The sequence below is a fragment of the Dipodomys spectabilis genome, unplaced genomic scaffold, assembly GCF_019054845.1.
Source record: "Dipodomys spectabilis isolate Male_0828 unplaced genomic scaffold, ASM1905484v1 ptg000366l, whole genome shotgun sequence".
NCBI lineage: Eukaryota > Metazoa > Chordata > Mammalia > Rodentia > Heteromyidae > Dipodomys > Dipodomys spectabilis.
Genome location: NW_024871043.1, coordinates 2,251,665 through 2,373,560, shown reverse-complemented (window position 1 = coordinate 2,373,560; position 121,896 = coordinate 2,251,665). Strand labels below are relative to the sequence as shown.

The window sequence follows — 121,896 nt, the reverse complement described above, 5'->3', positions numbered from 1 at the left end:
AGAATGGAATTCTATGCCTCCATCAGAAGGAATGGTATCACCCCATTCCCAAGGAAATGGAAAGATTTGGGGAAAAAGAAAAATTAAGCGAAGTAACCCAAACCCATAGGCTGTAATAATTAGAATGTGCCTCCAAACCCAATGGACAGTAAAAAAAATAATGACACCTGGATATGACTAATTAAACAGCAGTCTAAACATTCACACAGTGAGAACAAAGGAGGATATTCTTAGGAGAGGATCGCAAAGGCTTAATCGCTATGTGCCTACGATCATATAAAATGATGCTTACTGAAATGAACTCCAAGAAATGGAAACCAACAGGTTTTTTTTTTTATTGAACTGTTTGCAGTTCTTTTTTCCCTTTTTTTTGTCATTATTTTTTTAACTTCTGTACCTTTTTATTTTCTGTACCCTTTGTCTTGTATAGAAGTTTATCTGATTTGGGGAGGGAAACACAGAAATAGTGGGACAAAGGGCGAATCAATTCAGCAGTGATACGCACTAGACACTATGTTGGAAATGAACTATACAATGTGGGAAGAAGAGGGGGTCGGGAGGGGAAAACAGGGAGAAAATGAGGGAGGGGGTGACACTGTTCAAAATGAAATGTACTCATTACCTGGCTTCTATAACTGTAACTCCTCTGTACATCACCTTTACAATAAAAATATAATAAAAGTAGAACTCCCTGGGTGGGGGGAAAGAATAAGTGCTGTTTAGCCAGGAAAAAAACTGAAGACAAATCTTTCTTAGCATCAGTGTGGAGGTTTATTTTGGGTTGGCTATGGTGGCTCACGCCTGTAATCCCAGCTACTTGGATCAGAGATGATCTAGAGGATCATTGTTCAACCAGTAAGCCCAACACGCCTGATCTATAATCCGAGACATCTGTAATCCCAACATCTGTAGTCCAAGCTATATGCAAGAGGCATAGTAGAATCATGGTCTAAGCCTGGTCTCCAGGGAAAAAAAAAGAAAAAAAAAAAACCCAAAACATGAGACCCTATCCTAAAAACTAGAACAAAAGGGGTTGGAGGTACGGCCCCATGAAAGAGCATCTGCCTAGCAAGTGTGAGGCCCTGAGTTCAAACCCCAGGAAACTGGTATCTTTTATGCATAGGAGTCAAGGCAGAGTCTCTTTGGTCAGTTATTTCTCTCTGTGCACGCATGTGCACATGCATGCATGTGCATGCGCGCGCGCGCGCACACACACACACACACACACACACATTATTGCCATGTAAAGCACCTGCCTCTGTTTTGCATCTGTCTCCGAGTCTGTCTCCTAGAGTAACCTCAGATTGCAAGATTGCTAACATTTCATGACAAGGGACTCGAGCCCTCCCCAAGGAAAGGAACAGCAGAGGCCCCAGGACAGGTCACCCACACTCACATAAAATGAGGGCAATTACCTACAGCGAGGAAGCTGCACCCTGGGGCAAAAGGAATGTCATCTCAGAACCACATCATTCCCCCTCAAGTGCTGACAGCCCTCACAACTTCGCCAGAATCCTTTGCAGAACAGGAGCTGAGCTGATGACCAACCAGGTACATACTGTGGTTGGGATGAATAACTGTGCACACCTCATCCGCGGCGCCAGTTCTTCCTCTTATCTGACCTAAAGCTCACATCTGTACTGGGAAGATGGGCTGACATGCTTGCCCTGTCTCTTCCTGCACTGTGCCCGCTCTGGGTTAATACACCTTCGCCCTCTGCCCTTCCTCACTCACTCTGTTTGGCTCATTGCAGGATGACCGCAGGGTTGGGCCTCTGGCCTCGGACTCTGGGCATAAGACCACCGATGTAAGAAAGCCCTAGAGCACCCCAGCAGGCTGGGCCCAGGTGGGCCAGAGGAGACATTTAAGAGCCTCCAAGCACCCGGTGTCTCCCCTAGCAGCCTCAAGATGTGCAGTAGCAAGACATGACCTCCATGGGAGGCCGGGGCATGAAGGTTCAGAAGGCTACCCACTGAGATATTATTAACTGATTTAACTTCTGGGCATGGTGGCCCACACCTGTAATCCCAGCACTCAGGAGGCAGAGACTCAAGGATCGTTGAGTTTGGGCTATGAAGACCCTGTCTCCAAAGAAAAAGTCTTAGCAGAGACTTAATTTTCTTCTTTTCATTTACCTACAAAAGCGTATGTATTACTTCCATGCTAAAGACAAAGAAGAATAAAAACTAAGCTTTTTTTTTTGGGGGGGGGGGTCTTTGGTGTTTTTTGTTTTGGTGCTGGTCTTGGGGCTTAAACTCAGGCCCAGGGTGCTGTCCCTTAGCTTTTTCATTCAAGGATGGTGCTCTACCACTTGAACCACATCTCCATTTCCAGCTTTTTGGTGATTACTTGGAGATAAAGAGTCTCATGGGCTTTCCTGCTCAGGCTGGCTTTTGAAGCTCAACCCTCAGATCTCAGCCTCCTGAGCAGCTAGGATTACAAGCAGGAGCCAGTGGCACCTGGCCTGAGCTTTTTTTTAAAAAGAAAACCTGGCCAAATGTCTACCTGTGTCAGGCTCCAGTTTTGTTAAATTACTAATTTTCCAAACTTCTTCCCGACTAAGCTACTGTCATCCTTCGGAGCCCTCTGGGAGTTTGAAGCTGACTCCAGCCACCCTGGAGGCGTGGAGGTGCTGCTGTGAACCCTGGCATCCAGCCAACTCCAAAGGCCAGAGCCAATTAATTACCAAGGCTTTTCAAAGATGTTCCAAATGATTCAGATGCAGGCGTGGAAAAGGGAGCCCTTGAGCTAAAGAAGCCCTTGTCTGAAGAGCCTGCTCTCGAGGGCTCTCCCTGCGGAGCCCTGGGAAGGGGCCTCACACTCGCAGAGGGAGCAAGAGTCTCATCAACGCTCACCATGGGCCGGAAGACTGCCCAGCATGACTTCCAAGCGGCTTCCAGTGAGGAAAAACCCACCTGGGCACAGTCAACATTGCCCCCAAGCCAAGATGTACACCAAAAGCTGAGGACAAGCCCTGCCCCCACAACCCCCTCTGGGTGGCGCCAGGGTGCCAGTGACAAGAGGTGGCCCAACACTGTGATGCAGAACCCGGGTGGAGCATGGCTTCTGTGCTCGGCATACCCCGGGATTCCCCATGACCGCCCCCCCCCCCCCACAGTCACTAGACTAGCTATTTTGTCTTCTACCTGAGACCCGAGGGGGCCTCCAGGGACCCCCCCCCAGACGAATGTCACTCGTGGGAGCCCTTGCCTTGTCCTGGGTGCCACTGGCTGGAGTCAGATCTGTTTTCCAAGCAGTCTGCCCACCTTCCTCACCACAGCCTTTCCCCCACCATCCATGTCCCACGCGGGCTCCTCTATCCCAGCTGACAAACCTGGGTGCGCGTACGCCACGCCCCTCCGCACACGCACAGTGCGCTCCATCTCACGAACAGAGCAGGTGAACGGGTGCGCTTGCCTCCCAGACAGGCGGGCAGGAGTCAGTACTCAGCGCCTTTTAGCAACGGAGCCATCGGTGGTATTCCAGCTACAAGCCGCTACTGTTTGGCGATCAAGGGTGGCAATGGCCCGCTCCCAGTGACTTTGTTGAAGGTCTCAGGCCGTAGCTTCTGACACCACGACTCAGTATGGGCAGCTCCCAAGCAAAAGCCACACCACCAACCCCCACAGCTGCCTTCTTTCCCACCTGATCATGCCTGTGAGCCGGTACCCAAGCCACCCCTGCTCTAGAATCCACTCTCATTTTCGAGGGAGCCAATCTGTTCAAGTGAGGTGTGACACCCCCCCCCCCCCCCAAACCCTGCCCCTCCAGTCAGCCGAACAGGATTTGATTGGGAAACATCTGAGGAGCGAGTGTTACTCCGGCAAATGGATGGAAGGCTGAGCTGTCCGACACGCTAGAGAGCTGGAGTCTTGTCCACTCCCAGCCTGTGGACACAGTCCCCTTCTCTCCGCCACCTGCTCCGACCTGTCCTTCTGCTGGCCTGTCAGGCCGAGTCCCAAGGGACAAGCCCTAGCTGGGCATATGGGTGGCAGCGGAGTGGGACCCTGGCTCCCCAGAGGGGCAAGACCAGCCCCCTGCCCCACAGGACCACTGTCATGACTACCTACCTCCTTTCTGTAGAGAAACGGGAGCCTGCTTCTTCACCTGGCTCAAGGGAGATGTTACCTAGAGGATGGGATGCAGCGTGCCACCCCCACCAGCGAGGCGCTTCCCCAGGGCACGAGGTAGACCCCCCCCAGGTACCCATCACCTTCAGTGCCCCTTGAGGCTCTCAGCTGGCCGCTGGCCGGAAGGAGGCTCCAGTTCCCTAATCCACGTGTCTACCACGCCCACGGCTATAACAACAACGTAAGCACTTTATTTTTCCATTAGGCTTCTTAGTTTCTTAGTATCACAATGGAATGATGAGAAAACAACAACAAAACATGAGTCTTTGTGAGTCTCTGGCAGAGCAGAGACTTCAAGGCATTTGGAGGGGTGGGAGGCTTGACAGAGTTCATTCTGGTCGGTCGTCTGTCTCTCCTTGACTTGCCAGGCCGGGGAGGGATGGCAGAGGTGGAATGGTGAGAAGGTGGCACTGTCACAAGCTGTCCTTGGCGGTTCTGCCCCGTGACTGATATGCACAGGATCGGCGTGGACTACCCGTGGGGTCTCCGGGTGCTCCCTGGGCCCCTTGGCACACAGGCCTCGGCCTGCTCCCAACGCCCTCGGCTTCCACCAGTGCTAACAGGGAGGTGAGCCAGCTCCGCTGGGTGGCGGCAGGAGGGTGGAGGCTAGCCACGCTGCACAGGGCACGGACTCCAAGGAGTGGCGAGACTTGTCAGGGGCTCTGTGCTGGGGTGGGCATGGTGTGGTGGGCAATGTGGGTAACCCTAGAGCTTCACGGTGCCCGGCGGCAGACTGTCGTTGCAGAGCCGGTAGTAGCGCAGGTCGTTGACCAGCCTGTGCACGTTCTGGGTGAACGAGGGCAGGTCCTGCAAGGCAAGGGCACAGCTGCAGCCCAGCCCAAGACCCACTGTCCCCCAGCACCTCAGATCCCACCAGCTGCCTCCACACCCAAGCCCCGAGAGTCCTTTAGACAACACACGGTTCTGCGTGCAAGGCACTGTGGGCAAGGAGGAGTGGCAAACAGGACCTCATGGCATTGTGGAAAGTGATTCCAGACATCGGCTGCCTAGGCCCCCCCAGCCCTGGGCACAGCTTCACGCAGCTTCACGCAGCCTGCCCCAGTCCTCATGGACAGGGAGAAGGATCCAGCCTGGAGCGAGCGCCAGCCTGGCTACCCTCAGTCTCTCCTCTCTCTCCCACGGCCAGTGGAGGTAACGGCATCCCCAGATGGCAACACAGGCAGTGCTGCACAGCTTCAGGCCTCCTGCTCCCCGCCTCGACACTTCTACTATCTCTGGCTCCTTTTCCAGACCCAGCTCAGGGCCCTCTGGTTCTGCCCCAGGAGCCAGGTGGGTATTTGGGCTCACGCCACAACTTCGCAGCCACAGCTCCAGCTCAGCTCCCGCCCCTGGCTCTATACTTCCAGGTTCTATACTGCCAACCCCCTGGCTGCCTCCCGAGCCTAGGAAGAGAACAGCGGTGGCTGAGGATTAACTGACCCAGGCAAGAAAGGTGCTGGGCAGTGTGGCCCACAGGGGGCGCTGTGCTGCTGACCCCAAACCCCAGGGTAGCACCTGGCACTGGGCTAAGAGGCAGTTTGGCTTTAGCAACACACATACATACATACATATTCGAGAGAGGAGGAAGGGGAGAAGGGGGGGGAGAGAGAGAGAGAGAGAGAGAGAGCTCACACGTGCAAGCACACAAACATGAAGGGAAGGAGGGAGAGGAAGAAAAGGGAGTGAGCGGAGGGGGAGAGAGGGAAGGGCAAGTGTGACCTTTTATACATCCTAAAGAAAACCAACTATAGAATGTCCCTTAAAAATCAGTGGCTCTCAAACACCAAGGCAGAATTTTCTTGGTGGAACACAGTAATTCATTTCTCCATTTTTAATAGACACCCTGGATAGCTTCTGATGAAAGATGAGAAAATGGACAGACTGACGGAAGATTCCAAGGCAAAGTACAGTAGGACCTGAGTCTGAGACAAACTTCCTGAAGCTGAATCCCAAGACAGAAGCAAGAGGCAGGAAGCAGAAAGCAAAAAGAGCTGGCACAGCAGCGGGAGGCCGAGCCCTCAAGTGCAGCCGCCAGGGATGCGCTGCTCAGGGGCAGGAATCAAGATGCGTGGGTGCCCAGGGGACAGTGCACTCTCAGCATCTCATGCTTTGACTGGTGGAAGAGGAATTACTTGTCCTGTGAGAAGAGTTCCAAGGAGGGCCCCCACACCAGATGCCTGGGGTGGAAGAGGCAGTAAACTTGAGGGAAGAACAGCTAAGCCAGGCTGGGAAAAGCTGGGCATTATGGGACACAAACATCAGCAACAATGGCTCATGGGCCTTCAGAGTCATCAGTACCTCAGCCCCACCTGAGGTGGTGCTGAGCCCAGAGCCAGACATCCCTCTCTGCCCCCAGGCAACAGTGGCACAAGGAACCGGGTGCAGCTCAGCCTACATGGGCTAGGGGTGGCTGCGAAGAGCTCCCCAGCACCGATCCTCTCAGCCGTCTCCAGGTGTTGGCAGAGTGAGCGTGGCTTCTGTTAGACTTGGTCAGGCTGTCCCTGTTGAGGCTCACTGCCCACTGCCCACTTCTCACCCCAGTGGAGGCCTGCACTGGCAGGGGGGAGTGTGTACAGAAGATGGCTTGCTGGGCCAGGACGTGGGTCTTAATGGCTGAGACTCAGCCATATGGCTACAGACCCCAAGGGTGGGAAAGTGTGTCCTCAACCCAAGCACAGCACTGAGTCATCCTGGCACTGAACAAGCTGCCCCGCGCTACCAAGGGCATAAACCATGCCAGAGGCCATGGCGTGCCATGAGCAGCTGCCCGCCTCACTGAACCAACGCCAGGCTTGAGAACTCTCACTGCCTCCTCGCAGCCTGGCCTCCCTTTCGACTCACCCGATCCATCTTGAAGTTCCGTCCCAGCACGTTTTTCTGGTTGGCATCCACGCCATCACAGCTGGTCAGGAACTCTGGAAGGAAGGCTGCAAAGAAGCCATCGAAGTCAACGGAAGCCATGTTGTAAATGGCGATGGCAATCTCCTCCTGCAGAAGGTCATGGGACTTGTGGACCAGGACCTGGAGCAGCACATTCACAAACTGGAACAGCATGGTTGTCCGGAAGATCTTCTGCAGGGAGAGGGGTGGGGCAATGTTGGCCATGAGGCTCCCTCAGATCCTATGGGGCTGCCCCGGTTCCACTCCATCCACACTCACGCTCCCTGACCCAGGAGTCAAGGGTGCAGGGCTCAGCTCATGGTGACTGGATTCAGTATCTTTCCAAGAGACAGATGCACAATTACCTTGTGGTACAGCTTCTGTTTGGTGTTGAGGGTCTCCAAGTAGAAGAGATTTTGCTTGAAAAGATGGATATCAGGCTGGAGAAAGGACTGTCCAAAAGCCTGGGAAATAAGACACCATTTTGTAAGCAGCACTTAAGCTCCCTCGGACCAGCCCTTGTCTCAGTTCTCCTGACCTGTCTGCTCAGGACTCTGCAATCTGTTCTCCACTGGGCCGTTATTTTTGGTCTTACCCTGCACCATTTCTAGGAAACCTCTAGTGTCCCTTCACGGGACTGTCTTTGAAGAAGCTCACAAGGATAGTCAAATCCCTCTATAATCTTAACAGGCAGTAAAGACTGCCTAATAAGACCAATCAACCCCTCTGGCAGCCATCTCATGCCTCAGCAACCTGAACTCAGGGGCCTTAAACCCTAGGCTCCTCTCAACTCATCAGCTCGGCATTAGAAACTCTGTGCATGCAAGTTACTAGTTCAGCGCCAGGCGCTGGTTGCTCACTCCTGCAATTCTAGCTATTTAGGAGGCTGAGATCTGAGGATCACGCTCAAAGCTAGCCCAGACAATAAAGGCCATGAGACTCATCTCCAATTAACCACCAGAAAACTGGAAGTGGCGCTGTGGCTCAAGTGGTAGAGCACTCGCCTTGAGCTGAAGAGCTCAGGGACAGCACCCAGGCCCAGAGATCAAGCCCCATGACTGACAAAACAAAAAGTTACTAGTTCAGGACAAAAGCCAACCCCCCCCCCCACAACACAAAGCACCCTAAGGGGTCAGGGACCTGCAAGAACCCTCCCTAGAGAAGCGGCCAACTATAGCTCTGAGAAAGGATCTCGTCCCTGCAGCCACAGTTCCAACAGTTCTGCCCTGCTCTAGCGACCACAGCTCATTTTCTGACCCCATGGTTCCACTCCCATGATGGCATACAATGGCATGGAGTCAGATGGTACAAAGCCTTTCGGACCTAGCAATGCACTAAAATCCATCTCTGTTGTCTGTACCAATATGAGTCCCTTACTTTTTGAGTGGTTTATTGTATGTCCATAGCAGCTGGTGAGTCGATTCACCAACTGATGGACACTTGGGTTGTTTCCAGTTTGGAACAATTATGAACTTGCCACTGTAACCATCTGTGTAAAAGCTGTCGAAACATATGTTTCCTCGGTAAAATACTTAAGAGGTGGGAATACTAGCTTATATATATGCTCAACTATATATTTCACATTATAAAAAGTTGCCAAACTGTGAAAGTATGTTCCAAAGTGGCTCTTACCATCCCTGAGTGGGGGACAAGGGTTTTTAATAAAGCAAGAACAGAGTTTAGACAGATGAAGGGAAGGCGGGGTGGGGAGGAGCAAACCCCTGATCATTCAAGACCCAAGTCCTTGGTGAAGAAGAGATGGAGGAGCCAGTGGTAGGGCATGTGCTTTGTCACCAGTCATGCGTGTACATTCTGTGTGTGGGTGAGGAGGCTGAAGACCCATTGGGAAAAGCGTGCAATAATGGAGAGCCTTATCCTTAGAATGAAAACAGTCATCTGACAGTGAGTACTGTCTACAGGCTGCATTTCTCCCAGTTTAAGCTCAAAACTGGGATTAACATCTATCCAGTTACTTTCCTCAGATGCAAGTGGCATCTGCTCCCCTCTCCTCCCCTCTCCCTTCTCCTTTTCCCTCCTCTCCCCTTCTCTTGCTCCCTCCTCCCCCTCCCTTCTTTGCAGTATTGTCTGTGTGACAATCCCAGCAGTCTTAGTGCTGGGATTACGTCCACAGTGTCATGCCAGGTGCAGCTGGTCTCTACACACTCAGTGAGTGCCCTAGAACCTGTGACTTCAGAGCTGTGGTGACCAGCTGGGAGGAAGCAGGGCCCTGTTCCAGACAAGAAGCCAAGGGACGGCAGGTCAAGGAGGAACTCAGGACAAGGCCCGCCCTTTCTGGGGGCATTCGTCAGCCGTCCACCTCACCTGCATGATGGCGCTGAACTGGGGCTCATTCTCCATCTGTTCCTCAGCAACCCCCCTCTGCACACTGGCCAGAACCGTGGACTTGAAGAAGTATCGCCAGTTGTGATGGAGAGTGCGGAAGAGGAGCTCAAATAACTCTGCCTTCACGTCAGGGGAAGGGCGCTGGGGAGATACACAAGAGGTCAGCCTTCCTCTTTTTTGCATGTGGTACTAGGGATTGAACCAAGACACTTGCACTTGCTTAGCAAGCCAAGTCTGTAGCCTTTTTTTCCCCTTTTCTTTCTTTCTTTTTTTTGGGGGGGGGGCGGAAGGGGGGAGCAAGTATTTTGCTTTTCAGATAGGGACTTACTACCTTTGCTCAGGGTGGCTTCTTGCCTCCACCTCCCACGAGCTGGGATTATAGGCATGAAGCACTGTGGCTGGAGGCCACTCTCAGGTTGGGCCCAGGGCAACACAGAAACCTGAGATGCTAGTGGCATCCCAGAGTGTCAGTGCCACCTCTGTATCTATCTCTTCCTGTCCAGGGGGCATCAAGTTCTGTGGAGTAAGCACTCACACAGGGGTACTTTGTAGCAGAGACAAGCCTGCACCTGAGCTAGGTGCATACAATATACCCTTTTTCTGACAGGAGCGTTAGGCTTTGTCTGCCAGGAAAAAGAGCTACTCTGTGGAGGAACAACAAGAATATGGATTTTCCTGTCAGAAAACAGCTGGTTTGATGTGTTCTCTCCTCCTTGTTGTGCCATCTCCTTTTGTCCTGGCTAACCTACTGGCCTTGTGCTACCTCCAAGGGTGAAGACACGATGCCTCCGAAGCAGCTCCGCTGTCCACAGACAAGGTGAGTTTAAGAGCAGCCAGGAAGCACAAAGAACTGCTAATGAGGACCTTGGAGGTTACAAGCTGAGCTAACTGCCACCTGGGCCTCTCTGGTCTTCAATGCAGCCAGGATTCTTTGAGAAGCAGGGCCCCACAGAGCACAAGTCTCTAGCTCAACCAAAATCTCAAGTCACTAGAGAACATGCAGGTTTCATTATTCTAGATGTCTCTGCAGAATTCAAAATTAAATGGCCACAGATCTTTAATCCAGCTTTGATTAAAATTCAACTGGCACTTGAGCTGACAGGCTTCCCCGGCAGAAGCTGTACAGGGTTCACAGGTGTCTCTGGGGGCAAAGCACCTGGACTCACTTCTGGTCTGGTTCAGTTAGTTAAGCAGCTCAGCTCTTATGTAACTACTATTATAAATCCAAGTTACACCCCTACTTATCCTGGATCGTGTCATGCCAGGTACTTGAGTGTTTTCAAAGGACAAAGAACTTCCTATGACAGTGAATGGTTTACACAGTTCCAAGAACTTGCCCTGCGTCTCTGAGACTGTGGATGCTCTTGGTAGGAAAGCACATGGGTGGTGCTGCTGGCATAGACAGAACAGCAGACATGCACTTCACATTACAAACTGACACTGAAGATTGGCTTGGGCGTATCCCTCAATCTCATGATTAACCTGTTATGCTTACACTAGACTAGTTCCAATTAATCTGATGAACTATTAACAATACTACCAAGGCTAAAGGCATTTTATCTTGGAAAAAACACTACTTTGCAAGAATATTTTAAATTAAATGGACTTTAAAACACAGCAGCTGTAATCCTAGCTACTCAAGAGGCTGAGTTCTGAGGATCATGGTTCAAAGCCAGATTGGGCAGGAAAGTCCATGAGACTCTCATCTCCAATAAACCACTAGAAAACCGGAAGTGGCGCTATGGCCCAGCGGAAGAGCACTCGCCTTGAGCTGAAGAACTGAGGGATAGCGCCCAAGCCCAGAGTTCAAGCCCCACAACCAACCAAAAAAAACAAAAACTACCACAGTGCGCTTTACCTTTATGCTTCATCCCCAACTCCTCCCATCTCCCAGTGGCAAGCAGAGGCAGGGTAAGGAACGGCGAAGGTGCCACCTACCTCAGCTATGATGGGGTACACCTGCTCCATGCAGAGGGAGATGATGCTGGGGAGGAAGGGCTTAAACACCTGGCCAGGCTCCTGTACCACTACCTGCAGAATCTTCAGGAACTTCTCCACCACTCGGCAGCCAGTGCTGCCTTCATGGAGTATGCTTTCAGCCAGTTGCTCTCTGTGAACAAGAGAGAAACCATACAGTAATACAAGAACTGCTTCTCTGGGGACCCACATGACTAGCACCTGTGGTGAGTGAAGACAAGGAGTACCAAGTCCCGGGCTCTGGAGCCAGGCCTCCTGACATCTCCCCTAGCTGAAACTCCTAGGCAGCAGGCATGTGGTTACCTGGTAAACATATTGAGGAAGGTCTGTATGATCTGTTCAGTGAAAGGCACGCCCATCTGTACTCTAAGGCCTCGGAACAGAGTGAGGAAGAAGCTCAGCATCTCATCAGTCACATCTAAGTAAAGGACAAACAAACGGTCAGAGCTATGTACCAGGGACCAGCGGAGCCTCAGCTCCTCCACTGACTACATCCATGCTGCTCTCTCTCTCTAAGGCTTCCTGCTGGAAGAAATTTCTCCAAACCATCAGCCAATGATGGAAAGTGGAAAATGATTAAGGACCTGCTGAGCAAATAGCTCTGTGCAGAGAAGTGCTGCTATATGGCCCACCAATAGAAAATGGAGGTGGCCCCAGATCCGCCCTCACTGCTCAGCATCCAGCAATGGTCAGTTTTTACTGCAGATACATTATATTGCGCTCACACTGACAAAACTACTCAACTGGGTCAACACTTAAGGGCTTTAGCTACTTCTCTTTATGACTGACAATCCCTGCAGTCAGGTCAGGGTAAGTGGCTGCAAGTGGAAGATGAAGGTGTACTCTGGTGCCTTGGCCCAGGTCCATTAAATGGACTAATTGCAGAAAATACTGGTTGCAGCTAGTGTGGCTTTACTAACAGATTTCAAAGATCATCTTTACTCAGTATATTTTGGCCTTTACTGCACACAATTCATTTATACAAGTTGACTGGTGAATGAATATACTCATCCACTGACAAGTCTACTACAAATGCTTTTAGGAGAGCCTGACAAGTAAAGTACATCCACAGAGCTTGGAGCACACTGTCAAGTGCCAGCGGCAGTGACAGAGTAGCTAAGGGAGCATCTCAGTCAAACTTGCCTTGCCACAGAAGCAAGCACATACAACAAGGCGCCCTGCCTCTCTTGTGTGAGACCTACCACTGTCTCATCCTCCCTCTTCAGGGAAGATGAGGGCTTAAAATGAAGACTAGACAGGAGGCGGCAAGTGACTCAGGGGCTCGTGACATGTGCCAGGGCCCCTACTGAGTGCTCTGCTCACTTTTCCATGAAGCCTCAGCCCAGATGCTCCGAAGAAGCAGAGCCCTGTCGCTGACGTCAGCTTCCCTCCACTGAGCAAGTGCAGACACATGGCTCTTCGCAGCAACTCCACCCTCGAGGCTCCTACCTGACTGATGGATGAAGGCTGGAAAGAGGGCCAGAGAGACCTGAACAGATTCCTGCAGTGACTGGTAGCAGATCTGCCGAGACTTTGTGGACTCCCCAGAGATGTTCTCCACAATATCTTCCAAAACACTAAGTGTCTGGTGGATGATCACTTTGGCTGCAAATCAAGATTAAGTTGCAGGTTATGAGCTGCCTGAGGATACAGTTCTGTAAGAGGGAATACAACAAATGGGAGAGAAACCTGTCTTGCTAAAAGAACACATTCTCTCTTAATTCTGTTAAATACTTCCCTCCTTCCCTCTGTCCCTCTCCGCCTCCTTATTTTTTACTGCCAAGACTCTAGCTGTCTGCCTGCCTACTCACTTCAGTTTTTACCTCTGTTTTGCCTTACTCATCAGCCACAAGTCCACACAAAAGACAAACTGAGCTATAATCCTAAGCTAGGTATGGTGGCCTTGGCCTTAACCATGACCTACAGAGGGAGAACAGACCAGTAAGGGAAGTGGCCGTGGTGACTGATTACCACAGGCAAGAGACCACATTTGGATCAGCCTTCTTCCACCAGAACTAATCCACATGAGGCATGCAGTGGAGCATGGTGCTGGGGCCAGGAATAAATTACCTGGCCCACCATTAGGCCTATCAGGTCTGTGCTCTGAGAATACACATTATCGTTATCAAGAGAGTAGACACTCCAATGATATCTCTAATTCTAGCAAAACGCCGATACATGATTTCATGTTATGATCCCATATAGTACACAAAGGGAAAAATGAAGGCAGTTGCAGCCAACACAGAAGGGCAGGGAGCCCCTGATATGACCCACAGGGTTAGCAGCTGGCCAGATGCCTTGGGCAGGATCCCCGCTAGTGCCCTGGGGCAGACTTGCTGTGAGGATTAGAGGCAAGGCTCAAAAATAATCCTAGCAGAGCACCTAGCACAGAAGGTCCAGGGAAGTCTGGATGGAGACCCCATGGCTCAGCGAAGCCCAGGGAGAGCAGTCCACCACCTGAAAGTAAGCTCAATCCTGTCTGGAACACTGTGCTCACCAGCCGCTCTACAGGCTAAAGTAACTTCCAAGGTAGAGTATGGCAGAAAGAGGCTCTCAGGAGTTGTGTGGGCTCAACTGTGCCCCAACTCTGCTTGTAGCTGTCTTGGTTTACTCATCAGAAAAAGTATGCCCATAGATAATGTCGCCATACACCCAAGACTGATAGAAGACGACAGTGGCCTACAATAGGCCTAGTCACAGAGACCTGGAAATTGAATGAAAGCACACTTATTACACTACTGACCTGGAAATCACCCCAAACTACTGCAAGCACAAGGGCTTTTACCAAGTGAGAAACCCATGCAAGACAGACATTTTCCTAAGAGCACACAGGCCCTGGAGAAGCAGCGTAGGGGGAAAGCCAAATGAAAGTCCAGACCTCCGTCATAGGGGAAATTAAAAAAGAAACAAGTATATTTATAGGAATGGAAGCTTAAAGCCTTGAAAGCATTGTAAGTATGAATAATAGAACAGGCCATTAACTGTGGTACTTCCACAGGAACAGTGTATTATACAATCATGGTGGGGCATGCCTGTTTTCCTAGCACTCAGGAGAGGAGGTGGGAGGATCTTGAGGCAAAGATACTTTCCAAGTGATAGGCTGTCAGAAACTGCCTGGAAAACAAAATAAGCACCGGTGATATAACAGAAAGCACAGCGCCACTGCCCCCAACCTGTTTGGAAGAATCAGACAGATTGACTAAGGACCTCCGCAAGAAAACAAGCCTGGGCCTTTAAGAATGCAGAGGGCATTTAAAACAAAACTGGGCTGCTTTCTGTATTGAAAGAGGTGACAATCAAACACCGCATCTTCTTGGGCTTTTAAAAATCCAAATAGAGAGCTAGGTGCTGGTGCCTCACTCCTGTAATCCTAGCTACTCAGAAGGCTGAGATCTGAGCAGCAGAGTTGAAGCAAGGCCAGGCAGGAAAGTCCATGAGCTGTGGCTCCGTGATAGAGCACTAGCCTTAAGCAAAAAGAAGATCAGGGACAATGCACAGACCCTGATTTCAAGCCCCAGGATTGGTGTGCGCACACACACACGCACACACAAGTAGGGGGATGGAGGCCAGTAGTATCTTGCCAGCTAACAAGTGTGAGGTTCTAAGTTCAAACCCCAGAACTGCCTCCACGCAAAAAATGCCAAATAGGACAATTTGGCAACAACTGGGGAACTCTTTAATGTGGCTTAAATGCTAAATGAAAGTGTATTATAAAAACATTTAACATCTTGTGAGTTATACATAAAGGTTAGTAATTCAGGTGCAGAATGTCAACGTCTGCAACTTACTTTAAATGTCTGGGTTTGTGTCTTTCTTAATTATATATTGGAGGAAGAACTTCAACCCAGTGTAGCAAAGCATTAACAATCAGTGAACGTGGGTAAAAGATAAGCAATTGTTCTCATTCTCTTAACCACTCTACAGGCTTGAGATGGTTTTAAAGTATAAAGCTAAAGAAGGAAAAGGAACCACTGGGGAGTGAGGACAAAAGGAGCCTAACAAAGTCACAGGGATCTATTCACAGCCAGGTTCTCAAGCCAGTGTCCATCCACCGGCGCACAGTAATCTCAGACAAGACCACAAGCTTAATGTATGTTCACCAAGGAAACCACAGCTGCTACTCAGCAAATATTTCCAGCATGTAGGGCCTTGCCTCTCCCACCCCTTCTTAGGGGTCACAACCATGCAGTTTGTGCTGGTCAAAGTGCCATGTGTCATGTCCTCCAGCATTTACCATGTGCCCTCCCACCCATGCCAAGATGGCGTTCACCAGCCTATGGCTGGAAATGATCTCCCTGTCCCTATATCCAGGGCTGGACAGGAAACATGAGCAAATCTGAGTCTTTCTTCCAGTCTGTGCTGACTGATACAATTACCAAGTAAGATCAAGTTAGAAAAGGGGACCATTGTACCTTATAAACACAACTCCACAAGAGCTGCATTTAATCCCCTCGGCAAGCAAGTCAGTCTTCCCATGTCTTAGTTTCTTCACAGATAAAATCAGGACAATTAGCAGTCCTAACTTATAAAGCTAATGTGAGAATTAAATGAATTACAGAATTTCAAATATACTTAGAACCAGGATCAGGCAAACAGCAAACTTTTTTTTTTTTGGTCCGGTCATGGGACTTGAACTCTGGGCCTGGGCGCTGTCCCTCAGCTCTTCAGCTCAAGGCTAGCACTCTACCACTTGAGACACAGTGCCACTCTTTTTGCTTTCTTTTTCTTTCTTTTTGCTTATGTGGTGCTGAGGAATTACACCCAGGGCCTCAGGCATGCAAGGCAAGCGCTCTACCACTGAGCCACCTTCCCAGCCCGTAAACAGCAAACTTTGAAGAGTGGGGCTGGGAATGTCTGATGTTTGAGGATGGATCTAAAGTCATGGAATAGTATACCTGCAGATATCCGTGACTCTCATCTATGTTAACTACAAATCTACGTCAAGCAGAAAAAGGAAAACAAAAAGAAAACACACTTCAAAATTTCACTTTCTGCCAGGTGCTGGTGGCTATGGCTCACACCTTAATGGTAACTACTCAGGAGACTGAGATCTGAGGGTTTCAATTTTCAAAGCCTTCCCTTAGAGCAAAGGGGAAGTGCTCTGCTGCTCATCTGACGTGATGGCAGTCACTGTAGCTGTCCTCTCGGTGGAAGGCACTACAGACAGCACCTTCCAGGGTCATTTCCATGTTCGCTAGCACTTCCTACATTTTTGCCGAACACCAGGTACATGCACCCAGGAAGTATATCCAGCCCACATGCTAACCGAATTTCATGGCTAAGTGGAATTCTACCTCCCGCACCTGAGTTTTCCACTTAGCAAGCACGGGAACTAATGACTAAATTCACCTCCTGAACCTAAGACACAATTCTCTGCCATAAAGGAGGAGCCATGTCAACCCTACCCAGCTCTCTGGACTGTCCCTGACCAGGGGCCCACTTACTGTCATCCAGGGGCATCTTTCTCTGTGGGGCGACAGCATTGGGCTTCAGGTTGCGATAGTCCCGGGACAGGGCGGAGATGAGGCTGGTGTGGCTGATGGAGCGCACAGGCCACTGCTGCTCACTCTCGGGGAGATTTGGCCATGGGAGCAGCAAGATATTAGAGAGAGCCCGGCACACCAACACCTGAGCCTAGGAGAGACCCAAAGGCATCCATCAGAGTCAAAACAGACAGATAGCTGCGCCAGCTGCTGGCCTTTGGCTTCAATGCACACTTAGAGCTCAAGTCCCAGGCTCCTTTCTTACAGCCTGGGCAGAGCTGTGCTCATCAAAGTTGGCCCATTTCTAAGAAGGCTCAAGGTTTAGAACCCTGAGTCAGGCATAGACAGTCTTGGCCTCCAGAGGCCCTCATTCATAGATGCAGCATTATAGAAGTGAAACCCCACTGTAGACATTAAATCTACCATGGCCCTTAGCTACTGCCTTAAGGAACCACTCAGAACAGGACTGAGAGAACACCTTTCTCATATTCTGGTGTTCTGAAGAAGTGCTTCTGCACCCCTCCTGTTACACCCACCCTACCCCACTGTCCAGCTTGAGCTTCCCAGAAGGCTTCTCAGAAAACACACTTGCCTGGTGCTTCTCCATCTTCAAAAAGCCAAGTGCACAACAGCAGAAACCAGACTGTGGTGAGCCAATGAAAACACAAGGAGGACTCTCACAACACTGGTCAAATGATGCTTTCTAAAAGCCCAACCTTCGTGCCCAGGCACACGCATGAGAGCCCCAGCAGGGTCAGCACCCTCCCTGTGTGCCTTAGCAAGGAAGCACACACAGCACAAGTGCAGTGGGCTGTGTCATCAGGCCCACTACCCCAGTACCCCATAAGCCACATGCTGGTCCAAACAAAGCCACCTCTCACCTTATCAGCAAGCCGCTGGGCAGAGGCATCTGTAATCTTGTTGAATACCTTTTGCACTGCAGGAATGCTGATCAGAAAGACAGGCCTCACGGTGGTGGCCAATGAAACCAGTAAGTGGCACGCAGATAATAGCAACTTGTCCTGGACCTGGAAACAGAAGAGGACATGCTAGCTCACAACATCCCCCATGTGGCTGAAACGACACAGACCACAGAGGTGGCTGTCACATGCCACACATGGTTGTTAGCTGCTGAACCACACCACCCAGGATCCACCTGCAGAATCTTGTCCCTGATGACTGTCAGCCACAAGGTTCCTGTGGCCTTTGCCACCTCCACAGCATCTGTTTCTGCACTATCATTTCCTGTTCTCTTTTCCCAGACACTGGCATCTTTGAACTTAAATCACTTCTCAGCTCAAGAACCCACAGTGGCATTCTTGAGCTATTATACGATCACAGCACTCCCTGGTATGCCATCCACGTCCTGCTTCAAACAATGAAGATTTTTTTTCCAGTTTGGGAGGCTTGAACGCAGTACCTTGTGCTCTTTCTTATTCAGCTTGTTTGCTCATGGGTGGTGCTCCACCACTTGAGCCATGAATCAAGCCCAGCTTTTTTCTAGTTAATAAAAATTGAGTCTCAAGGACTATTCTGCACAGGCTAGCTTCAAACTACAATCTCCCAGGTCTCAGCCTTGTAAGTAGCTAGGATTACAGATATGAGCCACCAAAGCCTGGCAAACAACGAGAGATTCTTTACATCACTCCTCTGGCTCCTACCAAGACAAGCGCTCACTCAGCCCTTCCTTTCACAATTTATCAGTCACACCAGTGTCTCGTTTCCTTCACCTCAGCATGCCTAACAAAACTTACCAAGTAGCAATGTCACTTCCATCTTTGCAAAAGAGGTAACTTGTGGGAAGATGAATATTAGGGATTAAAGCCCAGGGCTTTGTGCAAATTGAGCACGTTCTACCTTTGAGCCACATCCTCAGCCTCAAGAGAATTTTTTTTTTTTTTGCGAGGAGTGGGGGGTGTGGGGGGGAAGGTCCGTCGTGGGACTCAAACTCTGGGCCTGGACTCTGTCCCTCAGCTCTTCAGCTCAAGGCTAGTGCTCTACCACTTGAGCCACAGCGCCACTTCCGGCTTTTTGCTCATGTGGTGCTGAGCAATCGAACCCAGGGCTTCGGGCATGCAAGGCAAGCGCTCTACCACTGAGCCACCTTCCCAGCCCCTCAAGAGAATTTTTTATAGATAAGACCTAACACTGGTAAGACACATCAAAGTCAGGGTGTCCCGATTATTTAGGAAAGAAATAGCATAACTTCCAAGCACTGCTGGTGGCTTGTAATCCTAGCCACTAAGGAGGCTGAGATCTGAGGATCGCGGTTCAAAGCCAGCTTGGGCAAGGAAGTCCATGAGACTCTTATCTCCAATAAGCCACCAGAAAACCAGAAGTGGAGCTGTGGCTCAAAGTACAACACTAGCCTTGAGCAAAAGAGCTCAGGGAACAGTGCCCAGGCCCTGAGTTCAAGCTCCACAGCCAACAACGACAACAACAACAAAAAAATCCAAGAACTATAAAATGTTCCTCATCCCCATTTACTCTAAACTGTTACATTCATAAGTACATGAATTTCAGGAGGATCCCCAGTAACTTTCTCTAGTGAGGGAAGCCTGAAAGTCAGCAACAGCTTGGTAAATTTATGGAATAGGCACCTTAGGGAATAACACAACTTTTTTACAAAGTGTAACTTTACAGTTGCACTTTGTCTTTATAGATAACATACATTTATGGAAAATGACACATTATTCTTATTAACACACTGACAAAAGTGATAAACAGTACTAGATATGATTAAAACTATGATAAAAGAAATACGAGAAGTAAACCGGATCTAGGAACATCAACTGGTAGTCTTGGAGCGCTACTTAGTATTGCTTACATACAGGATACATAAAGGATATAACTTTACTAATAGCTCCACTTGAGGAAAGCCCACACTGCAGGACCCCTAACGTGTACAAGATGCACATAAAAGCCACACACTCCTTTCAATGAAAAATCCAAAGTCCCATGAAAGAACAACCTTGGGCAACAGGAAAAACAGAAGCTGCTCATATGTAAAAGCAACTAAAGAAGCATTATCTGTAGCTACCCATAGCTCCGACATATGGAAATAAGAGGAAAGGTCTAAAAGAACATGAAACCAACTGCTGGCGGTACTTGCCCTGTTCAGGGGGAGGGATTCAAGACAGCAACTCCTTTTAGTCCACAGATTTGAACAACATTTAAGTTTTTCATAGTGAGCATGTATACATGTGCGACTTTAGAGAACTAAAAAGCAAAGTTATATTGGAATGTTGTGTATTACAACTAAAATGGAACACAAAATAACACTTGCATCACAGTGTAACATTTTGGTTCTCAGGTAAACAGATATATAGACAGAAGGACAGGCAAAGTCATATACAAAGTGTGGCATTCATTGTCTCAAGCAAGACCTTGTTGTTGATCAGGGGTGTGATTGCATCCATCGTGGTGGAGATGAGCGTCACGAACTGCTGAGTGTTCTGCCGGTGGGCCTCACTGCAGTACTGCGCTAGCCAGTGGGAGTAGGCCTGGAGGGCAGCCAGTGACTGGGCATGCCTGTGAAAAGGAGGGGAGATGTGATCCACAGGTCAGGAGAACTAGCATGATACTTGTTTCCACTGGATTTAGGAACTATCCACTGTGCTAGCTGTTCCAGGACATGGAGATAGCATGGAAATCATTAACCTGCCCATCCAGGAGCTAAAAATTCAACTACTCATCACCTCCATATGGCCACCTAGAACACAGATGGTGGTCACTGAATGTCTATCAGATCTTACCCAATCTTTCTATAATATACAAAATATATAAGTTCACTGAGAAGAGGTAAAATTGTAAGATCAGAATCAACAAAGTGATAAGAACTAGTGAAAATTTAATACCTACAGCTGCAAACCAAGATGCAGATAAGTACCAGATATTTCGGCTTTGTAAATTGGGTTTCAATATGACAATCTAAAGTTCAAGCTTCCCTTGTCCATCTGTCTGGCTAGAGGAGAACTGAGGTGGCAGAGACCATGATTCCTTTCTGCCTAGGGTCCTACTGCATTTAATGTGTAGTAAAATAGATGCCCAAGATGCTCAACAATAAATCTTACTAAGGCAATGCAGTTGTAAAAGAGATTCCATACCTGTAATCTACCTAAATGTAATTTCTCCCCTTTCTGTAATAGTTACTAAGCAACCTGTGGGTGTCACTACGAGATGAAATAAACAAACTGGAGGCCCTACCTAAAATCATCAGCAACTGGTTATTGTTCTAATTTTATCTTTCCTTTTCTGTTTCTCTGCTGGCAATCTTCTTCTATCAAGGTTTTCCTCCTATCTCTTCTTTAGATCAATATGAATATATAAACTCTACATGAATTTATATCTATATAAATCAAGAATCAATATGGATTCATATGTAAATCTATTCTCACACACACGCACCATCAACAGCATCCTTATTTTCTTTTTTCGGGTCCGGTCTTGGGGCCTGAACTCTGGGCCTGGGCGCTGTCCCTCAGCTCTCCAGCTCAAGGCTAGCGCTCTACCACTTGAGCCACAACACCACTTCCGGCTTTTTTCTTTTTGCTTATGTGGTGCTGAGGAATCAAACCCAGGGCCTCATGCATGCAAGGCAAGCGCTCTACCACTGAGCCACCTTCCCAGCCCTGCATCCTTATTTTCTACTGGTGATCAGAAAAGCCTATTAAGCCAGCCCCCATGTGTCCTTGTGGAATGTTACCAACCCTCACACCACACTTCCTCAAACCACAATCTTCCCCAAGACCACCCTGCCTTGGTCTTACAGGATTTCTCTAAGGCACACTGGCTCCTTTCAGACCTGGGTATGAGGGGCTACACTTACTAGTGTTCCTGCTTCTGGGACCTTTCAGGGACAGAGCTAGGATACAGGCAGATAGCACTTTACAATAAAACTCAATGTACAACTACAGGGCAAACTCACAATAGGGGCCTCTTGATAGGACCCCAAAGCAAAGACAGTAACCATCTCACACACATGCTTGTGTACTCCATGCATGACTGAAGTCTGATCTAGGTTATAGCAGGAAGTTAACATATGGTTTGTAATTAGTTGTAACATTCCTGGGACAACTGGAGACATTTGAGTACAAACCACATTATTACTTCATCCATTAAACCCTTTGAGTGTTGATCATGTTACCATTGTGGAGGAGATTGACCTTACATGAAAGAGATTCATGCTAAAGTATTAATGGGGGGTGGGGGTGGGATTGGGAATGTGGCTTAGTGGTAGTGTGCTTGCCTGGCATGCATGAAGTCCTGGGTTCGATTCCTCATTATCACATAAACAGGAAAAGCCAGAAGTGGCATTGTAGCTCAAATGGTAGGGTGCTAGCCTTGAGTAAAAGAAGCTCAAGCCCTGAGTTTAAGCGGAAGGAAGGAAGGAAGGAAGGAAGGAAGGAAGGAAGGAAGGAAGGAAGGAAGGAAGGAAGGAAGGAAGGAAGGAAGGAAGGAAGGAAGGAAGGAAGGAAGGAAGGACGGAAGGAAGGAAGGAAGGATTTGGACATGAATTCAGGAGCCAGTGGCCTCATACCCATAACCCTAGCAACTCAGGAAGCTGAGATCCGATCATGGTTCAAAGCCACCCAGGCAGGACTGGCAGACTCTTCTCCAATTACCTACTTTCAAAAAAAAAAAAAAAAGGGGGGAGGGGGGGACTGGGAAGGTGGCTCAGTGGTAGAGCGCTTGCCTTGCACGCCTGAGGCCCTGGGGTCGATTCCTCAGTACCACGTAAGCAAAAAGAAAAAAGCCAGAAGTGGTGCTGTGGCTCAAGTGGTAGAGCGCTAGCCTTGAGCTGAAGAGCTGAGGGACAGCGTCCAGGCCCAGAATTCAGGCCCCACGACCAGACCCAAAAAAAAAAAAAAAAAGACAGGAAGTAGAGCTGTGGCTCAAATGGTAGAAAGTGAGCCTTGAGAAAGAAGCTCAAGGACACATGCAGGCCCTAAGTTCAAGTCTAGGATTGGCAAGAAAAAAAAAAAAGTTTGGAATTTATAGGGAAAAGACAGTGATTTTGTATTTTGTATTCAAATCCATAAATCATTCTACCTTTACTTATGTTTTAAACACAAAACCAAAGGGGGAAAGAACACTGTTATGGTTTAAATATAAAATGTCCCCCACAGGGCTGGGAAGGTGACTCAGAGGTAGAGCGCTTGCCTTGCATGCATGAGGCCCTGGGTTCGATTCCCCAGCACCACATAAGCAAAAAGAAAAAAAGCCAGAAGTGGTGCTGTGGCTCAAGTGGTAGAGCGCTAGCCTTGAGCTGAAGAGCTGAGGGACAGCGCCCAGGCCCAGAGTTCAGGCCCCACGACCGGACCCCCCCCCCCCCAAAAAAAAAAGTCCCCCACAGGCTCGTGCATTCAACACTTTATCTCCAGCTGGTGGGACTACTCTGGGTCCCAATCCCTTCCCCTCTCCCCTGCTTCTGTCTTCCAGGAGTGAACAGCTCTCCCCAGATACAGGCTTCAGCTGCTGTGGTGTTCTGCCCTAGCTTAGGAGGCTAAGCTTTCTTTCCATGGACTGATTCCTCTGAAACATCAACTAAATAAAACCTTCCTCCTGTAAATTATTCTCTCAGATACTGGGGCACTAGCTATGTCAAACTAGCACTAATACAGACTTCCAAGTCTTTGGAATCAGAGGACTTCAATCTAGCACATTTAGGGCTCCCAAGGCTGGGAGGGGCTTGTATGCTCCCTGCAGTCATAGGGAACAACTCATGTTCATGAGCAAATTGGCATCTTTCTCAACAGATGCCTCACAACTTTCTCTAATTCTTAAAGAAGAAATCAGCTTTTTAAAAAGTTTGTCTTCCCATCATTTATTTAATTTGCAGCTCAGGAATGCTGTATACTAGGAATAGGCAAATCATAAATCATAGTGTATGTACTGTAGGCTTTGTAGGCCATCCCCCCTGTCATAACCATTCAACTCAAACATTCAACAAAGGCAGCCATAGATGATACATAAATGAATGGGCATGGCATAGATAGCAAACTTGAGTTAAATAAAAGTCACAGGTGCCCACCGTTTGGGACAAAGCTGCTGCCTTGAGCTCCAAAACACCAGCTAAAACTCATAGTAGAGTCACTCAAACACAAGTATCAATCACGGTCACCAAGATGAAACTAAACTGCTCACTTGATGATCCTAGAATTCAGGATTAGAAAACTAACAACAAGATTTCCCCAGTCAGGTACTTTCAAATGCCAAGAAGAAGCTCCCTCTGCCTTGATCCTTTCACAAAAAAGGCAATCACTTGCTTTGCTAGTATTGTCTCCCTGTTCCTACTTGCAGAGAAAGTAACTTTGAGATGACCATTTCCTCTCTCTACTTTTGTTTCTTCAAACCTTTTCTGTTTATAAAAGCAACCTCCTCTACCCAGCTCACCGAAACATTATATTCTAAAACTGAAAAATAAAGGCAATTAAGATTTTTTGCTGAGCGTAGGCATGATGGTGCACATCTGTAATCCCAGCACTCAGGAGGCTAAGCAGGATGATGATGAGTTGAGGCCAGCCTGGACAACATAGAGAGACCCCATCCCAAAATAAAAGTAAAAGGGGGCTGGCAATATTAATTGAGGAGTGGTAGAACACTTACCTAGCATGCTTCAGGTTCAATCCCCAGCACTACCAACACCCACAGTCTTTTAAATTGTAATTTTTTCCTTTGACACTTTATTTACAAAAGCAGGAAGTGGACAGAATTTGGCACAGAGCAGGCCTAGTGTAGGGAATCTCTGGGATAAGACTCAGCCCTTAGGCCCTCTATCTCTTCTCTTCGCTGCTTTCCTAGTGGTTTCCCCTATCTATAGGCTCATCAAAGTATAATCCCTAGACGTTTTGCTTCAAAATAACCCAAGGGTCTTATTTATTATGCAAAAATCTTGAGCCTTTTGCCATCCTACCAAAATGAGAATCTCTTTTTTTTTTTTGGGTCCGGTTGTGGGGCTTGAACTCTGGGCCTGGGTGCTGTCCCTCAGCTCTTCAGCTCAAGGCTAGCACTCTACCACTTGAGCCACAGCGCCACTTCCGACTTTTTTCTTATGTGGTGCTGAGTAATCGAACCCAGGGCCTCATGCATGCAAGGCAAGCGCTCTACCACTGAGCCACCTTCCCAGCCCAAAATGAGAATCTCTTAAGGAACACATTCTCTGTATCCTTCTCTGTCTTGCTTTTGATACTGTATTTGTTTTGGTTTTGTCCACAGCTCTGACTGACAGCTCTTATACCCTTTATGATGTCCTGAGTTGACCATAGCAATACTTTGTTTTAAAATATTTGGCCTTTTGTCCTTGGTTTGTCCAACTGCTTTAGAGCAGAGTGAAAGGTAGTCTTTGTTACCTACAGAACATCCTTTCAAACACACCTAAACACACCTTAATAGTGAGTTCATAGCCACAGGATGGAAGCCTGGCTACCAGAGGAACCTTGGAACCAGCTCAGAGTGGAACCTTTTGGCTCTCTAGTAATTTAATCAGCTAATTGTACTTCCAGAAAAACCAGAAGCTCCTGGATGACCACACACATGCAGGGAGGCCAGCAGAAGCAGCTCTATGAGTATCTTCTTGTCCTAGCCATCCTATCTTATACTAGTAGTAATCTGGAGGTAGTATCAGATTCCATAGGCAGAGGGCTCAGTCGCTGAGATTGTCCTCTTCTTACCATTCCCATGCCAGCTGCAGGCTCTGTGATTACAGCCAGCAGCAGTATGTTGGGATTCCCACAACCTTCTCCTCCATTTTATTCATTTTCTAGAATGGGCCACTACCTCTAGTGGTGTCAGACTGAATTAGGACACCAGAGGTTTCTGCCGACTCAATAGACCAAAAACCCTCACAAAACTCTCCCCATACCCAATCTAGTGTCTGAGTGTCTTGTGAGTATTAAAGTATTTTTATTCACACACTTGCAGTTGCAGTGATTGATCTATTAAAAGATACAAAGGTGGGCTGGCAATGGTGGCTCACGCCTGTAATCCTAGCTACTCAGAAGGCTGAGATCTGAGGATCGTGGTTTGAAGCCAGCCTGGACAGGAAAGTCTATACTACTCAGAAAAAAAGCCAGAAGTGGTGCTACGGTTCAAGCAGTAGAGAGTTATCTTTGAACAAAAGGAGCTCAGGGACAGCACTCAGGCTCAGAGTCTAAGCCCCAGGACTGGCAAAAAAAAAACAAAAACCTACGAAGGTGTCCCCACAGCAGTCCTGGAGGGCCTTGCAGCCTCCCCTCCCTAACTATAAGCTTTCCTCGCCTGCAGTTCCGCTGCTTTCAATGCCTGTTCTACAGAACCACCTTCTCCTCCTGGCTCATCATCCAACAAATTCCACTCCCTCCAGTACCCTATCTCAGACACACAAGCCAATACTCTCTCTAGAATATTCTCTTATTAGAATCTTCATTCTACACTTAGAGTTTAAGAGTCACACCCCTAACCCTGGCAGCCACTACTCCCTTCCCTCTATCTAACTGTCTGAAGGCAAGAATGTGGCCTTTCTTAAGGAGGCACGTACACCAATCTACTCACACATCAATGAGGTCAGGTTTCAACACCGATGGCACAGCTGTTTCAATGTTGTACAGTTTAATCTGAGATCCATATAGAGTGACTTTAACCAACCTGTTGGCAAAGAAACAGGTGAAAATGGACTTTAAGGATAAGGACAAAAATGAACAAAACTGACAAGGTACCAGCAAGGAAATGCCCTAACCGCAGACTTTTTCAAAACAAAAGAATCCACACTAGATCTTTAATTTTACCCAAAGAAAATAATCTGAGACAGACATGAAGATTTCTGTACAAAGACATTCACTAAAATATTTATGGTACCAAGTCTTAAAAGAGCTGGGAATGTGGCTTCGTGGTAGAGTGCTTGTCTAGCATGCATGAAGCCCTGGGTTCGATTCCTTAGTACCACATAAACAGAAAAAGCCGGAAGTAGTGCTGTGGCTCAAGTGGTAGAGTGCTAGCCTTGAACAAAAGAAGCTCAGAGACAGTGCCCAGGCTCTGAGTTCAAGCCCCAGGACTGGCCAAAAAAAAAAAAAAAACGAAGTCTTAAAAATAGGATGGATATAATGGAATATATTACATTTAATTTTTAAAAAATGCTTAGAAGATTATTTAATGACTATGGTCAAGGTATTGTAAATACAAAAGGGCTAACAAATGCTTGTATATGTATTAACCACACTGACTAGTTAGGTCATAAGAAAGAGCCTTCTTTTCACACTGTAATTCAAATGCACAAATAGCAAGCATTGCTCAGCACTGACAGGGAGAGAGGCATACATAGGACTTATAAGATAATGACAAGGGATCTCTGATACACTCTCACCCCAGTTATAATGACTGACAGACATGTCAGTATTGCTCGAGTAAACTAAAACAATGGACATCTAATCCATGGGTTCCATATCCTATCCCAGCTAAAAATTAGTGCAAATGAAGACAGACAAACTGGAATTAGACATGCTGTTGTTTGGCAAGAGCATAGCAGTTAAATTCCATGGGTTCTCTCTCTCATAAACCATGTAAAATGGACAAGGTATACTAACTACCTCTAAGCCACAATTGACTCAAAAGTACAATGGCAATACTGTTTCTCTACACACAATAAAATTAAATAAAACATGCAAACCTACTTTAAAAAATTTCCCACTATTGGCCAGGCACCAGTGGCTCACACCTATAATCCTAGCTAGTCAGGAGGTTGAGATTTGAGGTTTGCAGTTCAAAGCTAGCCCAGGCAGGAAAGCCCATGAGACTCTTATCTCCAACAAACTACTCAGAAAAAAACCAAGAAGTGGTAATGTGGCTAGCCTTGAGCACAAAGAGGCTCAGGGATAGCATTTGGACCCAGAATTCAAGCCCCAGGACCACGCACACACACCAACACCCCCACCCCGCAAAAGAATTCCCAATATTGTATGGTGCTTTTACTGTTAATATAACCTGGCTTTCAAGAAACTTAAAATTTTAATCTTTGAAGGGTTTAAAAATTTTAAGCTAAGAAATAACAGTTAATGAAAAACTGGGTGTGGACAGAAGTCAGCTACTGGGACTCAGTGCATGCATGTGACCCAGCAAGGAGCCTATTTGCACCCTTGAAAGCTTAAGGGCTCTAGGTCTTCAGGCTGGACTCACACATAGCCAGCTTTGATCTAATCAACCCTTGAAATGGTTTGAATCTCTTACGGCTTACCTGTGACTTTTAGAGTGCAAGTGTGGGAAGGACTGTGCAAAGGAAAACCTTCCCCCGTCAAATGCAGCCACATTTCATGCAAAGATCCAAAACAGAGCGGGTATGAAAGGAGCCAGGCTGGACTCACTCTCAGGCCAGGCCCCTACGGCACTGGACAGACCACAGACAACTTTCAACTCTGGCAGCGAGCTGCCTACTTGTTTTCTTCATGCTGTTAAATCATGTAAGGAAGGACTGGACACTGACTCCAACTGGCTCGTTCTAATCCAACACCATTTTTATTGTATCTCTACACAAGATCATCAGTGAGGTAACAGATGTGTCCACTGCTCTGTTACATGGTTGGCTTATGCTAAGCACCTTATTTAACTCTCATGATAAATGGTTCCCCTTCATTTTCCATATGAAACAAGTGAAGTTCAGAAAAGCTAACAGTGAAGCCCCTCTCAGAGCTGGTGCCAGAGACAGGAATGTACACACAACAGCTGTCCCGCACAGAAGGGGAGGTAAGTTCTGAAGAGGGCGAGTACTAGGGCAGCCCACCTACCTCTCTACGACTGTGAGGGCGTCATTAAAGCGAGCAGCAAACACGTCCCCAATGAAGTACTCGGCCAGGCGGCCCACAGCCTGCAGCAGAGAGCTCAAGTCTCGCAGGGAGCAGTGCAGGCGCCGGCAGTCGTTTTCCGCAGTGATGTTCAGCCTGTGTCCTGGAACATAACATACCAGTCACTTCAGTCATTACAGACTGCAGTTCCTTCAGACCAGCTGCTGGGGACAAAACCAATTCACCAAACCTAGCCACCTACAGATTGCTTCCCAGGACCACGCAGGAACACTGGGCACAGCTTCCACCTAAAAGTCTATCTACATGTGTTGCCACAGGCGGGACAGAGTGGAAGGGAAGGAACAGAGGGCCTCGGATACACTAACACAGAGGAATTCCATCCTGATGCCTCCAAAGATGGTAAGGTATTGATACCAGCAAAACTGTACATACAAGAAAACACACTCAGGGAGGCCTCATCAGTAATGTGCCCAACACGGTCCTATTTCCAGGGCAGAGCTGCTACTCTAAGCAATATGCCAAACCTGCTGCCTGTGCCCACCACTGTTTCAGGATAAACCCCTAAGGGTTGAGAGGCTTGCCTTGCTAAATGACAGGGCTGTGCTGCCATGCAATTCACCATTCTCGTGGCAAAATTGGAACACAATAAAAAAAAAAAAAAAAAAAGTACGGTTCTAGGCCCCCTCTAATCCCTTTTACTCTCCTGAGAATCGTTGCCATCCCAATCTCTCCCCTCTAAACTTGCCCTGATTCATCTGGCAAAGCATAGTGCCTAGAATAGAAAGTAGACTGGAAATACTATGCATTTGAAACTACTAGGCTGAAGCATGGGAAATTTCTGACCACTGACTACTGCACAAAACTGAAAGTCCTTACAGTTCACCTCAACATATATATGTCATGGAAGGAAGCATTGTGTTGAGTAAAAGGGCAGGTGGTTCTTTCCTGTTCTGTCTGAAAAGCAGACAGACAATAGAGGCTAGACGTATCCAAAATGCTATCTGCCTCCAGTCTAAAAACCTATCTGTCCTGCCACAAAATTATTCAAGGTACCAACTATAGTGGGTGTGGGAGGGGGAGCGAAGAGCTGTTCATATTGACTTGCACTTTTTTCCATTCTGGCTAAGGCTTATATTTCCCCCCAAAGCACAGAACATCGATAAAGTAGAATCTTAAGTGAGATCGTGCTATATGTAAGTTTAGAGAAAGACTTTTCAAGTATCCTCTAAGTCATCCTGAAGTAGCCTAAACGTGTTCTAAGCTACATCCAAAGAACAGCTCCTCTGCAAATTGCTGCCCAGGGAGGGGCATCTTAATGGAAAGCATCATTTAGTTTCCTTGTTTGAGGGTCATGAGGGAGGGTGAAAGCATGAAAATTAGTGCTTAAGGTATTCCACTCCAAGAGAACAAACAAGTCATAAATGAACCCAAGCAGAGCAAGGAATGAATGCTTACATATTGTAGAGAAAACAATGCCTTGTCATGCAAACAAGAAAGCTTGCATGGCTAAGCAAAATAGTTATAAAGAAGTTACTTCGAGGGGCTGGGAAGATGGCTCAGTGGTAGAGCGCTTGCCTTGCATGCATGAGGCCCTGGGTTCGATTCCTCAGCACCACGTAAGCAAAAAGAAAAAAAAAGCTGGAAGTGGCGCTATAGCTCAAGTGGTAGAGCGCTAGCCTTGAGCTGAAGAGCTGAGGGACAGCGCCCAGGCCCAGAGTTCAGGCCCCACGACTGGACTCCCTCCCCCCACCCCCAAAAAAAAGAAGTTATTTCTAACTGAAGGAAGCTATCCATGATGAGTGGCACAGCCACACATAAAATGGATACAACACCAAAGAGTTTCCTAATCCACAACAGACAGATAGTGAGAGTCAAGGATGGCCTGCAAGGAGCACAAGTGCCATACAACAACCGTCAGGAAACTGCCATGCCATACAGATGTGCTTGCCTTGGTCTTTCCTGAGGACTTGGAGACAAGATCGGGGTTGGCATGGTAACAGTAAGTACACCCACTCTTCCAAATATGAATGTACTAGCAAAGCAGGGAAAGGCGGGCTCTGAGCTGAAGAACAGTCCTACAGGTTTCACTGACACACCCAATGGTCTCCAATGATCATAGCAGCAGCAAAGGTGCCTTGACTCCCACTGTCACATGTGTCAGATGAGACACTAGAATTACAGGCTGAAGAGCCAGAGATACAGCTCAACAGAGTGCATATGTGAGGCCTTGGGTTCAACCCCCAGCACTAAAAGCAGGGTTTAAAAAAAAAAAAAAAAAAGTAGAGGCTGGGCTTAAGTCAATGCAAATGAAAGGAGAGAGGCCACAAGCTGTGAAGAGAAAAGATAACATGATTTCTAGTGAGAGGCAGAAAGGCAGACCAATATAGCAGGGAAGTTATTTGGAGGGGCAAATGGCCATGGGAACCAGGGAACAAACTGTACTCAGCAATTTCAATTTTTTTTTTAATAGCTTTCTGCACTGGAAACTTGGCTTCTGAGCCACTAAGGCATGAGAGAATGCTTTGTCATGGAGAAGAAAGTTCATTTTAAAGCAGGAAATAAGCATTTCACTGGCCTGAGAGGTTTTGCCATGTGATATGCACCACAGATCAGTGCTGGGAAAAGATTTATAAATGCTCTGGAAGAGCCAAATGCTCTGTGAAACTGCCAGTAAATGGGTTTCAATGAGGACAGGTATGTGATATTTAATTTAGTGGAAATGTATTCTCTTTCTAGAATGTGAAGCTCTGAGTTATCAATAGTCTAAAAAGGATTAAAAAATACCCACCGCAGATTTTACCTAGACAGACTCACCATAAAGATGAATAGGAAATCTAGGGTCAATTGTGGGTGGGGACATTAACATAGTTGATATTTGTTATAGATCAAGAATAATGGTGTAGGCTCATACTTATAATCCTAGCTACCCAGGAGGATCATGACAAGGCCAGCGTAGAAAGCAAAGTTTACTAGACTCAGTCTCCAAAATAACCAGGAAGAGGCTGAGCTGGATGCCTAGGCTTGGGTGGCAAAATGACAGAGGGAAGGAGGGAAAGAGGGAAGGAGGGAGGAAGGGAGAATAATGGGAAAGGTATAGTATTGTACATCTGTAATTTGTAATGGTCTGAGGCCATCTTGTTTCAAAAGAAACCTACAAACATACATATTCACATAATGTTCTTTGGGTCTGGAGGAGATTCTAATTTGGGTTAATGGCTCTGAGGGAGAGATCACCTGTGCACAATTATTCCCCATGATGGATTCTGGAATGTTTAGCATTTGTACATTCAAATGATTTTTCATTAGTGATGACAGGCATATTACAGCCATGTTTGCTTTGAAAAAATGCCTTTTTAAAGTTTGTGTAAGCCACTGAAAGCCAGGACCAGTATCTGCCAAGCCCCATCAGCCTCCTGGGGCTTACTGTGTTGTTTTCAAAGCTAACAGACATGGAAACAAGCCCTCTGGGGCCACCAGGAAGGGCAGCCTCAGAAAGAGCAGGAGAGGACCAGTGGAAGCACTGCTGGGAATGACAGCCAGGAGGAAGCTGTCCTCTGAGCAGCTCGGTGCCTGCCACTGGGACAGCAGAAGGGCTGGAGGTCAGGACCAGTATACCTCCTGCAGGGCAGTGGCACAAGGAGCAGCAAGTGAATTTGCAGAAGGAAGACGGCAGGCAGGAAGGACACCTGAGGCTCAAGTTGCAGGTGTTTTCACCTAGCAGAAACGTCAGTTATGTCATCTTTTCACCACTCCCATCCTGAGCATTAACCAGCCATGTGACAGTGGGTCTTGGAACGTCAGTGTCCTCTTCTGTAAAACTGGAGTATGAGTAGCAGTGCTTATACGTTACAGGCCAGTGGAAAGAATGAAACCACAGGGAAACACAATGCCTGACATATGATGAGTACTCTATAAATGGAGGCTATTTTCAGTATTATCATCAGGGCGGTCTGTAAAGCACAGCCCAAAGGCTCTGCAGCTCTCCTCCACAGAGAGGGGGTAACCACCCAGGTAGGGGGTTGAACCATCCAAGCAGGGTGCTGCACTGTGAGCATGCCTGCCTGCTCAGAGCAGCTCCTCTATTGTAATTTTACCAACCAGACAAAGAGCACAGGGCAGGAAAGTGCATGGCCTTTTCCTTTTCAGTAGCTCTATTTGAAAGAACATAGAATATTCTGGGGTTTTAGTAAGTACTATTTCTTTGCCCCAATTAGCTTCTTTCCAAACTTTTCTTTGAAAATCAATGTCAGCCCCTACAGCTTCTCTGCATCAGGACGATTAAACTTCTGTTTAGAAGTGAGAATTGTGGGGAAGAGGAGCTACAGAGAGCAGATTATTACTGGTCCATTTTTTTTTTAAATATTAGGTTAAATTTGAAAATAAAAACCAATTTACCTGACCCTGAAGTAACTACAAACTGCTGTAATCCCAAATAAACTTCTAAGTTGTCCTGAAGAACTGGGAACTGAAAACAGAAAGATTTTTTTTTAATCATAAATGCAAGTTTTAACAACAAGTTTTTAACATTAAAACATCAAGTACCTATGGAGAACGGGTCAAAATCCAGAATTTTTCTCCAAGAACCTTTACATACAGCTAGGAAGAGGAGGCTCCTTTTGCTGTCCACCACCTACCCCATTTTTATAGTTGAAACTATTATGTAATATACATAATAGTATGATTTGCTGGGTGGGGGCCAGTTCTGGGGCTTGAATTCAGGATCTGGGCACTGTCCCTGAGCTTCTTTTGGTCAAGGCTAGCACTCTATAAAAGAGCCATAATGCCACTTCTGGCTTTATCTGTTAATGTGTTACTGAGGAATTGAACCCAGGGCAGCTTCATGCATGCTAGGCAAGCACTCTACCACTGAGCCACATTCCCAGCCCCATAGTATGAATTTTTTTTGAGCATGGCAAAGGATGCTGGGATATGACTATCACATTCCTAGCAAGAGACATCAGCCCCCAAATGACCTAACCTTTGAGAGCTAAGATGGGGCTGTATTTCGCCTCAAGCACAAAGAGAAACAATATTGCCCTTGAAAACAATATTAAATTATGCCTTGTTAATGTCCATAGCAAGGTAAAAAGATAGGCTATATGATTTGAAAGTCAGTTTTCACTGTTCACACAGCAACCAAGACTTCATAACTAGAGCTGGCTCTTTCTAAAGCTGCCACAAACATCACAAATGAAAATAAGACATATATGTGTCTTTTATATGTGCCTAAGAGAAGCGGGCTTCAAGGCCAAGCAGCATTTTCCATAGAACACCATGCAGCTGGGTCGTATATACAAAAGCTGACCCCAGTAAGTTATCTTTCCTTAGAGGAAGATATGAATTCAATGAAATAACCACTATTATAAATACTAGTTTAACTGGGTGCTGGTGGCTCACGGCTGTAATCCTAACTACTTCAGGAGGCTGAGATCTGAGGATCTGGGTTCAAAGCCAGCCCAAGCTGGCTTTGTGTCTGAGCTCTATCACCCTGGCCACCACCTCCAGGCTCTGGCGGAAGTACTGCTGCCATTCTGTCTGCTGCTATGGGGAAACAAGGGCATCAACTGAATCCTGTCCTCTTCCTTGCCATTCTCTCTTTGCTTTTGGTCTCAGACACACGAGTGGAGCTGTGGCTGAAAGTGGTAGAACACTAGCCTTGAGCTAAAGAGCTCAGGAACAGCACCCAGGTCCTGAGTTCAAGCTCCATGATCAACAATAAATAAATAAATAAATAAATAAATATTCATTTAATGAAATCAACATTATGACTGAAGAGCACAGCACAAAAACACAGGCAGAGGACTAGCAACGTGCCACAGGGAGTTGGACAGAGGCCAGCTTCACAGCTGTGTTGTCTGGCCACCTTCACTCTACTGATGGAAGGCATCAAGGCATTTTTAAAGTTAGTATTATCTTCAAGATTAGACTGAGCTTCTAAAAGTTTGCAAAAAAATGTTAACATCAAAAAAGTAGAGGTCTTTGCTGTTTAATAAGTAATCATTAGGGTCAGAAGTGTAGCTGAGTGGTGAGGCATTTATTTGCGTAGCATTCCATGAGGCTCTAGAGTCCATCTCCCGCACAGGAGAGGGCTAAGTTACATACAGATGCACATAGCAAGAGAGGGCGAGACAAAGAAGTATATGCCATACATGCTACACGGACAGGGAACCAATCAGATTCTTCCTTCCCCTTCAAATGATGAGTTACCAGAGTTGAGAAGGCGTGCGTGGGAAGAAGCTCCATCACCTTGGCCACCACCTCCAGGCTCTGGCGTAAGTACCGCTGCCACTCTGTCTGCTGCTGTGGGGAAACAAAGGCATCAAATGAATCCTGTCCTCTTCCTTGCCACTCTCTCTCTATCTCATGTCTGGTCTCAGACACAAAATTTTGACGAAATAGAGAATGATAGAACTAGGTTATTTGACACTTTATAAAGCCAGGCTAGAATTATTCTTTAACCCAACAAATTGATTTCATAACAAGCTATTTCCTCAGAAAGCTATAATCTATACAGAAGAACCCACTTTTTCTCCTGCAGGCATAACAGTACAGAGGAAAAAAAGAGTCACCTGTGAAAGGTTTGGAAACCTTTACTTTGTCCCACCCATCGGGATCACTCCCGCCTTTCCACAACATCCAAGGATAAGTCTATGTATACATACCTTACTAAATCAGGGCCCTTATGGTGTTGTCCACAGGCAAGTGACAACCTTCCTTAGAGGCCTTTCAGCAATTTGAATTCTGTGGCCTCTATCCTAGATCGCCAAAGCTAAAACCTGTTTTAACAGGCTGTTCCAAAACAGAATTCCTTCCATTCTAGTTTTTTCTATTTTATTCTATTTTAATTTTAGTCTTATCATTTAAATATCTCTAATTTTCATCAGTACCCAGCCAGGTATTCTTTGATGCTCAGGTAAAGAATGGAGGCAGATATTCAAGACAGGACACAAAGTTCTTACTCACTGTACACATAGGTTTAAATGCCGACTGAACATTTTTTTTTTACCATCAGTGAGACAAAGGAGAGCAGTAGGAGATAAGAATGTCAAGTATACAACTCAATTTGAAAACAACTCTGACTTAGTTTCCAGAGCACAGAGTCACAGGATGTAAGCCTCTAGTCTGGTTACTATCAAAAGGGAACACAGATTAAGGGTCAGTTGGGGGTATTGTCACTTACATCATCATCCAGAGTCTCATCATCCAACTCCTCAAGCTGGGCCTGGTTGTATCTGAATTGGATACGATTCAACACTTCTGTGAGCAAGAGGATCAGGGCATCTTCGTACCTGTGTGGAGCAGAGACATCAGTGTAAGGAGGCTTTTATTTAGCCTAGAAGGGAACAGTGCCTCACACAAGAAGCAGCTAGAGTCCAAGGGCTGGCAAGGGTGCATGCAAGTGAAGCAGAAACAGCAGTATTTTTTAATTAACTGTTCTGGGGACCAAATGGTTTTCTTGATGCACTTTTTTTTTTTTTTGGGGGGGGGGGATGTCAGTTGTGGGGCCTGAACTCTGGGCCTGGGCACTGTCCCTCAGTTCTTCAGCTCAAGGCTAGTGCTCTTCCACCTGAGCCACAGTGTCACTTCTGGCTTTTTCTGCTTATGTGGTGCTGAGGAATCAAACCCAGGGCCTCATGCATGTGAGGCAAGCACTCTACCACTGAGCCACCTTCCCAGCCCTGATGCACTGACATTTTACTTTTATAAGAATAGCCTTGCTGGGCACTGGCGGCCCATGCTTATAATCCTAGCTACTCAGGAAGCTGAGATCTGGGGATTTATGGTTCGAAGCCAGCCAGACCATTTGGAAAGCCCATGAGACTCCAATTAAACACCAGAAACCTGAAGTGGAGCTGTGGCTTAAAGTGGGAGTACACCAGACTTGAGCTTAGAGCTAGTGCCCAGGCCCTGAGTTAAAACCTCTGCAAAAAATAAAAGAATGGCCTTTTTTCCCCTCTGGTAGAATTTTTGTCTTAAAAGTCTAGTTTGGCGGGGGCTGGGAAGGTGGCTCAGTGGTAGAGAGCTTGCCTTGCATGCATGAGGCCCTGGGTTCAATTCCTCAGCACCACATAAGCAAAAAGAAAAAAAAAAAAAGCTGGAAGTGGTACTGTGGCTCAAATGGTAGAACGCTAGCCTTGAGCTGAAGAGCTGAGGGACAGCGCCCAGGCCCAGAGTTCAGGCCCCACGACTGGACCTCCCCCCAAAAAAAAAACAGTCTAGTTTGGTTTTAGTATTACTTGTCCCCACCTCTCTTGGTTAAACTTTTTGCATGCAAAGTATTTTTCTTTTCTTTCCCTGATCTCTTTTTCATCTTCACAGTGCTCAAAACTGAACCCAGGGCCTGTGTGTCCTAGGCAAGTGCTCTATGCTTGAGCCACGCCCTCAGCCATTTGTTTTAATCTTGGTTTTGAGACTGGGTCTCACTGTTATCTTTACCAAGACTGGCCTTAACCTTAAACTCTACCCTACCTCTGCCTCCCTGACATACGCCACTAGTGTGTGATTCTAAGTAAGTCCCTGAAATCATACAAGCTATGTAACAGATCATAATCAAATTAACTAGAAAACAGTAAAAGGGTTACAAAAATCCCGTATGTTTGGAAATAAAACAGTAAAGAGATTTCAAGAGAAATTAGAAAGTATTTTAAGGCAAATGAAAGGCAGTATCTAAAAGTCTGGTGAGAAAAGCCAAATCGAGGTTTTGACTGGATTAGGAGTAGTATTTGTACACAATGGAAGAAAACTACTGAACTCAAAAAGTTCAAAAATAGATCAAATGATCCACGTTAAAGCAACTACATGATAGAGGCCAATAAATATAAGCAAACAAATAAGAAATGTGCAAGCATGCTAAAAATAAAGTTATGATTAGATAACTAGCTTTGTCAACTCATAAGGTAACTAAAATGTCATTCACTAACTCTTATGTGCAAACTGAGGCATAAAGTTCTTCTAGTAGGAGCTAGAAGGCTACTGGACTTCTGATCTAAACCTAATTAACACATTTTATTAACTACATCGAACGTCGATTGTAACAACAGCACTTCTTCCTCTCATGCAGCAATTTTCTCATGTCCACTCACATTTGTTTACAGTCTAATCTCATGTTACCTAGGATCCCTTTGTTGGTCTGTGGCTAGCACTTGCCAGTATTGATGTGACAAGGAGGTTTGCAGGGTCTGACTCAATGGGTTGCTTCACCACTCACATTGCCTCATCTTCCTGTACAAATAAGTTCCTACACAGGTGACTTCACACTGACGAGCATGAAAAGAGTGGGTAACAGTTAATATTCATTTAATGTGTGCCTATTCTCAGCCGCTCTACACAAACACCAGCTCTATTTTCTCAATAGCGGTGAGAAAGGCGAACTCCAAGTGCAAATGAGGAAAAGGATTCTGTATCTTTCCCACCTTTCCTGATAACCATCTCAACTGCAACCAGGATAACTGGCCCAATCAGCAGCTTTGTCAGCAAGGCAAGTTACAGAACACTTATCCCATTAACACTGGCCAGCCTCACTAGCTCTGATCAAGAAACTCTCACGTACTCTCACTTAGGAAGGAACATGTACACTCTGAATTTCTAAGCTCCTAGGACCAAAAATAAATCTGTGTACATTTATGCTTCAAAAATTTTGTGTGTGGGGAGAACAAAAAAAAAAATTTTGTATCCCACCCACAATGCCTGGCACTTAGTTGGCGAGGAATAATGCAAAACCTTTTAACCACAGCGACAGGAAATGAGTGCTGCTTCTGAGACTTAACCACATTCATGTTTCCAATTGAAGATACCAAGTAAACACTTGACTACTTCCTGAAAGATCAGTAGCTTCTGAAATTCTGGCTCAAGCCACAAATGTGATTACAAAAGCAAGGGCCTATAGTTCCATCTGTTGAAAAGCTTCTGATCAGTTAGGAGCTCTCAGTTAAAATAAACATGGTAATCACCAGTAGCCAATAATATCAGCTGCTCCTACAAAAACAGCATGCCTCCAATACAGGGACTCTTATGGAGCAGTGATTGCCAAACTGTTAAAACTTGAACCTAAAAGCTTTTTAAACATACACAGTGTAAATGCGTGAGGGACTGCAAAAACGAAAGTTCGCCTGTATCCACTCCTCTTTGTGGTCTGCTGGCTTATACCACTAGGGGGCGCCTGTGGGGCAGACGGCAGCCACAGTAGCTCCTTAACAGCACATATCAAACACTGGCTTTGAGAGATTTTGTTCTTTTGTTTTGCTTTTGTTTTTTGCTTGCATGTAAAAAGTAATTTGCTCAGATATGCCTCAGTAGTAGTGCTTTCATAGCATGTCCAAGGCCCTGTTCTACCTCTAGAATGGCAAAAAATAATATAAATCATAAAATGTGCAAAATAGAGTATAAATCATGAAATATGAGAAAACTTACTACTGTTGAAATGGCCAGCCAGAACCAGGGATGACTGTAGAATCAGATGCCCACACAGGCAAATCAGGTGAAAGACACTGGTTATCCAGGGGGGTAGCGCAGTCAAGTAATAGTGATATTTTCCCATTTCTGTTGCTACTGTCATCACTACCACTGTGACCATTTAAATATATAATACATATATTGCAATACTATAATAAACTTGGACATCATACTAGATATAAGTGACTCCCTGAGTCCTAACTGTCTTACAGGAGGAAATGTAGCTGCACAACACCTGACCAAAAGAAGCACTGTTATCAGGAAAGGAAATGCTCCATCAGTTCATACAATAACCTTCACAGATTAGTAATAACATGCATGTTTAATACTAGTTACCTGCTAGTGTGTACTTTCTTACTGGAACCCACCCTTCACACCTCCCATTTGGACTATACTTTAGAACACATTTTCATATTAATCACTTTTTCAGTTTATTCTCTCAAAAAGCCTGAGAGATATAATAAAAAGCACCAATACTTCAAGTTGCCACTTCACTAAAAACCAGTATCTACTGCTGTGTCCAATAACACGTGGCCTGATCCCACTGCAATTTAGAAGCTGTTCTACAAACACAAAAATAGTGCTTGCAAACAGAAGAACAAATGCTTAAACTTGGAATGCCAATATTCTATTTAGAATTTTAACAACTCATAAAACCATACCAGTGTAAAAGGGTTTTTACAGAAACAACCCAACCTCTTTCCAGATGGAGTTTTCCTCTTTCTCCCTCCCCATTTGGCCCATTTGGGGGAAAAGTATGTCACTAACTCCACCACTCTTGAAGTTTGGCTACAAAGGGTCCTTCAAAGACACATAAGGAGGCTTGATGCTTGGTGAAGCCTAGCCTTGTTCAGAGGTAGGGCCTCCAGAGGCAACTGAATCACAAAAGCACTACCTAAGCAGTGGAATAAGCCATTGCTGTGTTCAAAGCTAAAGGAGTTATTAGGAGGTGGGGCCTGGCAGGAGGAAGTAGGCTTGTAGATCTTATCTCTAGTCCTTTCCTTCCTTCCCCCACCCCAATTCACAATCAGGTGATCAGTAGTGCTCTACCACTTGCACCTCTCTATGATGCTCAGCCTCACCACACCCAAAAGCAACAGAGCCAAGTGACCATGGACTGAAACCTCTGAAACCATAAGCTAAGAAAACCTTTTTCCTAATTTAAGGTGTTTTTCTTGGAGTACTTTTTCACAGTGATAGAAGGCTGACTAACACAATCACCATTTTCTGGTGTCATTTTTTGACCATTTACAATGTGTCAAACATTCTAAATACGTTAGTTTACTTACAGTCTAAAAAAACTGCTATCATGATTTCTTTTTTTTTTTTTTGCAGGTTGTGGGCCTGGGCGCTGTCCCTCAGCTCTTCAGCTCAAAGCCAGCACTCTACCACTTGAGCCACAGTGCCACTTCCAGCTTTTTCTGTTTATGTGGTGCTGAGGAATTGAACCCAGGGCCTCATGCATGCAAGGCAAGCACTCTACCACTGAGCCACCTTCCCAGCCCTGCTATCATGATTTCTATTTTACAAATGAGGAAACAAGCCTATATAAGCTAAGTAATTTACCCAAGTACATCCAAGTAGAAAACTATAAAACCAGAAATCAAGTCTAGGATTATCTCATGCCCAGTCTTGGTGTCCACACTCCTTCATCCACTGGACAGTTTTCATGAGCAGTAACCTCCTCATCCGAAGAGTGCAAGAATCCAAGAGTTACAACCAAACTGAGTACTACCTAAGATGCTTCCTAATAAGTGTATAAAGTACTTGGTGCTGGATCACTTGTAACTACCGTAAACCGTGTCTACACAAGAAATAGAAAACTCTGATTTAATGTATTAGGAAACTATTCTATTACTACTTATATAACAGAACTCTTGCCTCCTTTGAGCTTGAAATATAGCCATAATCTGAGAATGGTACATGCCACAATCTGAGAATGGTACATTTCCATTCTTTCCTAGCATGATGAATCCCCAGCTTCCCTGCTCTCCCACCCAGCAGCACTAACACTGTACAAGAGTGATTTCTGAAAAGCTAGAAGTGGGGCTGTGGCTCAAGTAGTAGAGTGCTAGCCTTGAGCAAAAGAAGTTCAAGGACAGTATCTACGCCCTGAGTTCATGCCCCAGGACTGGCAACACACACACACACACACACACACACACACACACACACACAAAGAGTGATTTCTGCTTCCTGTATAGCAAGAAAATCTGACTTGGGAAACAGGGAAGAAAACAAACCTCTCCTACAGTATGTGTTGAAAAGGTAAAGTAATAAATATAAAAGTAATTGTCTATCCAAGTATCAGTGGCTCACACCTATAATCCTAGCTACTCAGGAGGCTGAGATCTGAGGATCATGGTTCAAAGTCAGTCCCGGCAGAAACGTCCATGAGACTCTTATTTCCAATTAACCACTAAAAATGCTGGAAGTAGAGCTATGGCTCAATTGGTAGTATGCTAGTCTTGAGCAAAAAAAAAAAAGCTCCAGGGGAAATGTGGCTTAGTGGTAGCATGCATGCATGAAGCCCTGGGTTCAATTCCTCAATACCACATAAACAGAAAAAAGCTGGAAGTGGCCCTATGGCTCAAGTGGTAGAATGCTAGCCTTGAGCAAAAAAAGCTCAGTGACAGTGCCTAGGCCTCTAAGTTCAAGCCCCAGGACCGGCGCTCACCCCACCCCACCCCAAAAAAAGTGCTCTAGGACAGCACCCAGGCCCTGAGTTCAAGTTTCAGGACTGGCAAAAAAAAAAAAAAAAAAGCAATTATCTCTAAATATAGGATAATGGATAATTTATCTTAAGTTCTTCCATCCATTTTCCTAGTTCTAAAAATAGATACATATCCTTTTTCATGACAAATATATATATGTTTAACATATACAAATAGGAATAAGAACTTAATAAACCCTAATCCCTACCAACTAACTTCAACATTAATTATCAACATGTGAGCAACCATCTCTTTTATATACCAAACTACTTCCTTCTTACTCCCAGTTAGTTACTGAAAGCAAATCACATGTGTAATTCAATTCATTTAACAAATACTTACTTGTATGTCTACAATGAGTCTTTTAAAACACACACACACAAAAAAGCATTCTCATACCTAAGGTACATATATACAATTTAAATAACGATTTATGTTTCATATACATTTTAACAACTATGTATTTTTTAATCAGGCAAGAATTTGAAGAAACCCAGATATTAAAAGAAGAATGAAATTTTCAGTGGCTTTACTGCCTAAACAACTCATCTGTTTCCCTGAGCAGCTGTGCAGCTGCCCCTCAGCCCCAGGAACAACTGGCAAAAATGACTACTTCCATTTATCAGTGTTTCTGACATTTACCTGTTAAGAACTGCTTCCTTGTCTCCAAGACGACTTTTAATTTTACTTGTCAGATAGTCCAAAAACAGTGTCCAGATGTCCAAACAAGAGAAGTAACCTTCATGAGTAGGCTATGGTACCAAAAAAAAAAAAAAATCCATTTAATGAAATCACTTAATCCAACTATTGCTCAGAAACACACACACACACACACACAAGTGATTACTTCCACCAGAATGGCAGAACTATACGTCTAGAGTTCCCTGCTTCCTTGGTGATCACCACTGGGCGCTTTCAGTCTTTACCATTGGGCCCTGTGGAACCTAACAACAAATACATCAGGAGATAAGGCAAGACAGGGCAAAGACAAAAGGCAAGGCAGGGCAAACTGGTTACAATAAAAACCTATCTTAACACCTGAGACTGTGTGGAAAAAGGCTCCTTCAATTCAAATCTACTTTGAAGAGAAAGAAATCACTGTCTAGAGATACGACATTCAGTCACAGACAGAAGTAAGTTCCTTTACCCTCCTCCTCCCATGCTCTTTCCACTACAAACCGTTACAAAACCAAAAATAAATCAGAGTGGCTTCAAAGGATGTAAGGGAAGTAATAGCCATGGTCTTCTAATATAGACTGAGGGGAAAAAAAAGCTGTCAATCACCTTGCAGGACTGTGCAAAAAGGGGCTGTCAAGCAGGCTAACAGCAATCTCAAAGCAGGAACTGACGGGGATAAATGATTAGTTAGAAGAGCAGAACAACATTCAAATGTTTTTTTTGCTTTCACGCAATTGTTTCTAACATATTTATAAGATGATTTCTTTGTTGCTTTGTATGTCCCTCCCCTGCTTTCACTGTATCTGATGTTGGTATAATTTGTGGAAGGGAAGGGAAAAAAAAAAAAAATCGTTTAAATAGGGATACAGGTGGACCCAGTGCAACAATGAGATGTACAAGTCGTTATGTCGAAAAACAAACTTTACAACTTTTGGGGGGAGGGGGGAGAGATGGGAGGGGAATGAGAAGGATGGGAAGGGGAAACAAAGGAAGAGGCAACAATGCTTGATAAGAAATGTACTCGTTATGGGGCTGGGAAGGTGGCTCAGTGGTAGAGTGCTTGCCTTGCATGCATGAGGCCCTGGGTTCGATTCCCCAGCACCACATAAGCAAAAAGAAAAAAGCCAGAAGTGGCACTGTGGCTTAAGTGGTAGAGTGCTAGCCTTGAGCTGAAGAGCTGAGGGACAGTGCCCAGGTCCAGAGTTCAGGCCCCACAACCGGACCCAAAAAAAAAAAAAAAAAAAAAAAAAAAAAAAAAAAAAAAGAAATGTACTCGTTATCTTGCCCATGTAATTGTAACCCCTCTGTACGATATTTTCACAATAAAAAAATAAATAAAAATTTTAAAATAAAATAAATAAATAAAAAAGAAGAGAAGAACAAGTCTCTGCAGGGTCCTAGAGCCCAGACTGTTGTAGTTAATTTTTCTTAAGGGCTTTGAGGTTCTATTTCATGTCTAATCCAAGCACCATACTCTCCTACACCTAGTCCTTCCTACACACACACATGTGGCTCCCAATCTCTAAAACATCCACTCAAATTCTAGCTATTCCTTTGGTTTTACATAATTGCCCACTGAACCCATGTTTAAGAACAGGAGCAGGTGTGGGGAGGAGAGAGAAGGCTCTGGTGTTTTACCTGATGAAATGTGTACTTAAAGAGCAGCGTCAGAAACTCCAGCACAGGGAATTGGGAATAAGACTCAATTCTCCGTAGGTGAACACTCACAAAGAGCCGCAGAAAATCAGTAAACTTCTCAATATAGCTAAATGAAATAGGAAAACAACAAGATATAAGAAACACAGCTAGCTCCTTAGAAGAAATTCAAATTTCTTTCAGTGCAGAAGTATAGAAAAATGGGTATGTTTTCAGTTAAAAATATAAAGGCCTACAACAATTACCTACAGGACAGGCAACCCTTCATTCCATTACCACCTGCAACATAGCAGAAAAGCAGCTTTAATCCTCAGACACACCCTCCAAGGCTTGTTACCAACTAGTGTGTTCACTCACCTACTTCTAACTCATTCACTGTACAACCCACCCGAAGTGAAAGGGATAGTGAAAGAAGCTGATGGGCAGATGACAATGTCACTTCACGTGGCAAATCTCGAAGTTGATTTTCTTTGCTGGAAGGCCAACATTAGAATGCAGTGTGCTTCAGACCAAGACCAAGGTGCTACAGGGCTTGGTATCCAAGTGTACAGGCTCAGGCTCAAACCCTAGGGCTCATTTGTCCCTCTCTTGCTCTGAGTCAGTACATTTAGCCCATGTTACAGGGATTTTCAAATACAAGGGAGTTCAGAGCTAGATAGGCCTTGGGGACAATTTAGTCTGATGCTCCCATTTGGCAGATGAGAGCCAAAGAGGTAATGCACTGGTCCCCTGTAACTCTGGTAGCAGAGGAGACTGTCATCCATTCCCAGCCCAGTGTTCCCCATGCATCTGCTCACTAAGTCATTTCTCAGGACAGTAAGGGCCACGGACAGAAGGCTCTCTACTAAGCACACAACACATCATCACACCCATGTCAAAACTGTCATTTTAAGCCCCTAATACCAAAAGGTGATTAGAAAACGAGATGGACACACCTACAAAAGTCACACTTCAGTCACCAACAAAATGATAAAGTCACAGCCAGGTGCTGGTAGCTCAGGCCTGTAATTCTAGCTACTCGGGAGGTTGAGATCTAAGTATCATGATGATTCAAAGCTAGCTAGGGCAGGAAAGTCCATGATACTCTTATCTCCAATTAACCACCAGAAAACCAGAAGTAGAGCTGTGGCTCAAAGTGGTACAGTACTAGCATGAGCAAAAAAGCTCAGGGACAGTGCCCTGGTCCTGAGTTCAAGCCCCATGACCAACTTTAAAAAAAAAAAAAAGCTGGGAAGGAGGCTCAGTGGTAGAGCACTTGCCTTGCATGCATGAGGCCCTGGGTTCGATTCCTCAGCACCACATAAGCAAAAAAGAAAAAAGTCGGAAGTGGTGCTGTGGCTCAAGTGGTAGAGCACTAGCCTTGAGCTGAAGAGCTGAGGGACAGCACCCAGGCCTAGAGTTCAGGCCCCATGACTGGACCCTAAAAAATAAATAAAGTTAATTTGTTTCAATAAGGATTCGATCTTAGATTTAAGATTAGACCAAATATTGGGAGGGGGAAAAAAGGTATTAAGATCAATAGGTTTGTTTTTGGTTTTTTGTGGCAGTCCTGGAGCTTGAATTCAGTACCTGTGCACTATCACTGAGTTTTTTCATTCCAGGCTAGCAATCTACCACTTGACCCACAGTGCAACTTCCATATCTTTGATAATTCATTGGAGATAAGAGTCTCATAAACTTTGCTACCCGGGATGGCTCTGAACCATGATCCTGAGATCTCAGCCTCCTGTGTAGCTAAGTATTACAGGCATGAACCATTGATGCCCAGCTAAGATCAATAGTTTTGAGAGGCAGAAAAATACAAAGGGCTTCTCTCTGGTCCACCAACCACTAATACTCAGGAGCAGCAATTGCTCAGTCCTCTGTTGAAGTTATATTTCTCACATGGATCTTCAATGACAGCAGCAAGCTTACTGCTCCTTAGGAAGCTGTACCCATTGCCCACAAAATGAACAAAGAGAAATCAGAGACAAGATATCCACCAAAATCAATCTTATTTTAAAATTCAACCCAATTTTTAAAACACAGGGCTAGGCTACAGGTCAGTGGTAGAGCATGTGCCTAGCATGTCATGGCTATGAGTTAGATCTCTAGCACATGAAAACAAAAAACAGACAAAAAAGGGAGGGGGAGGGGGAGAAACAGAGAAGAGGGGACCAACCACAAACCCACAGGTGTTCAGTAAAGATTCAATTTCACCTCGTTTTCTTTCCCTTGCCCACCTTCTGATATAGTTGCTAATGAACAAGAAAGTTAGAAAAAAGGCAGAAGAGAAGAAAAGCCTAGGCCTTGGTTAAGCAGCTCAGAAACCAAGAGTTGTCAGAGATGTTCAGAATTAGTAGTGAGACCCACAAGCCAGGAAATAAGCACACAGTATTCTTTATGTCACCTTTCTACTTCCAGTGCAACAGGAAGTTAGGGTTAAATAAAAAAAAAAAAAAGCAAGAGCACAAAAGTTACACAGAACAAAGTCAGCACACAGATAATCCATGACAACTTTCTATGCCAACTGAATATGAACCCTAACAGTTTGGGGGCCACAATGGGCTTTAAAAGGAAAAGTCAAAATAATTAATAGTTGCTGGCTGCTACAGGTAGTTCAATTCTTAATTAACACATGAAGGCAAGCCAACCCTTCTTCAAACAAAACTAGAAAGGATAAGAAATTGTGTAACTACTGAAGCAGCTGAAGTCATGTAAAAATTATTGGTGGGGTTGGAAATGTGGCTTAGTGGTACAGTGCTTGCCTAGCATACACAAATCCTTGAGTTCAATTCCTCAGTATCACATAAACAGAAAAAGCCAGAAATCGTGCTGTGGCTCAAATGGTAAGAGTGCTAGCCTTGAGCAAAAGAAGCTCAGGGACAGTGTCTAGGCCCTAAGTTCAAGTCCCAGGACAGGGAAAAAAAAATTACTGATAGGCTTACACTGGCTTACACCTGTAACCCTAGCAACTCAGGAGGCTGAGATGTGGGGATTGCAGTATGAAGCCAGCCCAGGCAGGAAAGTCCATGAGACACTTATCTCCAATTAATCACAGAAAAGCTAGAAGTGGAGCTGTGGCTCAAGTATTAGAGCACTAGCCTTAAGTAAAAGCAGCTCAGGGACAGCACCCAGACCAAGAGTTCAAGTCCTAGGACAGGCAAAAAAAAAAAGTCATTACTAAATACTGAAATTATTTCTCAGACTACTTCTTTCCTGATCTTACAAAATAAGCATCACATAAAACTTATTTATAACGGATGGAATCAAAATAATCTTCTGTATCAATTTAACTTTACAAAAACTTGTATCCAATTTAAAAAGCACTAAAGATAATAGAGCACTAAAACTTCGTTGATTTTAGATAGCTGACATTATATTCTGTTACATATTTTGAGAAAAAGAAAATAAATAACTCTAGAGCTTAATAAAGACAATGGAAGGAAAATAAATTGAAATATTAATAAATTTTACTGCTAAGCTATGTAAACATTGAGTAATCCAACCCAGTACATCTACTTGAACGCTGCTCAACAGTCCACAAGGCAGGCCTCAACTGCCTTCATCTTTACATAGCAGTAGCACCTTATCAGTGAAAGTTGTAAAATACATACATGACATCATCTGCAAAAGAAATAAATAATGCAACCCTGTCTCAAGACTATTATACTCAACTCATATCCTAAAGGACTCTATGAAAACAGGCTTGAAGAATTTTAGGCTCTATTCATGAGGAAGTAGCAAAGCAATACAGACACGTGCCACACTGACTGCCCTCTCATCAGTATTTATCCTGTCTTTGGAAGAACAGGCATCATTTGTGTAAAACTTATTATGATACTAACAACACTCCTATATACCACAAGATGCCCACTGGGAAACAGCTGGAAAACAAGCAGCATCCAGTGAGAAAGAGCAACAGAACCCCTGTACCTCCATGAGCCTCTTCTGTTCTCACCTACGTAGGCAGGGGCCACGCTCTTGGTTCCTGCACACCTCAGACCTGCAGGCAGATAGTGAGGAAGGGGACAGAGGCGTGGACAGGACAGGAGATAGACAACAGGGAGGAGAGACAACAGGCCTACACAAGCCACCGCCATTTTCCACACTCAACTCACTTCCCTTAACCACCCTAGCCCTTCCAGCTCAGTCTGGACTTGCTGTACATACCCACCTACCTTTCTGTTCCTTACCAGGAGGCCCATATTCTGAAATTAAACAGGTTACAGACAGCACGTGGCATGGCGTAACAAACAAGCCCTGTCTCCAGCACAGTGACTCCACCTTTTGCATTACCTCTCATCAAGCTCTTCTAGCCTGCTCTTCACCGTGTGGGCGTTGTTATCCCTGGTGATCTTCTGCAGGAGGTAGAAGGTCTGCTGGAACATACGCAGCAAATACTCCTCAAATTCCATAGGCACACAGTTTTTGGACATGAGTTCATTGATGCAGGACATGGCCAGCACACCAAGCCGGCCACGCTCCTGTCCCAAGACACAGTTCTGGCTGCTGCCATTCACTGATGCCATCTTTCTGGCCCGGATGTCACAGCCAAAGCGGGCAAAGTGGAAGATGGTGGTGAGGAGGGACGGGGTGATGCTGGCAGACAGAGGAATCCAACTGAAGAGATGGGCCAGGCACTCCAAGGCCAAAGAACAGATATACTCACTCTCCGCATCGAGGATGGGGATAGGCTGATTCAACAATTTGGCTGAGCTAGGACTCTGCAACAGGTTACTTAGTAAGTCACCTGGAAATTTAAAAGAAGCTTTTACAATAACCAGTATCAAATCCCTCACAAACACTCTAAGTAATTCTTCTTCCCCCAGAAAAAGCTTATAGTCACATATGAAATAAAAAATAAAATCATCATGTTCAGCGTTAAACACCAAGAATAGGGGCTGGGGTCTACCTCAGTGACAGAGCACACGCTGCTAAGCTTAGCACACATAAGCCTGGGTCCAATCCCTGGCTTATGCATATATATATACACACAAACACACTACAAAAACTTAATAGCAGAGCAAAATAGAATAACTAATACTGATTCTTGAGGGAAAAAAAATCTGGCTATAGTCTCACTATTCTGACCTAAATGTGGTTTCAATAAGATCTGTAGAACAGCAGATTCCCAGGAAACAGAGTAGTAATATTACCAAAGGCCTCTGCCTACCAAAGTTTCCTTTTCTTGCATCTTCTACAATCATAACCATGTTTTAAGAAAAAAATACATGTTCATAACATAAAAGGCCTTAACATCATAAAGTTAGATACTAATGAGTTAAAAACTAAAACCAAGAACAAAAATTCATATAAAAAAGATAGAAGCAGCTGGGAAGGTGGCTCAATGGTAGAGCGCTTGCCTCCCATGCATGAGGCCCTGGGTTGATTCCTCAGCACCACATAAGCAGAAAAAGCCGGAAGTGGCGTTGTGGCTCAAGTGGTAGAGCACTAGCCTTGAGCTGAAGAGCTGAGGGATAGCGCCCAGGTCCAGAATTCAGGCCCCATGACTGACAATAAATAAATAAGTTAATTAATTAAAAAAATATATAGAAGCTGAGACATAGGGAAATGAAAAACTTATTAAAACAACAACACAAATCTTCAAAAGAGAAAAATTAATTTAACACATCACCAAATAACAATTTCTAATCTAAGTAAGGAACATGACCAGGCAGAGTGGACTGCAGGCAGATAGCACTCAGGAGGCAGAGACAGGAGGTTCTCTACTAGAGGTGACCATGTGCTACACAGGCCCATCTTAAAAATAAATAAATAAAAACTGAACAACAGTGGCTTACACTTACAATATTATTTGGGAGGCTGATGTTAAAGAACCATGGTTCTAGACCAGCCTGGGCAGAAAAGACACCATCAATGGAAGAAGCTGATGTGGTAATATGCACCTGTCACCCTAGCTACAATGAGAAACCTAAAATAGAGGGACTGTAGTCTAGGACTGTACCTGGGCAAGAAGTGAGACCCTGCTCCAGAGCCAAAAAGGGGGGAAGGAGGATAAGGGGGACACTGGAAGTGTGGCTGAGGAGTAGATTACCTCCCTAGCAAGCTCAAGGCCCAGAGTTCAAAAAAACGCCCAGGACAAAAAAAAAGTATATGGGCAGAGTATAGTATATTTACTAACTTGGAGGCTGCCCATGGTGGCTGTCACAACTCTAAGAAACTCTCCTACAAAATCCTATCATTCTTCCCTTTGGCTTTTTTATTTTTATTTTTTAACTTACTAAAATTTCAAGTTTGTTGCCTCAGGGTTTCTCAACCTTAGTTAGCGCTGTTGAAATGTAGGGCTGAATAAAGCCTTGGTATGCGCTGCACTGTAGATTAGCAGCATCCCAGTCTCCATTCACTACAGGACAGAAGCTCTCCTCCAGCTGTGTTAACCACCTCTCTCCAGACCTTACACTACAGGGCAGAACACCCCAGCTGACAACCAATAGTCTACCCATAGCCTTAACTTAGTAAAATGAGAGGAAAATATCCCAAGAACCTTTGAAAGGAGGGAATGAGATCACAGGCAGTGTACTGAGACTGATCCTCTGATTGGCTTTCAATAGGTAGCTTTTAAGGTATCCATGAAAAGATGTGCAAATGCACAAAGATACACACCTGAACAAGAGTTTGGAAAAGTAGGAAGGTGTGAATTATTCAACTCAAGCTGCTCTACAAACTTTTCATCCGTGTGTACGCAAACCTTACACTAAAAACTGCACAGCATTTGTGTAACAAAGATAGTCTCTTCACTTTTACTAAAGAACAACAATCAAAGCTAACTCAGAACTGCAGCATCAATCTCATTTCATTTTGCACACTTTTTTTTCCAATTGACCGAGCAGGAAGTACAGACTAAGAAGAGGAGACCAAGAGGCAGAGACTGTCCAACAAGGAGCAGCAGCCAGAGCAAGGTGCTTTGTCCACACATTCACTGGTTTACCCTTAACAGTAGCTATTCTCTTAAAATTGACATCAGTGTCAGAGAGGGTGAAAGGACTCACTCAAGGCCCTATGTCCATTAAAGGTTAAGGCCAGCACACAACGCCAGGAGAAGAAGGACGTGATCAGAAGTGGTGACAGTGACCGAGGTGGACAAGTTAGGTCAGAAAGCATGTGTTTGTGAGTGGATGCTGGGTTCCTATCTCTGCTCTCTCACCCTGGCCATGAGGGCTCTGGCAGTTGCCCTCAAAAGCCCCAGGTCCCTTGCCTGTGAAGGCCTTGAAGCAAGCCTTCAGCATAATGATGTGAGTGTTCCTCACTGATTGGGATTAGAGCATGAGGCAAGAATTTGAGGAACTATTCTGAGAAATTCTGTTCACCTCCCCCCCTCACTACCCCCCCCCACACTTCAAACTGTTTTCCACATCCAGATTGTGTGTGTTACAGATGATGCAAGGAGCAGTCCCTGATCTTTCTTCTTAGAAGGGAACAGATGAAGGAAGCTGAATACTGTGGAGATATATTATTAGAAACTATAAAAATAAAACAATGAAATTATTCAAGTTGAAATTGTTTTGAGAAGAGGGAAAAAGGGATAATGGAATGGAATATGTTGTAAACATGAGTGGAAATTTAACAATGAAATCTGCCCCACCACTATAACCAATTGTAAGCTAGAAAATAGAAAGTAAGGAGACAGTAACTAAGGAACTAGTTTGGTTTATTCACTGAACCTTGTACTTTCTCAGAATGAATTTCCTCTACAAAACCACACAGGGTCAAGAAATTTTTCTGCAAGTTTTACTTGACTGTGCTGTAAATGCCCAAAGACAACTGAGCAAAGGCAGCAGAATGTATGTTGATTAAGTCATCAGAACTGTTCACACAATGGGGCAAGATCCGATGACTTTGCTTACAACTACCAAACACAGAGAAAATGCAAGAAATTTTTGAAAGAGGAAGTACACCAGTTTAAAAGTTTATTTACCTCCCTAAGCTCCCCACCCCCTCCCAAGCCTTAATGTATTTCACTTTTTTTCAAATAACAAAATTCAATGCTTAAGAAAAAAAATTGTAGCTAGGCAATGGTGGCTCACACCTGTAATCCTAGCTACTCAGGAAGCTGAGATCTGAGGGTAGCAGTTTGAGAAACTAGCCAGCCAAGGACAGGAAAGTCTAGGAAACTCTTATCTCTGATAAACCAGTCAGAAAAAAACAGAAGCAGTGCAGGTCTCTCAAGTGGTAGCCCTGGGCAAAAGAAGCTCAAGGACAGCCCTCAGGCCCTGAGTTCAAGCCCTAAGACTGGCAAAAATAATAATAATAATAATAATAATAGTATATAAGCACTACTCATAAAGTGGGCAACACACATTTAAATGGATCATACAGAACCGTCACCTCATCTCATGAATAAAAACTAGACAATATGTAAAAGCAGAAAATACTTTTTATGTGTATGATCTAATATTCCCCAACCCAACCCCAAAGAAAATAAAGTAGATCAGAACATACCTGATAAGGTCAACTAAAAATGCAGCTTCTGCTACTGAAAACAAGTGAGTACCACAACAGTATTGAGAGGTGCTAGGAAGCTCTACTGGATGCTTACCTAGTACCCCACTATGAGGAGACAGAACTAATCTTAAATGAAAGGGGAAATTTAGTGACTAGGCAAACTGGAAAATATTCCTTGTATTAGTCTAATCAAAAAACCAAACGGCAGCATCATTTGTAAACTTTAATCATTCAAATAATCCAAAGTATAAACCTGCTCAGCTATATTAAGCCAGGCACCAGTGGCTCACACTGTAGTCCTAGCTACTCAAGAAGCTAAAATCTGAGGATGGTGGTTCAAAGGCAGCAGGAGCAAGGAAGTTCATGAGATTCTTATCTCCAATTAACCACCAAAAAAGCCAGAAGTGGAGCTGTGGCTTAAGTGGTAAAATGCCATCCAGAGTACCAGCCTTGAACACAAACCCTCGGACTGGCACCAAAAAAAAAAAAAGGCCAATGATGCATTTGCCATTAAGTATAACTGTATAGCTCAAATTCCTGAGTTCTGAATATACTCTAGAACTCTGAGATAGTTTTTAATCCAAGTATGATAAATGGAACTTGGGTACTCTAAGCAGCCTTCAAAACTCATGACAGCGGGGCGCTGGTGGCTCATGCCTGTAATAGCTACTCAGGCAGTTCAAAGCCAGCTCGGGCAGGAAAGTCCGTGAGACTCTTATCTCCAATAAACCACTAGAAAACCGGGAGTGGCGCCATGGCTCAAGCAGTAGAACACGTGCCTTGAGCTGAACAGCACAGGGACAGCACCAAAGCCCAGCGTTAAAGCCCCATGACCGACCAAAAAAAAAACAACAACAACAAAAACTCATGATATATTTTCTATTGTATAGTAACTGAAAAAATTTCAACTTCCACGTATTAATGACAGGGTACATAAGACAGTTTGGGCTTAAGGATGTCTGATTGCAACAGTTTATTTTCTTGAGGTAGAAGAAGAGAAAGATGTGGCAATTATTTTTCATTAGTCACGTTCAGCCTTTAGCATAGAGGAAGAAATTTGTGCCAATTCACAGGATGTCCTCTACTTGAAAAGCATCTGTGAAAACAGATGTAAACAGAAGCATTCAGAAACTAAAAATTCCTACTCAGTCACAATGTCTTCTTTCCTTGAATCAGTGACTCCTGAAATAGATACTTACTGAGATGAGATGAGTAAAGAAGAGTTAGATATGTAACTAGCTACTAGTGAAGTAGTTAATAACCACTACAACAATGCTCAAGCTTAACATTCTCCATTTATATTACAATGCAAATTCAATGCAGGCAAACTGGTCTCCCAAAGTGCCCTGGGCAACAGGGCTCTTGAAATAGACCAGCTGGGAAGAAGTTCTCTCCTATGCTACGCCCTGTCCTTCAGGCCACTGCCACATCTTTGTGGCTCTGCAGAGTAGCAAAGCAGACCAGTCAAGCCCCAGCTTACACCAACTTCAGTACAAGCAACATGGCCAGGAAGTCTGAGGGAAAAACAAAAATCAAAGAGTCCACAAACTAGAACGGATAACAATAAATTAAAAGAGATGGAGGCAACTGACACAAGATCAAAGATACCACCATCATAATGAGCAGAGAAGAAACAAAGGAGTAGTGGTGCACATTTTGTAATCCCAACTAATAAGGAGGATGAAATAAATCCTGAGGATTGACATGCAAATCCACAGTGAAAGAAACCATTAGTGAGACCTCACATCAATCAACAAGCCAAGCAGAGCAGTTCATACCTGTCATCCACAGGAGGCATACATAGGAGGAACCTAGTCTAATCCTGGTCCCAGGAAAAATATACAAGACCCAATTGGAAAAGTAAGATGAAAACAGCTGGAGAAATGGCTGAACACTTGCCTAGCCTTGAGTTCAACACACACACACACACACACACACACACACACACACACACACACACACACACACACACACACACACACACACACACACACACACACACACACACACACACACACACACACACACACACACACACACACACACACACACAAAACAGTAGAGAGCTAGCTAGTCAGAAAACATGGACAAAGGGGCCAAAATGGATTACCATTAAGTCATTACCATTGTCTACCTGTACCAGGTAGACAAAACTTGTTATGTCCCACTGGAACCCCGGAATGCACCTAACCAGAAATGCCATAGGTGGCAGCAGACCATACCACTTTCTCCTGAAGTTGGGGATGGTGGTGGGGTGGCAGCAGTAACACTGTGTTTGTCCCAAACAGTCTCCAAGATACCTACACCAAGAAAGGAGAAACTGAGTTTAAGCAAAACATAAAGTCCAACATGTGACAATCTTAAGAATCAAGTTTTAAAATATGATTTACTAAGCCAGGTGCCAGTGGCTCACAACTGAATCCTAGCTACTCAGAAGGTTGAGGTTCAAAGCCAGCCCAGACAGAGTCTAAAAGGCTACACCTCCAATTAACCAGAAAAATGCCAGACTGGAGGCATAGCTCAGACAGAATACTATCCATGAGCAATAAGCTGAGTGAGGCTCTGAGTTCAAACTGCAGTATTATCACACAAAAAAAGATGAATATCCTTGATCAAAGATCAGTATTTAATCATCCCTCTTCAACTATATCGTCCTTCTCTAGCTATCAGCTATGCCCACTCTTAGCTATCTTTCAGAGTCCTGTCCAATTCAGAATCGTGACTGCATCACCCTGACTTTGCCATGTGGTTTCTCCCCACTACTCTTCTAATACCAATCTTCACCAGCCACCTGGTAACCACCTGAACCCTTCTCCTTGACACAGCATGGTACTCCACACACTCTGGGCTATGCCCATACATCTCTCTGACCCTGTGTTGCCATTCTTTCCTAGATTTTCTCTGGTTTCTTGAGCACCACTGCTTCTTTTTGGCCACTACCACACCCTGTACCCATCCAGCATTTAAATGGTACCTTCCCCAGGTCCTGTGATAGACTTAGTTCTATCTCACCATTTCTGCTGGAACAACTCATCTCCTGTCATGGCTTCAAACATACATCTTCAAGTCTCCCCAAGTCTCATTCTAGGCCCCAACTCATTCTGACTATGGTCACCCAACAGGCCTCCACTCACAGACCTGTACATCAGCTGCTCCCTGGAGCTCATCACTTAGCCCACAGACCTCACCAGGTAAGAGGTACCACCCCACATTTTGGCAACTAACCTCACCTAGCCCAGCCCTCAAGCCACCCCACACCCAAAGCTTTAACATGTGAAATGAATAATCCACTGTACATTAAACACAAGCCTTCTTTTTAAACCTCTGCCCTGCTTTTCCTTCCACAAGCTAAGCTTTTCCTCTGACTTTCTGATGTCAGCCCCTGAGCTTTTCACCTCCTCTACAATGTCTCCCTCCTTGCTCAGCTCTGCCTGCCCAGGAAACATGCCGGATACAAATGGCAAGTATGAATCCATTTTATGCTAAGGCAAATCCAGACACATACCCTAGCTAGTGACTGTCAGGGAAAGAGGAGAATGGAGAATGCCCTCTAATAGAGTTTCTTTCTGGGGTTATGCAAATGCTCTAGAATTACATAGTGGTGATAACTGCATAACCTTGTTGTGTTTTAAAGTATTAATTTAGCCAGGTGCTGGTGGCTCACAGCTGTAATCCTACTCAGGAAGCTGAGATCTGAGCTTCAAGGTTCAAAGCCAGGGTAGGTTGAGAGGAATGGGTAAGAATGTTAAAAAGAGAGACACATAAACTGCTTTCTTAAATGACAACTCCTTTGTACAACTACTTAAAAGATAACAAAATAAGCCAGATGCTGATGACTGAAGTCTATAATCCTAGCTACTAAGAAGGCTGAGATCTGAGAACTGTGGTTCAAAGCCAACCCAAAAAGGAAAGTTGGTAAGACTCATCTCCAATTAAACCAGAAAACCAGAAGTAGTGCTATGGTTCAAAGTCATGGGGGCTGGCTTAAGCAAAAGGAGAGTTCACCCATGGCAGCCAGGCCCTGAGTGCAAGTGTCAGAGCTAACCAAAAATAAAAGTAATAAAATAAAATTTAAAGAAAATAAAAAAGGTTCAAAGCCAGCCCAGGCAGAAAAAGTCTGTGAGAGTCTTATCTCCAATTAGTCACCAAAAAGCTGGAAGTAGAGCTGGGGCTCAAGTGGTAGAGCCACCAGCCTTGAAGGGAAAGTGCTCAGGCCCTGATTTCAAGCTTCATTTCCAGCAAAAAAAAATGAAGTATAAATTTGATGGCATGTGAGTAGGACATAAGAGGTATGAGACAGGTCTAGTGCTCTATCAACTGAACTACACCTCCACCTCCCTTGTCTTACATCTTACTACTCTTCCAATTTCTCCCGGCCTTAAATGATCTTAAATAAAGAACTCACTATACACCTACTTAAGACTCCATTGTGAGCATGTCAATCATATTCCCATGACTAGTCATAGTTATAGGCAGGACTAGGTTAGAAAAGGCTACAAAGAAATTGAGTTACAACCTTATTTTGAAGTCCTACCATGTGCTGCTGGTAAGTACAGGGAAGACAGCACCGAACTTCCATTTTACACTTGGTCTCAGCAACAGCACAGAGCCTATGGGAGCTCTGGGCACACCATGCCACTCACCTGTCAGGAGCCCAAGCACAGTCTGCACCTGGTCCAGCAGCAGTTTCCGCAGCTCCTCTTTCCGAGCCACACTGAGGTCCTCGCGGGGACAAGCTAGTTCTTCTGAGGTTGTCTTCAGCATGATCAGCCCAAGGGGGGTCGTCACAGGGGTCTGAATCAACTGCCAAGAAAGAAAAAGTTCTAAGCAGTGTCAGATTGATAAGGTACAGACAGGATTCGGCGGCACTAAACCTGTGAGGTAGGTATCTCTGTATGTTCAATCTTACAGGAACAGGTTCCAATAGCCAGCATTTCAGAAAAAATGACTTTTTTTAACCACTCAAAACATACTCTCATCTTACTCTAAGAAAAAATTCTGGGGCTGGAAGCATGGATCAAATAGTAGGCTTGAGTTAAAACCCCAGTACCACACACACACACACAAAATCTATTAACTTAAACATAGAAAACAATGCACTTTATGGGCTGGGAAGGTGGCTCAGTGGTAGAGTGCTTGCCTTGCATACATAAGGCCCTGGGTTCAATTCCTCAGTACCACATAAGCAGGGAAAAAAAAGCCGGAAGTGGTGCTGTGGCTCAAGTGGTAGAGTGCTAGCCTTGAGCTGAAGAGCTGAGGGACAGCGCCCAGGCCCAGAGTTCAGGCCCCACGACCGGACCCAAAAAAAAAAGAAAAAAAAAAAACAATGCACTTTGATATGTAACATGGCAATTCCTTTTTTTTTTGGGGGGGGGGGGGGGCGAGGGGGGTAGCGGACATGGGGCCTGAACTCTGGGCCTGGGTGCTGTCTTTCAGCTCTCAGCTCAAGGCTAGCGCTATACCATTTGAGCCACAGTACCATTTCCAGCTTTTTCGGCTTATGTGGTACTGAGGAATCGAACCCAGGGCCTCATGCATGCAAGGCAAGTACTCTACCACTGAGCTACCTTCCCAGCCCTGGCAATTGCTTTTTAAGTTCAGGTTCTCAGCAGCATTTTGCCTAGTTAGCAGGTTTTTGCCCGGTAATCAAGTTTTGTTTATAATACACACTCACTCAAACAGGCTCTTACTGCATCATTTTTCTCTAAGACACACTATATATATTGGAGACGTTTATTAGTGACTAAGATATGTACATCTCCCTTTGTGGTGTCTTTTCAACATCCAGGTTGTTAAGACAACTTTATAATTCTTAAGTTTACTAAACTTATGCTTTAACAAAGCTCAAAACTAGCTGGGCGCCGGTGGCTCACACCTGTAATCCTAGCTACTCAGGAGGCTGACATCTGAGAACACAGTTCAAAGCTAGCCTGGGCAGAAAAGTCCATGAAACTCCTATCTCCAATAAACCACCAGAAAACCATAAATGGCGCTGTGGCTCAAGTGGTAGAGTGCTTGCCTTGAGCTGAAGAGTGCGCACACACAACACACAACACACACACACACACACACACAAACACACACACACACACAGCATAAGGCCTTAGTTTAAGTCCCACTACTGGCACATAAACGCACACACACAAAAAGTACACTTTTCATAGCCTGACACTTACATCTTCCTAATCATTTTCCTAACATTTAAAACATTTTAGTTTCCAGATCCAAAAATAATGAAAGTGAGTAGCTATTAAGTCACATTCTAGAGGCTGGGAAGGTGGCTCAGTGGTAGAGTGCTTGCTTCGCGTGCATGAGGCCCTGGGTTCAATTCCTCAGCACCATATAAACAGAGAAAAGCCAGAAGTGGCACTGTGGCTTAAGTGGTAGTGTGTTAGTCTCGCGCTCAAGAGCTGAGGGACAGTGCCTAGGCCCAGACTTCAAGCCCCACATTCTATTAAGAGCAAGTTAAGGAATGACAGAAGGGGTGACACTGATCAAAATGCAATGTACACATAAATTGACATGTTAAACTGAAACTCTCTTGTACAACTATTTAAAGGTTAAAAAAACTTTAAAAAATGTTCTGTACTTAAGAAGCACTTTACCTTTCTCATTAAAGTCATTTCATAATTAAATGTAGGTCACACTCTGATATAAATGTGTTACTTGGGGCTGGGAAGGTGGCTCAGTGGTAGCGCGCTTGCCTTGCATGCTCGAGGCCCTGGGTTCGATTCTTCAGCACCACATAAGTAAAAAGAAAAAAGCCGGGAAGTGGCGCTATGGCTCAAGTGGTAGAGTGCTAGCCTTGAGCTGAAGAGCTGAGGGACAGCGCCCAGGCCCAGCGTTCAGGCCCCACGACCGGACCCAAAAATAAATAAATAAATAAATAAAATAAATGTGTTACTTAAGCTACCAAAGCTTTATAAGCTTTAGGGGGAAAGAAGACACTCAGGAGCTGAATCCACACATTAGATATTCACTCATATTCCCACCTCCTTTTCCTCATCCCACTTGTAGTGAAGTTTGAAATCAGGTCTCAGGCTTGCTCAGCTTTCTTGATACCAACTGACACTCTACCACTTGAAACATACTTCCAGTCCAGCATATGGTAGTTATTTTGGAATGCAGTCTCATGGACTTCTTCACACAGGTTGGCTTTAAAACCATGAATCTCTACATCTCAGCCACCTGAACAGCTAGAATTACAGGTGTGAGTCACAGGTAGGAGGCAAAGATGTTCAGCTTCGTAAGTCATACCTCAAGTGAAGGATTTCTTCGCTTCAGGAACTACAGGGTACTTTCCTTTCCCTGAAAAACATTCTTCCCATCATAGACCAAGGAAGTATCATTTCTGAACAAGGATATACAAGGGAAAGTCTAGGGACCAAGCAAGACCACAAGCCTTTTCAACCTCTATGAGGTTGCCTACCCGTCATGACAGGAAGGCTCCTGGTGCTGGCTAATTACTATTTACCAGCTACTTTCCCTCCAAATGTTCATACTACCGAAGTCCTCCATCCTTGCAACAGCACTGGTGCAGCACCAAGCAGGTTTTCAAAGACTTGCTGAACAGAATTTCACAAGAGGTTAACAAAGGAGTCTAGTTTCCTCACCCTCCTGCATTCCAGAGGCCCAGCTTTGTCACAGCAAGGTAAAGGCAGCAATCTACTCTGCCATAACCTTGCTACTGCAGTTCCAAAATGCTAAATCTTAAAACTGCTCCGGACTCAGATGTAATCACTTCTACAAACAAACAGTTTACAAGATTAAGTTTCCTCAGGTAGAACCTTACCTGTAAAATGTTAGTAAAAAAGTCATGGTAGAACATGGGCCAATCTTGACGTCCAATATCAACAATAACTTTGCAAAGTTTATTCCGGATAAAGTAAGGTAAGGTTTTATGGTGAGCCAAAAGGAGTTTGGGCAGACAGCCACGGATTTCCATCTTATCCTGAGACGGGACCCCAAGCCACATTTTATTGATCAGATTCTGAAAAATAAACATGCATCTTTTAAACTAACTACCTATAAGCAAAACATTTAGCAGAGTACTTATCTACTAGCAAGTTTGAGGGACATATGCCTGTAATCCCAGCACTTGAGGGACTGACACAACATAGCAAGACCTAATCTTGCTTCTCTCTCTTACACACACACACACACACACACACACACACACACACACACACACAAGTGTAGTAGAACATGCCTATAATCCCAGCTACTTGAGGTAAGAAAATGGGGAGGAGAAGGATCATAGTTATAGGCTAGCCTGAGCAAAAAAGCAAGACTTCCATCTTCTCAAACAAGCCAGGCATGGTGGTACACACATATAATCCCAGATACCTAGGAAGCACAGGAAGGAGAATCACAGTCCAAAGCCAGCTCCAGACAAAGGACAGAAAATCCTATCTAAAAAATAGCTAACATAGACCAAGGGCTAGTGGTGTGGCCTAAGTGCTGCCTAGCAAGCATGAGGTTGAGTTCAAATTCCAGAAACACCCAAAAGAAGACATGAGGAGGGCTGGGAAGGTGGCTCAGTGGTAGAGCGCTTGCCTTGCATGCCTGAGGCCCTGGGTTCGATTCCTCAGCACCACATAAGCAGAAAGAAAAAAGCCGGAAGTGGCGCTGTGGCTCAAGTGGTAGAGCGCTAGCCTTGAGCTAAAGAGCTGAGGGACAGCGCCCAGGCCCAGAGTTCAGGCCCCACAACCGGACCCCAAAAAAAAAAAAAGAAGACACAAGAAAGTGTTCCATTAAATTACTTTAAGAGTGCACAGACTAGGGTGAAAAGAGTGTTAACAAGCTTTTGAAGATGAGGTATTATGGGTATCACCCCTCCTCCCAAAACTTTTTCTTTAGTTATCTTTCCCTTTTAAATGGTAACATGGAGGGAAAAGCATCCATCATCAAATACAAGCCAATTACTTAACCACAGACTCAACCACCCACCTGTTCTTTCTGGAGTCAAGGGTCAAGGATGGACAAGTGTCTAGGATACCAACATCTAACAGAGGCAGCACCTGGGATGAAGGCCTGGGCTGAGTTCCCACTGCTTACCAGGCATCTGCACATTACAGCTCAAGCCTAGTGCAATGGTGTGGCAACCTGCTACAAAGGACTTTGCAAGAGTATAAAACTATCTGACAACTTACCTCAAAAACCGTTAAACTGTACATCATCACATAGTCATTCCTAGTGCTAGAGAGAAAGTACAGGCAGAATCTCCAGGCTCCTACTTGCTGGGCAAAATTATTAAGAAGCTCTTCTGTAAAAGTGAAACGGCAATAAAAGAAGGTGATAAGACATAAGAAGTTAACCCACAGCTGAGCAATCTCATGGCATTTTTAAACATGCTTCCCCACATACTACAAACTGAATCATCACCAACCAGCAAAGCCAGCCACTGCTAGAAGAAAGAAGAGGAGCACACTAGTGCTAGAGCACCAACTCACACGGTGTTCTCAATACAGCTAAAGCCAGGAGCGTGGCTAGACGTGCTTTTTTTGAGACACTGCCACTGTTAAAGACTTTACTTAACTGAATGTGCAAGCAACAAGGTATAATATTATCTCTGGGTTCCTTAGGTTGGGGCCTCACCACTCTTCGACATTTCAGTAAAGTCTACACTGTTCACTCTCAGAGATGTAAGAGGAAAAAAAGGCCTCACAAAGAAAGGATAGGAAAAATCACAAGACAATTCAGTTTGGCTAACTCACACTTAGGTCAGTTTTAAAATATTAGTAAAACCTTAAAAAAAAAAAATTTAAGTAACAATGGTATCCTGAGGGCTGTTTTCCTCCTCCTGAGGCTGTTGACAGCAACAGCCCAAATCCTCAGCACCACTGGGAGGCCATTGCCATGTCTCTGGACTTGCTACATTGGCCATGACATATAATCCAACATGGAAAGAAAAAAAAGAAAGAAAGAAAAGAAAAATGGCAACAGTCCTAAGAGATTCTCAATTCTATGCAGAAAGAGCCAGACAGGAGCTCTTTCTAATCCTCAAGTCACTGCTCGGTTAAGTTCCCTACAATTTAGGCTAAATGTCACATGAGATAGACTTACTAAAAGTTCCATGAGATAACGGCCTATGCTAAGAATTAAGCATAGCCTATGCATCCCAGAAGTGAAATCAAAACAAAGCGTGAGTGGGGGCTGGAGCAGAGGCCCTCTGGGCTGTACTCAGCCACTATATACTGTGCTGACTCCAGCAAGCCATTTCTCCTCCTGATACTTCCCCTTCCTCCAATAACAAAATAGCCAGATGGTCTCCTGAGGTCCTGACCAAGCATTCTATCGGGTTCTAGAGTACTATTAACTGGTCTCTGATGAAGATGGGCAGAGCTCTTTTAAGACCAGGTCTCCTTCTTTTCTCCTACCCACTAAGGAAAGCCTTGAATGTGTCCTAAGACCACAGAAAAGAAGGAATAAGCAGGCCCTGCCCCATACACAAATAATATTGTAAAGACTAGCTCCAAAGAGAACTGAGGAGACACACCCATTTCGAGGAATCACAACTCCAGATTCTCCTTCGCCTGCATTTCAGATTAAGTATTTGCAGCATGTGATTATTTAAATCTACTCTAAAATCAGCTTCAAACTGGGCACCAGCGGCTCATGCCTATAATCCTAGCTACACAAGAGGCTGAGATCTGAAAATTGAGGTTCAAAGCAAACCCAGGCAGGAAAGTCTGAGATTCTTATCTCCAATAACCTTTAAAAAGGGGAAAGTAGAACTGTGGCCCAAGTGATAAAGTGCTACTTTGAGCAAAAAACTCAAGGACAGAGCACTGGCCCTGAGTTAAGTAACGCCCCAGAATTGGCACACACAAAAAAAGTAACCCAAGTTAAGAGATCCAGCCCAGACCATTGCACGCCAAAACAATTCACTTTAATGAACTTTTCATGAGTTTACTAAGCCATAGGCTTCTCATAAAAGTTCAACAGTGCTGAAATTAGGAACAAAGTGTATATGGAGAAGGGGCTCACACTTGACTAAAGGAAAGAAAATCCGTACATATACCCTTGAGTCAAGTCTGCATTCAGCAGCAGCAGCAACAGAGCCAGTACCTCAGGGAACTCATGCAGGTGTGACCTGCCTTGACCAGCTCTTTCCTTCCTGCCCGCTACAAATGATTCTTTACAACCACACTCACCAATCTCACGTTTTCTTTCATTGGTTGTACAATCATGGAAAAATTCTGTCATCAGACTCTCCAGTGCCCTGAGGGAGGCTTCTTCTGATGCCTGACAAAGGAATTGGAAAAAAACATCATTAAGCTATAGCTTCAGTTCTCTTCCTTAATCCCTCCAGGGCACACTAAGGCAAGAACGTTTAACTTCCTCAAACATCTGGAGTTTGACATTCTTCAACTACATAGCAAAAGCCACAAAAACAAAAGAGAACTTCCCAAGTCTTAGTATCCTCTACAAATCCATGCTGCTGTACAATATTCAGTTATTTGTGTTACAGAAAAGGAACAAACAATCCAGAATGCAATTGTGGAAAGGTGCTACAGAAAAGAGATGCGCAGGGAAGCCCACACTCTCCGTCTGATCATTCTGATGTCTGGGAATCAGCCGTGTTTTGACTGAGGCCCATCACATCCCCTGCCTGTGTGTGTGGATTCATGGGGTTTGGGAAGGCATTTTGGGAGTCATGTCACTTTCAATCTTACGTGGTCAGCCAAAAGAGATGAACGTGCAGCTGAAAGTCATGCTGAGCAGGCTAAAAATCTAACAGCACCTCCAAACCACAGACCCACAAAGAACCAGACTCTCAGCAGAGCTGCTGGGAAGGAGTAAGAGGGAAGGGACAGAGGTTCCAGACTCATCCTCTTCCTCTTCCTTTTCATTCAGTAAAGTAGGGAAGCTGCAGCAATGAGCTTAAGCCAAAACTTCACACAAGGTCGGGTACAGTGGCATATGCCTGTAATCCTACCATGTAGGAAGCTGAAGCAGGAGGATTCTCAAATTCTAGACTCTATAGTGAGACCCTATCTCAAAAACAAAAAGAAGAAAAAAGAAAAAAAAACTCCATAAGGTGAAGACTTCCAGACCATGAGTCTTCACCGGCATTAAATCTAACACCATGGATGAGAGCCAACAGATTCCTGACTTTTTCCTCTGTTTCCTTTCTATCTGTCTTGCTTTGCCCCAATCCCCTCCATCAGCCTGAGTGTAACAGGCCCAGACCCAAATGTCCTGTGTCAAACTAAGACTGGTCAGAGCCTCCAACTGGCTCTTACACAGATGGCAGAGCCTCAGCCATCACTCAGACGAGTCAGCACTGGAGTGGAGTTCAGAAGCTGTGCCAGTCTGGTACAGGCCCAGCCCTATCATCCACCACGTGCAAGAACACTACTGAGATCAGGGGCCACAAGCAAGCAGGGCCAGGTATAACTGTGCCTCCACACTATAGTCACTGTGCAGGCTGTTCCTGACGATCTTTACCTACTGAAGGGTACAGTCTTAGCGTAACAGTACGTGTGAGTATAAGGAACATTCTTGTCTGAATTTTATGACTCTGATAAAGAGCAAGGAGCTGGTGGCTCAGGTCTGTGAGGAGGCGGAGATCTGAAGATCACATTCAAAGCTAGCTTGGGTAAGAAAATCCATGAGATTCTTACCTCCAATTAACCACCAGAAAACCAGAAGTGGCACTGTGGCTCAAGGGCTGTGGTAGATAGAGGGCTAGCCTTGAGAAAAAGAGCTCAGAGACAGCAACCAGGCCCTGAGTTCAAGCCCCACGACCGGGGTGGAGTAGGGTTGGGGGATTAACCCTACACTCCTCTTTCAAACCTCCCTAATCAATTAGCTTTCACTTCTGAAGCTAAAATGAGTTCCTGAGCATGAAGGATACATATCTTCAAGTCCCATTTCTCCACTTTTTCTCATGCTAAGATATCGTAAAGCAGATTCTGAAAAGTCCTGAGCTCATGATGCCCCGGTAATCAACTATCAGTGTATTTCCCTTTCATTCCTAAGAGATCTGAGGACTTCATGGTTCCTGACAAGTTCTGACCATCTCCCAGAGGGCTCTGCTCCCACTTCCATTCCCTACCAACTCTTCCTGCCCCCACTCAAGAAACTAAGGTGGAGCTCAAAGAGCTGCAAAATGTACAGAGAGCCACCAAAAATCACATGTAGATGCTCCCATCCAATGCTGGCTACAGGAGCTCTGGAGCCTGAGCCCTGGCCTCACCAGTTGAGTCTCAACATGCACAGGCAGCACACCGTTCACATGATTAATCACTTCTGTAATTCCAACAATACCTGTCTCCCAGGGTGTTAGCAGGATCAAATGAGGTGATCCTGTAAAAGCGCTACATAAACTGTAAGGCATTATCAAACTAGTAGTTATATTGCCCTGATTTTCACTTGGTCTTAGACACTACACAAAGCAGGTCAAGGCAACCAAAAACAATGCAAAACAGAAATGGTAAGGCCTACTCTGAAATCAGAGACACCCAACCCTGGGACTTTACCACAAACATACCCACTGGGGTTTTTCAGCTTCATTTTCAAAATAAAGCTATTTAAATTTTGCAGAGGATTTAAAAAAGAGGTTGAGAACTATGCTGAAGTCACAGAGTCGGAAGACAGAAAAAAGGATGTGCTCAAGACCTGCAAATGGTTGAAGGACACTGGAAAATTCTCCCACTTCCCGCTGATAGGAAGGCCACTAGAACTTTTGCCGCTATTTCAAGGGAGAGGCAAAGCCCAAATCCAGACTGTGATGATGGGAGGAAGTGGTAGCACTCCATGCAAGACTATACTTTCGAGCAATAGAACACAAAGAACAAGAAACAACAACAAAAAACAAACCAAGTGACACTACATGCTAGGGACAAGCAATGTGCAGCTTCCCAAAGGGTATTCGGCCTTCATCTCCTGCCTTGAAATAGTTCAAGAACACTTGAGATTCATGTACTGCCTCCCATCTTCTGCTGGAATTTACATCTCCAGATCTGAAGAATGGAGGAAGATCAGTTTAAAACTAAGTAACTTCCTGGTTTAATAGTCAAGTCTGCAGCTGAACCTAAGTTCAGCTTGCCGAATTGTCAGATTACAGTTTCGTTCATTCTAGAAACTTCTGCCACTTTTATCACAGTAAGCTGGCACAGACAGAAGTCTCCACACTTTCCCACTGAGTCGTCCATAGAATATGACTGTCTCCCTGTTCCAAACAGAACTTTCCTAAATCCAGCTCAGACATAATTTTGTATCCACAGGGAGAAAAAAAGCCTTGGTGTCATTATATACATTCTCCTATGGGGCAGCCCTTGACCTGCAATAATTTCATTGTTCCCTAGACTTAATCGAATGAACTGACAGAGAAAGACAGGTGATGGAAATCAATGTATGAATCACAAGAATATACTGATGACTCCACAGCTTAGGGTTTTAGGTCAATATGTAAAATAGAAATGTTACTGATACCCTAAGGTATCTAGCAAAATTATATAGACGTATCTCAAACTATCCAAAGCAATAGCACATTGAGTTTTCCTCCCATTGCAGAGCCAAAATGGACAGGTGCCCATAAGACAACAGAATCTTCTGATCAAGAGGGGAAGCTCCAAGGGCTGGGGTGTTACTACCTCTCTTGCTGTGAACTGGTAACCTTCAGTTTGCATTGTGCTTTTCCTTTGGCAATAAATGTAGAAAGATATATACTCTTTCACAGTGTAATACAGAGGGTGAGGCTATGCAAATGGGTATTCTTGCAGTTGCTTACCTTCTAAGGATTAATAAGCACAATCCTGAAATACAGGGCAGTACTTAAGTTTGCAGTAGGTTTTGTGTGTATGTGTGTGTGTGTGTGTGTGCACAAAATTCCATTATTCACAATTTTGGTATTAGCCCATGTTGAAAAGCTACGTTACTGGTCAACAGACTATAATGATACACAGTAAATAATGTGAGTCAGTAACATTTGTAAAGTCAAATGTGCCATTCGGGAGTCACTCTAACAAGGCAATTATTTTTTTTAAAAAATTAAACCTAAGATACAGAACACACACACACAAGGATTCCAGTTGAATTAAATAAAGGGTAAAAAAAATACAACAAAGTATCTATAGGGCAGTGTCATAATCTTGAGGTCCTGAGATTTTTTTCTACCTCAAAACCACACATAAAGAACTGAACAGGAAGGAAAGAATGACAAACTGGAACATTCATCAGATAACACAATGTATATGAGTGTATAAGAAGCCACAGAATAGGAGGAGATACTGGCAATATGGTAAATGACCAGGAACTGACTATCAGAATATAAAGTAATTTAAAGCAAGGGGAAAGACAAATGACCTTTCAGACAGCCAAGTAGTTACTTATAAAAGTATTAGAGAGACCTCTAAGTAAAGTGCTCAGCTTCATCAGTTCTCAGCAACTCATTAGATTCTCTATCTCTTCCATGAACAGAAGATGTAACTACTACTGAGGCTCAGGAGTCAGAAGCAAGACGACTTCCCAGAGTTTGGGCCCCACAGTGGGAGTGGTAAGGTCAGGATGGCATGTCACATCCCCATGTGGACCAAATGGAGAAAACCTATTTGTAGACAAGACAGTTTCATGCTGAGAAAACCTATTCATGTACTCCTGGACAATACAACAGCTACTAATTAGCTACCAATGCATACTGATCTCAAAAATTCAGAACAACAAATCTAAACACTAATGAGTCATGCCAAATAAATGCTGTACTCGATCCCAAACTAGACAGGGGTAGGGAGAAAGACAGAGGTCTAAAGACTGGGTGCTGATGGCTCACAACTATAATGCTATGAGGTTGTAATCAGGAGGCTAAAATCTGGAGGATTCTAGTTGAAAGGCTGCCCAGGCCAAAAAAAAAAAAAAGCTGTAAAAAACATAACTGAGCAACTAACTAAACTGGAACATAGATAGTAGATTAAGCTGCGTGATAGTGGCTCACTCCTGAAATCTTAGCTACTCAGGAGGCTGAGATCTGAGGATCGAGGTTTGAAGACAGCCTGGGAGGAAAGTCTTTGAGACCTTATCTCCAATTAACCAGTAAAAAGCTGGAAGTGGTAAAACACCAGTCTTAAGCAATAAAGTCAAATGAGAGCACAAAGCCTGAGTTCAAGCCTCCCCCGCCCCCACACACAAATGGTAGATTAAGGAACTGAAGCAACTTAAATCAGCTGAAACTATTAAGTATAACTTGGCTATGTAGGAGAATATCCCTATTAGAAAACATACCACATAGAAGCAATGAGCTACAATAGGTAAGAGTCCAAACTGAACAAGGACAACTCGTTATCCACAATCTTTGTCCATCTGAAATGACTTCCAAATGAAAGTTTTTAAATCTCATCTAGTGGACTGGTGTCCCCACCTAGGCTCCTCACTGCTCCAAGCAGCCAAGCTCCTGGCTTGGCTGAGGCAGGAGGAAGGAAGAGAGTGGTACGGAGAGGAGGGAAGGCATTAATTTGTTCTCTCAGATGCCAGGCTTATTTTCACCCACTCTCTTTGAAATGCTACACAGGCTAAACATTAAAAAAAAAAACTGGGCAACAACCATATGCACTTCAGTATATGTATTTTATATGTTTATTTATATACCAGAGGCTTTAATTAGACAGCCAAAAGAGTATTATAAAAATAATTTTTCTGCAAGGAAGCGTCCAAAATAAATGAGTAATCATCCAAGAATAGGCAGGCCCTTCACCAAGCCATCTGCTTCTCATTCCCAGGTACACATCCCGGAGGACGAATGTTTTTATCTGCTCGCCTCGTCAGTTAAACTGCAAACACACTGACTGAGCACATGAACATAAGGCATGCTACCAAGAAATTCTAAAACAGGTCGACAGACTCTTAAGACAGAAATAAACCCAAAGAACAGCAAGTCCAACTTTGCAATAGTGATGAAAAAGCTCAATCAGCTTCCTGCCCAAAGCTGCCAGTTATTGGAATGTGGAACCAGAGCAGACCACCAGAGCTCCTTCCTGGTGTCAGCTCCTCCGCAAGCCAAGGAGGGTCGACTTCGAGGGTCTGAAGGATGAGAAATGAGCTGATGTTGTCTTACATGGGATGAACTGGGTAATAAGGGGGCATGACACTGACAGACCACCAAAGAGCATGCTGCAAATTTAAAACCCCTCCTATATGTATATATATATAATTTCACTTCAGTTGCTATTATCACCTGCCCTGTTTAACAGTCAGTTTCTCTTGTAAAATCCATACCACCCTCTTCCTGAATGACACCCTAGACAGATCTAGCAATTAACAGTTCTGTGATTTTAGCCAAAGCCTCCAGATTGTATTCTAAACAGACTGCTGGGATGGTGAACAGATAATCACTTCCTTCCCTCCTAGGATCTAGCTAGTGGCTTTAAAGTCTCAAAAACCCAAGCACAGATCAAGTCCAGTGTCCTCCAGGTGACTGGCAGCACTGCCTGGCCCTCTTCCCACTCTGAACTGGTTTTACCACCTGCCCCATGCAGGGAGGTGGGGAAAAATAACAGCAAAAGCCAGGCTTCTCTTGAGGTGTAAGCGTTCAGCACAAAGCTAGGCAGTGTTCCTTTTTAGCATCAATTAGTTGTACAGGAAGATTCCATTTTAACGCGTCCATTTCTGTATCCAATACATGTTGATCATAATCACCCCTCCATCATTCTCTCTCCTCCCTCCTCTCTCCTTCCCAAGCCAGACTCATCAAGTTTCCTTGTTCTACTTTCACACATGTACATAATTTGACTATATTTGCCCCCCTCCTCCCTTCACAAGTTCATCTGCCCCCACTCCCATTAATAACTATACCTATACCCTGACATGTTTCAACTTCCTAGTATTTTTTGTTAATGTGGCTCTTAATTGTTCAGAGGACTTTCACCACCGTCTATCACACATGTACATACCATATATTGTCACATAGGATCATATACATATACATGTGATCCTGTGTTTACATTTAAATTTTAGGCTTAACATTCACATATGAAAGAAGCCATGCAACTTTTGTCCTTCTGAGCTTGGCTTAATATAATGGCCAATATGCTGGTCTTCAGATCCATCTAGGCAGTGTTCTGATACATCAATAACCTCATACCTGGCAAATGAGGACCAGTGGAGTGCCACTCGCCCTGGCACAGCTAACAGGGAAATGATAACTATGGAAAGGAAGTAACAGGAAGGCCCAAGAGAACACACTCTAGCCAGGTGCTGGTGGCTAACGCCTATAATCCATGTGAGGATCGCAGTTCAGAACCAGCCTGTGCAGGGGTCTGTGAGCCACCCAAGAACGGGAAGTGGAGCTGTAGCTCAAAGTGGTAGAGCGCTAGCCTTGAGCCCAAAAGTTCAGGGATAGCACCCTGGCCCTGATATCAAGCTCCATGACTGACACCACACAGACAGACACACAGACACAGACACACACACACACACACACACACACACACACAGAGAAAACAAGAAAATATACTCTAATGCTGCTCCTACCTGGGGGACAGATGTCTACCTCTGAATACAGGCCAAAGCCAGAAGGAGGCTACAGAGAAAGGGGTCCCTCTACACAAGCCACAAGAAAGCACAGCTTCATTTCATGGGTACCAGTGAAGCTACTGAGAGGCACATAGCCATGCATAGGCACACAGCCATGCAGAGCAGCAAGAGAATGACATGCCGAGCCACTCCAGGCTCCCTGGGGTTCAGCTTATATAACTTTGGGCAAATCCGGAAAGCTCCGGGAGCATCTTTGGTATGAAATGACATCAGCCTTACACATACTAGGCAAGTGCTCTACAACTGAGAGCTAAATCCCCAGCCCATACAAAACCCCCTAAGTTATCATCAGCTAAGCTGTCTGAGTACACCCAGCACTACTCTAATACTATCATTTTAACTGCTGCTCAGTCACATTTGTGAAGGCTCTCAAAGTCTCATTAGCCAGTGGCCCAACAGGACCTCATACTCCACACAATAGAGAATGATGCCATAGGAGCAGCTGCTGGAGGGACCTTTGATGGCATCCCCATTCTGCAGGAAGTGAGAGATGCCGCACAAGTGGAGATCAGTGTTTTGTAGGAAGTGCCTCTTCCTGGCTAGGGCTTCTGTAAGCTCCTCCCTTCACACAGATGGCCAAGGCACAAAAGGAGACATGTCTGTACAGCAACCCTAACCTGGAGTTCACATGGCTCTGGGCTCTCTACAGAACACTAGGCAGGAGATCCTATCCATTCTACCCATGACTTTTTAAAGGCTGTAGGCTATTGAGTAGCATAATGATATAGGAAGCCATGTTGACATTGACATTATATACCACTCCCAAATCAGAGCAGTGGCATCAGCAATCAGCAGGAAAGCAGATGGCAAGTTTGGGGAAAGGGTCCACAAAGGAAAGGAAACAGGCATTTAGCTGCTGCCTGGCTACCAGCCCTGCCAGCACCTTTGGCTATGCTCATATCCTTAACAATGAGGGATGAGCCCTAACACATTTTCCCTGTCAGTCCTTTGTCAGGGGGGCACTCACTATCCTGCCCACCCTACTAGAATGTGAGGAAAAGGAGAAGAATAAAGTCCTCCTTTGAATTCAGCCCACATTCCAGCTCTGTTCCTTCACTGTGGGCAACTGCACAAATCCCCTAGCATACCACCTGGGGTTTTCCATCTCTGTGGGTGTCTGGATTCTCTTGCAATGCAAATAACTGGACTTCAACTGAACAGTGAGAGCTCTGGAGTCAGCTACAGTTGCACTTAAATGACTACACCTCTTGCTTATCTACATGACCTCGAGTAAGTTACTTAACTTCTCTGAGCCTCAACTTTCTTGGTAGCTTGCAAAATGAACTTTTAACAGTACTCCCCTCAGCAAGTAGTTGTGATTATTAGATGACATAATGTTATATAAATCCCTTAGCACCCTTCACCATAAATGAGCAAAACTATTTCACTACATATTTCACTGGTGAGTCAATAAGCATTTTGAAGAGGAAGAAACTAAATAAACAAAAATCCCACATAATAAGCCAACTAAAAACCCTTTTTAAAAAATCCACATAGTGCCAAATGCTGTCACTTTCATTTTTATACGGGTCACCTACCACTACCAGGAAAGCAGACAAAGAATGTGAGTGGCTCACAGCCCCCTAGGCCTCCATCTGGATTTCAGACTTGATTGCTGATTCTACAGCAAGCTGCTTGCCGATTCAGTTACAGAAAGAGATACTGATAGAACCCAGCGTGTAAAACAAACTCAGACAGACTCTGCTTAGTTACGCAAGGTGGAGAGGTGAGGCCCCAACGCGCTTGTACTCCCCAACCTACCACCTATGGCGGGCCAGGAGATCTTGTAACCATAAAACACAGACTAGCCTGACACTCAGGTTAACTCAGGGAGGGGAACTTGTGCTAAACATAGAAGACCTCTGTACTAAAAACTCTGCTAAGCCCCTACAGCTTCAGGACTCAGGTCCTGTCAGGCAAAGTTTTCTTCAGGTAATAAATGGGTATTGTAAATGCTCTCTCAAAAGCATCTTTTGGCTGCCACCCCTCTACCAGGGCCTCTACTGTCTGACCATCAGGGGTGATGGCATCACTCCACCTTTGCTATAGCCCTAACTGACCGTTCTCTCCAGACTCCATCTACTGCTGGCCTCAGACATCTAAAAGCTTCTAATATGCCCCTGACTCTTTGAAACAGACCTCCAACCTAGAGATGTCTCCAATAGTAGTCCCCAGCTCTGGTTGCTCCTGGCCTTCCTATCATTACACTGAACACACAATGAACTGAAATGACCTTCCACTCACACAATGCTGGGAGTAGGATATGCTAACTATCAACCTTTAAAAGCACAATTTCATCCAGTAGTCATATCCTGGGTGACTTTTTTCCGCTTCCAAAGTTTAAGTGTAAAAGGACTTCATTGTAACACTGTTGGTAAAACAAAGGATTAGGAAACAACCTAACCTTCCATCAAAGCTGGGGTGGTTAAATGAGGTTCACTCATACACTGGAATACTATGCAACTATGAAAAGAAGCTCCATAAATTCATCCTTAGCATCCGAAGGGCGAGGGTGGAGGGTAAATTCCAGGACCTACCCCCAATAAGGATATCATAAACTTACAGACATTGAAGTACTTTATTTAAAAAAAAAAACAAACGGTGCCAGTGTCTCGTGCCTGTAATCCTAGCTACTGAGGAGATTGAGGATCACAGTTCAAAGCCAGCCCAAGGAGGAACAGCTGTGAGACTCCTACCTCCAATTAACCACCAGAAAACCGTAAGTGGCACTGTGGCTCAAAGTGGTAGAACACTAGCCTTAAGCTGAAGAGCTCAGTGACAGTGCCCAGGCTGAGTTCAAGCCCATGACCAAAAAAAAAAAAAATCAGTTCCACATTGGCAAGTGTCCCACATATTTGCAAGCATCCTATATATATACTACTGCATACTTTAAATCATCTCTAGATTATCTAAAATCATTTAAATACTATGCAAATAGTTACATGTATTGTTTGGGGAACAATGATAAGAAAAGTACCAGTACATTCTTGGTATAGAGGCCAAATGCCCTCCTGCTTCGCCTCATGCCCCAAACTCTAGCTTTCAAACTTTCCCCCATACAACTCTTCCCTTCTTCAGCCAGACTTACTTGACTTGAGCCTAGGCTGATCTTAAATGCTCGATCCTCCTGACTCCACATCCCAAGAGCTGGGATTACAGGGTTATATCACCACACCCAACAAGAAATTATAAACCTTTTTTTTTTGCCAGTCCTGGGGCTTGAACTCAGGGCCTGAGCACTGTCCCTGACCTTCTTTTGCTCAAGCCTAGCACCCTAACACTCTACCACAGTTCCACTTCCGGCTTTTTCTGTTTATGTGGTACTGAGGAATTAAACCCAGGGCTTCATGCATGCTAAGCAAGCACTCACCAAGCCACATTCCCAGCCCAATTATAAAGTTTCCTAACTTCTACTCACCCTTTCCACCCTTATAATCATAACTGTGGACTTACTGCATTCTCCAGTCCTTTCAGCTCTTGACTTTCCATTTTAGCAAACAACTGCAAATTTCACACATTATAGTAAACTCAGGCCACAAGTATCTTTCCAATTTTCTCTAAATAATCAGCAATTTTTGTAGTAGCCTGGCACACACCAGCCTTAGGAAAAGCTTTCAGATGGGCCCCCTCACCAGCCCACTGAACCATGTACTCCAGACAACTTCCTACACCAACAACTATTTATCAAAGGCTTTGGAGACTAGGGATCAATAGTGAAAAACACAAATACTAAACGGCCAGGAGTCTCCGGAGTGTCCTAACCAAAACTGTCAACCCCGGACTCTCATTTTCAGTCTGTTCACTGATGAAGTATAAAGGGGAGTTCCTGCTCGGCACCGGTAGCTCATTTCTATAATCCTAGCTACTCAGCAGGCTGAGATCTGAGGCTCCCAGTTCAAAACCAGGAAAGTAGCCAGGCGCCAGTGGCTCTGAAATCCTAGCTACTCAGGAGGCTGAGATCTGAGGATCACAGTTCAAAGCCAGCCTGGGCAGCAAAGTCCATGAGACTCTATCTCCAATAATACCACTAGAAAACCTGAAGTGGTGCTGTGGCTCAAGCGGTAGAGCGCTCGCCTTGAACTGAAGAGCACAGTGACAGCACCCAAGCCCAGAGTTCAAGCCCCACAACCGACCAAAAAACAAACAAACAAACCAGGAAAGTCAGTGAGACTCATTTACAATTAACTATCAGAAAACGGGAAATGGGCTGTGGCTCAAAGTGGTGCAGTGCTAGCCTCAAGCTCAGGGACATCGTCCAGGCCACAAGTTCAAGCGACTGACAAAAAAAAAAAGAAGTGTTGGGGGAGAGGGTAGGTTCCTTACTTCCCCAGAATAATTTTCACAGACTACTTTGAGGTTTTTTCAAATGTCTTTCACTGGCTTTCTCTTCTTAAGAAGCTTGAAGACACAAAGATGTGATTTTTTTTTTTCTTGGTCAGTCATGGGGCTTGAACTCTGGGCCTGGGCTCTGTCCCTCTGTCTTCAGTCCAAGACACACTCTACCACTTGAGCCACAGTGCCACTTCCAGTCTTTTGGTGATTAACTGGAGATAAGAGTCTCACAGACTTTCTTGCCTGGGTTGGTTCTGAACCACGATCCTCAGATCTCAGCTTCCTGAGTAGCTAGGATTATAGGCGTGAGCCACCAGTGCCCAGCAAGATGTGATTTTTTTTTTCAGCACCTCTTTGCAGGGTATGACTGTCCACAGAGCTCCACAGACAAGGGCTAGTTACCACATGGAATAAAAGAAATAAAGGCCTCTGTGCTCTTCACACACACGTACGTGTGTGTGTGTGTGTGTGTGTGTGTGTGTGTGTGTGTGTGTGTTAATGTAAGCTGCTAGGTAAGCAGAAAGAACCTACCTACAGTCTCCTGTGTAGTCCAAGCTGGCCTGGAACTCCATATCCTTCCTGCCTCAGCCTTCTGAGTGCCAAGACTTACATTTTTCCCCCCAGTGCTGGGGATGGAATCCAGGACCTTGCAGAAGCTAGGCAGGTACTTATCACTAGCTATAACACCCACTGCCTATATTATTTTTACACAACAAGTGTTTAAGGTACGACCAAAGACTTTCAAGAAATTTCAGGTTTACATGGATCAACTGTGATCTATACTCCTGGGACAGGGGCCTTCTTAACTAGTATGAGCCAAGGGGAGTTTCAGTGGGAAGTTAGCACTAAGCATGACTGGCAGAGCCTTACATAAAGCCACTTCACAGGAACACTCTAAATCTGGTTCATAACTATAGCCAACTAACAGAACCAGCCAAAAATGATAACCAGGCAATCACTTCACCGAAGACACTGCACAACTTTCTGGTAATGGAAGTTCTATCCTACATGAAACCTGCACTTCTAAAAGGTTCTTCAATTACCTTGTGACAGCTAAACCTGAAGCCAAGTAGAAAGGAACCTGTATCTTAGTTACGTGGATCAACAAACTGAAAGTGTACAGTGGTTTAGCAAACTATCAGATTCTTAGACCCCATCACCATCATCACTCATGAGTACACATGAAATGTTGGTGCCTTTTCTTCTAATTTTTCTTCCACTCTCACTATACAGCCAGGCTGGCATGAAACTGGCAATCTCTCTGCTAAGGTAGCAAGGCTCTTGTGTGCAGGGGCTACAGGGGTACCTTGTCTCAACCAACATGCTAGGGCTAATGCTCTTATTCTGACAAAAATAAGCAGTGTGTACTTCATCCTAAAACTGCTAAAAGCTACTCCAAATCTGAGCAATCTGTCAACATTCTAAATTTATCCAACAAAATCACATTTTCAAAAATGTTGACCGACCTAAAACGAACAAAGATCAGAGGATCAAGAATGGCCAGATGATGTAGGAAATAGACATATGGTAATAAAATACCACAGATGCTCTACTTCACTGACAAGCATGTGTACTCTATAAAGTATGACTTTCTCATTGGAAAGATGGAGTTTTAATTGTGTTAGCCACAAAATAGGGGAACAGAATATGCCACAAGTTCCGGTGTAGAATACAATCTTTTGTAGAGATTCATACTACCTAACAAAACTTTTAAAAGTACTTATTGTTTTGCCCCCTATCTCCACTTCTACAAATGTATCTTAGTAACTCACAAAGTTTGCAAAGATAGATGCAATCTTTGATTGGAGTACTGAGGGCAGTTGGCAGAAACCCTAGAAATGCACACTAACCAACATCAGGGAAGTAGGTACATTCATGAATGTAGGCACACAGTGTTCTGGGGCAAACTGATAAAAGTCATCTCCATGGAAAGGCACTTCATGGTACAGAACTCCAACACGGCTTTCCCCTGAGCCAGGCAGAAGCCAGGGTAGTTCTCAGTAGGATAATATGGGAGAACATTTCTACATACCATCCTTCCCTGGCAGAAAACAATAATAAAACATCTATTAGAAGAATGTATGACCCATGAACACTGTACCCAGCAAGGCTACCATTTATGGAGAAGGACCACACAGACATATTTGAAACATGAAATAATTCAGGAAATGTAACAATTATGAACTTTTTTGAAAGAACTACCCAGCTAATCAATGATAAATAAATAAAAAGGTTAATAGAACACTTAGTTCTAGATGGCAGAACATCCACAAAATCAGAGGGAGAGAATGAACCCCAAGAATGCTATGCCTAGCCAAGATGTCCTTCAAAATATGTACTCAGAATTCACCATCTACGGCACTTTTTATAAAATTTGACAAGAAAATCTAGCCATAAGGAAATGAATCACAGCATGTGGACAAACCAAAGCACGAGCCAGCTGGGAGCTAGACACAATGAGGCATGCCTGCAATCCTAATAGCTATACAGCAGAGGCAAGAGGATACCCGGATCCTCTCTCAAAAACCAAAGCGAGGGGCTGGCTTAGAGGTAGAGTGCTTGCCTAGCATGCATGAAGCCCTGGGTTCCATTCCTCAGTACCACATAAACAGAAAAAGCCAGCTGTGGCTCAAGTGGTAGAGCACTAGCCTTGAGCACAGAGAGCCTCAAGGACAGTGCCCAGGCCCTGAGTTCAAGCTGGGGGAGGAGAGATTTAAAAAAACAACAATAATGGGAACACTGAATCCTTTAAAATACTAAATACTGAGGAACTAAATTAGAACACAAACTATAAATGCACTGACACGACAAAAATGAGGAAGGAGTTGGCAAAACTTAAACATGAAATACGTATTTATAAAGAGACAATGCCTTCTTCTTAACATTTTTCACAATCTTCTTTACTTTACATGAGTTTAATTGAACCAAAGACTTAATTAAACTGGTAATTCTTATCTATTGCGTTTTCCTTTTTCTGCTAGTAAATTCAAGTAAAGCCAGGCTCCGGTGGCTCACACCTATAATCCTAGCTACTGAGGAGGCTGAACCAGCCTGGGCAGAAAAGTCGGTGAGACTCTTTAATTAACCACCAGAAAACCAGAAGTGGTGCTGTAGCTCAAGCGGTAGAGCGCTCACCTTGAGCTGAAGAGCACAGGGATAGTACCCAAGCCCAGAGTTCAAGCCCCATGACCAACAAAAAAAAAAAATCAAGTAAAATGGTCGGGCCTCAAGGGCTTATGTTTAGTGGGGAAAAAATTCAGTTTCAAAAGGCTACACTCTATAGACTGCTTTCACCTATCCTTCTCAAAATGACACATGTACTAGAAAGAGATGCTAGGAAGGGGACTGTAATTACAATGAGTCCTTATGCTGGGCAGTTCTGAACCCTGACAGTGGTGAATCAACATGCGGGGTGAACTGCAAACACACAAGTGGATGAACGCAGGTTTAAAACTCTGGAGGATCTGTAGTGTAGTCAATAATTAATATGCACCAACGTCAATTTCCTGGTTTGGATACTGCATACAGGTACATAAAATGTCACCATTTTGGCAAACTCCCTATGACCATACAATTACTTCAAAACAGAGCTTTCTCTTGTTTTTTGGTCAGTCATGGGGTCTGAACTCTGGGAGTAGGTGCTGTCCCTCAGCTCTTCAGCTCAAGGCTAGCGCTCTACCACTTGAGCCACAGTGCCACTTCTGGCTTTTTCTGCTTATGTGGGCTTCATGCATGGTAGGCAAGCACTCTACCACCAGGCCACCTTCCCAGCCCAAATTTTCTTTTCTTAAAAAGCATGGTTCAGGGTTGGGAAGGTAGTTCAGTGGTAGAATGCTAGCCTTGAGCTGAAGAGCCGAGGGACAGCACCCAGGCTCAGAGTTCAGGCCCTGTGGCCAACAACTAAAAAAAAAAAAAAAAAAACATGGTTCATGCCTATGTGCAATCCCAACTGCTCAGGAAAATCTGTTAGAAGCCACCTTCAGCCAGTGACCCCAACAGGAAATGGGGGCAGGCATCTGCAATTCAAGCTATAAGGGAGGAAGAGCAGGAAAATATCCATCTGTGGCTCTTTAAAAAATAAGGCCCTATCCAAAAAATAACTGAAACATAAAGACTGGAGTATTGGCTCAGACAGTGGAATACCTGCGTGTGAATTCAAACCCTAGTATGAAAGGGGGGTGTGAAACCCTAGTATGAAAGGGGGGTGTGAAGAGAGAGGGGGGGTGAGAAAGAGGAAAAGAGGAAAAAGGGGGAGGGGATGGAGAGAGGAAAAGAAAGGTAAGGGGCGAGGGGAGAGGGAAGAGGAGGGGAAGAGGAGTAAGCAGAGAAATTATCCTTTTTCTCTCCACAAAAAAAAATTCCCAGGTCTAGCTATTTCTGATTTAGAAAGCATAATTTTTTTGTTTAATTTGTCATAGAACTCCTTTTCCTTGTGTGAGCCTTCTACACCAGAGCTTTTTCTCTCTGTAACCCTCAGGTGAAGGTGGGTCTTCTGGAGCCACAGGCCAACAGTCAGCCTGGCCAGAGTCTAATGTGGGCCAGTGGTCACCCTACCTCAACAGTCAGTCCATCCCACCACTTTCCAGGACACACTGGTAAATGCGGACCCCTCCCTCTATGAAGCAAATTTTTAGTTTTAAGTTCAGCTGGCAAGATGCCCTAATTTTCTGGGACAATGTATCCAAATAAGCTAAACAAATAGGTCCATGCATATGTGCACCTGGTTAAGAAGAAATCTAGTGATCTATAAACAGCCTGGGCTCTGGTCTGTCTGTCACCTTACGAGGTCATTTTAGCTACTTAGGTTAGTATTAACTACCCTCAGAGCCTCAGCGCAGCCCTGTAGGCCTCGTAGCCTCCTCACCATTCCCACCAGTTGAATAGGAACACAAGTATCTACCTACTCTGAGGGGGTGACTGTCAGAGATTACCGGATGTAATTATGAAATGCACTTTTTCCTTCCTTCCTTTGTTTGTCTCTTCCACCACCCTCAACTCTTCTGCCTAGAGGCTTTGCTGGGATAGCCATACTTAAAACCAATGGATACAATTACCCCACTCCACCATATCCTATCTCCACTCCTAACTATTCCCCCAGGGAATCTTCCAGTAGCCGAGAGGCTGTGGGACTTCTTGGAACACTGCTAGCTACACAGCACTGGTCTTTTTTTTCTTTTTTTTCCCCCTCAAAGCTGAGGACCAAACTCAGGGCCTTGCACTCAGCAGGCAGAGCTTTCACTGAGCTAAACCGCCCCCTCCCCTCTCCCCTTCTTTCCCCCCCCAACACAGCACTAGTCACAAGCACTCCCCCCGCCCCACTGCCCCACTTCCTCATCCGCTGCTCACCTCAGCTGCCTGGGGCTAAACAGATCCCCACCCTTACTCTTCACAGGGATTCTAGAAAACTGAATGCTGGTTACCACTTCTAACATCAAGGGCCCACCTTAACTTTCTTGAGTTTATTTTCACTCCTGACTCCACTACCCATGTGCTGGAGCCTTACTCGGCATTGGAGAAGTAAAGAAGAGTTCCATAAACCTATGGAACTGATTCTTCTCACCTCAGACTAGGACTAAAGACTGAGGGGGAGGAAGAAGGGAAGGAAGCAAGATTTCATTTTATGCAACTCAAACCTGTGTGACACTTAATTACATACACAAAATCCTGTAATAGGTATATTAAAAAATAAATAGGGAAGCCGGGCACCAGTGGCTCACGCATGTAATCCTAGCTACTCAAGAGGCTGAGATTTGAGGCTCGCAGTTCAAAGCCAATATGGGCAGGAAAGTCTGTGAGACTCTCATCTCCATGAAAACCAGAAGTGGCACTGTGGCTGAAGTGGTAGAGTGCTCACCTTGAGCTGAAGAGCACAGGGACAGCACCCAGGCCAGAGTGCCCCACAACCAACCAAAAAATAAATAAATAAGGGCTGGGAATGTGGCTTAGTGGTAGAGTGCTTGCCTAGCAGGCATGAAGCCTTGGTTTGATTCCTCAGGACTATATAAACAGAAAGTGGCATTGTGGCTCAAGTGGTAGAGTGCTAGCCTTGAGCAAATAAAGCACAAGAACAGTGCCCAGGCCCTGAGTTCAAGCCCCAGGACTGGCTAAATAAATAAATAAATGCAAAACAACTAACTATATAATCAAAATGATCTGTGTTAAACTAGTGGCTAGAAAGCACCAAAGTAATATCTATGATCCTGAACACTGCAGGTGAATCACACCTGCAAAATCAAAGGAGGACAGCAGAGAAAACAAACAGATGAGCAAAAACAGACAAGTATGAAAGGGTATTGAGTGTTCTGGTCTATTCTGACTGGAGGACAAGGAACAATTTGGGAAGTCTCTAAAATATATTCCAAATAAATCATAGTAAGTATTTTCTAAGTCATTTTGTCCTATTGGTGGCTCACACCTGTAATGCTAGCTGAGATCTGAGACCAGGGGATCAAGGTTTGGAAAAAAAAGGCACAAAAGTTCTCCAGATTCATATTCCCAGTTAGCCACCAAAAGCTGACTCAATGTAGAAGGCCAGCGGTAAGTGAAAGAATGAAGCAAGTGAGAGCTCTAGGCTTTGAGTTCAAGCCCTGGTACTGGTGCATGTGCACGTGCACACGCACACACACATTACAGAATGAATGAATAGGGAAATGGAAGGCAGAAGGTTGGAATAAATGGAGGCAGACTGGGGCATGGTCATGTGGTAAAGCACCTGCCTGGTATGCATGAGGTTTTGGGTGGGATCTGTAGCACCCTACTCCAAAAACAAAAGGCAGAAAAACAGCTACATTTTCTTTCAGGAATTTATACGCTCTTCATTCCTGCCTACGCCATCACATCATCCTTAAGATGGAAGTATGTGCTGACAATTCAACCACTGTTGAATTCAGCTTCCTTTCGCCGCCAGGTGCCAATCACTCTCACCTCAACATAGCAGTCTCCCCCCTTCAGAATGGCCACGCTCCCACTGTATCAGCCCCTGGCCCATCTCCTTCCTGTCTTCTCTTCCTGCCAGTTCTTTTACCTTCCATTCCTATCAAAGCCAATCACCAATTCAAATTTCTACAATCAGCTTGAGTTTTTCCCTTTTCTCCATTCCTTTTCTGTACAATCAGATTTAGGTGATGATTATCGCACTCAAGTCTTTCCTCTCCACTCCTAAATCTACATCCATTCTGACACAGAATCATACCTTGCTTGCCACACCAATCTAACCTATGTGCAGCAGATGGATTAATTTTCCTTTAAGAGAAAAACAGCCAAAAGCCAAACTCCCTCGGGTAGTACTAGAGACTCTCCACAATCTAGCCAGCCTTCCACCTTCTCGCCACACACTGCAAAACCAACACAATGGCCAAACAAGTCTATGCAATGCTTCTTTTTTTTTTTTGGGGGGGGGGGGTGTCCGGTTGTGGGGCCTGAACTCTGGGCCTGGGCGCTGTCTTTCAGCTCCTCAGCTCAAGGCTAGCGCTCTACCACTTGAGCCACAGCGCCACTTCCGGCTTTTTTCTTTTTGCTTATGCGGTGCTGAGGAATTGAACCCAGGGCCTCAGGCATGCAAGGCAAGCGCTCTACCACTGAGCCACCTTCCCAGCCCCTGCAATGCTTTCTTTACATGCCACCTTTCTCTACATGTCTCCTTTGAAATAACCTCTCTGCAACCTCTATTCAACCCACAGAACCCAACTCACTCCCTCTCTCTAACCCCCAAAATGGCCACAGCATTCCCTAGCACTGCAGAACTGTGCCAGGCCAAGGCTGTTCTACATGTGTTCAGATACATCAGTGAACAGAGAACCCTAGCTTTATAAAGCTAATATTTTAACACAAAGAGACAATTAAAAATGGACCTCATAATTAACAGTGAGAATATTAAATGTTAAAAGAATGCTATAAAAATACAACGCCAGGTGCTGGTGGCTAACACCTGTAATCCTAGCTACTCAGGAGGCTGAGATCTAATGACTGAGGGTTGAAGCCAGCCAGATCAGTAAAGTCCATGAGACTCTTTTCACCAATTAACCCCAAAAACCTGGAAATGGAGTTGTGACCCAAACAGTAGATAGCTAGCTGGAGAAGCTCAGGGGCAGAAGCCAAGCCCTGAGTATAAGCCCCATGACCAATTTGAAAAAAGAGAAGTGCTAGGAAGGTGGCTCAGTGGTGGAGTGCTTGCCTCGCATGCATGAGGCCCTGGGTTCGATTCCTCAGCACCACATAAGCAGAAAAAGCCTGAAGTAGGCGCTGTGGCTCAAGTGGTAGAGCACTAGCCTTGAGCTGAAGAGCTGAAGGACAGCGCCCAGGGCGAGTCCAACCCCCATGACGGACAAAAAAGAAAAAAGAAAGAAAAGAGAGAGAGAGAGAGAGAGAGAGAGAGAGAGAGAATAGAAGGTAAGAAATCAGAGACCAGGTATAGACCACACTTAAGAGTTTTATTGAAAAGAGGGGAAAAAGAAATAGGGCAATAGAAAAATAGCTTGTTTATAATTCTACCAACTTGAGAGGTGTGGATCCAAGATTAAGGCCAGCCAGGACAAAAAGTTAGCAAGACCTCATCTCAACAAACAAACCAGAAATAGTGGAGTGAGCCTGTGATCCTAGCTATGTGATAGACATTAAGTAGGAGGATCACAAGGTCAGCTCCAGGCAAAGTAAGACCATAGCAGAAAAACTATTCAAGCAAATAAAGATCTAAGGGTGTGGATCAAATGGCAAAGCACCTGCCTAGCAAGTTCCAGGCCCTAACTTCAAACCCCAATACTGCACCCCTCCCCCAAAAAAGTTTGTGTAATGCATGGAGATATATATATGCCTAGAAAGTCCAATGCCCCAACCAGTGTGCATTCTTTCCCTCATTTACTGTTTTCCATTATCTTTATTGATATGTATCTGCTCTTTGAAACCACAGGCAAAAAACTTTCACTTAGAAGGCCCTTTGTGCTTGCTAACTCTTCCTTATCAAGTGCGCCTCCTGAGAAGCCTCCCTTGGCACTCACTGCTTCTCAGCTGCTCCTCCATCTCTATCGGTGCATTCTTCCTAACAATGTGCCTTGGTAGCAACATCTGTGCCAACACTGTTTTTTTCTTTTTTTTTTTTGTCAGTTGTGGAGTCTGAACTCAGCCTGTGCGATGTCCCTCAGCTCTTCAGCTCAAGGCTAGCACTCTACTACTTGAGCCACAGTGCCACTTCCGGCTTTTTCTGCTTATGTGGTGCTGAGGAATCGAACCCAGAGCCTCATGCATGCAAGGCAAGCGCTCTACCACTGAGCCTCCTTCCCAGCCCCCTGCTACCACTCTTGCTAGTTTCTTGTACTTAACAGAATAATGTCTAATCTTCACCATTATGCTCTCTCCTCCAGGGCAGGCAGATACTACTCTGAAAGTGTAACTGCTTGAGCACCCATTTTTTGCGGGGGTTGGAAGCCAGGCCCTCAAGTATGCTAAGTAGGTCCTATACAAAGGCTACCAACTCTGGAGCCAGAATGCCTGGATCTTCATCCCAGTGCCATCCTGAGATTGCAGTTTGATCTTGGGAAGAGTTGCCTAGACTTTCAGTGCCTTGAATGTCACCAGCTATAAAAATAAAAACAGCCTCTACCTCTTGGCATTGTTTAAATGGGTAACTATCTGTAAAATGCCTGGTATACGCTAAGCTTTCTATATACAAGGACATTGGTATAACCACAGCACCAGGGATTTTAATCTTGAAAGCAGAACTTCAATGACTGCTTCATGAATAAATAGATACTAAAAAGCTACAGCTTAATATAGAGACTAACCTGAGTGAGCCGGGCATTGGTGGCTCACGCCTGTAATCCTAGCTACTCAGGAGGCTGAGATCTGAGGATCACGGTTCAAAGCCAGCCCGGGCAGGAGAGACCGTGAGACTCCTATCTCCAATAAACCACCAGAAAACCAGAAGTGGCGCTGTAGCTCAAGTGGTAGAGCACTTGCCTTGAGCTGAAGAGCTGAGGGACAGCACCCAGGCCCAGAGTTCAAGCCCCACGACCGATTAAAAAAAAAAAGAGACTGACTTGTATACATCACATTGACTGGGGGTTTTGTCAGGTAATTTCATTTCAAAGTATGTCGTAAACTAATTTTTTCAGGTCAAAGAATGGGTCTTGAACTCAGTACTAGACACTTTCACTAACTGGCTAGCACTCTACAAACTGAGCCATGGCTCCAACCCTTAATTTTTTTCAAAAGCTGTCAAAACCATTTCTGTTTTGTTTTCTGTTTCTTGCCAGTCCTGGGGCTTGAACTCAGGACCTGGGCACTGTCCCTGAATTTCTTTTGCTCCAGGCTAGTACTCAACCACTTGAGCCACACCGCCAGTTCCGTCTTTTTATTTATGTGGTACTGAGGAATCAAACCCAGGACTTCATGCATGCTAGGCAAGCACTCTTCCACTAAGCCACATTCCCAGCCCCTTTTGGGGGTTTTTGGAAATTTTTCTTTCTCTCCTCCTCTCTCTTCCCTCTCCTCCCCTACCTTCTCTCTGAGAGAGCTCAGGCTGGCTTCCAACTCCTCATCCTTCCTACTGAGCCTCCCAAGTACTGGGATTACTACTAAGTGCCACCTCTACACTTTAGCTGTGTACAACAAGCTAGTTTCCAAAGGTATGACCAAAACACAGAACCTCTGGATACTGCTGAACCCTCCCCTGCTATCACATCATACCACCACAGCTTCCTCAGGACTTCTGCTGCCAAGCATATAATGCAACAGTGCAGATGGAGGAACTGAAGGTACACTATGAAAGTGACCAGACTTGATGTCTGATCTATAACCAATGCAATCTATAGGCAACTAAAAAGAAATGCTAATTGAAACCGGGATCCAAAGTTGCACTTTCCGTTTGAAGATCACTGAATAATAATAACTTTTCAAAGCAGTAGTGAGATCCTCTGATGTGCTACACAGACCCCAAACTCATGGAAAATCAATACAAAATGATTTAATCATTGTAAATAGTGTTACCATTAGTAATTCTGTACTGTAACTACAAATCCTTTTTAAGTGTAAATGTGCAAGCCAGGTTCCCTGCTGCTACAGAGACACTAAAGAAAACTCCCGTATGCCTCACGCCCGGCTACTCTCTCTGAGAATCAAAGCACAATTGGATGACACTTCTGATCTTCTTTCCCCGTGAGGTGGTATAGCTTACAGCAAAAAGCACAGGCTTTAAAGAAGAGCATCCTAGGTCCAAATACCAGCTCCAAACCTTAGTAAGTATCCTAAGGCAGGTTGGTTACCTCCTCCCTGCACCCTGTAGTAAAAGCAATAAGTAACCTGGGTTAACTAACACTGAATAAGGCCGTAAGTGAAAAATAGCATTATCAGAGATGCTTAATAAGTGGTCGGGGACTTGAAATTTTGTTATTTTTTTTCTTGTGCTAGTTTGAAAATGTAGTTTCAACTGGCCTTGAACTTGATGTATAGCTAGCTGATGCTGGCCTTCCACTTGGGATCTTCCTCCCTCTGCCTTCTGAGTGCTAGGATTACAGATGTGAACCCATGCCTGGTTAAATGGTAGTTTTTACCCTGTTACATAATTTTCAAGCTTTACTAGAGTCTAAAAGGAAATTTAAAAGTTTAAACTTAGGTCAACTAATTTTTTTTTTTTTTTTGGTTGTGGAGCCTAGGTGCTTTCCCTGAGCTCTTCACCTCAAGACTAGTGCTCTACCACTTTGAACTACAGTTCGATTTCCAGTTTGATGGTGGTTAACTGGATATAAGAGTTCACAGGGCTGGGAAGGTAGCTCAGTGGTAGAGCGCTTGCCTTGCATGCATGAGGCCCTGGGTTCGATTCCTCAGCACCACATAAGCAAAAAAGAAAAAAGCTGGAAGTGGCACTGTGGCCCAAGCGCTAGAGCACTAGCCTTGAGCTGAAGAGCTGAGGGACAGCGCCCAGGCCCAGAGTTCAGGCCCCACGACCGTACCCCCCGCCCCCCCAAAAAAAAAGTCTCACAGACTTTCCCGCCCAGATTGGCTGAGATCTGAGGATCCTCAGATCTCAGCCTCCTCAGTAGCTAGGATTACAGGCATAAACCACTGGCACAAGGCTTTCAACTAATATTCTTCTTTTTTTCTTTTCTTTTTTGTCAGTCGTGGGGCTTGAACTCTGGGCCTGGGCGATGTCCCTGAGCTCTTCAGCTCAAGGCCAGTGCTCTACCTCTTGGGCCTCAGCGCCACTTCAGGTTTTCTAGGGGTTTATTGGAGATCAGAGTCTCACGGACTTTTCTGCCCAGGCTGGCTTTGAACCGTGATCCTCAGATCTCAGCATTCTGAGTAGCTAAGATTACAGGCTCAACATATTCTTAAAAGTCAAAATGTCAGTAAGAAATGGAGGAAAAGATTTGGAATAGAGAGAGTTGTAATACCTGGGGAAAGACGCTCCTTCTGTAAAATACAAATCAAGCAATGGCTTCCTTACCTAAGGGGACACAGCCTGCCCTGCCCAAACCTCTGACCCTGGAACATCTACAAGTAAACCCTAAATGTCAGTGATGTGAAAAGGATGTGGCTAGATGATCCAGGTCACTTCACACCTACTGTGGCCACTCCCTGTGCCCTTAAGTAACTGAAGTCTAATTACAGTAAGCCTGACTCGCAACTGACCTGGGGGGGGGCGGGGAAATGTCTACAGAGGTGATGAAGCCAACAGATCCACAATCATTACTCAACAATGGTGTTCTCATAATGTTCTACTGACTGCCCATTGAATAAAACCTGCATGTAAAGGGAGCTGTGCTGGCTCTGCTAAGAACAAATAAAATTTTGTTCACGTAATGTCCTAAGTTCCTGAAGGAGGGAGGACTATGTCTGTCCAGGTACAGCAGGTAGTAGCTACTTATAAAATTCATCAAAATAGGCTGGGAATGTGGCTTAGTGGTAGAGTGCTTGCTTAGCATACATGAAGCCCTGGGTTCAATTCCTCAGTATCACATAAACAGAAAAAGATGGAAGTGGCACTGTGACTCAAGTAGTAGAGCACTAGCCTTGAGCACAGGGAGGCTCAGGGACAGAGCCCAAGCCCTGAGTTCAAGTCCCAGGACCAGCCAAAAAAAAAAAATTTTGACCAAAAGATTTATAAACAAGGGGTTGGGAATGTGGCTTAGTGGTAGGTAGAGTGCTTGCCTAGCATGCATGAGGCCCTGGGTTCAATTCCTCAATACCACATTTAAAAAAAAAAAAAAAAGATTTGAACACAAAAGCCCAACATAAAAGTGATCCAGTGAAGAACTGACCGGTGAACAGACACTCACAGCACATTCAACAAGAACTTCTTTAAAAAGAAAAGAAATTGCCGGGCACCAGTGGCTCATGCCTGTAATCCTAGCTACTCAGGAGGCTGAGATCTGAAGATCATGGTTCAAAGCCAGCCTGAGCAGGAAAGTCCGTGAGACTCCTATCTCCAATAAACCATCAGAAAACCAGAAGTAGCTGGAGTGGTAGAGCACTAGCCTTGAGCTGGAGAGCTGAAGGACAGTACCTAGGACCAGAGTTCAAGCCCCACAACTGACAAAAAGAAAAAGAAAGAGAAAAAGAAGAAGAAATTCTGACACACTCAATCATGATGAACTCTGGAGACATGATGCTAAGTGAAATAAGTCCCTCACACCACAGGACAAATCCTCCCCTGCACTCACTGCCTCAAGCAGTGAATTTCATAGAAAAAGTTAAGTCAAGGGCTGGGAAGGCGGCTCAGTGGTAGAGCACTTGCTTTGCAGGCTTGAGGCCCTGGGTTCGATTCCTCAGCACCACATAAGCAAAAAGAAAAAAGCCGGAAGTGGCGCTGTGGCTCAAATGGTAGAGCGCTAGCCTTGAGCTGAAGAGCTGAGGGATAGTGCACAGGCCCAGAGTTCAGCCCACGACTGGACCCAAAAAAAAAAGAAAGAAAGAAAGAAAAAGTTAAGTCAAATGGTGATGAAAGGACCACTGGGAGAAGCCAAGAGATGGTATTCAGGACACAGATCTTCAGTTCAGGGAGACGGGTGGCCATTGGAGCTATACACTAAGGACATATGCTTCATGCCACTGCACTCCAAGTTAGATATAGTAAAAAGCTAAGTTTTATGTTATGGAGATTCTAATCACAATTTTAAAAGTTTATTAAAAATAAAAGAATGAGTACTACTTTCAGTACTGAATATTACATGTACCTTCTTGAAAATTACTATCACCACACTGTATTGAGTTTAACTGCTCTGCCCCATACGTGTGTAATACACCCATACTAAGTAGTATATGTAGAACAATTATGCCATGCTGCTCAGCACTGGTGGAGTCTTTAACCCAGCTTGTTGTTCAGCCCATGAAAACAAGGTCAGTGCCTTACTTCCTCTTTCTACAACCAGGACCTAACCCACCATCTTCTGGCCCTTTCAAAGTTGGACAATCCCTCTTAAAACATATCATTTATTTAAACCACTAAATTGGCAGGAGTAAAACAGGGGGCCTGGAGTTGCTCAAATCCAGGCTGTGCCATCAACTACTCCCTATGGTTTCAGAGCATGCCAGAGCTGAGCAGTAAAGAATCTGACAGGGGGGCTGGGAATGTGGCCTAGTGGTAGAGTGCTTGGCTAGCATGCATGAAACCTCAGGTTCAATTCCTCAGTACCACATACACAGAAAAAAAGCTGGAAGTGGTGTTGTGGACATAGCCAGGCCTTGAGTTAAAGCACCAAGATTGGTAAAAATAGAAAATAAAACAAAGATTTAAAAAAAAAAAGAATCTGACAGGACTAGGATGTAGCTTGCCCAATAGCAAGTGCAACATCCTGGGTTCGATCCCCAGTACCAAAAAAAAGGAAAGGAAAAAGAAAAAAAAAATCTGACAATCCTACCTTGAAGGAGCTCAGTCTATTTGGGATGCTATAGGCTCAGAGGCCATTACAATGATAAAAAGAAGCCAAGCACTGGTGGTTCACTGTTGGCTCTGCAATCCTAGCTACTCAGGAGGCTGAGATCTGAGGATTGTGATTTGAATCCAGCCCAGGCAGATAAATCCAAGAGTCTTATCTCCAATTACCAGCAAAAAAAAAGCAAGAAGTGGAGGCATAGCTCAAGTGGTAAAGCACTAGACTTGAGGAAAAAAAAAAAAAAAAAACCACAGCAAGTATCCAAGTTCAACCCTGAGTACATGCCAAAAAAAAAAAAAAAAACAAGTAAAAGAAAATACTCTACAAATTAAGAGTTGAGCACCTAAATCTCAGGAAGTACCACTGAGTGTCTGCAGGTTTGGATAGTGAATATGGTCTCTTCCCCTAGAAGATGCTTCTTAGCCCTACCTCAGTGGCTCTTACCTGCAATCCTAACTGTTCAGAAAGCTGAGATTTGAGGATCAAGGTTCAGAGGAAGCCAGCCTTGGCAGACTAAATCCAAGAGACTCTTATCTCCGATAACCAGTGAAAAGGCGGAAGTGGAGGTGTGGCTCAAGTGATAGCACCCCTGAATTTAAAAAAAAAAGCTCTGAGCTGAATCTGAAAGGATGGACATTTTCCTGGCACCAGCAGGAAAAAGGTCACAGTGTGGAGAAGAAAAAACAGCAACTTGGAATGGAAATCCAGAGAACTCCGCTGCCGACTCCACCATCATCTAGGTAGTGAGCTCTGCAAGGCCTGTTCTCAGTTTCCCCAAAGTAAAACTAAAACCTATAGCTGGAGATGCTCTTAAAGAACCTCACCTGCCTTTTATTACCAGCCAGCCTTCTTAGGTTTAAATCCTGCCACAGTCCCAGATGAAGTCACCTGGCCTTGAGCTGGGTAATTAACTACTCTGTGCCTCAGTCTCCCCAGTTCCGATCCGAGGGTTCTTGTGACCAGTAAAACGCAACTATCTCTTGAACACGGGGTCTGGCACACCATCAGTGACAGTGATTATCATGGCAAAGGAGAGTAGCAAACTCCACATTGGTAGGGTTATGCCCGCTGTGCTCCCGGGGCCCTCCCAGGCCCGAGCCAGCCCTGGCGGGGGTTGGGGGGGGGGGGGGGAAGGGGGGAAGGGATGGGGAACGAACAACCCCGTATACGCATGTGTCACCAGCCCGGCTCCGACACGCGCCTCTCCCCGCCCCACGGACAGCAGCGAGGGCTCGGCCGCCCCGGGGCCCACCCCTCCGGCCTGGTCCCCCCGCAGAGGCCTGCGACCCCCCACTCACCATGCTGGCTGGGGAGGGGTGGGACGGCTCAGGTGAGCTGGCTCTTGGGCTTCCGAAGCGTCCTGCTCCGAGAGTTCAGGTCATGGTCCCAGCAGGTTCGGGAAGTCCCCCCCACCCCAGCTCGCCCAAGCAAAAGCAACCCCGACCCCACCCGGGCCCGCGGGGGGACCCTCTAAAAAGAGCACGGACCCCCGGTCCTCCTGCTCATCGGAGACGCTCCGAGACCATTCATGCAGCCCCACCGGCCCCTCCCCAAGGAAACTGAACAAGCAGGAAACGGGATTCTGCAGGCCAGCGACAAGAGCAGCAGCTCCAGGCCCCCACCCGGGCCCGACCCCCAGTGCGGCGGCTGCGGGCCCAGGCAGGGGCTCCGGGGCCGCGGAAGGCAGGAGGCGACGGCGGGCCCCGGCCCCGAGGCTCAAGGAAGCAGAAGCCGAAGGGACCTCGGCGGTGAGGGTGGCCGCCTCAGGAGACAGGCCCACAGGCCCGCGCTGTCCTCGCCGCCTCAGCCCACTCGGCCGCCGCCGCTGCCGCCCCCCAGAGCATCCCTGCGCGCGCCCGCCCCGGAGCCGCCCGCTCGCGCCGCGCGGCCACCAGCGACCAACAGCCCCAAACGCGCCGGAAGTGGAGAACGCCGGGCCGCCCCACAGCCAGGCGGCCGAGCTGCGGCCGCTGGAACCGGACCAATCCGGAATCGAGGAGGGGCGGGGGGAAGGGGTGGAGCCTCACCTGACGGCACCCATTGGCCCCGCCCCTCCCGTAGACCCGCCCCATTTCCCCCCCCCCCTTTGCGCAAGGCTCTCCTGCGTCTGAGCGCCGCCATCTTGGTAAAGGGAGTGGAGGCGGCCATGTTAGTAAGGGGGCGCTCTTTCTTTCGCTTGCTCGACTCATTCATTCCGCAGGTCGGCTTGGAGCGCTGGGCTCTGTCCTCGCGGAGCTCAGGCCGGCCAGCAGGCGACGCAGCCCTCCCGTGGCGCGGGCTCTGCTGGGGGTGCTGCAGCCAGAAAGTGCCCAAGGACAAAGTGGTGGCAATCTGACTTCACGATCTCCATGGGCTTGCTTTCCAGCTCTGGAGTCCAGGGACACTGCCTTCCCTGGAACAGGAAAAGTGTCCCCGGGAGCCAAGCAGCACTGATTGGTCTTATCGATAGGGGCCGAAGAAAGCAGAAACAGAACGAAACTGAAGATTGTTTCAGAGTTGTTATTCTTGTTCATCTGGGACGAGGAGAGAGAACCATGGGGAAATAGCCGGAGGATAAACAACTGCTTATCATCGGCTCGCTTTTTCTGTGACTTTTGAGGCCCATGGAACTGCGTTCTCAGGCCTGTGAACACTGGGCTGTTAAGAGAAATTTGGTTGGCTTGCTTGCTTGCTTTTTCTTTCTTTCTTGGTGCTGGTCCTGGGGCTTGAACTCAGATCCTGGATGCTGTGCCTTAGCTTTTTTTTTTTTTTTCCACAAGGCTAGCAATCTATTCTTGGTGGTTACTTGGAAGAGTCCCCCAGACTTTCCTGCCTAGAATGGCTGCCAACTTCCGTCCTCCCATCTCAGCCTACTGAGTAGCTAGGATTCTGGGAGTGTAACACCAATGCCTGCAGGGCTTTTATTTTGTAAATACTGAATTCTTACTAGTTTCACATCGCAGGGGTGGCACTTTAGCATGAGTAACTCCTTTTTTTTCTTCTTTTCTTTTTTTTTTTTTGCCAGTCCTGGGGCTTGAACTCAGGACCTGGGCGCTGTCCCTGAGCTGCTTTTCAGTTCAAGGCTACCACTCTACCACTTGAGCCACAGTGCCATTTCCAGCTTTTTCTGTTTATGTGGTACGGAGGAATCAAACCCAGGGCTTCATGCATGCTAGGTAAGCACTCTACCACTGAGCCACATTTGCAGCCCAAGTAACTCTTCTTCTTTTTTTTTTTTTTTTCTTTTTGTCAGTCATGGGGCCTGAACTCTGGGCCTGGGTACTGTCCCTCAGCTCTTCAGCTCAAGGCTAACACCTATCACTTGAGCCACAGCACCACTTCCAGCTTTTTTTGCTTATGTGGTGCTGAGGAATCGAACCCAGGACCTCATGCATCAAGGCAAGCGCTCTACCACTGAGCTACCTTCCCAGCCCTCCATTTTTGTTTTTATCTCATGTACTGGAAAAGAAGTTTAGTCCAAACAGTGATTTTCTGTACCTTTTCTTTAAAAGGGGCAAATAAAATCTGTAGCTCCTGCTGGGAAGGCAGGGGGTGAAAATAAGCAACAGGAACAAGTAAATACATTTAACTGTAGATGTTGGGACCTGCCAGAAAAGCACATGGACACAGGCACATAGAACAAAGAAAAGGTTTGTTGCCACCAAAGGAGCTGACAAGGCCATCTCTCACAAGGAGAAGAAACACTGGCCTTTGACTTGAAGTGACCTATGTAATTTAGGGGGCTAGGAGGTGGGGACCTTGATGTGGACAAGTGGTCCAGGGACTTCATCATGGCAGCTAGGATTTATGGCAGCTGCCCAAGTTGTAGATAAGTGACCTGTAGCTGGCCAGACTGAAGGTCACTTTAAGGGGGTCTTCTTACCATACATGGTTATAACTGCCCCAATGGAGAGTCATCTCAAGGTAAGAGGGAAGGAGACCCGTTATTTACTGCCCGTACCAAATGGGCCTAGTGATGAACTCTCTGGGAAAGGTGCTTGCCAGGTCCTGGGGAGGAGCATGCTAAGCTATGGGAAAGGAACCAATTGGACTAGCAGTAGAACTGCTGAGTTCTTGAAGAAAACAAGAAGAGGTGCCTGCTCACTTGCAGCAATGGCTTGAAACAAGATGGAAATGACTACACAAAGAGAAGAAGTAGAGGAGTATTCCACTCAGTAGAAGCAGCATAGAAGAGAAGAGGTATCTCAGTAAGTAAACAGATGAATGAAGACCGAGGCCAAGTCACCTGATTTTTCTTGGCTCAGTACAGCCAAAGCTCTAGGGTGATTGGCATCTGACTTGGCACCCAGCTCTTGAATTCTGTACCTGAGCAAGCCTTGGTTTTGTCACTGTGTAATTAGACTTAATAACAGAAATTCAACCCAGAGTCATATAATGGTATGCTTAGGGGCTGGACCCAGTAGCTCATGCCTGCAATCCCAGCTACTAATAGAGATGAACAAGTAGGAGGATCTTGCTTCCAGGTCAGCCTGGACCAAAGTGCAAGACCCTATTTGAAAAATAAACTAAAAACAAAAGGACTTAACATATGGCTTAAGTGGGAGAGTGCTTGCCTAGCAAGTGTAAGGCCCTGAGTTTGATCCTCAGTACTACCCCAAAAAAAATGTTTTGAGCTAGGAAGGTGGCTTAGTGGTAGAGCGCTTGCCTTGCATGCCAGAGGCCCTGGGTTCGATTCCTCAGCACCACATAAGCAAAAGAAAAAAGCCGGAAGTGGCACTGTGGCTCAAGTGGTAGCGTGCTAGCCTGGAGCTGAAGAGCTGAGAGAGAGCACCCAGGCCCAGAGTTCAGGCTCCACGACTGGACCCAAAAAAAAAAAAAAAAAAAGGTTTTTTGTGTACCAATAGCTCCTTCCCTAATCCCAGATTCATATATCTATATATATGGTATGTAGAGGAGGCTGAGATTCAGAGTATCAAGGTTAAAGACCAGTCTAGGCAGAAATAACCAGAAAAAAAAAGTGTGGAAATATCACAATGGACCTCCCCACCCTAAGTAATGTATACTAATTTTTAAATTAACCAGCCAAAAGCCAGGCTGGGGGTGTGACTCAAGTGGTAGCCTGCCAGTTGAGCAAGCACAAGGCTCCGTGTTCAAGCCCCAGTATCAAAAAGAAAAAGGGGCTGGGAAGGTGGCTCAGTGGTAGAGTGCTTGCCTCACATGCATGAGGCCCTGGGTTTGATTCCTCAGCACCACATAAGAAGAAAAAGCCCCAAGTGGCCCTGTGGCTCAAGTGGTAGAGCGCTAGCCTTGAGCTGAAGAACTGAGGGACAGTGCCCAGGCCCAGAGTTCAGGCCCCACGATCAACAAGGAAGGAAGGAAGGAAGGAAGGAAGGAAGGAAGGAAGGAAGGAAGGAAGGGGAAAAAGAAAAGAAAAAAAGCTGGGCACTGGTAACTCACACCTATAATCCTAACTACTTAAGAGGCTGAGATCTGAGGATCACAGTTCAAAGCCAGTCTGGGCAGGAAAGTCCGAGAGACTCTTATCTCCAATTAACCACCAGAAAACCAGAAGTGGTGCTGTGGCTCAAGTGGTAGAGTGCTAGCCTTGAGCTGAAAAGCTTAAGGACAGTGCCGGAGCCCAGGGTTCAAGCCCATAACTGCCAAAAAAAAAAAAAAGAGCTCAGGGACAGCACTCAGGCCCTGAGTTCAAACCCCACAACTGCCCTCCCCCCAAAATATGCTTTGGACTCACAAAACCCCCATAACTAGACTTCTGGAGTTAAGTGAGGTTCAGCTGGGTGTAGAAATCCATTCTGCTAGGGTTTTCTTGGCTCTGCTCTCTTCCACGTTCCTGGCTTAGAACCCCTTTCACAGGCAGCAAGGGAGCACTTGATACCTCTTTCTCACAGCAATAATGCTTACCCTGCTTGTCTCTGACTGGTGTGGGTCTCCTCATCCCTGACCATAAAGGAGAACAAACCTGCTATGATTAAAGAATGAACCCCTGGAGGGCTTTCAATTCCTCAGAACAAACCAGATCTAATGGGGTCTCCACATGTCCGCTGCACACCAGCTCCAAAACGGGGTGAAGTCATAATCCAATATACATAAGATAACCTTGTTTTAAAAAGTCATGCAATACACGGCAGCAACGATTAATTTCACCTCAGGGAATTTTGTCCAAGTCAACTAAATAACAGTTGGTTATTAATATTAATCTTCAAATATGTCCTGTTCCAAAAACAGATTGAAGGCTGCTCTTAGTGTTTGTTGGCACTGCCAGGGCAACCCCCATTCCCTTTCCTCCTGCCTGCTGCTATTGGTTACTGAGCTGGTTCTTGTTCATTTAGTTATTCATTCAATAATCATTCAGAGAGTTGGGATCCTCCCAGGCTTTTTGTTAAAAACTAAGAATTCCAAAATGAACAAGATTCAAACAAATTGTTCACTGATGTTAGCAACAGCCAGACAATTATAGTACAGTACAAGAGGTGCTCTGCAACAGAGGGGTGAACAGATTTTCTGAACATACAAAGAAATGGGAGCGAGCAACCAGCTATTGGGGGAGGAGTTACTTGGAAGGCTAAACTAAGACAACCTTTGGGTTGGTTTTGGATGGATGAATAAAAGTCCCCCTGGCTAATACAGAGCCTTTGCTGCTATTCCCATTTTGTAAGCAGCCTTCCACTGTATTAAGACTTTTTCCATTGCAAGTGACAGGGCTGGGACTCTAGAGTTGGGGCTCTGATCTAACATGAAAAGGGAATCTTATAAAAAGAAAAATTACCCAGCTGGCACCAATGGCTCATGCCTGTAATGCTAGCTACTCTGAGGATCACCATTTGAAGCCAACTGGACCAGGAAATTCCATGAGATTCTTTTCCTCAACTAGCCACCTAAAAGCCAGAAATGGAACTGTGACTCAAGTGGTAGAGCATTAACTTTGAGCAAAATAGTTCAGGCACAGTGTCCAGATCTGAGTTCAAGTCCCAAGACCAGAACACACACAAACACACACACACACACACACACACACACACACACACAGAATTACCCAAGGAACTGGTGGGTTTCAGACATGATCGAGTCTAAGTCTGAAACAGTAACACATTAACTCAGCTCTTCTACACCTACTGCTGCTGCTTCCTTAATTGCGGTTCCTTTACCTACATAGAGGTTCCTGGCTTGTCCAGCTTCTGTCTTCTCCCAGATTTCAGTTTAGTAACAGAGAGCCAGCTGCTTGTCCTAAGAAAACACTCTGCCTGGGCTGAATCTATCCCAGGGGCCAGGGCACACTCCAAGCTCCAGAGTATCTCAGAGATCTCGGTCCCACCCTGGCTCTGTGAGCTTATCAACTCCTGAGGAATTCCTCCATTTTACAGATAAGGGAACACATTGATTTCTCAACAGGAATAGGAATAAGAGTAAACTCAATATGGACTTACTGAGAGAGGGAAGGAAGGGTGAGTGCCTGGCTTGAACAGTAGGGCTCACAGAGTTGGGGGTCACAGAGCAGGTCATTATGGTCAACTTAGTCTGACACTCAGGACCTTGGAAACTGTATAGCCAGACAGCGTTGCCATTTCATTTCTTTTTTTTTTTTTTTTTTTTTCTGTCGGTCGTGGGGCCTGAACTCTGGGCCTGGACACTGTCCCTCAGCTCTTCAGCTCAAGGCCAGCACTCTACCACTTGAGCCACAGTGCCACTTCCAGCTTTTTCTGCTTATGTGGTGCTGAGGAATCGAACCCAGGGCTTCATGCATGCAAGGCAAGCATCCTACCACTGAGCCACCTTCCCAGCCACCTTCCCCCCGCCCCCCCCCCCCACCACCCCAGCTTCACTTTTAAGCTAGGTGTTGAAAATCAGTGGCTTAGAAAATGTTTGTAGAAAAGTACAAAGTGCTAGTTCAGGGCACATGTATTATAAACAGGGACAAAAGCATTTTAGGAAACTTCAACACCTTTCATCTGAACAGTATGTGGAATAGTTATTTTTACCTGGTTGATCCCAAACAAGATCTAAATTTGGGTGCAATCGATATGTGTTGTTGAATAATAGCTTCTTCTTTTTTCTTTCCTGAGACAGGGTTTTTCTCTCGCCACAGCCCAAGGTGGCCTGAACCTCAAGATCTTCCTGCTTCAGCCTACAAAGCAGCTGGGACTCTAGGCATCATCACCACATTCAACAATAAGTATTTTGTTTTAATGGCAAACAGATGGTAAGGATACTAGAGATGCCAAAAGGATAAAAAAAATACAATCTGATCGAAGAGCAAATGAGCCCCCATCCATGGGAAATGAATATAATCCAATACAACATATCTCTACTCAGACAAATCTGAGACTCTTATCTCCAAATAATGGGCAAGAAACCGGATGTGAAGGAGTAACTCAAGTGGTAGAGCCTTGGTTAATAAGTAGAAACAATCAAGCAAGAATAAGGCCCTGAGCTGAAGTCCCAGCACTGAACCAGCATGTTCTCAAGATCTCTCTCTCTCTCCCTCTCCTTTTCCCTCTCCTTTGCCTTCTCCCTCCCTCCTCTTTTCTCCCCCCCTCCACATGCAGACTAGAATAAAAATTACTTGTTAGCCAGATGCTAATGGCTCACATGTGTAATACTAGTTTAAGAGATTCCTTCCTTCCTTCCTTCCTTCCTTCCTTCTTTCCTTCTTTCCTTCTTTCTTTCTTTCTTTCTTTCTTTCTTTTTTTCAGTACTAGGCTTGAACTTAGGACCTCATGCTCACTAGGCAGGTACTCTCGTTTGACACAACCTTTTAGACTTACAACGTTTGGATTTTTGCTAGTCTGAAAGGTAAAAGCTAGCACTTTGTGTACTTTTTATGTACTTTATACTTCTTTTTTATTGAGCTCTTGAACTCTTTCATCCAAGTTTCTAGAAATAGAAATTAGTTCTGTAACATAGGAATTAACTATTTGTGATATCACTTGAAAACTTATTTCTTTTTTTTTTTTGTTAGAGGTTAAAGACTCCTTTATTATTGAATTATACTGTAATGTCTACATCTATGATTAGTCAGGAAGAAATGCTTTGCATTTACATCAAGAACACATTTACTCTAATGAAATAAAACAGACACCAACAAAGGACTGAGAACATGTGAAAACTTATTTCTTAAATTCTCATTTGCCTCTTGATTGATTTCACTTGTTTTTTTTTTCTGAAATCTTTTGAATTTGTCTATGTGTCTTTTTCTTTTTCTTTTGGTCATACTGGGGTTTGAACTCAGGGTTTTGCACTTGCAATGGAGTCTTGAGCCCTGAACTTAATCCTAAATTTATTTATTTATTTACTTATTTATTTTGCCAGTCCTGGAGCTTGAACTCAGGGCCTGTCCTGAACTTCTTTTGCGCAAGGCTTCTCTACTACTTAAACCAAAGTGCCACTTCTGGCTTTTTCTGTTTATGTGGTACTGAGGAACCGAACTCAGGGCTCCATGCATGCTAAGTAAGCACTCTACCACTAAGCCACATTCCCAGCCCCCCCTCAATTTAATTTTTATGCATGAGTTGGTCTTATTGGATGGCTTCTGGACTTTGAGTCATAATTAGAAAGGAAGTTCCTATGCCAAAGCAATAAAGGATATTTGTATATGATTTTTTTAACCCTCCCCCTTTTTTTTAAGGTGCTGGGCTTGGGCCTGGGCCTGGGCTAAACTCAGAGCCTGGGCTTTTTGTTGTTGTTTTTTCTCAAGGTTAGTTCTCTACCACTTGATTCATAGCTCCACTTCTGTTTTTTGCTAGTTAATTGAAGATCAGAGCCTTATGGACTTTCTTGCCTGGGCTGGCTTCAAACCACAATCCTCAGATCTCAGCCCCCTGAGAAGCTAGAATTATAGGCATGAGCCACTGGCACCTAGCTTCAGCCCCTTTTGGTTTTTTTTTTTATTTCAGAGATAAGGACAGAACTTGGGTCCTTGTACTTGCCAGGCTGAGCTAAATCCCTAACCCAGCCACTTTTATAGATTTTTTTAAAAGCATATTTTTAAAAAAGTCATTGACTTTCTTGAAGTATATTTTGGTATAATATAACGTATATACTTGAAGTGTTGTTTTGAGACAGGAGAAGAAAAAAATTAGGGACAGAGTAAGGTGATTTTGTTCCCAGGAAAGGCCAAGCTAGTGACCAGCCCCTGATACAAGGGATGAAAGTAGTGTCCAGGGCTGGCCAAGTGTAGATACCAGGACATCAGGAGGCTAACACCATGTCCCAGCAGGGAAGATGACAAGGAGACAACCAGATAGGAAGCCTAAGATCCCAGCCAGCAGAGGGACAAGGAGGTCAGAGAATATACTGGAAGCCTGTTCCCTAGTCCACAGAAAGAATGCCTGGTGTCCCGATCTCTGGGAATTTCTGTATCTTCAGGCCTCAAGGTTACTGTGACCTCTACCTCTACTAACCCGATACCTGTAGGCAAATGGGAAACAGTCATTACTTGCCAAAAGATCTTCTTAAGAACCATGTGTGTCAGCCACCACTCCTAATGAAAGACTAAAAGCAGAATAAAGGTCAGAGAGCTATGAGCAATAAATCCTGACCGCAAAGGCTTCCTGCAGGAAGTAGTGGCATTTGAACTGAGCCTTAACCAATGAATGAGCTTGTAACCCTTTGGGAATTATTTTTAACTGCAACAGCATAACTTCTGGGTATGCTGTTGACTTTTTTCTTTGAAGCATAAATTGGATGGGCTTACTGTTATACACCTATAATCCCAGCACTTGGGAGGCTGAGGCAGGAGGTTCACAAGTTTGAAGCCACTCTGGGAAACATAGTAAGACTCTATCTCAAAAACACAAAGAAGCCAGGCTCATGCCTACAATCCTAGCTACTCAAGAGGCTGAGATCTGAGGATCACAGTTCAAAGCCAGCCCAGGCAGGAAAGTCTGTGAGACTCTTATCTCCAATTAACCACCAGAAAATTAGAAATGGCACTGTGACTCAAAGTGGTAGAGCAGGGGCTGGGAAGGTGGCTCAGTGGTAGAGTGCTTGCCTTGCATGCATGAGGCCATGGGTTCAGTTCCTCAGTACCATATAAACCGAAAAAGCCAGAAGTGGCACTGTGGCTCAAGTGGTAGCACGTTAGCCTTGAGCTGAAGAGCTGAAGGACAGTGTCCAGGCCCTGAGTTCAAGCCCCATGACCACAAAAAAAAAAAAAAAAATCCAAAGGAGTGTCTACAGATCTATGAGTTCTGATCTTTCATGTTGCTCAACTGTGCTTTCCAGTTCTCTTTGCATAGATCTTATGTATTTCTTATTCAGTCTATTCTTAGGTCTTTTACCTTTCCTGTCACTATTGTAAATGGGGTCACTTCATCCTCTAAGTGGCTGGTGTTCATATTAATGGAGAAGCTATTGATTTCTTTATTTTAATTTCAGATCCATATAACTAAGGGAAGATTTTGTTTGTTTTGCCACAGATACTCTGGGGGTTTTCCAAGTATAAACTAATTACCACTTGCAAATCCTCCCAGTTCTATTTTCTAGAAATCACCAAAGAGCCAGTGCCTCATGCCTGCACCTACAGCAAGGAGGAAAAGGACATGATTTTGTACATCATTTATCGAATTACATCCCCTTTCTTTGTATAGTATACCCCATTACTTTTCCAGCCTCGACTCGAATGCCACTTCCTCTGGAAGCTCTCCTTGACTTCTTGGCTCAAGCAAGTCTGTTCTTCTCCATCATGGACACCCCCCCCCCCAAACACACACTCTATATCATTATGTACATGGGGGTGGGAGGGAGACACGTGAATCCCATGGGCCTCCCCAGAGCTCCAAGAAGGAATGCACTGTTCTATCTCCGTCTCCCTCTTTGATTTCCTCCTGAGATTCCCTCCTTTTATTACATGCAATTAGAAGACCAGGCACTGGTGGCTCACACCTGTAATTAATTCTAGCTACTCAGAAGGCTGAGATTTGGGGATCAAAGTTCAAAGCCTCATCTCCAAGTAACCACCAAAAAGTCAGAAGTGAAGCTGTGGCTCAAGTGGTAGAGTGCTAGCCTTGAGCAAAAAAAAAAAAAAAAAGCTCAAGGACAGTGCCCAGGCCCTGAGTTCAAGCCCCAGGACTGACCAAAAATAAATAAATAAATAAAAAAGTTAGGGACAGAGCCCTGATTCAAGCCTCAGGACCAACACACACACAAATGAATAAATAAATATATATATATATATATATAGAGAGAGAGAGAGAGAGAGAGAGAGAGAGAGAGAGAGTTAGAAGGAGCTGAAGATGAAGGTCCACTGTCCTTAGCAAGAAGGGCTGTATGAACACAGCTAGGCCGTATGGGATCTCCCTTGCAGGAAGCTTTATTGTTGTTGTTGTTGAGCTGGTACTGGGGCTTAAACTCAGGGCCTGGGTGCTATGCCTTAGATTTTTCATTCAAGGATGGTGTTCTACTACTGGAGTCAGACCTCTACTACCTTTTTTTGTTTTTGGTGACTAATTGGAGACAGGAATTTCACAGACTTTCCAGCTTGGGCCCTGAGTTCAAGCCCCAGTACTAACACAAAATAAATAAATAATAAAAGTGCAAAACGCTATCTAAAAAACGAACTATAAGCCAGGCACTGGTGGCTCACACCTGTGATCCTAGCTACACAGGAGGTTGAGATCTGAGGATCATGGTTCAAAGTCAGCCCTGGGAGGAAAGTCTGTGACACTCTTATCGCCAATGAACCACCAGGAAATAGGAAGTGGTGCTGTGGCTCAAAGTGATGGAGCACTATCTTTGAGCAAAAGATCTCAGGGACAGCACTCACGTCCTAAGTCTAAGCCCCATGACCAAAACAAACAAACAAACAAAAAGACCAAGTGCTGGGCATCATTGGTATGTTTGTAATCCTAGCTACTAAGGAGGCTGAAATCTAAGGATCATTGCGTGAGGCTAGTCAGAGCAGGAAAGTCCAGGAGACTTTTCAGTTAATCAACAAAAATCCAGAAGTGGGGCTGTGGCTCAAGTGGTAGAGTGCCAACTTTGAATGGAAAAAACCAAGGGAGAGCTCAAAGCCCCGGAAGAGAGAGGAGGGAGGGGGAGGCTTTGAGGGGAAGGGAAGAGAGACAGAAGGAAGGATCCTTCCCAAACTACTCTGCCATTCAGTCCCCTTAGGTGGTTTATAGCCCCTTAGTCTTGTGTAACACTGAAGGAGGCAGTGGCAGGTTCCTCGATACCTGGAGGAAGAGGAAGAGGAAGAGGCTCCAGGCAGAACAAAAGGATAATTCTTCAGTGATGAGAAGTGAATCTCTTTCCCCGCACACCTTCCACTAGTTATTTCCACTTCTTTATTTGGAACTACAGGTTCATGTTGTCTGTTCCCTTCCCTGCTGGGTTTGTGGTTCTTGTCTTTCTGAAGCCTCAGAGCTAATTTTATATTACAGACATTACCCTTGATCTGCCCTTTGTATTACGTGCTTTAAAAATAGTTTGCCACGTGTCTTTATCTTGTTTGTAGACGCTTAGGCTGTGCAAGTCACTTTTTAATTTTTTATAGTCAAAATGTATGAGTCCCAAACTTGGTTATTCACCTGGAAGAGCCTTTCCCGTTCACATTATTTTTTTAATCGTTCACATTTTATTCTAATTCTTTGTGGGTTTTATTTTTAGCTTTGAAATCTCTGATCCACCCATTGTATTGTGGGCTTTAAGCTTTATAGTTTTCCAAAGAAGCCCATCTTTCTTGTCATTAACCTGAAATGCCATTATGGCATTAAGCTCAGTACTACCTATTCACAGGTAGCAGCTAGCCATAAGCCATGAACATATGTAAAAAGAATCTAAATGGAAGACCATATCACAAGGTCTCTAAGAAGAAATACTGTAATGAAAACTCCCCTTAGCTGGGTACTGGTGGCTCATGCCTGTCATCCTAACTACTAATGAGGCTGAGATCTAAGGATCATGGTTCAAAGCCAGCCCAGAAAGTCTGTGAGACTCTTAATCTCCAATTCACAATCAAAAAGCCAGAAGTAGAGCTATAACTCAAATGGTAGAGTGCTTGCCTTGAGTTAAAAAGTTCAGGGACAGCACCCAGGCCTTGAGTTCAAGCCTCAGGACAAAATAGAAACAAACATAAACAAAGCCAACTTTTCCTTACTCATAGGTGACCTCAGGCCTGTATGGTATCTGGGGACAGAAATGTTTCACAGACAACCTCAAAAAGTACTTATACCCCAGAGGCCAATGCTGTTGTTCAAATGCTAGGGACAGTCTATCGAAAGTTTTTTTTTGTTTTTTTTTTTTTTGGGGGGGGGGTCTGGTTGTGGGGCCTGAACTCTGGGCCTGGGCACTGTCCCTCAGCCCTTCAGCTCAAGGCTAGTGCTCTACCACTTGAGCCACAGCGCCACTTCCGGGTTTTTTTCTTTTTGCTTATGTGGTGCTGAGGAATCAAACCCAGGGCCTCATGCATGCAAGGCAAGCGCTCCACCACTGAGCCACCTTCCCAGCCCCTCGAAAGGGTTTTTATAACAGGTCCTTAAACTGTCTTTGCATCTGTCTCCATTTTGCATTTGCCAGTTCTCTCCACAGTCACTTGGGTTCCAGGAAAGACAACTAATTGATCATGTCTTTCAAGGGACTAAAGCAACCCATAAGGAACAGCAGAGCTTTGCAAAACATACCACCCCCAAATTACAGAATGATTGCCTACCATGCATCTGGCTGCACCCCGTGGCAGGACTCAAGTCGTGGGAACCAGTTTAGCCCCAAGGGGCAGCAGCAATGACTAAGATAATGACAGGGGGGCCACACCTGAAACAAGGACTCTTCAAACTCTGCATGCCTTTGTTATCTGTCCCTTATTCTTCCTCTACTTAAACTTAATGTTCACAGGTATGTCCCCCGAAGATGCCTGAAGATGACTGGAAGAACAATCACCTCTCTGTGTCTGTAATCCTATTTATTCTGGAGGCTGAGATCTGAGAATCATAGTTATGATCGGCAAATGATCTCCAATTAATCAGCAAAAAGCCAGAAGTGGAAGAAATGTGGCTCAAGTGGTAGGGCACCAGCCTTGAATAAAAAAACTAAGAGACAGGCCCTGAGTTCAAGTCCCAGTACCAGCCTGCATGCGCGTGCATGTGCACGCATGCACGCACGCACGCACACAAACAACACAATCTCCTTTCTCTGACACAGTCCTTTCCTGATAAACTGGCCTTATCACTTTCGCTGTATTTGGTCAGGATGGCTTTGTAAGGCTGGAGGTGTGGCTGTGTATTTCCCAGTGGGACATCAGCTGTTACAGATTCTGCCCACAGGGGGCGCTAGAAAAGGCTGTGAGGACCAAGGAAGGAGGCCAGTCTCTCAGGTTCTTATGCCCTTGGGGTAGTGGTGACTTGTCACAGACTTTGGCCCTCTCAACACTTCCTTTTCCCCTTCCCCAACTCATCCCACAGAACTATACTCTAACACAGTACGCTCGCTCTCCAACGCTGCCTCAGAACCTCTCCCTGGCATCCTCTTCCTCTGCCAGTCACATTGTTATTCTAGAGTCTCCAAAATGTTCAAATTGTGCAGGGCTCAGAAGGGCTCAGCAAGGCCACCCACCACCCAACCCACCACTCACCAACTTTCCAACTGAGTCCATCCAAGGGTGCCATCCAGAGGGGATTCCTAGCCCCCTCTCTCCTGCTTCCTCTACCAACTCTCCCACCTACCTGACCAGAAGAACGATCCAAACCTGGCACCAGAGTCCTACCCCCCCCACACACACACTGTCAAGGGCACAGGATCAAGTGGCAGAGGTAGATCTCTTGTTGGCAATTCATGGGAAAGGGATTCTGCTTGTTTGGCATAGGTCCCCAAGGGCAGACTTAGAGCCAAGAGACAGAAGGCACAGGTGTTTGCAGCTGCTTTAGTAGGTAGTGAGTTTGCTTTACTGGCTGTAATCTCCTGTAAGTATATACCACTCCAGGTCACTTTGTCAGTCAAACCATTTACAACAAGTTCATCTAAAACTGCAAACCTGCCAGGCTGCACGGACTCACATCTGTAATTTAGCTACTCAGGATTGTGGTTCAAAGCCAATCTCCAGCAAGAAAGTCCCTGAAACTCTTATCTCCAATTAACTACCAGACAAAGGTAGAAGTAGAGATGTGGCTCAAGTGATAGAGAGCCAGCTTGGAATAAAAAAGTACAGGAACAGCACCCAGGGCCTTGGTTTAAGCCCCAGTACTGGTTCAAAAAAATAATAAGACAAAATAAAATTGTAAACTTCCCACCCATCCCTCTTCCTTGCTCCACATCCTACTTCTTTATATATATATATATATATATATATATATATATACATACATATATATACATATATATACATAAATATATATATGTATTTATGTATATATATATATATATTTTTTTTTTTTTTTTTAGTGCTGGTGTCTTGGATCTTGAACTCAGGGCCTGGGTGCTGTCCCTGAGTTTTGTTTTGTTTTGTTTTAGAGAGGAGTTCTTTTTTGCTCAAGGCTAGTGCTCTACCACTTAAGCCATAGATCTACTTTCTGGTTTTCTGGTGGTCAATTGGAGAAGAGTCTCATGGACTTTCTTGCCCAGGCTGTTTTTGACTCATGATCCTTAGATCTCAGCCTCATGAGTAGGTAGGATTACAGGCATGAGTCACCAGTGCCCAGCTTTCTTCTCATATATGTTTTATTAATTTATCTTATTTATTTATTTATTTTTCGGTCGTGGGGCCTGAACTCTGGGCCTGGGTACTGTCCCTCAGCTCTTCAGCCTAGGGTTAGCGCTCTACCACTTGAGTCACAATGCCACTTTTGACTTTTTCTGCTTATGTGGTACTGAGGAACCGAACCCAGGGCCTCATGCATGCAAGGCAAGCGCTCTACCACTGAGCCACCTGCCCAGCCCAATTTATCATATTTATTAGCTATCTCTCATCACCAGATTGGAAGCTCCTCAAGGGCAGGGACTGGAATCTGTTTTGCTCATTCCTGAATGTACCCAGCAAAGGGGCACTGTGAGCATCATTTTCACCCCATTTCCAAGCTAGAAAAATGGAAATTCACAGAGATCAAATAGTTGGCTTTAGAAGCAGTCCTAGGTTTCCAGGCCTGGGCATTTTGTACCCTTCGCCTACATTGCGGTTACAAAATGCTTATTGCAGCATCCTACATTACAAAAGAAGGCTGGAAACAACCTGATTTCCCATCAATAGAGGAGTAGTTAAATAAATTTCAATTCTAGACATTCTGTAATAGCCTATAAAAGCAACCTACAAGTGGATTAAGTGGATCTATACTTGCTCATATGGAATCATCTCCAAGATTGGTAAGTGAAAATTCAAGAAGCCAAAAGATGCATTGGTAAGGTGATCTTATCTGTGAAGGCAGATAGAGAGACAAACAATGGATGCTTATTCAGAGATGGGATTGCAGAGGACTGTTCTTGAAGAAAACTCTAGAAGCTGGTGACAAGGCATAGGGGAGCCTGTATCTCTAATAGGAAGAGAGAAACTTTTGCATTCCATTTAGAATCACTAAGTAGAATATAAATCTTCTCCACAGTTTAAAACTCAAGCCAAGCATCCATATCTCATGCCTGTAATTAGCTACTTGGGAGGCTGAGATCTGGAGGATTGAGTTTGAAGCCAACCTGGGCAAAAAAGTCTCGGAGATTCTGTTTTCCAAACTAACCAGCAAAAAGCTAGACTGGATATATGACTCACGTGGAAGGGGTCCAGCTTGAGCAAGCAAACTAAATGAGAACAGGAAGGCTTGAGTTCAAGCCCTAGTACCGGACACACACACACACACACACACACACACACACACACACACACACACACACACACACACACACACGCACGCACCCTAGGTTGTAATTCAGCAGGTCTGGGGCAGCTTCCAGGATTTTGCCTTTCTAACAAGCTCTCCTGTGATTCTGATACTGCTGATCCATAAATTGTTTTTTGAATGGCAAGATTCCGACTGCTGATACAGCTATTTGTTGTTGTTGTTGTTTAAATCGTACTTCCTACTCTATAAAATGAAAATGCAGGTCTCTTGTACCTTTACCCCTTTCCCATACACATGCATCCTGTCCTTATCCTTTCAATATGGTTATAAATACTTTTTGAACTTATAAAATAATATTTAGTATTTATATGATTACATCTCTGTTGATAATATTCACAACATAGCCACATAGTGTTCTAATTTCCTTTCTCCTGTTTTTCTTGCTTTTGTTGGTGGTGGTGGTTGTGGTGGGGCTTGAACTCAGGGCCTGGGTACTGTCCTTGAGCTCTTTCACTCGAGGTTAGCACTCTACCACTTTGAGCCACAGCACCACTTCTGGTTTTCTAGTGGTTAATTGGAGATAAGAGTCTCACAGGGACTTTTCTGCCCAGGCTGGCTTCAAATTGCGATCTTCAGATCTCAGCCTGCTGAGTAGCTAGGAGTGTAAGCATAAGCCACCAGTGCCTTTAAATTTGCAATCTTCCTGCCACCATTTCCCAAACACTGGGATTACAGGTGTGTGTCATCACGTCCAGGTCCATTTGTAAACCTTGATGACAAAACTGAACATCTCTGTTCAGTAAATTCAAACATCACATAATCTACACCTTAGAGTCTCTGTCTTCTGGTCCAATAGGGACTTGTGCACATATTCCTCTATGTATTTCCTTAATCAAAAAGGCCCCCAAAAATGGCTTAGTAAAGAAAGTTTGTAGCTGGGCGCCGGTGGCTCACACTTGTAATCCTGGCTACTCAGGAGGCTGAGATCTGACGATCCCAGTTTGAAGCCAGCTGGGACAGAAAAGTCTGAGAGACTTATCTCCAATAAACTAATGAACTACTCAGAAGAAGCCAAAAGTGGCACTGAGGTAGAGCACTAGCCTTGAGCAAAAGCAGCACAGGGACAGCACCCAAGTCCTGAATTCAAGCCCCAGGACTGGCAAAAGAAGAAAAAGTTTGTGGCAGGAAGCAAAGAGGAGAGTTCAGAGCATCAGTTATGAGTGAGGCTCTTAGGATGGTTAATGGTATCCTATTCTTCTTCCTCCTTTTAGTAATATTCCACCTCTGCCCTACTTTTTTGCAGTGCCCAAGACTGTGCAAGTAGACTTAGAATTTCTCAGTCTCCTTTGTAGCTTGGAACCAACTATTGCTGACAGAAAACAAGTGAAATGAGGGATTCATCTTTGGGGTCACCCCATCGTTCCTGTTTCTTTCTTTTTTTGGGGTGGGGGGTCCGGTCGTGGGGCCTGAACTCTGGGCCTGGGCGCTGTCCCTCAGCTCTTCAGCTCAAGGCTAGCGCTCTACCACTTGAGCCACAGCGCCACTTCCAGCTTTTTTTCTTTTTGCTTATGTGGTGCTGAGGAATCGAACCCAGGGCCTCTTGCATGCAAGGCAAGAGCTCTACCACTGAGCCACCTTCCCAGCCCCTCCTGTTTCTTTTGAACTTAGGTTTTCAATAGGATCTTTAAAAGCCAGCTACTGGAGAAACAAAATCTCATCTGTGATAAAGAAAACTTAGATCAACACTGGTTCAGGATGTAACTGGTTTTCTATGGGATGTAATGTTACAAGTTCCCTCTGGTTTGGCTTTCTGCACAAAATGCTTTAGCCACATTCTGATGAACTTTAGGTCAAGTAAGACCTCTTCAAGGAAAGTAGCCTTGCATTCACTTAGCTGTCAATTGGGGCTGTAATGATCTGTCTAGAATCAGACTTTCTTATATGCCCGGCTAAATAATCTCTAAACACTATTTTATAAATGAGGAAGGAGAGTTGGGCATGGTGCTGCTACCCTTTAAGCCCAGTGATTCAGGAGGCTGACGCAGGAGTTTTCAACTTTGAGGGCAGTCTAGGCTTCTTAGCAAAATCCTGTATTAAAATTTAAAACCTGGGGCTGGGAAGGTGGCTCAGTGGTAGAGTGCTTGCCTTGCATGCATGAGGCCCTGGGTTCGATTCCTCAACACCACATAAGCAGAAAAAGCTGGAAGTGGCTCTATGGCTCAAGTGGTAGAGTTCTTGCCTAGAGCTGAAGAGCTGAGGGACAGCGCCTAGGCCCAGAGTTCAGGCCACACACCGGCAAAAAATAAATAAATAAATAAATATAAATAAAATTTAAAACCTAAGTCTGGGTGGCTAGAGGCACTACTTAAATGGTAGCGTGCTTGCATAGCATGAGCGAGGTCCAGAATTTGACCCCTATTACAGAAAAAAGGGAAAAAGAAGAGGAAAAAGAAGGCAAAGAACTATTCTGTTTCCATTTTTCATTTATTTATTTTGGTATTACTGGCATTTGTACTCAGAGCCTTTCTTACACTTGTACCTTACCATTTGAGCCACAACCCAGTTTTTTTTTGCTTTAGTCGTTGGGTTTTTGTTTTGTTTTGTTGTTGTTGTTGTTGTTTTTCTGTCAGTCTTATGGCTTGAACTCGGGGCCTGAGCACTGTCCCTGAGCTTCATTTTTCTCAAGGCTAGCATTCTACCACTTGAGCCACAGAGCCACAGTGGTTTATGTGGTACTGAGGAATCAAACCCAGGGCTTCATGCATGCTAGGCAAGCACTCTACCACTAGGCCACATTCCCAGCCCTTTAGTTGTTTTCTGACTAAGAAGCCAATATTTTCCAGCCTAGGAAAGGACTCTTTGAACCAGCTTGGTCTGAAATCTGTTCCCTGAAATAAAACTTTGCCTTGTGCTAGAAGACTTGTTGCAAGCTGGGTGCTGGTGGCTCACGCCTATAATCCTAGCTACTCAGGAGGCTAAGATCTGAGGATCATGGTTCAAAGCCAACCCGGGCATCAAAATCCGTGAGACTCTTATCTCCAATAAACCACCAGAAAACAGGAAGTGGCGCTGTAGCTCAAGTGGTAGAGCGCTCGCCTTGAGCTGAAGAGCTAAGGGACAGCGCCCAGGCCTAGAGTTCAAGGCCCATGACTGACCAAAACAAAACCAAACAAACTGAAAAAAGGGCTTGTTGAAGCCACTGCAATATGAGCCCTCTCTGGCACAGCAGCTTAAGCTGCACCAAATATGAATATCATCTCTCATCCACCCCCATTGGGCAGAGAATTCCACATAGGTGGGACTCTTTCTTCTCTACACCTATCTGGGCCTCACAATCACCAGCCATGACTTGACTCAGCCTGTGCACACTCAGTCACTGTTGAGTTTAAACTTGGAATGAGACCAAGGGCTGAGGGTGTGGCTCAGAAGCACAACACTTGTCTAGCATGTGCAGGGATCTGGGTTTCAGGCCAGCACAGGAAAGAAAGAAGAGAGACAGAGAGAGAGAAAAAGAAAGAAAGAAAGAAAGAAAGGAAGAAAGAAAGAAAGAAAGAAAGAAAGAAAGAAAGAAAGAAAGAAAGAAAGAAAGGAAAGAAGGAAGGAAGGAAGGAAGGAAGAAAGAGCTGGGCCCCAGTGGCTCACGCCTGTAATCCTAGCTACTCAAGAGGCTGAGATCTGAGAATCATGGTTTAAAGCCAGCCCAGGCAGGAAAGTCCAAGAAACTCTTATCTCCAATAAACCACCAGAAAACTGGAAGTGGCGCTGTAGCTCAAGTGGTAGAGAGCTAAAGAGCTGAGGGACAGTCCTCAGGCCCAGAGTTCAAGCCCCACAACCGACCAAAAAAAAGAAAGAAAGAAAGAAAGGAGGGAGGGAGGGAGGGAGGGAGGGAGGGAAGGAAGGAAGGAAGGAAGGAAGGAAGAAAAATAATGACAATTTGCCTTGTGAAAGTTAAGATGTGTTTGTGACTCTATCACTATCCCACAATACTGTGAAATTTATGTAATCACCTAATCTCAATTAAAGAAAAAGAGAGAGGAGTGATGGGTGACAATGTTGTCAGACACTATGTACTCATATACTGTTTTGTAGAATGGCAACTTCTTTGTACAACTACTTAAAGATAATAAAAAGAAAAGAGCCACTTCAAAAAAACAAAAATTTACAAAGAAAGAAAGTGAGAGAGATGAAGGAAAGAAGGAAGGAAGGAAGGAAAAAAGAAAGAAAGGAAGAAAGAAAGAAAAAGAGAGACAGAAAGAGGGAAGAGAGGGAAGAAGGGAGGAATAGGAAGGAGAGAATGTAGGAAGAAAAAGGAAATAGCTAGTTGAGGCAGATACAGATAGTTGCTTTCCCTATAACTATGAGCAAGTTAGAGTCTACCCAGAGGACCACTCCTTTAGTGGAGGACTGTGTAAGACACCAGCTTGGGTGTGGTCAGGAAGAAAGGATTTCTTCCAAGGCTTCAAGTCCCACCCCACACCCCAACCCCAGGAAGCGGGGAGGGGTGTGAAGCATCCAACAGAAACGTAACCTTCAGCCAGCCGGTCATCTCTGTGGCTCCGAGTGATCTGTGCATGACGTGTTCTGACTCATGTGATTTTCTCAAAGATTGCACAAGATGGGGATTTACAGGAAACCTCAGTAGCTTTTGCATGCCCATTGGGGAGGAGAAGGGAATCAAGAGGCGAATGAAAATGAATGAGATGAGGCAGAGCATCATGGCAGAGCCCAACTCTCCCCTCACAGAGGCCAGGAGGCAAGAGAGACAGAAAGGGATGGGAGACTGCAAGGGCTGTCTTCCAAAGGCAAGTCCCCAGCGGCCTATTTCCTGCCACCAGGCCCCACTTCCTGATTTCTACCACCTTGAGTTAAACGCACCTCCCCGAAGTCCCACCCCCCAACACTGTTGCACTGGAGACCAGGAGCCACTGGGGGAACATTTTTTTTGAAGGGGGAGGGATTTTCATATCATAACAGCAGTAAGGTCTCAAAGTCAGCCTTCTCCAAAGAGGGTCTCTGCACTAGCTGAGGCCCACCAGGTAATCAGGAAACAGAAGGGGCCCCTCCCACCCCAAGATACCCAAGCCTCTCTTCTTTTTGGAGGCTTGTATTTAGGAAACATGGAGAAATAACAAAAATAGCATTATGGAGGCCGCTGTGTTATCTTTGATGTTTATGCTTGTCTAATTAATGTTTCTCTCTCCCTCTCTCTCTCTCTCTCTCTCTCTCTCGCTCTCTCTCTCTCTCTCTCTCTCTCTCTCTCTCTCTCTCTCACACACACACACACACACACACACACACACACACACACACACACACACACTGTATTATGGCTGTTTCATGCACAGGCTTATTACAGGAATCACAATACCACCCAGGGAGAGGATGCAGTTTGAGATGAGATGCACTTCAATCCTGCAGGGAAGTTGTCAGGCCCCGGTGTGGGGCTGCCCACAGAATAACCTCCTCAGTAATATGGAGTCAAGACTACACTCACCTCTCCCAAACCACAGGAGGTTGACCAGATGACCTGGAGAGGTTCCTGCCCCCCCTGCCCCCCCCCCGCCCCCCCCCTGTCAAGTTCCCCAGTATCCAGGTCTAAGTATGTGTCTGCCCATATGTCTTGCATAGGGACTGGGGCTGGGGGGCCTGGGAGGAGCTGCTCCCCACTGTGGACAGTGACTGACAGCTGAGATTTAAGGGCTTAGCCCCTCCTTGAGGTTTGGAAATACCTGATGCCTCTAATCCTGGCTTTCCAAGTTGGAGGTACGAGATGGTCCAGAAGTGGACCTGCAAACTAGGGTAAGCCTGTACCCTACCCCACCCCCAGCCGAAGAGCCATGCCCTGCCACCCCAGCAAGAGAGACAGAGCCTCACAGCCACTAAGAATTAAAACCTATTGATTTTCCCCATTAGCTAGAGAACGCCATCAGAGTGCATTAAACCAAGCAAAGCACAGCATCATGAATAGTTAATGTCTGCAAATGACAGCCCCATGGGGCTGGGAGGAGGGGGTGCCCAGAGGCCAGGGCCACTCTGACCCTTTCTGACCACATCTCAGGGAGCCACAGCCTGGGCTCCTTCATCATTCCTCTCAAAGAAACAGCACGTCTGTTGTCACTAAGGACTCGAGCTGACATGGGGTGGAGGGAGGGGAGCACTGAGATGGGGTACCAGCCTGCCATGTGTCACTGTGGCTCCTCCAGAGAGCTGTCACCTCTGTCTGAGCTCGTGTGTAACTGGCCTCTAGCTAAGTCTCTATGTCTATGGTTGGAGAAAGGGGCAAAGACTGGTCTCACATCGCATGCCCAGTCTGCAGCAGAGCCTGCCCTAGCACCTATAACCCCAGCCCCATCTATGGGGCTCTTTGAACCAGGCAGGAAACAAGCAACTCCTTTGGATACACTGAGTCACAAAAGATCCCCCTCCCGGAGTCCCCCCCCCCCACTGGTAGGCCCTTTGGACAGACCAGTGGGCAAGAGACATTGCTCTAAGAGAATCAGCTAGAAAAAGGGGTTCTCCTCTAGTGTCACTGGCTCAAGCCTGGTAATCCTAGCTATTCAAGGCTGAGATCTGAGGACCACAGTTGGAAACCAATGCAGGCAGAAAAGTCCGTGAGATTCTTATATTCAATTAACGGCCAACTAGCTGGAAGTGGAGCTGTAATTCAAGTAGAAAAAGCTAAAGACTTGCTGTCTCCAGTCCTGAGTTCATGTCCTAGTACCAATAGCAAGAGATAAAGAGAGAGGGAGGGAGGGAGGAAGGGAGAGAATGAAAGAGGGAAGAGGAAGGGAGGATGATGGAAGAAGGAAGGAAGGAAGAGCCACCTTCCATGCTAACCAATGAAAAAGGGCACTCCTTAGGATGGACCAATTAGAAAAAGGCAAACCTTACTGTCACTGTGCAAAAGTCCAAGACAAGGCTGGATACCAGCGTGCACCTGCATCTGCCCGAGTGTCATTGTACATTGTCTACAACCTGGACAGCTGTGTGGGGCGGTCCTGTTCCCAACTCCCTCCTCTACCTGGCTAAGAGAGCGCAGGGGAACTCAGTTGAACACACAGATGTGTGTGGGGTTTGTTTTTTTCTTTCTTTTTTTTTGTCAGTCGTGGGGCTTGAACTCTGTCTGGGTCTGGGCACTGTCTCTCAGCTCTTCAGCTCAAGGCGAGCGCTCTACCACTTGAGCCACAGAGCCACTTCTGGCTTTCTGGTGGTTCATTGGAGACAAGAGTCTCACAGACTTTCCTGTCCCAGATGGCTTTGAACCGTGATCCTCAGATCTCAGCCTCCTGAGTAGCTAGGATGACAGGCGTGAGCCACCAGCACCTCACAGGTGTGTGTGTGTGTGTGTGTGTGTGTGTGTGTGTGTGTGTGTGTGTGTTTCTCTCTGCTCTTGTACCTCCAGATGCCTCAGCCTGACCCAAGTTCCCACTTTCAGCCAGGCGGGCCCCTCTGGAACCAATGCCCACTAGATCACAACTTGGCTTCTGTCTTATCTTTTGCCCAGACTTACTGGGCATCATCCATCCCTCTTCCGCCTTTGAATCTCTGCTCTCCCTGCTCCTGATGCTACACCTCGTGAGCTTTCTCAAAGACTCTAATCTTGCTTCAAAGCCCAGCTTCCAGACCTCTGCAGCCCCTCCCTCTCCCAAACGCCAGCCAGGTCTGACCTCTGGGTTTCTCACCGGCTGATCCCTCTTTCTGACTATTTTCCCACCAGACCTGCTGCCTAGATCCTGCTTCTCCTCACCTCCTTCCCCGAATATCTTCACTCCTTGCCCATGGTCTCCTCTCGCCTCTCCCTGATTTGTTTTCCTCTGTCCTGGGGCTCCCAAAGCAGCTAGGCATGGTTGTGAATTGTAGCATAACAGGAAGATTGAAAGCCCGCGCAGAGCTGGTACTCTAAGCTGCCTGCCTTCAAAGACCCCCTTTTCTTATTTTTTCTTTCTTCCTTGTCTCTTTCTCAATCATGTTACACTAGGAGCTGCCTGCCTCAGAACCAGACACAGCTTTGCTCATGGTGACTGCTCAAGGCAGGCAGAGGAACTCAGAGAGTTGAGGGGTACTACACCAGTACCCCAGGTGGGGTTACTAAGGGTACTCTCTAGAGCCCAGAGTCCTGCTTAGCTTCTGGCAGCTGCACAGATCCCAAGTTCTACTTGGCTTTTTTGGTTTGGTTAGTCATGGGGCTTGAACTCAGAGCCTGGGCACTGCTCCTGAGCTTTTGTACTCAAGGCTAGCACTCTACCACTTTGAGCCACAGCTCCACTTCTGGTTTTACTGGTGGCTCATTGGAGATAAAAGTCTCACGGACTTTCCCGCCCAGGTTAGCTGTGTCTTGCGATCCTCAGATCTCAACCTCTTGAGTAGCAAGGATGACAGGCGTGAGCCACTAGGGCCAGGCCTAGTGGCTTCTTGAGGTGGCCAGAGACATCTTAGCCAGAGCACAGTCTCTGTGCTGCCCAGAGATGTCCAGGCAGGAGGCGGCTGGGTTGTGGGGTGGGGTGGGGGAGACCTGCTGGGGCAATCCATGGGGGAGACACAGAACCAAGGTGCCACCCTTGCTTGGCACGCTGTGGCCTCCAGGCTCTGGCACAGAAGGAGTTAACCTCCCGGCTCCTCAGCGTGCGAGTGTGGAGCTATTAATACTCACAGCCCAGCCAGCCCAGAGCCGCCACTGGAGCGAGCAAGCTGAGCCAGAAGCAGCAGTCTGTAGTCATTGCCAGCCCAGGCGGACCCCAGGGTCAGAACTAGCCTGGGAACAGCGTGGACACAGCCCCCGCCACACCTACCCCCGGTCTACCGTCACCCTCGGGTCTCAGCCTGCTCCCCGGAGGCCGCCCATGCCACCCTAGCGGGGGAACAGCAAACTTTCTTGGTGAAGTGGGCGGAGGAGGAGGAGCAGAGCGCTGGACAGACTGATGGACAGCAAGACAGATCACCTCCAGGCCTGTCCCCCCAGTCCTACCTCCGACTGACAGCAGCCCTGAGATCGGCCAAGGGGAGACACAGGCAAGGTGGACATCCGTCCACCTGCTGCTACCTCCCAGTCCCCCCCCCCCCCCAGCAGCAGCTGGACGCTGCTAGACCGGAGTTCCCGCGAGAGAGCCTCAGGCTCTTCCTCCACCGAGGCGACGGGCAACCGCTGCGGGAAGGCACAGGTGGCAGGTGAGCAGCAGCAGGGGCCTGAGGCCGACAGGCTGCTGACTCTGGAGCGCAATGGCTCGGGGACCCCTTCCCTGGCCAGGGACGGTGCGGCTGGGGTCTCCAGTGGTCACCCCTGCCCTGTCCTGGAGCTGCCTCCCGCCTGGCCCCTGGGCTGTGGAGCCGATGATGTTCCAGCCTTCTGCTTGGTCTGTTTCCACCGGGAGGAGGAGGAGGAGCTGCTGGAGGAGGTCCCGCTGCGCAGGTCAGTGCCCAGTGCCCGGGGTGGCAGGGGTGAGGGCAGGGCACTGGCTTAGCCCTCCCTCTGGAGCCCACCTACCCATCTGTCTGTGCACTCTGCCATCTACGCCCACCTCTCTGCTGGCACTCAGATCTTGGGGTCACATAGCCATCTCCCTCTCGCTCTGGTCCCCAGTGACCTTCCGCACTGGGAACCTCCCATGGCTCTTCTCACTCTATTTCCCTGTCTTTGCTCCCAGGGAAATGCTCATCATCCTTCCTTTCCCCTGGCTCCCATTACCTAGGCCCAACTGGGCTGCCTCCTCTTCCAGGAAGGCCTCCGGACATCCCAGGTCCACCACACCCAAGAACACCTTCTCTTGTGTACTGCATGGGCACCACACAGGTGCTCAGTCTTTGTTTAATTAATGTGTGTGTGTGTTCATGCTTGTGTGCGTGTGTCTACACCCAAGAGAAATCAGAAGGGAGAAGCAAGGAAGGTGCGATCGTGGGCGAGGGTGTGTGTCATTGTGAATGTGTGTGTGGGTTTGCGGAAGTAGTTGTGAGCTCTGGGCACCTGTGTGAGGAGAGGGCTTGTGCCCGGCCTGGGAGGAGAAGCTTCACATCCCGAACATAGTTCTCTCCTTTGCTGGCTCTTGCTGCGGAGGAGCCCAGCTCTAGCGCATTGCCCAAGCTGTGGGCACCGGCTCGGGGAGCGGTGGACAGTGTGACAGGGGTTACCTCTGCTCCAGCCCGCTGGATCAGCACTGTGTTGGGGAGGGGAGACACACTAAAGCCCCTCTAGACCCCTGAAGAACAGAAAAGCGGACTGTGGGTGTCTGTGGTTTGGACCAGATTCTGCTGACTCCTGTGCTGGCCCCAGGGCCTTTGGCTTCCTGCCATCTTCCTCTGTCTTTCATCTGTGATGTAGGATGATGCTCCTGGGTCTCCCAGGTTGGTTGACGTCACAGCACACTGAATGAGCACCCAAAGAGCACCAGCCTTGTGGGGTCCCAGCCTGTGGACAGACACCACAGATGGGGTACTGAGTGTAAACCATGGGTGTTACAGGCGGCAAGATGCACCCATGCCAAAGAAATGGGGGCCGGACACTGGTGGTTCATGCCTGTAATCCTAGTTACCCAGGAGGCTGAGACTTGAGGATTGTAGTTTGACACCAGCCTGGGCAGGAAAGTCTGTGAGATTCTTATCTCCGATTAATCACCACCAAGAAGCCAGAAGTGGAGCTGTGGCTCAAGGGGTAGAGTAGCTAGCCTTAGGCATCAAAGAGCTCCAGGACAGTGCCCAGGCCCTGAGTTCAAGCCACAGGACTGGCACACATGCACGCACACACAAGAAACTGGATAAGGATGGTGGAGGACCATGGGAGGACTGTGTCACTGGCCTGCTGGGTGGAGGGTTTGATCTACAAGCCGTGAAGCCAGCAGGCCAGCAGGAGAGCTTGAAGCAAACAGAGCAGCTTCAATGATTCAGTGAAGTTAGACGGGAGAAGCCCTTGAACTTCAAAGCAATGATCTCATCACGGTGCCATGATTCTCAGAGTGGGACTTACAACGTGGAAGGAAGGAAGGAAGGAAGGAAGGAAGGAAGGAGGGAAAGAAGGAAGGAAGGAAGGAAGGAAGAAAGGAGCGGAGGGAAGGTTATGGAGAAACAGCACTAGCCTCCTTCAAGCTGACTATTAAAACACACAATCCCAGGCACTGCCTGGAGTCTGTTTGGCCTCAGGTTTTAAAAGGGACAAAAATGTGAAATCAGTCTGGGAAGGCGTCTTAGTGGTAGAGTGCTTGTCTAGCATGCATGAAGCCCTGGGTTCAATTCCTCAGAGCCACATAAACAGAAAAAGCTGGAAGTAGTGCTGTGGCTCAAGTGGTAGAGCGCTAGCCTTGAGCAAAAGAAGCGCAGGAACAGTGCCTAGGCCCTGAGTTCAAGCCCCAGGACTGGCAGGGAAAAAAAAAAAAGTGAAATGAGTGCCCTTATGTCTCTCCCATTCATGAAGGCCTCAAGCAAGCCAGCATTTGGGAAAGCCCAAAATGCCATAGAGCCTAATGTGAATGAGATCTTGTCCCTTTTGGTCTTCCTCCCTCCACCCCCCCATCTCCAGCTTTGGGGACCCTTCTATTTAGGCCCCTGGGATTCCTGTCTGAGGGGATGGTGGTCTGCATTGGCAGAAGCTGATCTCCAGCCTAGCTGGTGTGCACTGGCCCTTTAAGGCCTAGGGAGGGGCAAAGCCAGACTGGGCAGAGACAGTGACCGCAGGTGCCAGGTGGTAAGGCTAAAAATACTGAATGATGGGGCTGGCCAGGCTGCGGGGAATCAGGCAGTGCTGGCTGAGTCGGGAGAGAAGGCTCGCTCGTGGGTTTCTGCTGCTGAGAGGCTTGGGCGGGGGGCTGAGGGAGGCTGGGGGGGACTGAGTAGAGTCTGTGGCTATCCACAAAGATCCCTACCTAGCGCTTCCATCCCTTCCCCAGCCCTGGAGTTCTCTAGATAAACACCTGGCCATCCAGCTACCACCTTTGGGAGCCCCCAAGACCAGCTGATTCTGTCACATCCTGGGGACTTTGGGGAAGTCGTTTCTCCTCTTGGGGCCTCTGGGAAACTAGGGCTAGAAGCCAGGCACCAGTGACTCTTGCCTGTTAATCCTAGCAATTTAGGAGGCTGAGATCGGAGGATCACCATTTGAGGCCAGTCAGTGAAGCTCTCAAGATTCTTTTTTTTTTTTTTTTGATCAGCCATGGGGCGTGAATTCTGGGCCTGGGCGCTGTCTCTGAGCTCTTCAGCTCAAGGCTACTGCTCTATCACTTGGACCATCCCGTTACTTCCTGTTTTCTGGTGGTTCATTGGAGAGAAGAGTCTCACGGACGTTCCTGTCCAGGCTGGCTTTGAACCGTGATCCTCAGATCGCGGCTTCCTGAGTAGCTAGGATGACAGGTGTGAGCCACCAGCACCTGGCTTCCTGAAACTCTTATCTCCAATGAATAACCAAAAAAAAAAAAAAAAAGCTAGAAGTAGAACTGTGGCTCAAGTGGTAAAGCACTAGCCTTGAATGAAAAAAGCCAAGCAAGAGGGGCTGGGAAGGTGGCTCAGTGGTAGAGCGCTTGCCTTGCATGCCTGAGGCCCTGGGTTCGATTCCTCAGCACCACATAAGCAAAAAGAAAAAAGCCGGCAGTGGCGCTGTGGCTCAAGTGGTAGAGCGCTAGCCTTGAGCTGGAGAGCTGAGGGACAGCGCCCAGGCCCAGAGTTCAGGTCCCACAACCGGACCAAAAAAAAAAAAAAAAAAAGCCAAGCAAGAGAGTGAGGTGTACACACACACACACACACACACACACAATGTGGGGGTTGGGGGGAGAGTCTCTAGCAACAGAGGCAATGCATGCAAAGGCCCAGTGGCCAATTCACCCATTTGTGGATTGAATGAGGTCTCTGGGCCTGGATGCTGAGGCCATAGAGCCTGGGCCCCTGACACAGCCCTAGAGGGACTCACAGCCTCAGGGGACCCAGCAGCTCTGGCGTGAACACGTGTCATAATGTGTTTCCATGCAGGTGTGAGCCAAGAAAACAGCAAAGCAAGCAGGGCACAGCTGCCTATTTGCTGCAAATGTGTCCTCACAAATGTCACCTCCCCCCCTACTATCCGCCAGCCACCCGTGCAGGGTGTGGAGATGCCCGCATGAAGGTGGGGTGAGCTGCTGTGGCCGTGAGGCTGGAATGGTGACGGTTCCACGCAGTAGACCCTGGTGTCCAATCCTGCAAAGTCTGGAGGAAGCTGGGGGGGAGGGGGCGGGGGGAGGGGGCCTCTGCTCTACACAGCCTTTCAGCAATCCAGGCTCTTCTCATCTTATGGCTATGTCATCACTCAGGGCCTCCCAACTCTCCCCCCACCCCACCCCCACCATCCTCTGCCTCCAGCTGGTAGACAAAGAAGAAAGAGGGGAGACCACAGCTCGCTTATGAGCCACAGCTAGAAATTACCATTGGTCAGAACAACTGGCTGCTGTTGCATGGGAAGCTGGGAAATGTAGTCCAGTGTGAGAGCCTCCCGGGCCTGTTGTGAAAATAAGATGCCTGTGAACGTGCACCTGGCCTGTAATACATTCCCTTGTGTTCTGGAAACGGATGCCTACTCAGGAACCTGAGATCTGAGGATTGTGGTTCGAAGCCAGCCCGGTCGGGAATGTCTATGAGACTCTTATCATCAGAGAAGCACCAAAAAGCCAAAAATGGGTGGTGGGGGGGGAGGTAAAGGCTCAAGTAGTAGAGCACCAGCCTTGAGCAAAAAAAGAAAAGCCAAGGGACAGCACCCAGGCCCTGAGTTGAAGCCCTAGCACCAGTGCCAAAAGGAAAACAACAACAAAGCCACTGTAAAGGGAGCACTTGGCATATATAAACAGGAATTTCGGCGCTGAGTAGGGAAAGGTATCCAGGCCAAGAGTACAGAAAGGGCAGGGCAGAGGCCAGCTACAGGTTAGCGAGTGGGGAAAATAGTAGATGCACGCAGCCAGGCCAGAGGGCAGGCTAAGGACATTG

At 45.8% G+C, this 121,896-nt stretch overlaps 1 protein-coding gene across 3 annotated transcripts; it reads right to left on the bottom strand.

Annotated features, from left to right (window-relative positions):
- Nucleotides 1-4,299: 4,299 nt before the first annotated feature.
- Xpo6 (exportin 6) lies at nucleotides 4,300-92,138 on the bottom strand. 3 transcript variants are annotated; one of them, XM_042666582.1, is made up of 24 exons: nucleotides 91,558-92,138; nucleotides 63,686-63,776; nucleotides 61,682-61,794; nucleotides 60,322-60,519; nucleotides 57,173-57,332; nucleotides 54,752-54,829; nucleotides 48,363-48,816; nucleotides 44,067-44,193; nucleotides 42,393-42,502; nucleotides 35,765-35,873; nucleotides 34,792-34,884; nucleotides 32,980-33,049; nucleotides 28,567-28,726; nucleotides 26,345-26,437; nucleotides 20,200-20,344; nucleotides 17,695-17,841; nucleotides 16,775-16,964; nucleotides 12,780-12,935; nucleotides 11,634-11,748; nucleotides 11,292-11,463; nucleotides 9,333-9,494; nucleotides 7,376-7,474; nucleotides 6,972-7,202; nucleotides 4,300-4,937 (listed from the first exon to the last, which is right to left on the bottom strand). In XM_042666582.1, exons 1-24 carry the CDS (start codon nucleotides 91,558-91,560, stop codon nucleotides 4,836-4,838), a joined length of 3,378 nt encoding a protein of 1,125 aa, XP_042522516.1. In that variant the 5' UTR covers nucleotides 91,561-92,138; the 3' UTR covers nucleotides 4,300-4,835. The 3 variants fall into 3 exon arrangements, with proteins under 3 accessions (XP_042522516.1, XP_042522517.1, XP_042522518.1); XM_042666583.1 differs by having other exon boundaries at nucleotides 34,792-34,881; XM_042666584.1 differs by lacking the exons at nucleotides 61,682-61,794; nucleotides 63,686-63,776; nucleotides 91,558-92,138 and having other exon boundaries at nucleotides 57,173-57,352; nucleotides 60,322-60,387.
- Nucleotides 92,139-121,896: the final 29,758 nt, after the last annotated feature.

Coding starts and splice junctions, on each gene's coding strand:
- Xpo6 (XM_042666582.1), bottom strand. Junction 42,503..44,066: donor TTAAGTACACATTTCATCAG/GTAAAACACCAG, acceptor TTGGTACCATAG/CCTACTCATGAAGGTTACTT. Junction 33,050..34,791: donor CGCACGCCTTCTCAACTCTG/GTAACTCATCAT, acceptor TTCTGTTTTCAG/TTCCCAGTTCTTCAGGACAA.